Below are 144,179 nucleotides of genomic sequence, written 5' to 3'. Positions count from 1 at the left end.
GCACGTCCTTGTGCTGTCTAATTCCCAAACTTGACTTCTTATTCTTGGAGAAAGGGCAGGAGGTCCGGCGAGATAATTCCAGCACTCACACGGGAAGATTAACAACCCCGCAGAGGGCTCGGCTGCAGCTTGTCAATCAGGAAACTCACTGCTCCTTTTCACTGCTTTGTTCTTTGAGCTGATGCAAAGGGCACCTACTCGTGTCCATCACTTCTGCTCCTTCAGGATATCCTTCACAAAGTGCTCCAAGAGGAAGCGGGAAAAAACACCGACCATGATTGTGAGATGAAACAAAGGGATAGTTGTCATTCCCCTCATGATCGTATTGCTCCACAAGTACGAGAAGCAATGCTTTTGTTGGGGGAAAGCAAGGCAAAGATAAGGAAATGGTGTGGAAATTACATTTGCAATACAACCATTTATACCAGTCACTAGATAACGACGGGAATTTCTATTCACGTTATCGTCGTCTGCAGACTTATCAAGAGCGAATTTATCATGCAAGCCCATTTCACGCACATTAATTAACAGGAGATTTCTGCACATGGAGGATGTGTTTGGGATCATTTGTTAGACATATGTGCTGTGGTGATGTGGCACCTGTGAATAGGGCTGCTTTGAGAGCCTGCTCCTTTAAGACTTAAACTTCAGGTGGTTTTTGTCTTTTCTAATGGGAAACTCTACTAAGGGCATAATGGAGGCTGTTCCTACAATTTTCTATACAAATACGATTCTCTAATATTAATAGAGAAAGAATTACCAGCCTATGCCTCTTCAAAGAGCATGAATCAAAACCCAAGAGGTGCTTAGTGTTTTTAGTGTTATTTTTACAGGAAAACTGGGGGGTATGTCCCATTTAAGGGTCTGCAGCTAATGTGGCACATTTTAGGGCTCATCACTTAAAAGGTGGGGTGAAGGCTGTCAAAGGCTCCACCAAATGCAGCCAGCTAAACCAGTCTTCTTACCCACTCTACCAGTGAGTGGGTACCCTGTCAAGACCGCCAATGGGAAGGGAAAAGCAGGAAAGCCATTTTAGGGTCCTATGAAGAGGCCTCTGGAGGTTAGCAAAAACATGGTCCATGCTTATTTGAAGTCATGAAAACAAAATTGTATTTTTTCTTAAATACTTACCAATACTTACTCAGGCAGCCAAAATCCTAATTAGGGCCCTAGCACCTAGGGTGTGAGGAACCTATCAAAATTAAAGGAATTCTTATTATTAGGGCCTAAGCACTGAGGGTGCAAGGGCACTATTGTATTGTATCTGTAGGCAATATTTTTTCGGCAATTCGTGACCTTTTTCAGGGCCCTGACATGCGCTAAAACTCACCAAACTTTCCCCCAAATTGCCCCCAAGTGTAAATAGCCATGTGGTGGTGGAATTTTGCAAGTACATTACACAGGGGCCCCAAAAGTGAGATAGGGGACTGGGTAAGACTCATAGGCACAAAAATTGGCACACATATGTATATTAAAAAAAAAAAAAAAAAAAGATCTTGGGGCCATCCTTTCAAATGTGCAAGAAACACACTACAAACATTTTTTTTTTTTTTTTTGGTCAGATTTTGGCATCTTTGTGCTGTTCACAAGTTTCACATTTTAATGAACTTTATCCAGTTGACTCCAGAATGGTTTTTATCTCAAACTAGACAAGTTGCAGATCTCCATCGTTCAAGGGCCCCAAACAGGGGCCAAACTTCAAAGACATTTTTTCTACTTTTCCGTTGTTTTTTAAGATGAATGACTCCATATTACTTTGCAGGACGTTTAAAAATCAGCACCAAATTTCACGTTCATCCTGATTACATCCATTCCTCTGATTCCTTTTTTTATCACAGCTCCCCCATGTGGCAGCAGGATTTCTTTAGTGTTTTTTTTTTTTTTACCTAAAAAAATTAACAATTAGCTTCCGCTCTCCTTTCAACCTAGACACATGATTTTTGGCATGCATATCTGTCATGACCACTCCAAATCCCAACAGGAAGTCCACCAGCCCCACCAGAATTTTCAAAATATTGCCTCTTTGGAAATGTATTGACTGAATATTGATGTAATTTTGGGTGAGATTATTTTATGGTAAAGTATTATGGCAACACAACAGTATCACATTAAACATGCTCACATGCACACAGTCCATCATAATGCCCTCTGCTGCCAACAGGAAGTGACGCAATTAGGTAATTTCTGTATTCCTCTTACTGTGTTGAACCTATCACCCTCAGATTTTGACATTAAGCCCTTAATATCTGTACCATTGTTCACATGTTTCATGAAGGATGCCTCAGTGTGGCCATGGCAGCCATTTCTATAGCTCGCCATTTGAGACAGGAAGTTGGTGTATCTTTCATATGAAATATCTGATTTAATTCAAATTTCATATGTATGATCAAAGTCTGCCCCTCTTCACATTAAAAGGTTTATTTTATCATATTACTTTTGCACCCCCTACTGGCAACAGGAAGTGACACAATTGGGCCATTTCTTTATTGGCGAATAATTCATTATCATACTGCTTTACAAGAAGTCACAGTAAGTCACTTCTGATTTGCATCAAATCTCACTTGTATGATTAGGATCCTCCCCTTTGCACCTGCTACAAGCCAAATGCATTTTTTTTTTCTTCTTATTGCAGTGTTGGGTAAATTTTCCCACCCTACCTGCCACTGGGGCTGGGCAAATGCAGGAAAATCCTAATTTTAATTGTCAACACTGTAGTATACTCTCTTTAGTAATTCTTAATCTATCAATTTTGCCCCATGCACAGCAGAAGTTGGCAAAGCAAATCACCTGTTGTTTTTTTTTCCTGGTTTATGGTTCCACGCCTCCACTGAAGTCCTGTGGCGCCCCCCAGAGAAGGCCCACCTCACACTTTGAAAACCGCTGTTTTGTAATATGACAGACCAGTAACTAACTCTCGAAAATCTGAAGTAAGGTGGGTCGCAATGCATATTAATGAAGAATACTAACTATATGTCCTTTAGGAATACCTGAAGACAAAGGAGGGAAGTCTAACTCAGTGGATAACTTTACTCATGGTGCAAATGTGTCAAACAACAAAAACAGCAAACTGCCAGAAACATGAATAAAAGAATTCCAACAAGGATCATTGTACTGCAGTCAACATCACTACACAACTAAACATGATGCTCAAGGTAATGATGGGGAACTCTGACCACACATCCCCCCAGATTTAAACTCACAGTGGGTGGAGTTTTGATTGCCAAAAGTATTTGCTCACCTGCCTTGACTCACATATGAATTTAAGTGACATCCCAATCTTAATCCATAGGGTCTAATATGATGTCGGTCCACCCTTTGCAGCTATAACAGCTTCAACTCTTCTGGGAAGGCTTTCCACAAGGTTGGTAGAAGTTTGTTTATGGAAATTTGATGTTGGACGAGAAGGCCTGGCTCTCAGTCTCCGCTCTAATTCATCCCAAAGGTGTTCTATCGGGTTGAGGTCAGGACTCTATGCAGGCCAGTCAAGTTCATCCACACCAAACTCTCTCATCCATGTCTTTATGGACCTTGCTTTGTGCACTGGTGCACAGTCATGTTGGAACAGGAAGGGGCCATCCCCAAACTGTTCCCACAAAGTTGGGAGCATGGAATCGTCCAAAATCTCTTGGTATGCTGAAGAAATCAGAGTTCCTTTTAATGGAACTAAGCGGCCAAGCCCAGCTCCTGAAAAACAACCCCACACCATAATCCCCCCTCCACCAAACTTTACACTTGTCACAATGCAGTCAGACAAGTACCGTTCTCCTGGCAAGCGCCAAACCCAGACTCATCCACCAGACTGCCAGATGGAGAAGCACGATTTGTCACTCCAGAAAATGTGTCTCCACTGCTTTAGAGTCCAGTGGTGGTGTGCTTTACACCACTGCATCTGATGCTTTGCATTGCACTTGGTGACGTATGGCTTGGATGCAACTGCTCGGCCGTGGAAACCCATTCCATTAAGCTCTTTATGCACTGTTCTTGAGCTAATCTGAAGGCCACATGAAGTTTCCCAATCACTTCCACTTTGTTATAATACCACTGACAGTTGACTATTTAGGAGTGAGGACATTTCATGACTGGACTTGTTGCACAGGTGGCATCCTATCACAGTACCACTCTGGAATTCACTGAGCTCTGAGAGCAACCCATTCTTTCACAAATGTTTGTAGAAACAGTCTGCATGCCTGGGTGCTTGATTTTATACACCTGTGGCCATGGAAGTGATTGGAATGACTGATTTCAATTATTTGGATGTGTGAGTGAGTACTTTTGGCAATATAGTGTATTTCTGAAATATGAGGAAAAATCAAAGCATGCAACTGATGAGAGCTTGCACTTGAGTCCAATATTCTTTAAAAAGAATCGATTTCAATATTATCAGTTTGAATGGAGCTGCCATTGAAGTAGCTCAAGGGACTGGAGGACACTCGATTACAGTGTGAATGGCACACAAAGGTCGAGTTTTGCACAAAAGAAGACTAGCCATATTGAGCCCATTCTTCCTGTCCTATACTTCACATCCTGCAGAGCCTTTTTCAACACTCCATTCCTGCTGCCACATGTCCACCGTGACTCAGCAGGCAGGACTTCAACAACAGTCCAGATTCACAAAGAAAAGTGTTATAACACTTATTAGAGAGCAGCACAGACATTCTTCTCTCTACTCTCAGATACACACCATCCAAGACATGACAGTAAAGGTGGATCACACACTGCAAGGGTGGGCAAAAATGCCATACAGTCTAAGATCTATTCCCTCCTGTCCACAGAGCTCTAAAGGCTTGTTTATGCAATCAGTGCCTCAACCATATGTGTTTGAAACATAAAGCATAAATGAGCTTTAAGAGGCGTCATTGTTAATTACGACAGTTAAGTTAACTTGCCTCATCTACCTCTGCTTTAAAATCTGCTAAGAAGGCAAAGATCTGTGCTGCCACTGATGCACGCAAACTCTTCTTTGCTTTTAACTCTCTCCTCTCGCCCTCAAACCCACAACCCTCCACTATGTTGACTCTGGACATGTTTGCCTTACTAACTTACTAACAAGGTTTCTACCATCAGTAATCAACTCTCTGAGCCTGACCAACTTATCTTTCTCTCAACTGAGCGAGAGCGATGTCACCGGGCTTCTGCTTGACTCAAAGCCCAAAACCTGTCGGCTCCAAAAGCTCTGCCATTGACATGTACGGGGGTATTTTCCATTCGGGATTAAATAAAAATATGTTTTTTATTCAACTGGCACATCATGTCTGTGTTACAGAGGGCTTAAAAGCTGCTTCAGCTCCAACTCAGAGCTTGGTTGATCTAGTATTCAAAAGGCTGATGTCACTCCAGCTTCATCCAGTATTTTCTAGTTGTTGGTTCTACTGTAAAGTTGGGTCTTTTTAATCTGGATTGATTCACTTTTGGAGGCAGTCTCTAGTGGTTGCTGAAGGAACTGCAGCTTTTGGCTTTTTTTTTTTTTTGTTTGTTTATTTTGCTGGCTTCATTTTTTGGCCCTGAAGATTTCTGCTTTGGTCCAATTGCTTGAAACCCCTCACAAATAATCTAGGACAAACATTGGAAAAGCCCGAAGTCCCTTACCAGATTTCTGCTTTGATTATCTGGAAGAGAGAAAATTGGACCAGTGGAATGAGTCAGAAATTGTCAGCTGAAGCCGAACAGGAACATCGATTTAGAGAAAATGGACTCCTTAAGGCGAAATTTGACATGGAAATCATGTGATCGATTTTAGAAACCAGCAGATTTTGTTTAATTTAGCTCTAAAAGCAAATAAACCTGCTGCTGTTGGCTTCATTTCTTCAGCTCATCTTATGTAATCTTTTTTTTATTAAGGTGAAGGTTCAGGGTTCTCTGCTGTCCGAGATTTTACTGATGTTTCCCGGCCTAATCTCTAGAACTGTTTTTAGACATCAGTAGTAAGCCCACACAGCCCCTGCGGCTCTTCTCTCCTGGAGAAAAATATTGGTAACACTTTTGGGGAATGAGACAGCAGAAAAATAACAGGTCAGATCAGAGGTGCACAGCATCAATAAGGCGTACAGTCCAACGCCGCTGGAAACATCCACAAGCACTGGAGGCACTTTCACTCAAATATCACACTTGAACTGCAGAAACACATAAAGCACTGGAGGTGACAGATTATCAATAAGCCTATTATATGACCTGTCAGAGGAGATGACAGAAAACCAGGCCATCGTGTCACATCATTTGTCTCTAACAGAAAGAAACCCAACCGGATGGTTCATGTTGGCACACCATGTGAACATCCAAAATTAACTGGACTTCTCTGTGAAACAATTCAAGAAAAGTTTACAATTTTCATACAGAAATGGGCCTGAATGGAGAAGCATAGTGGAAGTTGTCATAGAAAGAGAACGCTCCATTTATTCTCTGCATAGACAATAAAAATCAGAGCACTCCCAAAGCCTGGACGGACATAAAAGTCATCAGAACAAAAGATGAGCAGATGACAGCGTTACAGAAGTTTTTAACTTTGATAAAAAGTCAAAGAGAAAAGCCTGAGGGTATAAAAAATTCAAAGTGAAGGCTAGTAAGTGCCCATGACAAGTATTGTCTGTGTAACTGGAGCTTGATAAAGCTTCAGCCTTTTTTAATCACACAGCCATTGATAATCATTGTCCAGAAAACACTTTAAAATCAAAAACTCACTCTTTTAGACAATGGGACATACAAGAGGATTTTATGTTTGGGTCAATCTCATACTCATATTTCATTTCCCTAATGAACAACTGAAATAGTCTTTTGATTCTGCTTTGTTTAATATCATCTACTACAGGGTGAATTCATCATTTTTTCTGCTCAGCCCAAAATTATGAGAGGATTGTCATGGGTGCTTTCAGACAGCAGGAACTTTACCCAGGAACTAAGAGCCTTTTGAGGAAGTCTGTACTTTTCAATTACAAGAACCAGGATCTAAATGTAGTCCTGTGCAGATAATCAACCCCCTTAACCTTCTGAGGACGGCGTTAACATATACGACAAGAGGAGACACGTCCTTTTCAAAATTTAATAACTTCTGAACCGTAAATAACAGCCACTTACCTGTTTTCTCTTAAAGCTCTCTGTTCTAATGACATTATCCATGCCTTATAGCTCCATTTTCTAGCAAGCCTGGAACTTTGGTGACTTTCAGAGGTCATTAAAGATTAAATCTACACCAGTAACTCTGATATTAAATGTCTTTTTATCCATTTATAATCCTTTTTTTTTTTATCATTCCAGCGGCTAGCAAGGGTTAGCCCGTTTGTCTGTTTACATCCCAGAATTCATTGTGACAGGCTGTGTCAACCAATGGCAGGCTGTTCCGTCATCACATCATGCTTTGCTGCAGAGTATGTGCACAGACTATAGAAACTAGAGAGCAGGGCCTGAATGACTCACAACAGAAAGAAGTAGACAGAGGGAGGCTATGATTTTCACTATTTGTCTCCACAGACAGGAACTCTTCTAGATAATGACTCAAATTCCCAAAAACACAAGGACATTTTATGTAAAAATGTGAATATTTTGAAGACTTTTTTGTCACAGAATGGTTATTACCTATCAGCATCATCTAAGGGGAATGAGGCAGTAACTATGGGGATGGTTTAGTTTTACTGCAAGATGGTAAACAATGGTGGCAAATGAAGAGAGTAGCACAGATGCATATATGTGTCCAGTCATGGAAAACCAGGAACAAGTCTCCCCGGGGGCATTTTGAGTTATTTACAAATGAAGATGTTTTGTGAGAAATAAAGTTTCTCAAGGATTGCCACCTTCCTGAGGAGCCAGCTGTGGAGTGGAAACAAAAGCTTTCCATTTGCATTACCTAGTTTAAATCCACCTAGCCACAATGGCTATCAAACGGAGCTCTGGGAACCCTCCTTGAAGAGGTTCCAGGGGTTTCCAGAAAGGGATGTAGCTTCTGCTTAGATTTTCCTCTAAAAGAATTCAAATTCAAATAAAAAGTTCATGTTTTTAAATCTCCATACTGTTATTTGAAGAAAGGAGTGGCTTATTTGTGATTTCAATTTGCAAAAAAAAAAAGAAAAAAAAAAATTACTCATTTTCAGGAAAAAACGTTGTGCATTGTTTATAGGACTTGTGCCAGGCTGACTTGTTGCTGGTTTTCTGGTTACTGCTCACATATTGGTTCTATGCTGCCACATGATTCTGATGACACTCAAATGTCTGATGGGGCCCAGGAAGTAGGGGACAGTCAATAGGAATGATTTGAAAGTTAGTTCTTTAAATGGGCCTCTGTGCAGCAATTATCAACAGAAAATTTATACATGCATTTAGTGCACTCCCCACATTTTACAAAAACTACATTTTTTCCAAGGTTTAACCAATTTACCTAATGTGGTGATCAATGTCACGATTTACTCAGCCCTACAGACAGAGTCTAGTACTGAGCTAAGAGACTAGCTGAGCCTCTTTAATGGATAAAAAATTCCTTGTTTTGTCACAAACATGCGTTTAAGTGAGACAGTGATGTACTAGGCAGGAGGTGACACACTTCCTCCTCTTAAATTCGAAGATTGCGCACGCTCTGCTGCGACAGTACACACTGTTCTCTGTGTTATGTCTAAGTTGCGTGTTCGTTTGACCGTTTAAGTGTCTTATGTTAAGTGTTACATTCGGCTGACCTAACATGATCAGAAGCTACAAAGCGATCATCATTTTATTCATCATTTCATGGCTCATCTGCGACAACCTTGCTCTGCTACCGAACGCCGGCAACAGGTTACTCACCTATGGCCGTGATGAACTCCTGCTCCACCGAACCTTGCTGCTGTGTAACATCAAGCCTGAAGTGGATCTACCACCAGAGCTTCGGCCGAGGAAAAGAGGAAGACGTGGAGGAATCCGCAGCAGAGTAAGGAAGCGTCCATTTAAACCACCTCTTCCCTCCATTATTCTGTCCAATGTCCGCTCACTCCGGAATAAAATGGACCTCCTTCACGCCTGGTGCCGACTGGAAAGGGCATTCAGGGACATCTGCATCATCGCCTTGACTGAAACCTGGCTCAACGGGACGGTACCTGATGCCGAGGTCAGCTTGGATAACTTCCCCATCATCAGGTCTGACAGGACACGTCAGTCGGGGAAGACCCGGGGCAGCGGGGTCTGCCTCTATATCAACAACAGGTGGTGTAACAACATCAAGGTGCACCGAGAAGTGTGCACACCCAACCTGGAGATGCTGACCGTGTCCTTGCGTCCATACTACCTCCAACAGGAATTCCCAACTGTTGTGGTCAGCTGTGTTTACATCCCCCCCAGCGCAAACGACAAGGCAGCAGCGGAGCTAGCAGCCGAGGAGGCTAGCACGATGCTAGCCAAATACCCAGGAGCTCCGGTGTTCTTCCTGGGGGACTTCAACACTTGTGAACTTGACAGCGTCCTACCATCATTCCAGCAGTATGTGGATATTCCCATCAGGAGAGGAAACACTTGTGCTTGTGCTACGGCAATATCACAGACGCATTCTGTGCCCATTCATATCCACTGTTAGGAGATGCAGACCACAACATCATCTGCTTACTTCCCCTGTACAAACAAGTACTGAAAAGTCACAAGCCACATTGCTACAGCGCCCCACAGTGGTTGGAGGATGCCATTACACAACTCCAAGGCTCCTTGGCATGCACCACCTGGAGTATCTTTGATGGTCAGCTGAATGAAAAGGTTAATGTCATCACAGACTACATCAAATTCTGTATTCACACTGTCATTCCAGTTAAAGTAATAAAAAAATATCCTAACTCTAAACCCTGGATCACACCCCAAATTAAACAGTACCTGAGGGAAAAACATGCAGCCTTCAGCCTCAAAGACTGGACTGGCCTCAAAATGGCTAATCGAAAAATAAAAAATGAGGTGTTCAAAGCAAAATTGGAATCCAAAAATAAAATGGAACAGGAATTTGGCAGCATGAACACTAAACAGGCATTCCAGAAAGTAAAAACTCTAACTGGATGTGAACCCAAATCCAAACTCAGTGACACAAATAACCCGGAATCCTTTGCAGCAGACATGAACACCTTCTACTGCCGGTTTGACAAACAGGATTTCTCTGCAGTGAGTGAGGAATGGCTGGGTAATCTCCCTCCTCTAGATCCTGCAGACCCGGACCCCTTTTCAGTGGAGGAGGTACAGCACCAACTCAGCCAGTGTAAAGTGGTCAAAGCCCCAGGACCTAATGGCATTCCAGCTAGGGTGCTAAAGTCCTGCGCCATGGAACTTGCCCCCATCCTCCACTCACTCTTCTGTGAATCCTATCACACAGCCACAATGCCCACCCTCTGGAAAACTGCCACAATCATCTCAGTACCCAAGAAACCCCGGCCCAAAGAGCCCAACCATTATCGTCCCGTTGCCCTCACTTCAATAATAATGAAGTGCCTGGAGAAACTCTTGCTCAATATCATTCTCCCAGTTGTCACCCCACAACTGGACTCCCTTCAATTTGCATATAAGGCTAGGAGGGGCACAGAGGACGCTGTGGCCTGCCTGCTGCACCTCCTCCTCCAACACCAGGACTCCCCAGGCACCTTCACCAGGATCCTCTTCGTGGACTTCAGCAGTGCTTTTAACACCATCCAGAGAAACCTGATGATCCAAAAACTACACCACTTCAACATTCCCACACGTCTGATCCGTCTCCTGCACAACTTCCTCAGCGACAGACTGCAAGCTGTGCGGCCGGGCAACACCACATTACCAACACTCACCATCAACACCGGAGCACCGCAAGGCTGTGTGTTGAGTCCATTCTTATTCACACTGTATACAAATGACTGTACCAGTCCTTCACCCTTCACCACCTACTTCAAGTATTCAGATGACACAGCCATTCTTGCCCTGCTCACAGACAACCACTCCATCCTGGACTACCACAGCACCATCACACACTTCACCAAGTGGGGCAAAGACAACCATCTCCACCTCTATGTCAATAAAACAAAAGAACTCATCATCAGCCCCTGGTTGAAATAGTTGACAGTTTTAAATACCTTGGCGTAACACTGGACAATAAACTCAGTTTCAACCAACACACCACCGATATCTTCAAAAGGAGCCAACAAAGACTGTCATCCGTAAACTTAAAGGACTTTATGTTTCACCCCATCTCCTCTTACTACTCTACCAAAGCATCATCCAGCCCATCCTCATGTACTGCTCCTCCTGCTTTTTCAACCTGCTAACTGTCACCAACCAGGTCAAACTCACTCGTATCACCAACACCACTGCCAGAATAATCGGTCTCCCCACACCCAAACTGTCTGCACTAAACAACAGGGCCATCTCACGCATCACAACCACAATAGAACAGGACATCACACACCCACTCAACCAGTACCTCACCCCACTGCCTTCGGGGCGTAGGTACAGGACACTAAAGTGCAAAAGGGCTCACCCTGGGAAAAGCCTGATCCCCGCGCTGAATGCATACGTTTTGTTTACCTGTGATTTGTGGTGTGATTTATGGTGTGATTTTTTGCCGTCTGTGTTGTTTGGATATGTACAGTGCTGTGAAAATGAATTTCCCCTTGGGGACAATAAAATCTAATCTAATCTAATCTAATCAACCAAATAAAGTGTCGAGGTGTGAGTGAAATGGCTCTTTTATGTTAGCAGCTGTAGCTAGCTCTTGTTTGAGTGCCAGTTTCCTTTCCTTTACCCTTTGTTGTTATTTTATCCACATTTAAAAAGCCAGACTGGTACCAAATTTGTAGGGCCAGTTGGGAGCCATATAACCGGCTCTACTGAGCTGAGCTAACTGATCAGATCATTCAAAAGAGATGGAATTTCCGTCGCGAGTGAGACTGGACGGATATCAGCCGAGGAAATATGGGTAAGATCAGAGTTTAATGAGCTAAACCATGACAAAGCTGTACTAAACCAAACCGGACAGCTTTGTAGAAACGGACCATTATGCCATGAGTTTTGTTGCTCTGATTAGTGATTGGCCCATATTGAAAGTAACTGGCAGTGCAATCATCCAGTGAAATTTTTGAAAGTTTGAGCCCTTCCCAAACACTGTTGATGTGAAATATATCTCATGCAATGGATGCGTGTAACAGTCCATCTGGCGTGTTGGGTAATGAATATATTGCATTTTGCACTCACTGCAAGTGTCTATTTTCAGTCACCCATGGTGGAATGCAGATAAACAAAGCTGTATTAAAACTAGCAAACCCAAACTGTGGGCACAGGCTGGAAGTGGCACTGTAACAACCTGCAGGATCTCTTAGAGGCAAACACCAGTGACAGCCAACTTCAACAGGCAGCTAATGAGGACAACTTTGCAAAGAATCTCAGGTTATAGCCTAAACACAGCAGGCAAAGATTGAACCTTGTTTAAAATTTGTTCTTTTAAAGCTGAAGAGGACACGTTTGCATTTTGATATTTCTGTTTAAGTTGCATATATCAGCCACAATATAAACTCATCAGCCACTATTTGAGGTGCACTTTGCTAGTACCAGGTTGGACCCCCTTTTTTCTTTAGAACTGGATTAATTCTTCATGGTGTTTGAAACATTCCTCTGAGATTTTATGTGAATCATAGCCTCAGTTTCCTGTTCTCAACTGACTGGAGGGGCACCCAGTGTGGTCTTCTGCTGCTGTAGCCCATCTCCTTCAAGGGTAGACATGTTGTGAGTTCAGAAATGACATTCTGCATACCTTGGTTATTTGAATTACTGTTACCTTTTTATCATCTCTAATCAGTCTGCCCAGTCTACTCTGACCTCTGACATTAACTATTCTGAATTCCTGCCACATCCAGTAGGTGGCAGCATAGTTGTGGGCTTTGGAGGGATTGATGCATATTTTGTTCGGGCAGTGCCAGGGCAGCTGAGGGAGCCTTCTGGGGTCCTCAACATGTGCGTTTATTAGTTACCCATTTCTGATCTGGACTTTAATGACTGAACACCCTCTGAGTACATGAGGACATGTAAGTTGCTAAGATGTTTATTGTATCATTTTTATCTTTTGATATGCACTGCATAACATTGTAATGCATGTTTTGAGTTGATTATGTTATGTTCTAGTTGAATTAGTACTCAGTAATCTATCTTGTTCAGAGCAAATAATGCTAAAGCTAATGCTGATGTATGCCAGTGTGTTTTGAAGGCCAGTTATTAATGCTTGTGTATTGACTCCCTGTTGATTTTGTTTTGTCAATCACAGAAACCAGAAACATTTGACTGTTCATTCAGTAATAATAAAAGTTCAGAGGAAGTATCCCTGTTCTATGCTACTCTTTGACCGGAGTCCACAGCTGATGAAGAGCCAGCTTAAGATTAAATAATAGTCTATACTATCGTACCTCGCAGTTTCCAATATTAACAAAGCATTTTCGTCCACATAACTGCAGCTCACTGGATATTTTCCTCTTTCTCTCCCACAACTCCAGCAGTGATTCATTTACTTCTCAGACATTTACAGACTGTTTTTAAAAGAAGAGGGGGTGTTGCACAATGGTAAACATGGCCCTGTCCCTACTTTTTTGAGATGTGTTGCTGTCATCAAATTCAACTTGAGGTAATATTTTTCATAAAATGGTAAAATGTCTCATTTTCAACGTCTCATATGCTGTTCTACTGTTCTATTGTGAATAAAATATGAGTTTGTAAGATTTTCAAGTCATCACATTCTGTTTGTATTTACATTTTACACAGCGCCCCAACTTTTTGGGAATTGGGGTTGTATTTTACGTCACTGTGGCTGCAGGGAGACAATGCTGTGGCTTTAACAAAGTGTGCTGAAAAGGAAAGAAAAATGTGCAATTTATGTGATTAAAAGCAATTAATGCTCTAACCATGATTGGTAATGGCTTTATAAGTAATACATTTATCCTGACAGCCCTAAATCAATCCTTCTCATTAAAACTAAAGCCTAAACTCGACATCAGGAGAGGCTGAATCATGGTGCTTTGTCTTAATTTGACCTGAGTAGCAGCATGAAAATTAGTTTGAAAAAGTTTGGTCTTGAAGGCTGATTCTCATGGTTCTCAAAGTCTAACACTAATGCACAGATAATAAAAGTGGGCTGCTAAATTTTCCAGACATTTTAAAACACTAAAAAAGTACAGAAAAAAAATTCGTAGAGCTAAAGTTGAGTATCAGAGGAGCTCCTGTGTTCCTGTTGTATCAGGTCATCTATACTCCATTGAGTTTGCATGTTGATGATGATATAAGCAAAAGAAATATTACGACGAGAGTATGCAGAGTTGAAAGTATGAGTTGCCAGCAGCGCTCTCACTTCACAGCTGTACACAACTATCCTGCAAACAATAGCCCAAATAAGTAGAGAAAGGTGTTAGCACGTATCCATGTTACTCAGAGGCATGTATGCCCAGAGGTACATACTCTGTCAGAACAATGTCTTCTTCTCCGCGCTGCTGTCACACTGCATGAATCCATAACACAACACTGCCATCTGCTGCCCCCAGACTGAAGCCTGAAGGGTTATCACTTTCATCAGCTCCTCTTTTTAGACCTCTAACTCCAGCCTGAAAAAGACATGAAGAAATTATTTAATTAAGCAGTTATGTTGAAGTGCTTATACTGCTAATTAGCCTTGTTGATTGCAGCGACTCCCCCTTCCTCCCTCCTCCTCCTCCTTCTCCTCCTGCTCAGGTTTTTCTGTTCCTGTGATACTGAGCGGCAGCCACAGCTCACTGCAGCTGAGAAATGAACCCCAGCTCCAATAATCTCCCCTCAGCTCCATCACAGAGTCACTGCAAGGCCTCCCCAGGCGTTTCTTTGGGAAGAAATTTGCTTTCTGCCGCAACATGTTCAATATCAGGCTGCGGTATAGCGTTAAATTAGTTTTAATCCTGGAAGCTGTTGGAAGAAGTCGGCTTTTAGTGGAGTGCTCTGCAGGGACATTAATTTGCCAAATCCCCTAACACATGACAAAGCTGCTGTGTCCATCGTTTGCCTCAAAACCCAGGAAGCCATTCAGTTTGTTCGTACATACTCAGGCCATGGACTAATGACAGCATTTCTTTATGTATTCACAGTCCTAGTCCTCATTTTTATTTTACTACATGCTGCTGAATCTCTTGGGCCAAAGTGAGTAAGGTTGGAATAGATTAAAGTGTATTCAGCAAATGTTTGAAAAATGATAAATAAGGCCATAATAATTGAGCACTGCCTGCATGTAATATGTTTAGAGCGTAGAATAATTTGAATAATACATGGATTGGCAATTTGGATTAGACCGACATGACTTCATGAAGCAAAAAATGTCTTAAACCTCAGTGTTTGGGCCCGAGACCCTCCAGGATGAGCAGGAATTAGAATTAATGGATGGTTAGAGGACGCTAAAGTAAGCTGATTCATTCAAAATTAGGTATTACTTTGTCATTTAAATTTTATGGGGCCAGGGAAACCTGCTAAATTATCTTAAAATGTTCCTAAAAAGCTCCAAAAGCAGGAAAAAGTTGCTTATTTCTAAATGAGGCTGAGCAGCACTGGCATTTGCGGGGAAAGGTTTTGCTCATTATCTGATAATCATCTCTGAGCTCTGCATATCCAGTTCATTAAAAGGCATCATTAAAAAAGAAGCCATTTATTTGACATATTCTTTTGTTGCAGTTTTGTAAATGTACAATATTTATTTCACCAAAAATACTCTGGTTCTACAGTTGGACCTGATGTCGGAGCCACCTCAAAACTCTGGATCCATAATGGTGGATTTTTGCTCATACTGATATGCTAATATTTAGAGAATCATTTTGACAATATCGATATCTCTGACTTCTTCCCAGTTAATTCGCATGTGAGGCAGGGGTGCATCTTAGCCCCTATGCTTTTCAGTACCGATATGGACTGGATAATGGGGCGGGTAACAGGGCACTGAACTGGGAAGTGTCATTTGGCGATGTCCAAATCACTGATCTGATCTTTGATGATGATGCTGTGAAGACTGTAGATGTCCTTGTGGGGGCTCTTAACTTGCTGAGTGAGGAGGCTGAAGAGTAGGCCAAAACAAGGATCCATGAATTTGAGGATGCCTTGGATGCCGCTATGAAATCTGTGTTCATGAATCTGTGAGATTGTGGCAGTTGATGAGCAGTTGTCCTACCTTGGCAGCATAACGCATCGATCCGCTGACTGCAAGGCTAAGTTCAACCACAGACCTGGACTCTTGCATGCGGGGTTACTTCATGCAGGGCACGGTAGTCATACGCCCAGCCATGATCAACTGACAACCAGCTGATCTCAACTGTTGCCTCCCAGCACCCACAGCCACAGCTCTTTCTCTCAACACAGCAGTGTATTCAGATATGATGCACTTCTCACTTCTCCCTACTTGTATTAATGTTGATGCACCAAGCGTAACATCCTCCACCTCAGCCACCTCCTTTATAGCATAAAGGTTGCTCCCTCATATTCATATTCATGCTACTATGGATTAGAATGCTGCTTGACTAAACCAGAGAGCATCTTTTGAGCAGAGCCTTCTCCGCCATGTAAAACTGTGTATGCATTTTTCAGTAAAATGGTAAAATGTATGATGAGAGGGTTTCTGCTTGACCTGATGTTTCTTAGATGACAAAAGCATGATCCGGTGAGCTACTTTATTTGGGGGTCAAATGATAAAAAGGGATGAAAGATAACACCAAGATTACAAATGTTGGGGTGTGCTATTGGTGAGAGGAGTCCAATGTTTTGAATGATTGTAGGGACATTTGTTTAGTTTTCTTGTCTGTTAGTTATAAATAGTTATTTTAGTCCATTTCCTAATAGCATTAAGGCAGACGAGGAGTCTGGACAACCTAAAGGCCTCGCTAGGTTTAAAAGAAAAGTTTAGCTGTATACATCCCCATATAGATGATACGGAATATTATTTTTTTCTATGATCTGTCTCAGGTGAAGCAGATATAGAGAACAGTAAAGGTCCCAGGACTGAGCCCTGGGGGACACCACAAGATAAAGGAGAGGGAAAAGATGAGTGCTCCCTGACAGAAATAGTTTAACTCCTGTCAGAGATAAGAAGAAAACCAGTCCAGAGCTATACCTGATATCCCTACCCAATCTTGCAGAGTCTTAATGAGTTTATCGTGGTAGACCATGTCAAAGGACGAACTAAGGTCAAGGAAGGCCAACACTGAGTGGTCACCTCCATCAGCAGAGATGAAAATATCATTGGACCCTCAACAGAGCTGTCTCAACAGAGCATCGCTTCCAAAAACCTAACTGGAACTTATTAAAGTTATTGTTACTCCCCAACACAGCAGTCAGCTGATTGGCTGCAACTTTCACTATTTTTTTTACATAAAATTCATTTTAAATATCAGCCTATAATCCATAGATATATCTGGATCTAAATTAGGTTTCCTGCTTTTTAGGGCCCCACGCCCATAAGAGGACCCCCAAGTGACAGCTAGTACTCCACCTTTGCATGTGAAGATACATTTGAAGAAAGAGAATGGATGTTTCAAATACACTTTAACTTGCAGAAACTGTCCATCCACCATATAGATTTATAGGGTTGTAGTCAAGCAAACTGTTTTGCATTCATTTTTAGCTTTGAGCTATAGGAGAAAAAAATCAATTTATTGACAGAGAGAAATGAACACCCAACATTTGACCCAGGGGGAAATAAACATTGAGGAGAACATGAAAACCTTTGCAGAGCATCCAGGCAACAAAGGACCTGTTTGAAGTTACCCGCTCAGATTTATTTGCTAGCTCTCTTTTTCTATGCTGAGCTGGGGGTCTGACTTTTTACTGTTTGCATTCGGTCTCTTTCTAGAAACATTTCAGTTCTTTGGAAGGATTTTTGGTGGTTTTGAAGGTTAAAGCTGATGAGAATCACTGTTCCAGGATATAAATGTAGGAGGTTAAAGACATGGGCCATGGCTTCTTGATTGACAGGTAAATTATTCAATTATAGCTGCTTTCACGTCCTACCAAAGTCCTTTTCTTATTATCAGCCGTTTCATGCTTGAGAACTTAATGGAACTGAGTGGAGAGCAGAAGTGGATGAAACAATCTACAGATACTCATTATACTGTAATTGTACCACTTCTTTAGTTCAACCAATTTTAATTAATCTTAAACATTGCCTCTTTGCTTTTGCATTAAAATATTTGCCTTTTGTAAATGCAGAAAGTTCCCCTCAATGGGAAAATGACTCATTTTGTGAGTTTGAAGTCAAAACAGTCAAACATCAAAGTTGGCTTAAATTCACGCTGCACAACAGCTTTTGAACCGTTTTATTTGTCTGTCATTTTGGTATTGTCTACTTGACATCATTGTAAATGAGGGCTCGCCCTCAATGATTTTTGAATCTAGATAAAAATAATATTATTTTATGATGCTACAAATATCTATGTGGTCTTCCACCTAACACCTACAGAGTTGTTTAGGTCTGTTTGGGCATGCAAGGGACAAGCATAAAGGTCAATATCCGATGCTCGTGATCTTCGAGCCCTCAAGCAGCACTGCATTAAAAACAGACATGATTCTATGATGTAAATCACTGCATGGGCTCAGAAACACTTCCAGAAATCATTGTCTGACAACACAATTTACCATGAAATCCACAAATGCAAGTTAAAGCTGTATCATGCAAAGAAGAAGCCAGATGTGATCCAGAAATGCCGCCATCTGCGCAGGGCCAAAGCTCCTTTAAAATGGACTGAGGCAAAATGGAAAACTGTTCTGTGATCAGATGAATCAGAGCTTCAAATTCTTTTTGAAAACCATGGATGCCATGTCCTGCAGACTAAAGAGGAGAGGGACCATCCTTAGCTCAAAAGCCTTTATCTGTGATGGTATTAATTAGTGCCTATGGTGTCTGAATGCTTACACATTAAGAAAAGGCTATATTTTTAGAAATGATGAGCAACATAGAGCTGCTTTTCTTTTTCTTTTCTTCTCTTTTGTAAATTGTTTTCATGGGGGAAATAAACATTGGGTTGAACTGAGTTGAAATGTCACTGGATGGTCTGGAAGTCTTGAATGCACCATGCCAGCAGTGCATGTAAAGCTGCTGCTGTCACCTTTAAATGTTGTCATAAGAATCCAGTAGATGGCTGCCACTGAGAGGATGAGAAGACGCCAACTTGCATGTTACCAGGCTCCAAAGCCAGTCCACACCTTCAGATGTGAATAAAACTAGTCATTATTTTTTCAGCTGAAACTCAACCAAACAAAAACCACACTTAGACGAAGCTCTGGCTTGCTGATCACCAGAACGCCTTCCAGAACGAACCAGGCTGGAGGCTTGTATCTCCTGTCACAAAAACCATTCCTTTCTTCCTTCTGACCATCTCTTTTCTTTAATACACTTAATTTTAGGGCTATTAGTTTGTGTCTTAGTTTATTTAACCAGGCTTAGCCTGTAGCACAATCAATGATGAAAGTAGAGAGAGGTTTTAGTGCAACAATTGCTCCCATCCAGACAACGTATCTTTCAGGGAAGGCCTTAACTATTTCAGCAAGACAGTGCGAAACCACATACCATATCCATCACAACAGCATGACTTCACAGTAGGAGAGTCCTGGAGCTGAACTGGTCTGCCTGCAGTCCAGACCTTTCACTAATTGAAAGCATTTGGTGCAGAATGAAATTAAAAATCTGGCAAAGAAGACCCATGACTGTTGAGCAGCAAGAACCCTACATCAGACAAGAATGTGACAACATCCCTCTCCCAAAACTCCATCAACTGGTCTCCTCACTTCCCAGACGATTACAGACTGTTGTTAAAAGAAGAGAGGATGATACACAATGGTAAAAATGGCCCTGTCCCTACTTTTCTGAGATGTGTTGCTGTCATTAATCAACACAACTGTCATTCTTCAATGGCTGTTGTGTTGATGAATCTGTTCTCTTTTCATTCTGTTCTCCTTTCTCTTTTCGTTCATTGAAGATTAAACTTTGTCTTTTTTCCATGTAAAAGCTTCTGTACTTCTGTGACTTTAGTCTACATGCTCAGATACCAGGAACCCCACACAGTCTTGCTCAGCAAACCCAGTACCCGCATGCAAGAGTCCAGGTCTGTAGCTTCTGTACCTTGGTCTTTCTGATGATGGCTCTTATCTGTTCAGTTTTTTCTGTTCTTTTCTGTCTACACAATAGCAGTGATTGAGAATGTTGCTCTATTGCCTCCACTTTCCCTCTGCAAGGGCCATGCTTCAGGATATCTTCCTTTTAATTTCAGACAAAAACAGCTTGATTTGGTACCTTGAATAGAAAAATGATTTGGGTCATCCTTGTCTTGCTTTTTAAGATGCAAAAAAAGCTTAAAATAATTCTGGATTTTTAATGGTGGAGGGATGTAGTGAACCAAACACAGTTTTTGACTTTCCAAAGTCTTTTTTTTTTATCAGGATCTGTGCTTCCAATCAAGGCTTAAGAGATGAATCTGTGACAGCTGCCATATTGAAAACATAATCTAATCTGCTCAACCTAAAAACAGACAAAGAATTCAAGCAGAGATGGGTTTAAAACCTTTTGAAAATAGTCAGTTTTATTTCTATGGCACATTTCATACAAATGTAAAAAAGTGTTTTAAAGAAGATAAAAAGAAGCACAGGGCACAAAGGCCCTGGTGGGTAGGTCATGCCCCATGTAAACATGAGGCTCAGGTTCAGGTCTGGCCTGTGGCTCCTATCCTGCATGTCTCTCCCTACTCTCTCATCCCTTTTTCCAACTCCATGCACTGTCCACTGGAGGCACTGCAACAGAGTTTGTGGGCACTGCAAGAGCAAAAACAGTGGCCTGTAGATACAGGCCTTAATTTCTGAGCTCAAAATTAGCTTTTTAACATGCGGTGTATATTTGACTTCCAGTGCCTCTGCAGACAGCAGGTTGTGGTTTAGCAGGTCAAGTAATGCTGGCCTTAGACTAAAGGACTTTGATGAAACTCTTAAAAGGCTTTAAAAAGCATGACATCTGAGAAGCTTTCACATCTGAAGACAATTTGTCAGCAAGTCGCTGAGTTTTTAGTCACTGACTAAGATTTTGCCAAGAATGGTGGTCACTAACTACAAGACTCAAATAAGATTCCTTATGAGATTATTTTCCCATCATGCATCTGGTGGAAATTCACAAAAACAACTTTAGGGAAGATAAGAAGATGGAGAAGGAAATGGAGATCGCATATGAGTTAATCTCTCTTATAATTAGATTTTTTTTAAATCATTTACATGGAGTAGAAATGAAAAATAAAATAAAACAGAAGCAACTTTGCAAGTTACTGCAACAACTGAAGATCTATATGATTATGTCATAATGCCAAAACTGAGGAAAGACTGCCTTAAAACTGCTCAGCTAACACCTAATGGCAGCGAGACTTAGCAAGACTCTCATGATTTTACTCCGATTTTGGAATTTTGTCTGAGACTTTGAAATTGTTTGAAAAGTTGTTAGGTGTAAGACCCCCATAAGTCGTGTTGCACCCAGAAAGATGCGGGTTCAGTACCCAGTGGTTTTGGATCCCAATTTGGACCCTCCATCAAGTGCAGTAAACACATCTGCTTTGGTTTCACTTTTCCAACCAAGGAGGTTGCTGCCTGGTTGCAACTAAGCCTTGGATCAAACCAACATGTCCTAAAAAATCAGGCCTAAATTGTCTGTGTAGCTCACCATCTTGTTGTGCCAGCCTTAGCAGACATCTCTGCAGAGTAACAACTCCATCCTACAAAAACCTCCATTCTTCCTCCTGCTTGATAAGACCTCTGCGTTCTATTATACATGACAGGAAATGGCACCAGCCTCCCCTCTGCAGAGTTCATGTTTTCCATCCTCCATTAGCTCGATGTGACTGCAGCCGGCTGCCGTGCTGTCACACCGCCTTTGTCTGAGCAGACCTGATGCTCCGGCTCGGGGAGTGCAGCTCGACAGGCTCTTTTCAACTCCTGGCAGACATCCGGCCTCGGCTGTCTGCTGGCTGTCCAGGCCAAATAAGAGATGATTTCTTACTTTGTTACACTCTGAATGACCTGTGGACCACTTTCTTTGCTCCTTCATTCTGAGCTCACACAGGTTGTTGGAGTAATCTGCTATTTTGCATTAGAATCGGACGGTAATTCTCGTTTTATGAAGCTTTATAAAATGACATTGCAGCAGCCAGAAAACCAAGTAAAAAGCGCATTATTCCCTTTTTTTCCTTCTGCCTTAAGGTGACTTTCTTCACCTTCACCTTTCTTTGCCTCTCGCCAGCTCTCAGGGCAGTCTGAGCTTGTTAAGAAGGATGTAGCTGTCTCTCTGAGGTGAAATACAGCAGCTAGAAATATCCCCACTGCTCTGAAAACTTCCCATTCAACACAGAGAATTTGGATCCATCCGGGAAGCTTCTGACAGAGCTCCCCCAGGGCTCCTTTTGGGCACTTTGGGGTCTGAAGAGTTGGAAAAGAGGATAAAGGATCCTCAGAGGAACACAGGACTTTCATCAACCTCCAGAGTTTACAGAAGCTGGACCCCATCTCTGTCCTGGGGGAAGCTTTTCTCAGGGAAATGGAGGCTTGATCTGAGTCAAAAGGACCTCGCTGGTGTGGGAAGCAGACTTCCAAGAACCTGAATCTAAATAGACATGTCATCCGGCATCAGGGTCAGTCTTACTGTGATAATTAGGTGTATGTGTTTTTATATGACAGGATAATTAAGGGGCCGACATTAGTCACCACTCTACAGAGCCCATTACAGCTCCTCTATATATATCTAGACCTTTCAATGCTTTATTATACTTAGAAATCCTGATGATCTTGTGGCACAATGGCCAGATATCAATGCATTTTCAAATGGACTTAGTTGTAGAGTTGTACAATTAATGTGAACTCAGGAAGGTTTCCAGGGGTGCTTTTCATTGCAGTGAGTAGATAGTCAGAGCTATTTATTGGTGTTTCTTTTAAATATTACTTTTGAACCCAAAGTTGATAAAAAATACAACCTCGGTTCCAAAAAAGTTGGGGCACTGCAATATACAGTGCTTAACAATTTTATTAGACCACCACCCAAAGTAAGGTTGATGCCACAGCTGCCCTAAATTTACAGCATTGGTAAAAATTGGTAAAACCAAAATCATTTTTTTATGTTTCCGCAATGGTTGATACACCAATATGTAGAAGCTCTTTAACCAAATTGTTTTTTTTTTTCATGCTAAAATATAATTATTATTGTTATCCATGAATTTTCAAATTTACTGATTTACAAAAAAACCTGAAAAAATAGTGAAGCACATTATTATTTCTTGATTAATATGTCAAATTATAGTTATATACTTGCATTCCTGAACAGAAGAATGAGTTTTCATGGTTGAATGTTATGCTTGACTAATTTCTGACCTCTCAGAGAAGCCCAGCTGGCTCAAATTTTGGTATAAAAAGGTGAATTCACTTTGAAATTCCTCATTCCATGATGCTGGATGGTCTCTGAGACAGGTGGTCTAATAAATTTGTTAAGCACTGTATATCTAAAAAAAAAAAAAAAAAAAAAAAACAGAATACAATGATTGTCAATACTCATCAACCCATATTTTACTTACAATAGAACATTAACAACATATCAGATGTTGAAGTTGAGACATTTGGCCATTTAATTTAAAGATATTAGCTAATTTTGAATTTGATGGCAGCAACACATCTCAAAAAAGTAAGGACAGGGCCATGTTTACCATTGTGTAACATCCCCTCTTCTTTTAACAACTGTCTCTAATATCTAGTAAGTGAGGAGACCAGTTGCTGGAGTTTTGAGAGAGGAATGTTGTCCCATTTTTGTCTGATGTAGGATTCTAGCTTCTCAAGAGTCATGGGTATTCTCTGCTGGATTTTTCCTTTAATAATATGCTATATGTTTTCTATAAGTGAAAGATCTGGACCGCAGGCAGGCCAGCTCAGCATCTGGACTCTTCTACTATGAACCCATGCTGTTGTGATGGACGAAGTTTAGAATTGTCTTGCTGAAATATGCAAGGTTATCCCTGAAAGAGGCGTTGTCTGCATGGGAGCATATGTTTTTCTAAAACCTCTGTCTACTTTTTATCCTAGGTTTCAGAAAGAATTTCAAATTCTGAATATCTGACCACAGAACAGTTTTCCATTTTGCCTCAGGTCAAGGAGTATATGCTGGTTCGGCACTTTGCCGGGTCACCCTTGGTGCTGTACTGCTCTGGTCTCTTGATGGTCCTCCTCCAGGCCTGCTCCTGGCCCATGCCCCATCTCCCGAGGTACTGCAGCAGACCACTCCCATGCACATCAGCATTACACACATAGTCTTACCAGTGAAACCCAAAGATATGCCAGGAGAAGTTGTCACAAAGGAGTCCAATCAGTGCATCTGGTCATCAGTCGACATCCAGGCCTCACAAGAGTATAATAAGAGCAGAAAGACCAAGGACATAAAGAGTTTGACTTTCGCCCAAATGCTCAGATATCAGGAATGCCACACTTTCTTGTCTGGCAAACCCATCATCCCATGTACAAATCTGGAGTTCATCTCAGCCTTGCAGTCAGCAGATAGATGGATTATGCTGCCAAGGTAGGTGAACTGCTCATCAACTTCCACGCTCTAACCATCCACAGACAAACTTGATGGCAGCATCCAAGGCATCCCCATATGCCTGGATCTTTGTTTTGGCCCACAAGACGTGCATTCCCAACATTTTCAGCCTCCTCACTCAGCAAGTTAAGAGCCCTCACAAGGACCACAGCATCATCAGCAAAGTCCAGATCAGTAGTCTGGACATCACCAAATGACACGCTGCCCCTGTTATCTGGCTTATCCAGTCCATACAGGCACTGAAGAATGTAGAGGCTAAGACGCACCCCTACCTCACCCCAGAATCAACTGGAAAGAAGTCATAAGTAGAGCCACCACATTTCACAGCACTCTCCATACCAAAATATGACTTAGACTTACACAGACTTCATTTGTCATTCACATTTACACCAAACAGTGCACTTCTGAACGGAATTTTGTTGCTTGGCTTCAGATAGTGCAGAGCTAAAACAGCAGCAATGTAAATAATAAACAAGAAATCCAAAGTAAAAATATGGCAAAATATGGCATTTAAATACTGTATAAAAAATATTTATAAAAATATATTGAAATATTTATTTACATATATTGCACAATAGTTTTGTATTGCACAGTCTTATCTGGGCTCCTCATGGAGCAACCTAACTGGGCAGATGAGAAGATATGTGAGGGTGAGGTTTACTTTGAGGTTAAGAGTCTTATAGCTTGTGGGAAGAAGCTGTTTTTAAATCTGGCTGTTCTGCTTCGAAGGCTGTGAAACCTGTTTCCTGAGGGCAACAGCAAGAACAGTCCATGGTGGGGGTGAGAGGGGTCTTTGCTGATGTTATGGGCCTTTGTCAGGCAGCGTTTCCTGGCGGTGTCCTGGATAGAAGGGAGTGCAGTTCCTATGATCCTTTCTGCTGTCCTCACCACCCTCTGCAGGGACTTCCAGTCCGAGGCACTGCAGGCCCCAACCAGACAGAGATGCAGCTGGTCAGTATGCTCTCTATAGCCCCTCTATAGAAAGTGGTGAGAGTTAGAGGGGGGAGGTGTGCTCTCTTCATCCAGCGCAGGAAGTGCATGCGCTGCTGGGCTCTCTTCACAAGACATCAGCTGAGTCCAGACTCAGGGACTGCTCATCAGGGTGGGGGATGGATTTCCGTGCCAGGAGTGGTATTGAGTGCTTCAAACCTGCCAAAGTGATTATTAAGTTCATTGAGAAAGTTTGTGTTATTCTCACAGGGGGTAGGAGTGGCTTTATAATCAGTGATGGTTTGTATGCTCTGCCACATTCGTCTTGAGTCCATGGGGTTATGGAAGAAGTCTTGCAATTTTTGACCATAGGCACGTTTAGAAAGTTGTATGGCATGGTTCAGTTTGGCTCTAGCTGATCTTAGTGCCACCATGTCACCAGATTTGAAAGCATTGTTCCGTGATTTCAACATTGCACGTACCTCATTAGTCATCCACGGTTTTTCATTGGCCCGTGTGGAGGCCCCAGATGGAGACACAGACTCAGCACTCCTCCACCTGCGTGTGATGGTTTTCTGTAGCAGCTGCCTTGAACATGTCCCAGTCTGTACTCTCAAAGCAGTCCTGTAGTGCCTCCATGGCTCCTGCTGGCCAGATCCTCACCTGCTTTGTAGTGGGTTTTTTCCTGATCAACATAGGCTTGTACGCAGGAATTAGCATGACAGAGAGATGGTCTGAGGAGCCAAGGTGGGGGCAGGGTGCTGCTTTGAATGCCTCTTTAATGTTGCTGTAGACTAGGTCCAGCGTGTTCTTGCCCCTGGTTGCAAAGTTCACATACTGATGGAAGTGAGGAAACACAGTTTTCATATTTGCCTGATAAAGTCTCCTGCCACGATGAAAACTCCCTCAGGATGTGTAGATTGCAGTTCACTGATGGTGCGGTAGAGAACATTCAGGGCTTCTCTGGTGTTGCACTGGGGGGGAAGATATAGGGCAGACTTCAGCTGGATGAGTGAATATGGGATTCCACGGAGCTCCAGAATCCTCCAGAGGGCACCGCTACTCATTTTAAATGAGCTTTGGCCCAGAGAAGATGGCAGTGTTTCTGGATGGTGTTCACGCATGGATTTTTCTTCACATGCTACAGCTTTAACTGGCTTCCGTGTCATACCCTCTCCTCTCAAACTCTTTTACATCACACTCCATTGGCACATTGCCAGTGCACCTAAAACTAATCCTACCCTAACTCTTACCCAAATGGGATAAGAGGGCCTGAGAGTTGAGGTCTGCAGCTGGACTGTTTTGACTGATTGCAACAACATTATCATAGGCAAAGGGACTTTCATAAAAGAAGGAAAGGTGGAGCAGAGAGGAAGAAACCGATTTGCCTGGTGTGGAGGTGCTTGATATCACAAATGACTAAGTCCTGCAGTCCTGATATACTCTTAAGTTTGAAGAGTTTTCCAGCTCTATTTGAGGAAATATGCAGTGATTTACTTTTATTTTACTTTAGAAAACATTAAATCGTTAAAGAAACAAACGCAATCAGATTTAAAATATGCAAAGAAAGAAAGACAAACAGCTTTAAAAAATCTCCTTTAAGACCTCACAGACAACAGAAATCAGGAAATTGATTCTAAATCTGAGGATTTGAGGGTTTTATCTCAGTTCCCAACATCAGTCAGGATAGTGTTGGCTATGGAGGTCTCTGTCACTGATCTACAGCCAAACCTGCCATGCTTGATGATGTTGCAGGCAGTGTAACATCCACCAGTGTCTCCAGGCTCTTTCACGCCTTCACATGTTCTCACTGTGAACCTGCACTCATCTGTGAAAACAATGGGACGCCAGTGGCCGACCTGCCATTTCTCTGGTTCTTTGGCGAATACAAATCCAGCTGCATGGTGGAGCGCTGTGAGTGCAGGCCCTATTAGATGACGTCAGACCCTCCTGCCACCCTCATGGTGTCTGTTTCTGACAGCCTGGTGGAAAAAGACATCCTGGTGTGGATTTCCACACATCAGAGTGGATGTCAGTCAAAGTCAAACACTGACTATGTTGTTATGAATCCTCTCTGACAGTCATGACAGTGATCTTGAAGGCTGAAATCGTTGCGTGTGACCACACAAACCGCACACACATTTCACTTCGCCAGTTATCCTATGATCTTCAGAAAACAAATCATTCTCTCAAAATAAATCCCCTCTTCTTTTAGATAATCCACCTTTTGTTTTCTTGAAAGCAGCAAATTTACAGGTGATAAAATCATCTCTGCTCTTCTCTGCTGCTGTACTTCTGTCTCTTCTGTCAGCAGAATATAAATGAGCGACTGGCACAGGAGTTTAATTGCATTCTTTTTTACTCCCGGGTTGCCATGCTGGAGAAAATGGTGGACCTGAATTCAAACAAAAACAGCATGGTTTGGTTTACCACAGGCTGCAGTGTCAGGGTCAGCCACATCTGTCAAGTTGTTAAAATGAATTAGATGCTGGAGGGAAAATTTTTGGTTCAACACAGAAAAAGCTGGATTGTCTTAAATTCTCCTGGAGTTTGAAAGACATATTTTTGATCACTCTTACCATGCCTAAAGTAGGTTTATTTTACATATTTAGCTGCATTACGCTCATCTATTAGAGCAAAAAGCAAAACAGCAGAGACAAAACTAAACTCAAAACTTTGCGTATGCCTTTTTGAGTCTATAGGGCCTTCAATTCCCAAGAAGCAGCTTTTAAGGTCAGCAATCAACTTTTATGGAAATGTCCATGCCAAACTGAGACATCACCTCCATAGGTTACAGGTCAGTGGATGCTGGAGAGCCAAAAAATGTTAGATGTGGTATAATTTTTACAATTTTATCTGATGAGATAGGGTAAACCTTTCTTTTATTTTGCTTTTTTGTTCCTTGACACTGAACATAATGTTTTATACGATACCACAAATGCTCAAGACAGTTGTTATACAAGTTATTGGATGTGTTGAACACGAATGACAACCTTAGCTGGCTTCATATTTAGAGGAGAAGGCCATGGGTGACTTGGAACCCATTTTGTCCTTCCTCTGTATCCACAGTAAATGGTAGAAGAGTCCACAGTGGAAACTGGGGAGCCAATAGGGTTATGGGGGCAGGGGTGTGGGTGGCAACATCCCTTCTGAAGTCTACAACCATCTTCACTGTCTTCAGAGCATTAAGCTCCAAGTTGTTCTGACTGCACCAGGTCACCAGATGGTCCACCTCCCACATGTAGGTGGACTCATCCACTCCAGAGATGAGTTTGTGTAAGTTCCCAGCTGTTCCCCAGCTTCATCTGCTGCTTCCTGTCAGACAGGAAGTCTGTGATCCACCTGCAAGTGGAGTTGGGCACATTCAGCTAGGAGATCTTGTCCTGGAGCAGAGCTCTATGATGGTTTAAGTTTTACTTCAGGCCTGGAGAGGGGCCTGACATTGGTGATCTGCAGCCAGACATTCTTAAATCAGTTGAGAAGCAGCAAATAGTTTTAAATAATTTTTACATTGCAAGGGAGACTGTGGTGCTCACTATAGCAACTCGCTTAATGTAATAAAGGGTTGCACCTCATGATATGAATGCAGGTTTGTTCACTTGTTCTTGCTGTTCACAGTGAACGCTTACATCAAGTCATTGAGAAATACAGTGCCACTAAAGTACTATTCATGCCTGGAATTTTTTAACACAGCTTTTCCAAACATCCTTTTTTTATTTTTTGATGTTTAAATTACTTTACTTTGCACAGTCTCAGACTCATCTCCTGAGGAATCCTTGCACATTCTACTTCGGCCAATCTCTCAAGCTGCACCATATTTGACAGTTTTCTGGCATGGACCTTGGTCTTTGGCTCACACCACAGAATTTCAATGGGATTCAGCTTTGTGCAGGCCAGTCAATAGGGTTAATTTTGTTCTTTACCAGGAGCCATGGATGTTTTCGGTCACTGTAATGTCGAAGACCCAGACCCAGTTTTGCTGCTGACTACTTGAGATTTTCTTTCAAAATCTTCACGTCTTTCTGTCTTCATGATTCCTTCAGTCTTTATGAGATTCCCAGTTCCAAACGCACTGAAGCATCCCCACAGCATAAAACTCCCACCGCCATGTTTCACTGTCAGGATAGTGTTCTTTGGGTTGGGTTGTCCTTTTTCTACACTACTTATCCTATTTGGGGTCGCAGGGGGCTGAAGCCAATCCCAGCTACACAAACCTACGTCCAATTTAGCGTCACCAATTAACCTAATGAGCATGTCATTTGGTGGTGGGAGGAAGCTGGAGTACCTGTAAAGAGTGGACGCATTCACTGAAAGAACATGCAGGAACAGGAATCTTCACAAGAAATCTTGCTGTGAGGCCACAGCACTTAACCCTGTGCCGCGCACAATCAGTGTTTCACTGGCCAAAGAGCTCTAGTTTGGTCTCATTTGACCAAAGGACACACTTCCAGTATGCATAGTGTTTCTCCAGGTTGTCCTCAGCATACAGTACTTCTGTCTAGCTTGAAGGTGTCTCTAATGCAGAAGTGATTTTCTTGGCCCATTCTTGTGCAGGGCTCTGGTGATCATCTTCTTTGAGACTACAATCCCCAACTAAGCTAAGTCATTCACTAGTGTCTTGGTAGTTGTTCTGGGGTCTTTAGACACATCTCTCTTGAGTTTTCTTTCCGGAGTCCTTGAAATCTTTCTCTTCCTACCTCTGCCAGGCTTGTACTGGAATGTGTGACTCTTTTTGAATTTCTTGATGATCCTTCTCACTCCAGTTCTTGACACTTGGAATCCCTGTGATAACTGTGTATAACATCCTCCTGCTTTCTGGGCATCAACAATTCTTTTTCTCAAGTCTAAACTGATGTATTTTGTTTTTATCCAGTGGCAGCTCAGACCCTTCCTAAAGTTTTTAGACTGTGTGTAAATGTGAAGATAACCCTCAGTTTTAAACTTGATTTTACAAGCTTTGAGCATTACAAAGCCAAAGCACATTAGACAACAGTGGTTTGTGCTATGGCTCAATAAAAGGTCTGTTCTAAAGGGGGCTAATTTTGTAAATGGGAAATATATAAAAATGAAATTTTATAGGGGGCTAATAATTTTTGTCCTTATTTGTAGATCTTTTGCAATAAGTTGTGTATATAGACCTATTCTATTGGGAATTTAGAAATCAAATCAATTAAAATTTCTGCTTAACATTTGCTTGTGTGGTGCTTAGCTTTTCCTAGATAAATGTTTGGGGTCCATTAAGACATACAGTTGGGAACCACTGAGCTATACCATTGTGAAGAGCTGTAGATGGTGGATCACACAAGTGAAAAAGTCGACAGGCTTCCCTCGCAATTGTTTTTGAAGCGATTATCTCCATCTCAAAAGTTAATTATTTTCTTATCTCAAAGTCACACAAAGGAAAGGTTGTTTCCTCCTTTAACGAGTGTTTATCAGAAATCATGAGTGCCATGTATGCACAGATGGAGTCGTGACAACTGTAGAAACTAACTTCAGCTGGAAATGTCAATCAAGGAAACCCCATTATTCATCGACACATCAGAGAGTACATCAGTCAAAGTCAAACTGTGAATCCTCTCTGACAGTCATGATGGTGATCACGAAGGCTGAAATCATCACGTGGGATCCCACAAACCCAACACTCTTTTGGTTTTATCAAATTTATCCCATGATCTCGAGAAAACAAATCATTTTCTCAAAATAAACCATCTCCACCTTTTGTTTTCTTGAAAAACAGCAGATTTACAGGTGATAAAATCACCCTCTGCTGTTGCACTTCTGTCTCAGATGATCGGCTTTGTCTGTTCTGTCAGCAGAATACAAATGAGTGACGGACACAGGAGTTTAATTGCCTCCTTTTTTACTCCCAGGTAGCTATGCTGGAGAAAACAGAAGTTAGAATTCAGACAGAAAAGCAGCGTGGTCTGGTTTCTCAAAGGATGCAAGATCAGGGTGCGGGATGCCTGAAAAACTTTAAAATGAATAAAGAAATAGTTAAGACACGTTTTCATCAGTAACAGCAGAACCAAAATATAAATCTTTCTGTCAATGTGCAGTCAAAGCTTTTATCACTGTATGAAGCAGCTTTCCAGGTCAGAGTCATCAACCTTCATGTCTCAGGTCAATATTGAAAGTAACCAATAAAGAAAAACCTGTAACTGGTGTGTTAACTGTATCCTTCCTTTGATACTGAAGTCATGCGGTTGTGAGTTGCAGCATACACATGACCAGTCTAAACAGTGTGGGGGTCAGTTTCTTTGAGCCTTTACAGTGATCCATCCATCTATTTTCTACACTGCTTTTGCTGATGTGGGTTGCACGGTGCTGGAGCCTATCCCAGCTGTCACTTGGGCCAAAGGCTGGACTGTTCCCCAGTCCATTGCTGCTAATTGACACAGACAACCATGCGCACTCACTCGCACCTACAAATGTAAGAGTCAACAATTAACCTCACTAGAAAAGCACTCGGAGAGTGCAGACCTCCACCATTAGCCCTATCTCCTAATAGTGAAGAATCCTTTAAAAAATTCCTGGATCCATCCCCATGTACCCCCCACCACGGCATTCGCAGATTACTACCTCCCTAGTGGGGTGGAAACATGGTGAGGCAAAGCATTGGGTTCGCTACTAATGGATTGTCATGACGGAAGCATTGCCTGCTGGTGCCAACAGACACACTGACAGTCTCACCCATGGTCTCACTGGACGACTGGAAGTCATGGCAGAGGGTGAATATTCCTCTATTCCTCCTAGCATTGTGAGTGTTCTCGCTACAATTTGCTGTCTTTTTCTCTGTTATGCTCTGACTCGTCTCCTTGACCGGGCGTGCGTCTTTCAAACTTTATAAACTCCAAAACTTTGAATAGAAAAACACCCAAAATGCTGCTGGGATTGAAGTCAGTCATGTCCACCATCTCCTGGTGTAAAGTGGTAACAGTGCAGCCCTATCTCCCAATAGTACAGAATCCTTAAAAAAAATTCCTGAATCCAGACGGTGATCCAGATCAGTCCCAAAATCTAATCAGTTCTTCCTTATGCCATTTCTGACATTTCCTGAAAATTTCATCAAAAGCCGTTCACAACTTTTTGAGTCATGTTGCTAACAAACCCACCCAATCACATAACCTCCTTGGCGGAGGTAACAAGGCTGTCTTTATTGGTGGGAGGAAGCTGGATTATGCGGAGGGAACCTGCGGGTACTCCTGACTGAGAAGCATACCAGAAACCTTCTTGCTGTGAGGCTGTGCACTAACCCTTGAGCAACCATGCAGCACCTTCTAAAGATTTAAAGTAGTCTGGTCTTAAAATCTTGAAAAATACTTGGAGCCAAGATAAAAGGGATAACTGGACTGCAGGGTTCTGTGCAGTATGGAGTTGAGCATAGCCTTTTGATTGAGGTAGGCAAAAAGGCTGCTAATTTAATCTAAGTTAGACTAGATACATGTATGCAGAATTGTCTGACTTTAAAATTTAAATAGAAAGCAAAAATAGGTGTAGGGTCCAAGCACATTACTTGACAGTTGTTCTGGAGAGACGGCGGAGCATAAAGATGAGAAGACTGAGTAATATCAGTGAAAAGGAAGCGAGTCTTCCCAGAGATTTCCCCAAGTCTCAGCAGCATGAGGCCACTGAGCTGAGTTTATCCTCGAATCTGTGCTGTTGATCGATTCTTGATTGGAACAAGAGAGCTCTCAGAAAACTGAGACACAACATACACAACCCAGATAGGGAGACTATAATGGTGCAAGTGTATAGAAAAAAAACACAAGACCAAATCAGAACTGAGACATTGTTGAGCTTTGCAAGAGAGGCGAAGAGAGGCGGAGTGACAAGAGACTTTAGATTGGTGACAAAAAAAGCCGAGAAAAGAAGCGACAGGAAAAAGTGACAGAAAATGTGTCATTGTAGTCGGTACACTAGGAAGCAGACAGTTGTCTGCTAATCCAAAGATCGGCTGTTCATTACCATGGCTCTTCTCGTCTGTGTGTCCTTGGGCTAAAAACTGAAGCCTGAAATTAATCCAGTGAGAGTGAGAATTGCTATGAATGTGTGTGTTAATAGGCTGAAAAAGCATGTAGGTTAAAGCTCTGAGTGCTCAGAAGACATGAAAGGCCTTATCTAACTTCAGCCCATGAAATAAAACTTCTGAATTAGGACTTATTGAAATGAAAAACTCCTAATTAAACTTTGACTTTGAGGATAAAAATTATCAAACATGTCAGCTGAAGTTTTTTACACTTAAATGGATCTGAAGTCACTCTCTGGACTGCCACATTCAAACTGCTGAGTGTTCAAACTGAACTCTACAATTATTCAAGTCCTTGTACATCTCTGCATGTAGAGTGAGAATAGAAAACACAAGACATCTCATAGATTCAAAAGTTACTCTTTTATTTAATACATACATATTATTTAGGATGTACAGCAGAAGACGACTGGATCAATAATGGACGATCAGGTGGATCAGACTTTATTCAGCCTGTGATCAGGGTTGATTTAGTGACTCACTTCAGCCAGATGTATTTGTCTCCAACGTCTTCATTATAACCAGAGGCGTACCTCTTCCCAGGGAGCTAGAAGAAGACATAAAACAGACAATTTAGCTAAAAGGAGCAAGGCTGAACATTTAAAGCAGCTTCATCACAAAGACCTCCAACAACAAGGCTCTTTTAATAACATCTAATAGAGATGTGTAACTTGGTCTTTGTTGAAACTGATAATGAAACTGTTTGCTATAAAGCTACACAAACCCTTAATGGATGTGATTGTAAAACAACAAAATACAAGCTGAAGAGTGAACACAAGATAGCTTTTTTAAAATCGCCTTACAGCCCGTTCACCTCGTTCTTTTTTGTGTCCCCCAAAGACCACCAAACTAAAAGCCCTTTCTATAGGCATCTTTGTAAACCTTTTAAGTGTTATCTAATACAAAAAAACTTCCAGCCTTTTATGCGATTATGTAATTGCACAGCCCAACATTGGGACTGGATTTATTGAGCAGTACTATACTGGAGTCAATGTGAGTGTTTGTCAAGACAGGAGTAGTTCAGTTCAGGAGTAGGCCCAAACCTGCTAACCCACTGAAAATGTTTCCAAAGATTAGGGATGCATAATATTGGATTTTGGTCAATGTCCAATATGCCTGTATTTCCAAACTCTTTGGAGCTGTTATACACAGACCCACACCTATTCATTGTAAAAAATAAAAAATAAAGTCTCCAGTGCAATAAGAGGCTAAGGCCAACCGAGCAGAGAAAGGAATAGGGTGGTTGACAGTCTAGTAGTTATTTTTATGTTTGGGGCTTCATCCAAAATGTTCAGGGCTCACAGCAAACCCCCTGTACCTGATGGTACAGTTGTACATTTTGCCCATATTTAAGGCCTATATTTATAGTATTTATAATGTCGATATGCATGGCTGATATATTTTCTGTAAATATATTTTCATATGCTAGAGATGTAATTATATCTTTAACACTGTGGTATCAGGCAGTGCCTAAAGACACAAGTTTACACTGAAGTTGGGCACATAGCGCCTTCATATATGCTTCAAAAAGCTTCTTTTTGAAGCAGCATGAATTGAAAATTTCCCTTTTGTTAATTTCTAAGTCTTTATGAATAAAACCCCCAGGTCAGGGCTCAAAATTTTCCAATATCCGATCATGTTTTAGGTGTCTTATTCATCCAACCAATATTGTAGAAAAATTGAATCAGTTTCCTCTTACTCTAGATTTAAGTTTTGGCACAAATTTTCTTTCTTTTGCATTTACATGTTACTATTTGTTAAAATGTAACTCTAGCTTAGTTTCATCCTTCTATTTTAGTATTTTTTAAAACATAAAATCTACATGAGAATTTGCGATGATATCAGCCTGTAAATGTCCTTCCATGACTTTGTTAACTCCGCTTGTAAGTTGGAGTTTATTCCTCCTCGTTCTTCAGCTCTCATTCTCTCCGCAGAGATCCGAGCTTAGAGCTAAATGTCAGGTCACAGCCTCCTGTAGCATTACACAGCCAGAGTTTAGCAGTGAGGAGAGACGGAAAAGTCTCCAGTCAATAAACGGAAAAGGTCAGACCCAAATGTTTCCTATGCAAGACTGACGGCACTGGAAGCCTTAAAGAATATTTCGCATCTTTGCTTTTCTTGTTTCTACGAATAGTTCAATATTAAACCAGAGGTAAATTAGTTCTATCATGCAGACAGATCTGTACATGCATTACACTGGAAGGTAGGGGAAAAAAAACATTCCGAAAGAGTGAGGATATAGAGAAGAGCAAGATTCCTTAAAAAGATTTTGCAGGGTTTAGTGAGGATGATCACACCCTTACATGATAATCATGTATAAAATTAAAAGCCAACTCCTCTCTTAACAACTTCATGGGTCAGAGCAGAGCTTAGAAATGTTAAAGGTCCCTTGGAAATAAATCCAGATGAATAAGGAATAGCAGATTTTCGCACCTGAAAGTTGACGTGGGAGTCATGCAAACTTGAGCTGTACTTTTTTGCACAGCCCACAAATTTCGAGCACAGCTTGTCCAAATGCTCATCTCACAAGATTTTAACAGACATAGATGATGTTAGTAGTGTGTGACCTTAATCAGCTTTGTTCCTTTAGTGTGTGGACAGCAACAACACAGCCAGATCCGTTTTTATTGTGCAGTGTACAGGGGGACATGGCCCAACCAGCTGCTCCTGGCTGGTTGAATGGATTTCTGACATGTTTCATTTTGGTCGTACAACTGCACACATTCCTACAGTCACAAGCAGATTCCCTAACTTTGGGGTATTTTTCGCTTTGCAAACTGGTAGCATCTTAAATCACCATAAAAACAGCAGGAATGCCTTTCCAACTATAATAAAGGAAACAAGCAAGTAGGAGCAGGCCTACCTGCAGGCCTCTAGCTGTTACTGAGTATTTGCATTTATTTAGCTGCTAGTTGTGTTTGCTAACATTTTGTTAACGTGTGAGACAGAGATTGCATGAGAGGTTTTGTTGCTGTTTGTAGCTATTTGGAGACCTCAATGCGTGAGACTTTAAAAGGAACTCCACTGACATTTGTTACTGTCATCTTGACTTCACTCATACAATATGAACACTCAGATCTTGCACAGTGGTTGGGCTTCCTAGTCCATTCAGTTGCACAATGTGAGCTGACCATACACCATGACTATAAAAGGATGAGCCTGAAAGTGTGCAGTGTACACAAGGCTCCAGTCTAGAGCAGTGGTTCTCAAGTGGTGTGGCTAGGCATGCTAGTGTGCCTTGACGCAAGTCTAGGTGTGCCGTGGGAATTTGTAAAACCATACATTATTACTGCAACTGTACAACAACAGCAGTTATGGAAACATGTTTTAATTACAGAGGCTATTTTGTATGGATATGGATACAGTGTGCCTTGAGATTCTGGCTTGGTGTGCCTCGGGTAAAAAATTTTCACTGCAGCCTCAATATATATGATCACAGTGACCTTTGATCTCCAAACTAAAGAATTCATCCTCAAATCCTAAAAGTCCAAATTTCACAAGTCTCTAAATGCATTCTTGAGTAATTGTGTGCAGTCAGAGTAGACATTTGTGCAAAGTCTGAAGAAAATCCCCCTACCATTCTTCAGATATCATATTGCAACGACCACAAGGACCAAACACCTCAACTTTTCAACAATGACTTCCAAAATCCAATACATTTTTCCTGAAGGTTAAGGATGCACATAATTAGCCAGCGTAATGGTTAAAAGTTGTATCCTTTTGTAGATGGCACTGGAATTGCAAGTCGGTTAAACTAATTCTCAAGATTTGTCATCACTTAAGGCCCCCAATCCTGGTTAAACACTGTCTAAATTCTAACGCAGTCGCTCACCACTTGTAGCCACTGAAGCTGTGTTTAATGAGTAGGCTATTGCCTTGCTACCATATTATTCTCTAATCAGATGTTAACAACAGTGTACTAATAGCACAGATAGCATCTTGTTGGAACAGTAAGGTTTAGCATTATTCTAAAAAGAAACTGGGAATTCAGTTGTCTAGGTATTATTGAGTGACAATATTCAACATAGGAATGCGGATGTTAATCTAAAGAAGACTGAAGGCCAGTGGTGCTAGCGTTGCTTACATTAGCCACATTCTGCAAACCAACTTTGCATTGCTCCTGTGGGAGGTCATTGTACCATTGTAGTGCGAAGTTGGTTTGAAAAACAGCTTTTTTAAACTTAAGGCAAATTGACTGAATACAGTTTTAATAGCCATTAAATCAGATGTGAAATAATTCCCCTAGAAATATCAGTACTTGAGGCTTTTAAATATTGTTAAATATTGTTAAACCTTCCATTAATGTAGGTGGTTAAAGTTTTGCTATGCTGTCAAACAGCCCAAAAATGTCATTACACTGTCTGGATGACTGATACCAAGCTTAGAAAAAAAAGAAGAAAAGATTTCAAAGGTAAAAAACGGTGTTCACCTTGGTTACCCTATAACATAAAGAAGATAAAAGCCTGTTGTTTTTTTAAGTATCAGCATTTCTTACATGAATGGCGTCATTTATGTGGTGTTGTTGTATGAAAAAGGGTGATCTTTACCACACTTAACATCGATCTCCACAGACACAGAGAACAGCAGAGAGCTTTACAGAACAATATATGTCTGAGTGTGGCCATGTCCTTCTATTGTGCAGCAATAAAAGCCAGACTGAATCACTGGAGAGGGTGCAGAAGAACCCTTAGGATCCTCTCCATCACTAATACTCTCATTTCTTCAGAGCAGGAGGGAACAGGCAGCTACTCAGCCTGTGAAAGGATGGAGCACACACAACAACCTCTCCATGGCTTGTTCCCAAAGAAAAGAGCAAACGAAACAAATCTGCTGCGGAGAAACGACAACTTTATACATGCACAGAGTAGAGGAAATGCTGAAAGCAGCAACTCTGCTGTCAAAAGTCAGTTCGAATGAAACTAAAGATGCATGGTTCAAGTATTTAGGCTGTTTTAGCTGGCTTGTTTTTTTCATGCACACATCTGTACTGCGCATGTATGACACATAAAACTACTGTTTTATATGTTTATACTTGTACAATTTAGTAATGTGCATTCATCCATCTAAATAAATTTATATTACCTTTAACATCAAAGAGTAACTCCTCTGGGCACTTGCTATATTTCACTCAGTAGTGTTCTCATTCCAAAAGTATGGTACATCACTGTTTTCATTAAACGCAAAGTTATGAGAGAGAAAAGCAGCTAAAAAGTGGCACATTTTGGTCTGTGTTACTATCTATTTCAGCATGTTTTGGATGTGGCAAAAACAATAAATGGTGCCAAATTTCGATGGTTTTTGATGAATGCAATGTATGACAATGGCAGCTGCAGTTACGATGACAGAGTAGTAAGTAGAGAGACATTTTAGATGAAAAAAGTGCAACTTTTACACTACATTTTATAGTAACAAAAAGACATGACTATACAAAATGTAAAATGTTTCAAGTAACTGAGACTAATCACATATTTCTGATAGAAGTGAAAAATTAAGTCATGTTAGAGATTCTCCTTTGCTTATAATCATTTGATTTTTATAATTTCCAAACTTTTTGGTTGGAATTTCTCTTTCTGCTGTTAAAGGGGATTCCCCTGCACAACTAAGAGTACCTCAACATAAAATAACAGTTGAATTGCTTAGTTTTGTTTTTAAAATTACTACATTTATTACAATTTTACCAATCTATAAATAAACTTCAATCATCTAGTCAGCCACCTGTGGAGTAAAATCAGCTATAAGGCTCTTATTCTAGTTGCCACCAATGCCGTTACTACTGACTACAGCTACTCTTTAAGTCTGATTTATATTACATATCATCACATTTATTTATTTAAAGTCTATTTGTTAGTGACAGACACAGTATACATAGACGACTGAGAACCGCTATCCCATACAAGTATCATAGAGTTTATAGCAAATGCTTATTTGCAACATCCAGAGTTCCTACATGCATTCAAAAATCAAATTTAAAACTCTTTAAGCCTTTTTTAAAACCTGAACTGGGAAACAACACCACTTTCTGCACAATAAAGATTGAAAATTAGGAGGCATATAAGATTTCTCAGGTCCACTGGAACAGGACTGAATTTTTTCATTTAATGAGCTGTCAAATACTTTTTTTTTTGTCAAAAGCACCCAAACTTGATTATTTCTGGCACATTTAATGCCTCTATTCTACCATATACTGATATTTTTCAGTATCAACAGCATATCTGTTGATGTTAAGCAAGTGTGCTGAGCTAATTCTAAACAAATTTAGTAACAAAAAGCAGAATAACACTTTTTGTTGGGGGAAACCCGTTAAAATGAAGCTGGCCTGAACAGATTTAAAAGAACTGGACTGTGTTTTACATAAGTACAGACCATATTTAATCACAGTAATCCTGATTAAACTAGAAAAGCACTCAGAGAGCGCAGACCTCCACCATTAGCCCTATCTCCCAACAGTAAAGAATTCTTTAAAAAACTCCTGGATCCAGACGGTGATCCGGATCAGTCCCAAAATCTAATCAGTTCTTCCTTATGCCATTTCTGACATTTCCTGAAAATTTCATCAAAATCCATCCCTAACTTTTTGAGTTATGTTGCTAACAAACTAACTAACTAACTTACAAACAAACCGTGTTGATCACATAACCTCCTTGGCGGAGGCAATAAAAGAAGGGTCTGGCGGCCCTCCCCCAGGAAATTGAGAACATCCAACACTGAATTCCCTGAAATCTGGAGAATAATTATGCAACAATTTTTGGAGGAAGAAGTTTAAAATCATGTAAGGTTGGCTTAAAAACACAGATTTGGATGAGGACATTTCTTAGTCAAAGTGCCTTCTAAAACTCAAAGACCTCTCACTGGCAAAATTTAGACTTTTCAAGGCCTTAGATTTCAAATTTAAGACTATTTAAGACTTTTCAACGATCTGCAGGAACCATGAACATCAGTCCCTAGAAGGGCTTTTATGAGAATAAAAATAAAAAACAGCTGATAAGAAAAGGGGCAAAGGTGAACAGGGTAGTTCAGTTGCTCTTTGAAGGTGGTGAAGTTTGTAATAAGTTTCAACTGATCAGGCCGAGATCTAGGATCTAACTCCTTTTAAAGAAAAAGCAGCTTGAACGAATGATGTTTTATGGAGTGAAATGAAAGTTTCCATTTGAGGCTGCTCTGGTGGATCTGCTGCAGCTCTGTAGTGTGCATAGAGGTGGAGGAGCAAGTCCATTTAAGCATTTGAACACAAACTCCACATAATGGAAAATTAAAATCTTGTATTGACTTAAAACATGGCAGTGATGATATCTATTTTTAGAGCCTGATTGTAGAGACACTAAGGATCTGATGACTTACTGATTTGTCTGAGATCAGGCAGTAAAACCAAAGGACAAGTGTGAGAGTGCCATCGAGTATAAAAGCATTAAAGCACATTAGTTGTCATGCAGGTTCCTATCATACTAAAGCAGCAGAGATTTGCCCTAAAGGTTTGTAAAATCTGCTTAACATGGCTTCTAAAATGTAACTGAGAGTCTAAATGATCCCCAGATACTTAACCTCTGTTACTTGTTCAATACATTCATCTTTGATTTTAACACACATTCATGAGCATCACATACAGTACTTGTGTGCTTGTGTGCTACAAGTCTGCTTGTAATATCGCATTATTTCCAATCTGATGCTGGAGTTGAAGCTTATAAATACTGAGCAACAGTTGAGTTTACAGTCATCACTGCAAACAGGAAAAGAGAGGAGACAATGGAGGGGATGTAAAGTAAAGCTGCTGAATCATCTAAGGCAGAGGAGGGGGTAATATTTTTGTATTCATGCAGCAACTGAGAGATGGCTGTGGAAACACCCATTCAATATTTTGGGATGTCTGCAAGTAGATTTTGAAAATTGGTCAGCCCTTTATTTCACACTGGAGTACAAAATCTGCCTGTAGACATTACTTCTACATTAGTGTGGTTTTCTAACCTTGCAGACTCCATGTATGTAATCGGGTAAATCTATCTTGAAAACCTCCAATCTACAACATTTTTGCTGAACCCAACACTGTTTAGACCAATCAGTCATTTGAGAAGAATGGTGGTAGCTATGGGCGGGGTTAAGTTATACTGGCCCTTTGCGATGGCTGCCTCCAGTGCAGTGATTAGATCGGACATAGCTATAACACAACAGCTGTTTTATCAGAACTGGACCATGTTTCTGCATGAAATAAAGAGTAAAATAACACTAATAGCTTTTTAGAATGGAAAAGATGTTTTTGCTCTTCTGCTGACCTGCTTCGGAATAAGTCTGTAATCTATATGAGGTGGTGGTTAGTTGTACCAGTGAGGTTGTATATAATGGCAGCTAGTGGAGTGATTAGCTCAGGCGTAGCCACAGAAGTAGTATTGTCAGAACTGGGCAACATCCATTTATGAAAAAATAAAAAAATAAATAAGAGTTATGAGCCACACTGACAGCTTTTCATGACAGAAAAGATGCTTTCGCTCTTTTCCTGGTCTGCTTCAGCATTGTACTGCAATCACTACAGGTGTGTTTTGCAGGTGTATCAAACGGCTGCTGCAACGATAGTAGTTAGCTTGGATGTAGCTATAGGAAAAGAGTTTAATTGGGACTGGACCACATTTTCTTCTAAAACAAGTACTAAGAGTCACACCGAAAACTTGTCTTGGCATTCACAACTAGGCGGTGATAACCGGTCAGCTCAGGAGAAGCATGTACGTCAACCCCATTTTGTCTTGTCGTTCTGATTGGCCCGTCACGAATGTGACAGACAAAACGTTCCTCCAATCACCTTCTGAGAACTTTTTGAAAAGTCCTGCCCTTCCCAAACGCCCAAATAAACTTCCCAATGAGATTTCCAGTTATTTGTCTCCTTTTCTTTGGATAACACAGCTGGTTTTTCCAAGATAATGAGGAAATTTCTTCAGAAAAAAAACAAACTTCCATGCTGTCTGAGGTAAATGGAGTAAAATTAAGATGCATGCATGTCCTTCTTCAATGATGTGCTTAACAAGGTTGTTTCAATGCACAGTTGCATTTTTGGGAGGTGCATTTAGAGTTTCATATATAGGTCTTTACTTGAGGTTAAGGGCTTCCAACCTAAGTTGTATTCTACAGCACAGAAGTATAAATCAGGCTTGACTGATTATTATTGCTTCAACAGCTGGATGAAAGGTTGGTACATCGGCCCTCAAAAGTTATTTATTTTCCAGCTTTATTGGGGCTTTTTTGGCACAATTTTTCAAGTTCACTCATCTAAACTGGCAGTTTATTTAATCTCATTTGGTTAAATGACAGCATGTGGCCAAAAAGTTGGGGTTAATGTTTGGTTGTTTAAGTCTTGCTCTGCAAAAGTGAAAAAGATATCACAGCTGGTACAAAGAATTACACTCTAAACTCTCACTTGAAGCATGATTTTTTTATGTGCAACATGAGTGAAATGAGTATTGCTTCATCAAATAAAATCTACTTCAAACGGCAGCTATCTAACCAAACTCTAGAAGCCATCTGTGTTTATACTTCTAATGAGTAGGAGGGGAGTAAGTCTCTACATACCGCTCTGTAGGCAAAGTATTTCTCATCGTAGTCGTGGGCCCCGATGGTTATCTCTGGCAGGAACATGGGTATATGTGTGAGGGTGGCCACTCTCTGTTTGTCTTCAACACTATCACAACCAAAAAAGAGACCAGTGTTAAAAGCCCGCATGGTAGAGGATTATGTAAGGGGGAGCTTGGCATTAAAACGGCAGAACGAATGAGCATTTTGACTTCTCTGCAGGTACTTTGCATATTTATCCATAATGAGGATGACGAGCGGGGGCTGAGGATGTAAAACGGTGGGAATCTCACTTCACCTGCAGGAGATCTTTCTCTGTGCAATTTGCATTTCAATGTGGAAACCAATCAAGAACTTACAGCATCCTCATGTGGTGGAACGTGACGTCATCCTGCTCCAACCAAGGTCCCTTTTCAAACTTCAAATACTCGATGTCTTCAACCACCTGTGAACAGTCAATAATTAATAAGCTGCACATAGAAACAGAAAATATAGATCTTCACATTAAAGCCTCCTGGGTAGATCTCACTGGAAAATAAAATCCAAACAGACTTGACTCAGTGTCTGACGTCTTACCTTTTCAACATCCTGGGCTTGGGTTGCATCATAAGCAAGCACCTCGGTTGCTTTGCTGAAAAAAGAAATAAACGAAACACCAAAATACTTAAGATTCAAGAAAAAAACAACTTCAAACTGGCTTAGTGTTTCTAAACATCAAATGTCAAAAGACTTATTGATGTTTCTGATGTATCTATAAAGACAGCCAGATTTAATACACTGTCTTACTCAAAAATTTTAATATTTACGTGATTTGTGGCAGGAAAGACTTCTTGTAGGAATCCTCAATGCTCTTCAGATAGGACAGAGGGACATTCTGAAGATAGGACTGGGAATTAAAAAAGGGAATTAAAATTTTATTTTATTAAAGCATTGCTTTTCCCCTTCAGTGACATCATTTTTTCCAGTGTCAGGGTGAATACCCAGATATTGGCATGTTCTTGTCAGTCTGGCAGCTTTTAAGATAAACAGGCAGAATCTTACTTAAAACTGTTCTACTAACAGGAACCAATCATCATGTAAAAACTTTAACATACTGAACACTTAATACCTCCATGATTTAAAGACTGGATGATTTTTGCAAGGTATGCACTATATTGGATGCTGCTAATATGCTGATATTCACAAATTCATTTGACTGGTAACAATACCTTAATACCTTTTCAAGACACTCTCAATATATTTCAAGACCCCAAGGCGTCTCAAATTTCTATCTAGTTACATTGCTGACACAGTTATGTTTATGTTTTGTGTAGACTGCAAGAAAGAAAAAACATGACAATACAGTCACATTAATACTTTAATTCTCTACAATTTCAATACTTTTTAATACTCTGCAGACACCCTGTGACTGAGACTTCAGCTGACATAGCTCTTTCCTGCCTAAAACTCCTGTAACTTATCGTACATACAGCTGATATGTACAGCCAAAATATCAGTTATAAATATCAGCTGACATTTTCACAGCTGCTAATATACAGAAAATTAACTTTCTAAGCTAACATCTGCCAAAACTGATAACACGCTGATACTATTATTCATTCCTGGTTTTAAGGGATCAAGAGCTCAGAATTAGCAAAAACAACTCCATGTGAAAGCCAAGCGAGCTTTCATGTGTTGTACTTTTTTTGTGAACAAGTGTTTATTGAGTTAAGTTGACAACACATAAACACATGTACACGTGCTCTTAAAGATTAAGACAAAATTCAGTGTTGAACAGAAAGCATGGCATTTGTTATTTCTCTAATCAGAACCTTATATATATATAAAGAAAAAAGAAAAAGGGGAAAAAATAAATAAATAAATTCTGTCAAATACATCCTCACTGTGCAACAGCCATTCCTGAAGGTTTGATTGTATTTGCATCGAGATCTGTATAGACTAGAAAAAAAAGTTTATACTTGCATAAAAATAGGGGTGTCTGTCAAAAATGACACCCCTGCTTACTTATTAATTCTTTTAAACCTTCAACTTAAAATGCATGTGGCATGTTTGCAAAAAATACGTCTGCAAAGAGATCACTAAGCATATACAGCTAGTTGTCAACCCCTCATTTATCCCATATCCCATCTCATTTATTATCGTGCGTTGTACTGACAAGAACCTTCCGTCAAACCACTCTGCCATAAAACAAAAATCAGTTAAGGGCTGCAGTGATGGTTGTCCTTCTGGAACCTTGTCCCATTTCCACAGAATCCCTGGAGCTCAGTCAGACCATCAGGTCCTTGGTCACACTTTTTTACTAAAGCCCTTCTCCCCCTATTGCTCAGTTTGGCTGGGTGACCAGCTCTCTGACAAGTCCTGCTTGTGCCATTTTTCAATTTGAGAATTATGGAGACCACTGTCCTCTTGGGAACTTTTAGTGCAGCGGAAATTATTCTTGTAGCCCTCTCCAGATCTGTGCCTGTCAAGAATTCTGTCTCTGAGCTCTGCAGGCCGTTCCTTTGACCTCATGTCTTGGTTTTTGCTCTAATATGCATGGTCAGCTGTGAGACCTTCTATAGAGAGGTGTGTGCCTTTCCAAATCATGTCCAGTCAATTAAACTTACCACAGTTGGCCTCCAGTCAAGGTTTAGAAACATCTCAATACAGACTGGGAGTAATGGGAGGAATTGGCTAAATACACAGTGCTTTTGTAAAGGGTCTGAATACTTCTGTTATTGTGATATTTTAGTTTTTAATATATTTGCAAAAAAAACAAAAACAAAAATTCTGCTTTCACGCTGTCATGGCGGTGTAGTGACTGTAGATTAATGGGAATAAAAATAAATTTGAATGACTGTAGCATCAGGCTGCAACATAACATATTTGACATATTTGAATATAAATCAATGTATTTGCATTTAAATCTAGCAAGCCTTTGGATTATCATTTTAACTTAATGCATGATCTTTTTCTAAACTTTACTTTTTGCAGAGTTGTGCAAAGTATGCAAAGACTGTCACCCCAACAGGGTTACCAAAGTACATCCTGCATCCAAGGTCTATCTACTCTAAATACTCAGACTGTAGGAGGTCCTGTAATGAGGTTTCGCTGAGTGGGTGTTACTACCTTGCCGCTCTGTTTCAGTTTCTTCTGCACCTCCTCAGCCGGCAGGTCGATATAGATGGCAATGTGAGGCGGCAGAAACTCACAGATGCTGATGTTTTTGATCTCATTGTAGTGATGTACACCTGCAAGTCACAGGAAAATTATTGTACAAATGCATTACATGTGGATCAACTTTGTTTATTTTGTTATTATATTCTTCTCCTGGTTTTATTATCAGTAAAATCCAGAACATAATTTGCACTAGGATGAATTTTGGTGTTTTGGGGGTCTCTCAGAGGGGAAAAAAAGGTTTTAATTGTCTTCCTGTGAGATAATTTCCTTTGTGTTTAACAAGGTCAACAATGTGCAGCTGCTGTGCATCTGTGTAGCCTTTGAATACTATCAGTTTTCACACATGAAGTTTTTAATCCTGGTATCTCATCATATTGTAGTTTAGCTCTAAGACTATGGTGACAGTTGTAAAGTGCTGGCCCACAGCCTGTTCCTTGCTCTGCCCACCACTGCTTGTCACTTGCCTTTGTTAATGGAGGAGTTGGAGGAGGAGAATCAATGTGCTGTTTTCTACTTAAACATCCACCTCTGGTTTGCTTTACATGCCAGTAAAATATGGCTCTGACTTCTTTGTTGGCATTGCTATGCAGCACAAAGCCAAGCATACTTGCATATTTGTTCAGTGGGTGATGATAGCAGCTACACATTCAGTAATGAAAGAGTGTATCTCAGCATTTTGCACTGATATACTGGTTGCACCTCTGTACAAGCCAACCAAGTAAACAGGTTTCAATTTCTATGCATGGTGGTTTTACCCACTATCTATAGTGAATTCCATTTTTAGAATCTCTGTATTGACTTTGCTTTACTTGTTGCTTAAAACATGCTTTGCATAAGTATGCAGTAAAAGAAATAAAACAAAATTAATTCAACAAAATGAAGATTTTAAAGAGGTTGGATAATATGGAGCAGCATTATCATGTAAAGACAAAACTAAAATAGAAACGAAATAAAGACAGATTAAAACTGGCAATATTGTAGACACGTTTTATGTTTTTAATTGTCTTTGTTTATTTTTTATACAAACACATTTACTCTGCAACATGTGAAAGAATACTCACACTCTTTCCTGATGTATCCCTCTTTGAACATGGCCTCCATGAAGACCATGTCACTGAAGGGAGAACGTTCCAGAATAACTCCCTGGCCTTAAAACAGAAGATCAGGATGTAAATGAGTTGACCTGCTGTTCTAAATGAATTCATTTCCTAAGTAGAATTGTCTCTATGTCTTTTGTACCTGTGGTGAGCAGGTGTTCGATGGCATCAGAATACTGGAGGAGCCTCATGATGTACATCCAGTTCTGTAGCCTGTAGCTGTTCCCATCTGCTGCTTTGGGGTCTGTGTAGAACTTCTCCAGACTGCACATCCCGTTAAAGTCAACAGGAAGTGGCTCTTTCTCTCCAGTCATCTTGTCCATATAGAAAGTGTCAGGCTCAGGCATGTAGAGCATTCCTGTATATAAAGAATGATCAGTTAAATGTTTATGTACGTTTTTTCTTTTGCTTTTCTGCTGATTCCAATACCATGTCATTAAACTGTAAGTTTCCTTTAAAGGAATATTACCAAGCCTGTCAGCCAGCTTCTGGGCCAGTGCTCCTTTCCCAGAGGCCAAGTTTCCATCCACAGTGATGATTTTGCTGTACTGGGATAACCGTGGTATTGTCCTCTCTCCCAATGCATATGCCCACCAGCCATATCGCAGGCTCCTCACTGAAGTGGTGTGAAGCCCTGCCTATAAAACACAAAAAAATGGAAAGTAAGCACACAAAGGGACACAGCATCAAATGTCCGATGTCTGTCAAAAACTATGCCCAAATATCTGACAGCATGCACAATCTATGATGGAAAAGAGGGGCTGTCGAATTTGTTTTGTGTTTATACTGAGTGTGTTATTAGAATAAGAGTAATGAAATAATGCATGACTGAAGAATGCTGCTTTAAAGTTGTACCTTGCACCATAAACAGAGCAAGGCTGGCCAAATTTCTGATATGTAGAAGCTTTTAAAATGTCACAGGTATTAAGTAATATGATATCCATCATTTTAAGATTCAATACTATTAAAAAGTATCAAAGTTATGAAAGAAAGAGAGATATACAGTCTTATTTAGAACCAAAGTCTGCTGTAAGCGGAGGGAGAGCACAGCAGTGGGTGATAAAGAGATTACTCAGAAAGAAAGAGTACCACTAGTGATATACAGTGTTTTAGTAGAGCATTTCCATAACAGAGCTTTAAAAAGCTTCAACATCATTATGTCTTAAGATTTTTGTATTCATTCCATGACAGCGTGATATTTGGTGTCCCAAATTCAGATTGCATTGTGTGACTGTTACAGCGCATGGCACAGTGAAAATTCCACATAGCCTGGAATACAATAACTTAATTGCATTTGCACATTGTTCAATGAAATTTGCTGTGCTTCTCTTTAAACAAGGAGAGCACTGAGCTTCTACAATGGTTTTGCTGAGCGCATTCTAGCATCTCTCACAACCTCAAAAGTCGGCACAGATATGGGACCACCTTGGAAAAGAATCCATTTAGGGAGGCCTTTTAGCATCTCATGAAGATGTGTGGGTTAACGATAATGATAATGTTCGCGTCTGTTGCAGAGATGAGATTATGATGTCTCCTGGTCCCTAAACATTTGTCTTTACAAGCCATCATTGTGACTTTTGACTGTGAGCTTCACATCACCGCACACATGCTGAAGCCCTTTTAATGTCCTAAATTAGAAGATAGGAATTTACACAGAGAAGAATCACTTTACATTTCTTCTGGATTATAAATGATCATTCAAGGGATTCTTTAAATAGACAATATGTTATTTGAAGAATAATTTCTATTAATTAGTGGTTAATTGTTATTAATACTGTGTCAAATGTTACGCCGTGTGCGGTGACTTTCTAATGAGCAGGATGCAAATTTAAAAAAAAATAATAATAATAATTGGACTGTTTTGGGTACCAAAGATATACCATTCTGTTGCAGTACCAACACAGGTATTACTTTTAATTAGACTTTTGCAAGTATTATTCCATAACTCACAATTCTAGCGTTGTTTGCATGCAATGAACAATCACAGGGTCAAAACTGAAGAGCCAGTGCTCAAAAACTTCTGAAGTACTGATTTCACTAAGTAAAATAACCGTCTTATAAAATTGAAAAACACATTTATCATAAAAAAACAAGGTTTAGCTCTGTAAAACTGTAAACTTGCAGTTGACAACGCCATTTATAATTTGAAAAGTATGAAAAAGTTTAATAAATATTTATATATCTGTATAAATAAGGAATAAGAGGCGTGATTTGAGAGCGTCGATGTTAAATCAGACTAAGTATATACTAAACTTAAACTGCATTTAGCAAAATTAAAGCTGCCAATCATTAGCTTGGCCGAAAGGCACGCATGTTTTTCCAAAATATTAGAAAAGAGGGACATTTAAAAGCACATAACTGATTCTAAATAGCTTAAGAGGTATTGCAGTGTTATCTTATTGACACATTTCACTCTCAGCTATCAAAAACAACATAAACAAACCAGCAGGTAGCCTGTATAGGCGGCTGTGATGCTAGCGGCTAATAGGCTAGCTGGTTAGCAAAGCTAGCTTGTCCTTGTAAACTCTAATGGTTTGTAATGATTCACAGCTCTCTGTTATTGTGTATTCTCAGCCCCTACCTTCTGAACAATGTTCACTGCTTTAAAAGCAGCTGCTCCCGTCGGGATGACCAGCCGTATCACCCTCAGGGCCATGATTATCTGTCCTCCAAAACACCCTCCGATCTGACCCGAAAAGACACCGCTACACGGCGACTGGATATGACGTCAGAAGACGGGGCTTTTGCTTGGAACTGTCTCGTATATTATACGACAATTTTTTGTGTAGTCACTGCCTGACAGTATTTTTAATAAAAACTTGTGTAAAACGGAGACAAGAAGAAAATAAGAAAACAAGTAAAAGACAAATCATGCTTACAAGAGGTGGACTATCAATAATCAAAACTATTTCAAAATAGTCTATCAAATGTAAACAAAAGGTGTAGAACGACCTCATCTACTTGTTTTTAAAACTAGATCTTTTTTTCTGAACATTGAATGTGATTAACTGTAATCATGACTGAATATTTATGATCATCCTTTTTTAGATTAAGATTTTCTTTTCATACCAGAAAATACAGAGGCCTACAAAACAGCTAGAATCCTGCTAAGGCTAGAATCTGTGTAGAAACATAAGTGCCTAAGATATGAATTAAAAATAAACATTTTAAATAAAATTTGATATGAATATTAAAGAGGAAACCATGGGTCCAAACGTGAATAACTAAAAATGATTAGGAAGTCATTCCTCCTTTTGTCCTGACAACTCCAGCCTACTATACTTCAACTATGTCTAGTCCGTATTTTTGTCTATTGACCAGCAGGTGGCAGTATAAATTAGCTTTAAATAAGCTGACCTCACAAATCCTGTCTGTTTATTAAAAGCATACAGGAATGTAGAGCAATTGGTCAGTTTTCACGGTATGAATGTTTTTGACAAAGTATTGAGAGTCAGATAAAATCTAATGTATTTAAAAAACATGCTTTTTAAAAATCTATTTTGATTCATATTATCCAGTATTATTTTCCTCTTTACATTAGATGGTTATGGGTATGTATAAAAGGTTTAATTCATTTGCTGTTGTGCCACCTGACATTTGCAACTAATTGTGAATTAAACAGGGAGCTACTGTGACACATGTTGTAATGTTTATTCTCGATAGAAAGTGCAAACATATTTCCAAAATAAAATCAAGAGTTAAATGGTAAAATACGTTTTTTTGCAACTTTACATTGGTAATTGTTTGTTTTTGACAATCCTACTCACCTTATATTAAAACATTTTAACAACAGTTGTTTCTTTCAAAGACTTCAAGCATAAGATTATGCCAAAGTATTCTAATTTAAATTTTCTTTTAACTAAAATGCCATTTTTTTATCAATAATAATTGTCAATAATCTGTTCAGTCAGCATCTCTGAGGTTTGGAATGTTATGGTGGTCAAAAGTCAGTCCTGGAAATTCCTGTGGAACCTGAAGCATCCTGTTTCAGTTTCACATCAGATAGTGATTTCATAGGTATGTCTGATTCAGCATGCAAGGGTGTATCCAGGGGATGGTAAGAGGTGGCTGCACCCATCAAATAAATCTTGGACACCCCAAATGCTGCTTTTCTAAATGGATAATTTTCAAATACTTAAATCTTAAAAATGTTCAAAATGTATGTAAAACATAAAAAAGGCATAGCCAGACGAGGATAAACAAAAGAAAAAACAGAATTAATGCACCCAGATCGAACACTGGTGTCAGACTTTTACATTGCAAAATAGGAATTGTCTAAGATAAGGTAGGTTAAGAGGTCGTTCTACAAACGGTCTATTGCTGGGATCTGGATGTTCCAGTCTAAAGCTATACCCTTCCTTGCTGCTAAAGGTAGATCTATGTACCTGCATTTATGAGGTATGGCTATTAAAAAAACAAGACTAATGCTATAACACAGTTTTAATTAGCATAAACATTAGTCATTGTCTTTCTCCTTCAATCTCCTCCCCTTCTGCATCAACAAACCGCTGCATTCAGGTCTTTACTGATTGAAGTAGGTCTTCTTCAAGCAGCTGTCTCAGAACCTCGGTGGTTCTTTTCTCAACATCTGACACAGACTCTAAACGTGTTCCTTTGAGCACACAGGAAAAGGAAAAAGTCATACGGTGCTAGATCAGGTGAGTAGGGAGCACTGTGATTAGGTTTTGGTCCAGAAAGAGTGTTGTCCCTATGAAAAATGAAACCATTTTCCCACTATTGTGGTCTCTTTCTTCAGACTTTTTCTCTCAGGTTTTCTAAAACCTGTTTGTCATCATGTTGATTCAGCAGTGACCCTTCTGGAACCCAATCCTCCAAAATGATCCCCTTAGTGTTAAAGAAAACAATCAACATGGCCTTGTGTTTGGACTTGCTATGTCATGCTTTCTTTATCCTTGGTGACAATGGGGTTTTCCAATGCACTGACTGCAGTTTTGTTTCAGGATCATATTGAACAACCCAGGTTTTATTGCATTCATCTTCTAACCCCTGGCTATCTCACTTTCAGCATGAGAAAATATTTGTAATGGTTTTAGTCTCAGTCCTGATTGTAATTTACATAATCTGAGTTCAAAAAATGACTGGCATCTCATAGTCTTTGTAGCACAGTTGTGACGAGTGCAGCTATGCACGTAGGCTAGAAGAAAACTTCTGTAGTAACATTGGTATTTGAATGTTTCTATTGTCTCTAAATCTGGTTTCACAGCGATCACAGTGACCTCACAGATATATAATGGCTGTCTGGTTTGGTTAGTCTCATCTATTTCTGTTCTTACACTTTCCCCTCACAGCTCACTCACACCTGAATGCTCAAAACTTTACATAACTACTATGACCTGTCAGCAAACATGTGTGACTCACTGTGTGTTTGACTCTGTAGGCTAGGAGACCATGAATGTAAACATGGCTGACAGTCAAATGCAGCATTGCATATTTCATGCAGTGTGAGAACCGGTGTTTCAGCTCCAAGGCTGGGTTAATCATTAGGGCAACTGGGCCTTTGCCTGGAGGCCTGATGACTGTAGAAAGCACGGGGCAGTAGCTGCATAACCAAAAAGTCAGGTTAGATCTCTCTTTACTGTGGCAAAAAGGTGATAAACTTTTTAAATTAGTGGCAGGAATTTGTTGAAAGTAGCAAAAAAAAAAAGTGACAGATCAGGTTAAAAGTGGCAGTAATGGAAAGAATGTGTTACAGGGTAAAAAAAAGGTTTAAATCACAAAAAGTGGCAATAATGAGCTAAACTTGGCAAACAAAAGGGGCAGAAATGGGTTAAAAGTGGCAACAAATGGTAATATGGGCCATCAGTAGCAAAAAAGTGGCAAAAACCGGTTTAAAGAGGCAAAACTAAGCATAAAAAAGGCAAAAACAGGGTTTAAAGTGGCAAAAAGTGGTGGGAAAAGTGGTGAAAAGTTGTTAAAAAGTGGTACGTTTAAACAATTGTAACATTAGACCCAATGATTGACACACTTTTTCACTCCAAAATGAGGTAACTGTTAGCCAGGACACTTGCACCAGTGCATCTAATCCAACACACATGCATTGATCATAAATAAATCACTATCGGGGAGGGTTCCGTCACTGGGTTTTTCAGGGGCCCAGTTAATTCTGTGGGCAGGCCTGACTTCGACAAGCGCAATTCTGCTGGCTCTGCATGCATCTGCTGTTGAATGTCACGGCCTATTCCACCCACATCCAGGAACAAGACCCCAAGTTACTGGAACTCCTCCCCTTGAGCAAAGATTAACTTTTAAGCATCATAAACACACAACCACGAATTTGAAGATATGTGGTTATCCCCTGAAAGAAAAAAAAAGTTTGTAAAATTGTGATTAAAGAAATTGAAGTTGTCATGTGAATTTTAAACAAGTAGCAGTTACTGAGACCAGGTAGATAGTTACCAAAGATCCTTGCAAGATGAGCTAGAATGTGGTTAAAGCGACAACTTGGAGATAAAAATGTTGGATGCATGGATAAAAACAGGTCATATTACACACTTGTTTGCTAAATAAAACAAACTTTTTCATATAAACTGCAGAGAAAAAATATTTTCATTCATGTGCAAAGATTCACTGTAGCATCGTGTTTTATTTGTCTTCCTACAATATCCACTTGAGCGTAATTCAATTACTTTAATAAATGTTGGGTTCAGGAAACTCAAAGTACTCACTGAAACTTTTGGAAAGATTGTGGTCATGTTTGTTGGACATGCCACTGGATTTGTTTTCTTTTCTTTATAACATTTTACCAAAACTGTCATCTTTTCCTAGGAGTGTCTACAATGACCCTGTATTTTTACAATCCACCTAAACCTCTTTTCTGTGACATCTGTGTGATGGGAGAACAGTGTGAGGACAGGAAAAACTGTCACTATGACCAAATCCTCAAAGGAAGTGTGTGGTCTTTATGATGGTACTGGGCAAAACTGCTTAGACCAGAGATGTACTTGTTGTTAATTATTCATATGTGTATGATTGCTACCATGTACCCCCTATGTCTGTTCAACATGTCAGGTGTGCACATGCTCAAAAATGAATGTAACACAGATGTGAGTTGCTATATGTGCATGTGGTAGGGGTGGTGTAGAAGAGAGCCTAGCTCAAACCTAAAAAATCCAGCCTGGAATGAGCCTGTCCTCTCCTACCCCAGCTCAGCCCAAACATTGAGGAGGAAAAGGAAGCAGAAGGAGTAGGACGGCTTTTAATACAGATCCATTTAAGTCTGTTGAAGGACTGTTCAGTCAGGAAAAGGGAGGGAAACTCAAGTCATCCTGGCAAGAGGTAGAAGAGCATTTAAGACAGACTCATTCAGATCCAGGGAAGATCAGGGAGCCAGGCCTTCCCCCGATGCTCCCTATGCTACCTTTAGGAGAGACAGAGTCTAGTATGGATGGGGGAATACCAAGGTGGAGGGGGTGGCAGGCTGTAGTAAGGTGTTCAAAGGCTTATTCGGCCCCAGGGAAAAGCAGAGTCCACTGCAGGGTCTATAAAAGCGCCCCTGATGTCCTTAGATTTCGATTAATAGGTTAATATGAAAGAAACAAGCTATCCCAAGAGCATGGTGTAGAACAGTAGGGATCCTGATTCCCAAGGAGAGGGAGTCCTTTGATCTAAACCATCTAAAGTCATTTGAGTTGAACGAGGCAGTAGCTACAGGAGGGGTTTAGTTGTACTGTGAGCTGACAACAACTTCCGTATTCAGCTCGGTGGAGTATGGTGGCAGTTTTATCACAACTGGACCACAATTATTTATACAATTAAGAGCTAGAAACAGTGGGTCTGTAGTGCAGGTCTGTATATACAATGAGAGCTGGTGGAGCCGTTAGCTTGGCTTTAGCATTGGTATGGTGGCAGTTTAATCAGAACTGGACCACATCTCATTATCAAAACAAGAACAAAGAGCCACACTGTAAGCTCCTCTTGGCGGAGAAGACGGTTTTGCTCCTCTCCTGACAGGCCGCGGCTTTTGTCCATGTCCTAATACACAGTTCCTAAACTACAGTGTAATTAATTCACTGAGGATTAATATTAGCAACATCAGTGTTAATGTTAATTAATATTAGCCATGAAGCAGACCTGGGTCTGTCTCCTCACTCATCTCATTGCGTCATTTTTTTATGCATTAAGCTTTAAAGTTTAATCTCAAGTGTTAACACATTTATATTGACAGGCCTAAATAAAACTCAACAAATTATAAACAAATAAAGGATTAACCATAAAGCGTTGCATGGGATTCATAGGAGAGTCAGAGCCACCTGGTCCTGCTCTTTGAATCACATTTTATTATAAAATCCAGGAATAGCCAACTAAAAAAAATACAGTCAAAAATGTTACCTTCAGGAAAAGTGAAAAATACTGCAAAGGTAACATGTTCATGTCATAGATAATCGCACTGCATTGATTAAATAAGAAATATTAATTGTACACATATTTATAATACAAACTTTTTCCTGTGCACACACCCTGACAAACTCATAAGCACACACACAGGAACCAGAGTAATTAGTGTACAATAAAACAACAATACTCCACATTCAGGTCTCACGGCTGGAGCCCCGCAAGGGCCAGCTGAGAGGTTTGGTGAATTTTTGTGTGCCAAATTTCCCCTGGTTTTACAGCACATTTTTATTATTTCACTCCTCTGCAGTTTGGACTGAGTTTAACAGCTCCAGCAGGGAGGTTTCTGCATTGTTTATCATTAAAACAAGTCCAAAGCATGGCAACAGAAGGGTAGTCAGTGTTTTCTGCACAAAAAGAAAACCTACAGCACAACATTACACTAATTATCCTTATGGTAACTGCATTTCTTTTGCCCTAAAGTCTAAATGATATTAAAGTCCCACTCAAAGATTGTCCACACTAAACTAACTTTTAACAGTAACACTATTTGCAGCAGATTTTTGCATCTTAACCTGGATAAACTCATGAAGCATCCAGCAGAGCGAATCGCTCCCTTTCTAGTAGATGTTTGCAGTTCCTCTGCACATGCTCCGGTCTGTCTCTGGTGTGTCCCAGAAGCTCCTCTCAAGCTACACACCAGGTCTATTTTTACCAGCAGCCACAGCCAAATTGCTGCAATCCACGTAAAGCAGATCAATCCAAACAGCAGGAAAACATGTAACGCATCCGGTCAACTTCAAAACACATCTAAATGCACAGACTTCTATTTGTAAGTCATCCCTACAGTGGTGTGCATTAGCTTTAGGCATGCAGGGCACAAAGGATTCATCACAGGGCCCGATGTGCCAAAACCCAGGAGTAAAGGGGTTAGAGGGCAGCTAAAGTCAAGCTTGACATATGTGTGTTGCTCAGCATCAGGGGTTAGGGTTTTGTCCAGGCTCCTGTAATACTCCAGGAGAGCGCCAGTGGTTTCCAGGCCTTTGGGACATCCACAGCACGACCAGCAGCTCATTGCAAACCTACTACCTGCCTGGATGATACCCTTGGCTGTGTTTCCTCGCCACATCCACCTTTTATTCTGCCCTAAAGGTGTGGAGTGTTATTTTTTCAATAGATTATTTTCCCATTCGCCTGGAAAGACTCACAGACATCCTAAGTATGACCGAGCTTGTGTCAATTCTCCCTCTCACCCAATGGTGAAATTTTGCAGAATTTTGACATGAAACCACATATTCTTTGTAGTAAGCACAAACCTGTTAACAGAAACAAAATAAATCATCAAAAAATGTAGAAATAAATGACAAATCAACCTCAGAAAGATAAAAATATATGTATGATGAGACTGTTCCTGACTGAACTGTGTACCTTTTAAAACTATGTTGACAAGAATTGCTTGTGGCTTCTACAAGACCGTGTACCTTAATTCCCCCATTAAAACCATCATTTGTTGAAAAACCACCACTAAACACCCAATTTGTAAAAGTCCACCACCAGCGGCTCTCAACCAAAACAAGAACACACCTGAACAGAACAATTACACATCAGCATAATTGCTAAACAGAAAACAGACATTTTGTTTTCATTCAAAATTTCCAATATTGAGGGAGAAATGCACTAAAAAAAACAACTTGAAGCAGTCCCAGAATGCACTGGAAGCAAGGCAAGACTGCATGCGCATCCTGGAGGTGAAATTTGTTTGACTTGACTGTGTGGAAAGGAAGGTAAGGATTAACTTTGTGGGCCTTAGTATTTGCTGATTTTCACATCAATAAATCTCTTAACAAAACAAAATAAACAAAGGTCTGAAATGCTGGAACTTTAAGAGCAACAGTAATAGGAATAAGTGAATAGTTGGGAGCTTGGAAAGACCTTTAAAAGGTTAATAGTTTGGTTTCTGTGTCATTTTTCAGCACAACAATCTTCCCATAAAATTTTCAGGACTACAAATTGGACACAGGCTGTTTAATTTGTTCTGCAACATGAAGAAAATCTGCACCTAAAAAGATTTGGTTCTGCTCTTCAGATTTCATATGGCAGGGTCTGTCCCTCTGGCTGTCCACCAAACACACAGTAGTAACATCCATACCAAACTAATAACATCACACTTGACCACACAAGTTTAGATGCAGAGAAATCATGACCCTCACAGGGAGCTTTATACGGCCCGATGTTCACTTTAATGGAGCTGTGGTTTGAGGGTATAATGGAGCTCACTTACATCTCGCTGTGTTAAAAACTGCCCTCCCGTCCTTCACACGCGATTCTTCCCTCCCCAGAGGGCAGCCGTCCTGCTTCTTGTCAAGCCTCCGCCTGTTTCAGCCTCTGCAGCTCTCACAGCGCTGACAGCAGACAGGAGATCATGGTAGGTGGATGCAGGGTTGTCTCATTTTCCGCCCATTACTGCAGCTGTGGCAGTAAATCCACCACCAAAATACGTGCGCCCATAAAGTTTAATCTCGATATTAAACTCATGGCAGTAAAGCAATACTTATTAGAATTTATTAAAGGTTAAAATAACATTTTTAGATCAGACATATACCAGTGTACAACAGCAGCTGTATCTGCAAACCTATCTTTATCTTATTATTATTATTACTATTATTACTATATCTTATCTTTATTCATTGGTGATTGGTTTGCTGAACCCTATGGAAACTGGAGATTGGGCATGCATAAAATTGGGCTTTTTCTAGCCTCGAACGGTATTCTGAAAGAGTCAATTTGTAGCTTCACAAGTAACAAATCATAGTAACAGGCCTACATGCTAGCATCCTGGCTAACAGTTACCTCATTTCAGAGCTAAACATGGTCAGGTGTTTTTGGGTTGTGATGTTGGAATTATTTATTAATGCTACTTTTTAACCCCTTTCACTAATTTTTCCATCCCTTATTGCCACATCAATTGCCACTTTTTGCCCATTTTTGCCCATTTTTGCCACTTTATCTCTTAACTTTTATTATTGCCACATCTTTTTGCAAAGTTATGCCTTTTTTAGCCACCTTTTGCCAATTTTTTTGCCACTTTTTGTCCATATTAGCGCATTTCTGCCTATTTCGCTACTTTTGGCCATTTCTGCAATTTTTTTTTTTTTTTTGCCAATTTTAGCCATCTTTTGACATATGTTGCCATTTTATTTTATTTTTTTTTAACTTTTTGACAATTTTCCCCTCTTTCTTTCTAAATTGGTCTAAAAGCAGCAAAAAGCTTTTAGACCAATTTTAACCACTTTTCCCCCATTTTCTGGCTACTTTTGCCCATATCTGCAATTTATTTTGCCACTTTGAACTATTATTTATTATGAAATAAAAAAGAAATTTGGGTAATTCAGCTGCCCTCACTAATGGACAGTCACAGCTGCAGCTCATTAGGTGTCCCAGCTGCAGATAAGCCTTGGCAATCAAGATCTACACACCTGGTGCTAAACTTTCAGACACCAGTAAACTACAGCTTCTAGTCAGGTAACCTGGCTCCTCTTCCATCTTTGATTCTTGTGATTTTTCAATGAGTTTTTAACTTTTTTAACTCCATTTTGTCCTCGTTTTTGCAGTGTCTCATCTCTCTGCCAGTGCTACAGCCAACCACCAGCCAGAATATTCACCGTCGTTTGCACTATTGTTGTGGTCAAACAAACCCCCTTTAGGCCGGTCACACACTACAGGATTTTAAGCCCGATTTTGGCCAAAATTTGATCCCCCCCAACGATCGTGGGGGTGTATACCGGCTGGAGCCTTGTTGCAAACGATTATTTGTCTGAGTAGTCTACATGTGCATGGTGTTAACACGATTAATTTACTGCTCCAAATTGCGTTGTAGCCTCCCAGACCCTGAATCGTAAATATCAAACATGTTTGATATTTACGATTCTAGGTTGTACTGCCGCTGACGGAGTACCCGCAACAACCAATGAGAGCGAGCACACCGGTAGCATCACCAGACGAATCATATGTACTTTCACCGCTCACAACCATAAACACAACTGTACCTTAATTCCAGCCAGGATTTTGTCCTGAGTCTTTCCCTTGTTTTATGATTGTTGCTGTTAATCAGGTAAATTTACTGTGTACAAACACCAATCTTAGGTTTGCTTCAGACAAAAGCGTATGCTAAATAACATTGTAGGGGGGTGCAGCATTTTATTTGGTCATTGCGTGGTTTGAAAGTATTTTTTAGTGCTCTACCATTGGATTGGATGTCTATGGCAGGACAACATTAAATGTATAGAATGATGCAGAAACAGCACAAGAAGCAACAGAGCCCCACTGAATCTCTCAAAGCCTGTAGTGATGGACTGCTGAACTCACCCATCTCTGTTGCTTTTTGAAATGGTAGAGTCTTTGAATAATTCAGTCGGGAGAGACTTAGTAGGAGTTCAACAATGATTTATTTTACAAGTTTTTAAATTTTTTGAAGCTGTAAAATGTCTTAGGCAAATAGATTCCATTGTGAGGTCTTTATGTACCTGAAGAGGTGAGGCAGACAGCAGGATAGGATCCCCCCTTTCTATAAGGAAGTAATAGGACAAGATGAGGAATGGACAACTGAGAAGCTTGATTCAAACACTACACTGATGAACATGAAAAGGTTAATTGCTGATTAGAGCTCCTTTCAGGACTGAAATAACTGACAAGAAACTTTGGTGGACTTTCCACAGTATTCTGACATTTTTAGACAGTGGATTTTTGATTTTCCTGAACTGTTAGTTTTAATCCTCTGTTGTTTTAAGGTGCACCTGTGTGGATTATTAACTTAATTGTAAGACAACTATTTCAGTTTAATGGAGAAATTTTAGAAACTGAGGGTGAAAGGTTATCTAAAAAGTGGCAATGCCTTCCAGCTTTAAGCACTTTGCAAAGCATTCTGGGAGCATTTGCAGCATGAAGCCAGGTGGCTTGTCTCTTTGAAACAGAAATGATACTTTATCAATCAGTAAATCTGCATTGTACGGAGCAGTTCCTGTTGAAAGATTCCTCATTTCAGGAAGGCAAGTAAGCATTGGAGTTGGATTCAGTGAGACTGCACCATCAGAGACTAAAATGATGACTTAATATAATTCTATATGCCACCATACTTTCTATTTTGACAAAAGAGCTGAGAGCATGGTGGCAAATAGAAAAGATGATGTTTACAAAGATTGCATCAGCTGTGTGTCAGTAGCAGTCCCTCTCTGATTCGCCTGCCTTGAATTTTCCTGAATATTTCCAGCTGCGTTTACCCTGACCTCATGGGAAATTTACTGAAAGTTTCAGGTGAATAATTCATCTGTTTTTGTTAAAACATGCAGCACACATGGAAAATTTCAAGAAAATTTCAACATTTTTGAGCAAGTTTGCAAGTACCCTGAGATTTTGTTGCTTTAGTTTAAAGGGAAAAGCAAAATTACTTAAAGATTTCCTTTTAAACTCATTCTCTTATCCTTAAATACTCTCAGAGCTCTCATTTGAACCGACTGAACTGCTCAAATGTTAAAATTAAAACAGTAGAAATAACTGCTGTTGTACTAAGTTTGGGGGCGATAATGCAGTGTGGGTGGAGGACAATAAAAGTCGGTGAAGTATACTTGCCTCCCTCATGGAAAACCGCTGCTGGGCTGAATAAAACACGGCTCTAAAGTTAGTGTGAAATAAAGAAACGGAGGGAGGCTGGTGGTGATGGCCAAGCACCGGTGGCTGTCACACAGGAATGTTTCAGAGACATATAAACAAGCACACGGAGAAACTGCAATGCATGGGAACAGCCGAACAGCGATCAACAGCAGCCACACACCAGGTTCAGTGGAGAAGCAGCCGGCAAATTCACATTCCCTGTTTTGTAATGGGTCTTTGAGGCTTATACTCTGTCTGTGGATTGCTAGATTTATACATCAGGACAGTTTTCTCCTATTTTTATGCCTTGGTGAAGCCGATAACCTTGATAGGAGGCATTATGTTTTTTGGCTGTCTGCCCTTCTGTCTGGACCAATCAACTGAACAGATTCTCATCTAACAAAGCACAAGTTTTCACCCTGACCCAAGGATGAAATGATTTGGTTTTGGAGTTCATAGGTCACAAGTCAAGTTCACAGGTCACAAGTCAAGTTCACTGGGACTCACGTTCCCTGACGAGCTATTTTAGATAGTTTGTGTTTGGAAAGGGCAATACCTTTGAATGAAATCGTGGACAGTGATTGGACAAATACTCAGTCTGTCACATTTATCATGTACCAGTCAGAGCAACAGAAACTAAACTCAGGGGCTCAGGTTTATCCCTTTTCTTTTGAACCTAATATGGACAAAAGTATTCAGACACCTGATCATTACAACAACAGGGACTGTAATGTTATTGTAGTCAAATACATGTACTTTAATATGGAGTTCCACTCCATCCCAATAGGGGTTGAGGTCAGGGCTGTCAAGTTCTTCCACACTGAACTCATCAAACCATGTCTTTATAGTCCTTGCTTTGTGCACTGGGGTACAGTCATGTTGGAATAGCAAAGAGCCTTCCTCAAACTGTTGCCACAAAGTTCGAAGCATGGTATTGTCCACAAGGTCTTTGTATGCTGAAGAATTAAACTGGCCTTCTCTGGAAATAAGGAGCCTAGCCCAATCCCTAAAAAACAGTCACATACCATTATCCGCCAAACTTCATAGTCGGCACAGTGCAGTCAGGCACATAACGTGCTCCCGGCATCCACCAAACCCAGACTCCCAATCTGACTGCCAAACATCATTCAAACAAGTTTCCACCGCTCCACCAGTGTCAGTGTGATTTACACCACACCATCTGACATTTGGCATTGGACTTGGTGAAGTGAGGCTTGCATGCAGCTGCTCGGCCAGGGAAAACCATTACATTAATACCTCCTCAGAATCAGCAGGGCGTTGGCAACTTTTATCCACCATGCACCATAACAGTCTTTGGCCCTGCTCTGTGATTTTACATGATCTTCCATTTCGTGGCTTCCTAAATGCTTTAAATGTCCAATAATATCACTTACAGTTTACTGTGGAATATCTAGCAGGGGTGAAATTTCACCAGCTGTCTTATTGCAAAGGTGACATCCATCACAGTACCAAGCTTGAAGTCACTGAGCTCTTCACAACAACCCATTTAGGATCACAAATGTTTGTAAATGGAGACTGCATGGCTAGGTGCTTGATTTTATACACCTGTGGCAACAGGACTGATTGAAACACCTGAATTACGTAATTAGCAGGTGTGTCAAATCATTTCCCCTTCTTTTTATAAGGGGAAAACCGACATTTCAGGACTGAGAATTAAATATTTCATGGATGTGTGTGTGATGCTGGGTCATGTGATGCAATGTCTGACATCTGGTGCAGTTTGCATATATAACTTGCTGTATTTAGTTTTAATGTGTTAGAACTGACATTCTGAGCTGTGTATTAACTCAGTTGGTGATTTTATTAAACCCTCAGATCAGTGCAATACCTCGTGAACTTCTTCCCTCTGTTGCTGAAATGTGTGCACTCTGTGTGCTTTGCACAGAGGAAGGTCCAGAATAAATTTCCTTTTGAGATGTCCATTAATTTTGCAAATTTTAACTTTTAACCAGGCAGAAAATAACTGCAATTAGTGGGAATAAAAACATGATGATTTCATGGGGAAAATAAAATGATTGCACACAGATTACAACATAAGCTATTTCCTCAAGGATGTGAGTCAAAGTTTAAGGTGGTGATAAATAAGATATGAATCTTATCATTTATGTATATCAGCATTCAGATTATGTATAAAATCTGGGCTATTTTTTTTAATATTATAACAGCAGAGTGTTGACAGATGTGAACCTGTGTCAGAAACAGTGATCAAAAAGATTCACAAACAAAAAAAAATACCTCAGGTCATGTTATTTTTGAGTTTCCTAAAGAAGATTTGTGACAAAAAAGGATCAGAAGATGGAAACTTTGACTCCTTAGACACGAGAGCCCCTCCAAATCAAATCCTCCACCCCAGGCATCTCTCAGTCATCCCACGTTTGAACTATCAGCTGTCAGAGGCGGATGAAAACACATCTGCGCACTGCGTTTTTTCGTGTTTGCACTTTGTTGCTAGGTGCATAACAGTTTTCTGCTTATTCAGATGCTAATCTGAAACAAATAGTACATGTTTTGACAATAGTGACACAATCAATTAAACTGAGTCTGTAAAAACACCAAACAGCCTCTCACCAAGCTCTGCAGAATCAAAACAAACCTTGTTTTTCTCAAAACAGCCAATCAATCCTGCATTTACAAATGAAATCAAGTGGATGCAACTTAAAGGTTAAATTTTAAAAACAGCCTACATGTTGTCTTATGATTAAAATGTTCTGTCTTGGTGCCATCAGGAAGTGGAGTTTATGGTTTGAACAAGTGACAACATGAAGCAGAGAATGTGCAGATGACAGACAGCTGTAATGAGGAAGTACACCGTGCCCAAGATAAACATGGCTGTTTACACAGGAAAGATGCTGAGAGCACAGGGTGTCAATGGTTGCCATGGGAACTGTCCATAACATGTCGCTGGCTGTCACTTCATGTGTGGGTAAGGTGAGCTGATAACTATCACCTTTGAAACGACCTACTTTCAAAGTTAGAAGAGATCAAATAACACTAAAGGTAAACCAGAGAGACGTTTCCTTCTCTTTGATATCAGTGAGGTGGATGGTACTTTTTTCACTTTTGTTATGTTGCAGCCTGATGCTACAGTTTCTCCTATTAATCTACTCTCACTACCCGAAAGACAAAGTGAAAACATAATTTTAGTATTTTTTGCAAATCTATTTTGAATAAAAAACTGGAATATCGCGTGGACATAAGTATTCAAACCCTCATCTTGGAACTTAGTTGAAGCACCTTTAGGTTACAGCCTTTAGCTTTTTTGAATATGATGCAACAAGCTCTGCATAGCTGGTCTGACAGATTTTCTGCCATTCTTATTTGGAAATCTTCTCTAGTTCAGTCAGGTTGGATGGGGACCATTGGTGGTGGATGGCTATATTTTCAGGTCTCTCCAGAGATGTTCAATAGGTCAGGGCTCTAGCTGGGCCACTATAGGACATTCACAGAGTCGTCCCTAATCCCTAAATTCCACTAGATAAGTGTCAGTCCATCTCGGCTCCATCAAGGCACCGGAACAGATAGGTTTCAGTTTTGGTCAATGAGTGTGCTTCCACTGGTTCTGCTGCAGCTGGTCTCTGCCCCATCAAAGCTCCATTCCTGAGCTCACCACAGAAGATACGCAGGACTTTCTATTTTTGCTGAATGCCAGCATGGAGTGGATCAAGTGGGGCAGAAACCAAATTAAAATATCGTGTTAAATTTTAGAAGAAAATACTCTGTGTTGATGCCAGACAACTGCCAGATTGTATTTCACTGTACTACATCGACATAACGTCAAACTGGAGCTTAGCAGAATCTGGAGTCAACAGGTCAGAAGGATCAGAGGAAGTGTATTTATTAATAAATTGGCCACTCACCCATGGTTCAAGCACAAAAATCCATATGAAAGGACATAAAAGATCCATGCAAGTCCAACCTTCTACAACTCCTGCAGCTCAGGACAAAAACCTCCTTGTGTGTTTATTATGTTTTTATAACCCTTAAGTATCTACCTGCATGGCGGGGCGTGATTTAGTCTCACGGGTTAGCAGTCCGGTGGTGCTGCTCCATGCTGCGCACCGAAAACACAGTCGATGGGCAGGCAGTGTTGATGGGCGGCTGGATACGCAGTCAAACTGCAGTAAAGCTGTGATGGACCGTAAACTGATCTAGAGGAAGTCCTGGGTAACCCACTCCTGTGTTGTCTTGGCTGTGGTCTCAGGGCCATTGTTATGTTGGAGGGTGAACCTTTAAGGCCTTGTCTGAGGTCCTGAGTGCTGCTTAACAGATTTTCATTGAGGATATCTCTGTACTTTGCTCCATTCAGCTTTCCTTCAACCCTGACCAGTCTCCCAGTCCCAGTCCTTCAGGATCTGATCTGCAATCTTGAAATGGCTTTCATGTGTTTTGCACTCAGGAAAGTCTTCCGTCTATCCACTCCTCAATAAAGCCCAGATTGGTGGACGGCTGCAGAGATGGTTGTTCTTCTGGAACTTTGTTCCATCTCTTGGAGGATCCCTGGAGCTCAGTCAGAGATCCAGAGTATTTCTAAATATAAATTCTTAAAATTCTATTTTCACTTTGTCATGGTGGGGTACTGAGTGTAGATTAATTTACAACATTGGACATTTTAGTGCAAAAGTTCTACATGCTGTACTTTGAAGTTCTTGGACACTTAAAAGGCAATTTGGGCCTTTAGTGACATAATATCATACTTTCACTTATTTTGATCATCGATTTTCTTGATCCTCTTGTTGGGGTCTGTGCAATGAATTATGTACTGGAGAGATTTAAGGCACCAGTGATTAAAACATTAAAGCATGTGGAAATAGAGCCTGCTACTAAATCCATACACAAACTATGAAATGAATTGGTTGGTTTGATTTATGTAAGCTCTTCTGTACACATGTATCTGAGAACTTTTGGTCTCGGAGTGTTTTCTGCGGTTTGGGCTTGGCTCTTGTCTTCCTAACAAATTTCAGAGGAAGTCTAATTTCTGCAGCATACAATGATAGTTTAGACAATAGCATGCTTCCAAAGTTTTGGCATCACTTTGGGGGAAAGCCCCTTCCTGTTTGAACACGACAAAGCTTCTGTGCACAAAGCCAGGATCATAAAGAAATTCTTTCCCAATTTGGTGTGGAAGAAATAAACCTAACCCAGTAATGGAAGAAACATCGCCCAGAAAGCTCCCCACCTAAATCTTGTTTCTGGCTAAAAAGAAGACAATCCATGCAAAACACTTTGAAGCAAATTCTACAAGGGTTGAGGCTGATATTTTCATTCCACTGCACAATACTGTGGAATAACAGGATAGGATATTAGGATATTTGTGTGGCCATATAAAAACAGGTGTTAACATATAGTGTGAGACTATTAACTACAAGTACACCTAAAAATAGAATATCATTAAAGTTAATTGTTTTTCCTGTGATTTAATTTGTGAAGTGACATTTCCATAAACTCTAGACTCATCTCAGACTTCTTTTGTTTAAATTATGAAGATGATTACTGCTTTCAGATCACAAAAAATTTAAATACACCATCTGAAAATACAGGAAAATATTGTCACAAAACATGAGTCCAAAAGAAAAAGATTTATAAATCAGAAATGTTGCCATTCTGAAAAACTGGGCTCATTTATCCACTCAGTCATTCCTTTTGCACAAATAACTGCATCTTAGCATGGAGTCAATCAGTCTGTGACACTGCTGGGGTGTTATGAAGCCCAGGTTGCTCTTATAGCAGCCTAAAGCTCATCTGTATTGCTGAGGCTGCCCTTTAATTTTAGAAAACAGGAAAAAGTGCCCCTTATGGCATCCTTTCAGTGGCCAGAATGTGAAAAAGTGCCCTCCAGGCTGTCCTTCCATTTGACAAAATGTAATAAAGTGCCCTCCAGGGTCGCTTATCCTGACATAACACGACAACGTGTACTCCATGATGCCCTTCCCATGGGAAAAACATGTTAAAGTATCCTTGACAGTGACCTTTCACTGACAAAACATGACAAAGTGCCCCCAAGGATGGCCTTTCAGGGGACTAAGCACTGTAAATTGCCTACCAGGGTGCTCTTCTAGTTGAGAAAATGTGACAGAATGCCCTAGCTGCCCTCTTAGTGGACAAAATATATTCAAATACGTTTTATAGTGCCCTCTATTGGACAACAAAAAAGATACAGTGCCCTCCAGTATGTCCTTCCATTAGACAAAATGTGTTAAAGTTAACCCTACGCCCTTCCATGGGACAAATCATGGTACCTTTCCCATAGACATGACATAAAAATGTGCACTCCAGGGTGCCCTCTCCATGGGAAAAACATATTAAAATGTCCTTTAAGTGACCTTTCATTGGACAAAACATGAAAAAGTAGCCCCAGGGCTGATCTTTCAGGAGACTTAGCACTGTAAATTGCCATCAAAGGTGCTCTTCCAGTGGACAAAAAAATGATCAAGTGCCCCCTAGAATGCCCTTCAAACAGACCACATATCTTTAGGGGCCTCCATGGTACACTTCCACTGGATAAAGCACAATGAAATGTCCTCCACAGTGCCTTTTCAGTGGAGAAATCATATTGAAATATCTTTAACTGTGCCCTTCATTGCACAAAAAAAAAAAAAAGAAGAAAAGATAAAGTGCCCCCCAGGGGCCCAGAATATGATTTCGTTCCCATAAGGTTGCCTTTCTAAGACAAAATGTGATAAAGTGTCCCTCAGTGTGCCCTTCCATTGGACCAAACATGGTAAAGTGCCTCTTAGGGTGCCCTTTTGGAGGACAAAGTGCCCTCCAGGATACTTTTCCTTGTGGACAAAACTTGGGCATCTGGGTTGTCTTTCTGGTGCAAAAAACATTTTAAAATGATTTTTATGTAGCCTTTTCATTGACCAAATGTGATAAAGTGCTCTCTGGGTCGTCCTTCCACTGGACAAAACATTCTATCCTGACCAAACTAATTCAATAATAAACATAAAACTCATTTAGTAGTTGTCTCGGCACATAGCTGGTAGGCCATAGTTGATAATAATCTGTAGTTATTTGACTGTTAATTGCATTATGATCCTTGCTCCCTGGAGCAGAGGCGTTATGTGACAAAATCTTATTTTTGGGTGAACTAAGCATGCAAGATGGTCTTACATGCCTTTGTTTTTTAAAACACAGGGGGGTTCTGAGGCACCACTACACCAATGGATGTATCTGCTTAGTGCTTCCCCACACAAAGACTTTTTCCCCCTTTTTTCCGGTCACATAGTCACAACCTGCTGAAAATAGCTCTGTGACCCACTTTTAGGTCCTGACCCACCAGTTGAGAACCACTGCTGTGGAGAGTTAAAGATGATACATGTGCACCAGATAATATGAAAATTGTTATGGAAACTTTTCTACCATATTTCCTTCTGTGGGCAGGAAAGTCAACCAATGAACACATTTTTCAAACCAATAGAAAGAAAACACTTCTCATCTTTCATGTTACAAAAGCAGAAGCTTAAGCAACATGCCAGAAGAGTCCAGTCCACCTTAAAAAGTGAGCTTGACAGCCTGAACTCAGTGTGTGTACACATTTCCTGAAAACGCCCCGTGTGAGTGTGTGGAGGAAAACTCAAGTGACTCTCAATAATCATAATACTGCTCTGTTTTTTATCCAAAGACTAGGGGGTGGGACATTGGCTCAATTCTGCCCTAAAGTTTGCTAAAGTTACCCTTTACTACCCCCTCAGTAAATCTGGACACAGAGCTCGGTTTACAGCCTCAGTCTCAGCCGCACCGCACCAGCGACCGAACTCAGCAGCAGTATCCGCCCACGGGAGCCCTCAGCGCGGCTGCAAACCTCCGCGGCGCTCGGCTGGTTTTTACCGTGGAGGTTTGACTCACTTTAAGAGGGACTGTCAACTGTATGGAGAGAGGTTGTTCAAAGGAGTGAATAAGAAGACAAGTCTGAGTTCAGGTTTGTGAGCACTGAACCGAGGTGACACCATGTCGGGAAACCCGGGGTCATATGCAAACAAGAAGAGGAAGAAGCCTGTGCTCAAACAGTAAGACCTGCCATAATAGCGTGAATTGAAATATACATTAAAGTTTGTTATGAAGAGGTTTGCATCGAAAGGCACTGCAATAGTCGGCTGCAGTGCTGGACAGTTTAAGCTTTGCTCTGCTGCGTAAAGTTACAGTTTTTACCTTTATTTAAATTGAAACTGTGACCAAAACGTCACATTAGGACGTTTCAGATGATGAATGTAGTGCCAACATTTGCAAGTAGACAGAATAAACATCAACTACTTCACACAAGAGCAAGTGTGACGAAAAACTAAGTTGTTTGAAGTTATGTAGACCATTCTTTTTAAAATAAATCTTAAATTGTTTAATGCAGTTTGTTTAAAGATGGGCTTTAATACATGTATACATATAAACTTCAATTAAGAAGTCATTTAGGTCTGGTTAATTAGAAAAAAATAGAAATTAGATAGGTGATACGTGGGTGAATGGAGCTTTAATGATCCCAGGAAATTCAAGTTTCAGCTACAGCCTACTATTAACACACATAACAAAGACAGCAAATATAACAGTAAGACTGCATGGCAACAAGCCCAGTAATACAATAGAGCAATATGAGTATAAATGAGACAGAAGACAGTGTTGTCAATAGAAATGAGCAAGATGGGTCTAAAAGTACAGGAAACACCATCGTTACTTGTGAAAGGCAAGCATACGTGTTGTAAATTATCTAAGTTAGAAACTAAATGAAATTAACCTGCATTAAGTTCGCGCAGATCCTGGCAGATTTGTGTGATCGTTATGACAGGTTTATGTGTATAAATCACTATGAAATGTTGTGAAATATCCACGGTTCTACACGCTGAAGTGTACACTGTGGTTCTGTGTTGCTGCGCTCGTGTTTCCCACTTGTTGTTCGGACCACCTTAAGAATGTGTGGAGCTCGGATCTGGCATGGATATGTTGCCCTCGCGCATTAATCACAATCAAGTTGGAGAGTCGGCTGCTGCTCTCACGCGATGCTCTGAGGAGGGAGGGGGGGGCTGAAGGGAGTGGGGGAGGAGGAGGGGGTGACGGCTGGAGGGCTTTGAGAGTATGTTATTGTAATGTGATACTGTACGGGCCTCCCGCTCCGTGGCTCTGGATCACTGCTGGCTGAGTGCAGCTCTGTTGAGCTTGTTGAGCTCTGTTTTTAGCTCTTTTTTGTGTCATCTGCCTTTTTTTTTTTTTTTTTTTTTTTAAAGCTTTCTAACAACAAACTATGACATTGCACTTAGTAAGAAGTAGGGCAGTTATGTGTCATGATTAATCGTTCAACCTGTGAAATGTCATCATCAATCAGCCAAATTTAGCAATGTTTGGACTTTTGACTGATAGGTATACATGCATTTTCCTGAAATTATTCCATATAATCAGCCTAAGCTGCATAATTGGTTCGGTGTTTTATTTAGAAATATATATTATTGAGCTTTTTGTGCCTGTATTTACAGAGAAGGACAGAGGATGAGAAACAGGGATGAGTGAGAGGGGGAGGAAAGGAGCCACAGGCTGGACTTGAACTGGGCTCTTCATTGGGTGCCACCTTACCACTAGGCAATCTGAGTGCCCCATCAGTTCAATGTTTGGTAGAAAACATTTATGGTATGCCAACAAGTGATAAGGGTGCCTGTATGGTCAAAAGTGTGCAGTAAAGATAATCCCAACAGGAATGGAGGAAATTAGTTCTCATCACTTAGACAGACTCATCACTGATTTTACTCTGTGTTTGACATTAAACTTACACATAGGCCATGAAAGCACAAACATGTGTTGACAAGTAGTGTCATATGGATATGCACTTATGGACAGATTTATATCCAGATGTTTTTTTGGGTTTATTTGCAATAAAGGAAAATCAGTTTTGTACCAGGTGCACACAACATGGACCAGGGTCTTCAGTGGTTAGCAAGTTGCCCCGCTTTGAATCCTTGTCAGACAGGGCCTTTCTATGTGGAGATTGCATGCATGATCTCTCCAGGTATTCCCTCTTTCTCCCACCATCCAAGGACATACTGGTTAGGTAAACTGGTGGCTTGTTGTCTGTCTTTACATGTCAGCTCTTTGAATGACTGGCCAGAAGTCTAGGGTGTCTCCTGTCTCATGCCTAATGACAGTTGAGAGTGGCACCAGCTACCCATAAACAATGGATGGATGGATGTTTCATACCATAGGATTGCACCCCCCTTTTCTCTCTCTTCCACTGGTCTGCTTTCACATAACACCATTTTATGCCCTCTCACTTGCATACACCTTCTGTCTGCTAGAGAATGTGGGGGTATGCACAAATGGTCAGAAAATCTGCAAATAAGACGAAAGAAGAAGACAGTAGTCAACTTGGGTCCACATCCTGCAGTCATATCTTGCTTTTTTTCATTATTATTTTCAAGATGTTGCCATCTACCTATTTCCACATCTATCGTGCGGCTCAGAGGATGGTATGTGCCTATGCTGCGTGGATACAATAGTTTTTCAAGAGATAGGAGATGTTTAGACTTGCCTTTGAAGCCCTACTTGCTGACAAGTACCCTGTGCTTATGTCCTGTCTATCATGCTCAAATCAACATGAATCATGCTTGAGTTTACTTTGGACTCTGGAATGTTGCCCAAGTACAGTACGCCTGTGTTTGCATGGATCAAATGAAGCAGACTTTGGGGTCAAGTATACTATGATCTTAGCCTGGGCCCTAAAGTGAAACCATCCATAGACCTAATCAAGAAGAAGCCTTGAAATCAGAGATCAGAAAGTAACAGAATCAAAAAAAAAAAACAATATATAAACAACTTGTGCAATGGAATCAGTCTGGAGCTCATAGTGAAATGGGTACTTCTTCCAATCTTAGGTGTGTAAATATGCCATGATAGTGCAAGATGAGCAACCTAAGTGTTGATTGGCATTTATGTCAGAGAGTAAGAGTTTGCACATGAAAGAGCATGATGGCCTTTGGTTCAGAGCCTTGCTCAATGGCACCAAGGCAGTTCTTAAGAAGTGAACTATCAGCTCTCAGGAAGCCAGATCAGTTTCCAAACTGGGACTTGAGCCCGCAATCTGGGCTTTTTAATGCCAAATACTTTCTCTGGAGTTGATAGAGAGCAAAGATGGAGCTAAAAGGGAAGTGAATACCAGAAATCTGTCAGTTAAATCAACTTTCATACTATAAGAAATTTATGAGAGAGCAAGTTCTCCCCGAACACTCTGGAGGTAATTCAAGGGGGGCAAAAAAAAAAAAAAAAAAAAAAAATCAATCAATTCAGCTTCTTGCCTTGACCTTGATGTCTGTATTCAGAGCTTTTGCAGGCATGGAGAGTTGTTTTCCTTTGAGGCTTCCTGCCAGAAAGCTCTGTCCTATTTCTCTTGCAGATCTTATATAGTAGAGTTATGTGGTACAAAGAGAGATTTTTTTTGGACACAAAGTTTGAACGAAAGATGTCTATTCCCTTCAGCCGCCAAAACACTGGACTCTAGACTGAACAGCTGTCATATTAATCCATGTAAAGTTTTGTTTGGAGAAGAAATAACATAATGTTCTGGTTATGTATTCATTTTTATCAGTAATGTTTCACAACAACTTCTAATCTCATTGTTCAGCACTGATGCACTTTGAGTCAACAGAGCAATCATAGCTACAGTATGTAAGCTTAAAGTGACAGAGCAGGAGAGCACACAGTCTGTTCCCAGTGTGAATCCCAAAATAAAAAGGTGGCCTGTGTGCAGACGTCTGTGTTCCTGCAGAAGTTGGACGTTGCAGCGTGGACTGAGGTTTCCTGAATGGCCAGCTGGGCACAGCTGCACAAAGGCACCATTCAGCCTGACTGTAAAAAGCTGTGGTCACTACACAGAGGCATTCCACAGCAGATCTGCCCATCTAAATTTCCTCTTTTATTACCGCATGCCTGCCATGTCTGGTGCCAGCCCCATTCTGCCATGCATCTAACTATATTATTAAAATTACCCATGTAATATGTTCTTACATTCAATTTTTAATAAAAATCACCTTCCAACAGTCAACCACTTGCCCAGTATGCAACAGGGCTGGGGGATGGGCTTGTGATAAAATTATGGCTGACAGTGTGTGGGCACATTGTGCATGATATAGATGGATTAATCGGCCTAATCTACAACAGAATTGGCAAGCCCATCCATACTTCTGATGGCTACCATTTAAAATACTGATGAAGAAAGGGTCTGCAAAAGAGGAAACAAAAAAAAAAAACCTGTGCTGAAACTCCTAAAGGGAACTCCAGTTATCTTTCAGAGATGAGGAAATTGTTTACAAAAATGGTCAAATCAAGAAATGCATAGAGCTACAGCCTTGTTTGCAGCCCTCTTTGACATTCTTTGCCAAAGACGAGAGACTGACTTTGTACCAAGAGCAAGCATTTGGCTTCATCTTCAATGAACTGTTTTGAAGAGAAAAACACATCACCAGATAATTCTGAGAAATAAGGACACAAATAAGCTGAGCTTCCTGAAACAACCAGTGCTAATGGTAATGGAAGTTCTGCTCTGAGTCCCCTTGATGTGGTCCCTCTACCTAAAAGCATCAATTTAAAGTAAAACGGATGATTTCAATGGTTCTACCTGTCATGCACAGAAAGACAATCATGACCTTCAAAACAAGCTCAGCTAATGAGTGAAGCAGCTCGGTTTTCATCCCTTTTGATACCCTGTGACAGCTGAAAAGTGCTGCGGAGCACCTGATTTTCAACCAAAACTCTATGCATTTTGCATCCATTAAATACTGGTCCCATTCTTTTTGAAAAAGAATAGTGTTCAGCAGATATCTTTTAGGAATCCTGACACATTAGCTGAACTCCCAGCTAAGCCAATGTCATGGCAGCTCAGCTCCAACTCCACCCAGCTTGCTTTGTCTGCGTTTAAAGTGAGACTGTTTTAATTGGTTTTTCTCTACTTATTCACCATAGAGGACTGTTGCCTTCATAAAAGCTTAATAATGTAAAGCTCAGTTTGCAGCCCTGCTGTGTTGGCAGAAGAGCTAAAAAGTGTAAATTGGAGTCAGATTTTTAACCAAGACATATTTTTTGGTAATTTTAACCAGCATTGGAGTGGATTATTCAGTGGTTAATCAGAAGGAATCCTGCTGCATATCTGAACTCCCAGGGAAGCTAATGGCCATAGTAGCTCAGCTCACAGCCTCCTAAAGGTGCTCCTTCTTCCTCTGAGAGAATCAGCTTAAATTGAAAAGAGTTTAGTCGTATTTACCACCTAGCATAAATAGAATCATGGCCTTTCAAATCAAGCTAGGTTTATGTAAATAGCAGCTTGGTTTGCAGCCCCCTTGACATCCATTCTGTTTAGGCTAAATTCAGTAGTGAAGAGGCTAATTTTCAACCAAAGAAACTAATATTTGGTATTTTTGAAGATTTTAACTACAGGCTATGATTGTTTAAAAAAAAAGAAAGATTTGAGTGGATAATCACAAAGAACCCTGCAGCAAATTTGAACTCCCAGTGAAGCTAATGGTCAGAGCAGCTCAGCTCTCAGCCCACTACATGGGCTTCTTTTGCATCAGTTTAAATTGAAACTACTTTATTCTTACACCTAAAAGCGGAAAAAATCATGACCTCCATAATAAGCTGAGTCTAGGTAAGAAGCAGCTTGGTTTGCAGCCCCCTTGGCATCCTGTGTCTTCTGAAGATTGTAAAAAAGAGGGTGATATATTTGGTAGTTATGCAGCCTATAATCACAGTTGCTAGTTGTTTTGAAACAAAAAAATCTCAGTGGATAATCACAAGTAATACTGACACAGATTTTAAATGCCATTGACGGTAATTGTTGCAGCAGCTCAGCTCTCAGACCCCTAAGGCCCTGTCCACAGCGTATCAACGTTTAATCCACACGGAAACAGTGTTTTTGGAGGCCGTAAATACTACTTTTTAAAACCGGATCCCAGAGTGAACAAATCTGTAAACGCTTACCGTTTGTTCTCTGTGTGGACAGACAGCCAACCGCATCTTTCTTGAAACGATTACGTCACACATAGCGTAGCCCACTTATGCTGCATGCGCATGTAAAACCAAAACAACTGTGACAGATTACAGGGATGTGTTCGTGCTGCAGGAGCTATTAAGCTTATGGCCTTTATAACAAAAGATGCTCCTTTACCACCACGAGAACAGCATACACCAGATGTTCTTAAATCCAACGCAGAGTACAACCAGAACAGCAACTACGAGAAAGTTTGTGGCAGTTTTCTGTGATCTTCTACTCTCTTTTGGTGCATTTGCGTGGCAGCAATACAGCGCCCCAATTGGCATATATACTACAGCGTTTTCAGTCGTTTTCAGTGGTTCCGTGCTCACACAGACATTTCCTGAAATGATCCCGTGTTACGGAAAACTTTTTAAAAACAAAACAGAAATATAATGTTTTAATCTCCGTATGGACAAGGCCTTAATTTGCTTTTTCCCCTCAGAAACATTTTTTCAATGGAAATTGTCTTACATGGCATTCACACCACCTATAAACATAAAGGAGTCACTAAACAAAACAAGCTGATTTAACAAATGGTTTTATGTGGGGAGCTGCTTGGTTTGAAGCCCCCTTGACATCCTATGTCTTTTGAACAATGCGAATGAGAGTCTGATGTTCAACCAAAACTCCAATATTTGGTATCTTTGCAGGCTTCACTAACTGTTCTGTTTATTTTTAAGAGAAACAAATATCAGAGGATGATCATTTACCATAAAAACCTCAAGAAAGATGGAGGAATCATAGTGCAGATAAGATGAGCAAGCTAAGCTTGTAGTCATGGCAGCTCTGCTCCCAGCCCCCAGATAGACTTTGCTGTTTAAGACATCAACATATTCATTCATAAATCTATTTTAAAGTAAATTGAAAGCACTTGAAGGTTTCTTGAGACTTGAGTTAGGTTTTTTATTTCCATTGGGCAGAATAAATCATTTATCATTATTAAATGTAAATATATAACATGATTATACTTTTAAAAATGCTGATATTAGTGTTTATGGTAAAACTGAAGGATATATGAGTATTTTCAGTAGTTCAAGCCCTTGTCTGCATGCAGTGTTTGTGGGGTCATGCACCTCCCTTTGGACCATGAAAATTCTGTCACATCCAAAACAATCCTCTGATCAACTTAGCCTCCTCTCTAAGCATAAATCAAGTAAAATTTACTCACTGTTTGAGACCCTAACAGTATTTCTTTTTAACAGTAGCAGAGTTTTACAGGTTACTGCTGGGAAAATGGGTTGATTACAGTGTATAAAGCTCTCTGTTGCCCCCAGAGAGAGGTAATGTGCTTGTGTGAATGTGTACTTAACTAAGTGGATTATTAATTGATTGCTTTATAGTGTGACTATGCATTTATTTTAGCCTGCAAAGGTATCTTTAATGAGAGGGGATAATCTGTTTCAACAGTGCCAGTGATCTAAAAGGATTGTGAGAAACTCTCGCAGGCAGACAGAAGTTTGGTGTAGCGCCAAAACACTCTGGGTGAAAAACAAAGTTGCCCTTTGTTCTCTTGCCCTTTGTTTCCTTTTCAAAGTGGAGTCGCTCACAAACAGCATACACACCTTCTATCACTGTCTAAGACTAACAGGAAACGTGGCTGTGTTTATGACAGAAATTAATCCTGTGTGATGAGTGAGGAGACGACAATAGAAGAACTTAAATCATGTTAAAGCTGTGAAACTGACATCTAAGGCTGGCTGCACATGAGATGATTTTCAAATCTTTTAACAGTTTTAAAATCATGGGTTGCACAGTAAAATCAAATGATTTTACCATTATTATTCTGCAAACCAGACGATTCAGTCAGATTGCCATACACACCTGCTGTTTGAAGTAACAACTTCACAGTGGAGATTCCAAAGACATGAGATCTCACTGAAACCTGCAGGCAAACGTGACTTCAGAAGGAAAACAATCATGGGATATGACAGGCCTAGTGTACAGTGTGTTCTGATTGATGTTCTAGCTCTCACTGCAGACTGGCCTGGACTCTTAAAAATCAAACATGTTTTGGGTTTGTCTATATGTCAAACATGCTAGTTTAGTTGGTTCTGGTACTAGGAACTTCATTTTTGTTGCAGAATAGAATTTGTTAATATCACCTCAACATTGGCAGGTCGTCATAGCACAGCCGTGCAGCACTCCTGTATTGAGAGGCAATGTTTGTTCTCTGTGTTTTGGTTTTTTTTTGAAGAAAGGAGATGAGTTTTGTTCCAGAGACAGTTACAAGTATTGAGATAAATATTATTGAAAAGTTCAGGAGAGTTTGGGGTCTTAAACAACAGTACAGAGCCGTTACTAAGAGGGATGTCTTTCCTTGTAAACGTTGTGTGTAGTAAAGATGTGCCGTTCACAAACAAGCCTATTCTACAAAACCATTCTGTAATGTGAGCCACAGTAGCTAGCTCCCATTTGAGTTCCAGTTTCCTTTCCTCCATCCTTTGTTGTTATTTAATCCACATTTAAAAAGGCAAAATGGTACCAAGTGAAAAACGATTTGGGAGCCAAACAACCAGCTCTACTGAGCTGAGCAAAATGATCTGGATCTGTTAAAAAAAATGGATTTCCTATTACAGCAACACTAGAACAGACATCACATGAATGGACCATACACCACTCATCCAGGCTTTAGATTGAAGTTTTCTCAATTCCTGCCTGCTGCTAACCTGACCTAACCTGGAAAGCTTCAATAGGAAACGTTTGAGAAAAGGCAGAGGCTTTGAAAAAAACTCGGAGTGTGATTGGGTGAACGTTCTGTCTGTCACATCTCTTCTGACCTATCAGAGCAACAAAACACGTGACGTAGCTGCTATCAAGTTGCGCGTGTGCAGCTACTGAGGACTTTCGTGAAACATGGCAACTATAGGCAAGTAAGTACTCGACTTTTGTTATTTTTGAAAAGAAAACAACTCACTGCTGTTCTTTGTTCTTCTTTTAACAAAGAAATGTTGTCAAGTTCTGATAAAACTGGCGCTTTGGCAGCATCCACGCTAATCTCTTCCTCCACAACTGCACCAGCTCTTGCTGCTGCATGTTTACGTCACGACAAAAGGAGTCTCTGCTATGGCATGAGTGCAGCTGTTCATCAGGTTACAATAATTTCACTGCCATGCAAGCAGAGTCTGTGTATCACCTGTAAACAAGGTAGCTGCTATTTATCTGGTATAATTGTTGTAGATTTTTTTCATGATTGGGCAGAACAAAAAAATACTACAATATCATATAAGTATTCCACATCCCAGTAGGGTCAGCATCTCCAAGTCCAAGGCCATGATTCTCTGCCAGAAAATGGTGGTTTGCTCCTCCGGGTGGGGAGTGAGTCTCTGCCTTAGGTGAGAGTTAAAGTTTCTCAGTGTCTTGTTCAGAAGTGAGGGTAATAAGGACTGTGAGACTTACAGCATACTGCAGACATTGTGGCAGTCATTTGTGGTGAAGAGGGAGCGATTTACTGGTTGATCTACCTCCCAGACCTCACCTGTGGTCATGAACTCTGAGTGATGACCAAAAGAATGATAAGCAGTTGAAATAAATTTCCTCTGGGTGGCTGGGCTCAGCCTTAGAGATAGGGTGAGGAATGCAGACCTTTAGATGGAACTAATTGTATAGCCACTGTTCCTTCACATTGCATGGAGCCAGTTGAGATGGTTTGTGCATCTGATCAGGGGGCCTCCTTAGTGCCTCCTTTTAGAGGTCTTCTAGGTAGGAGACCCCGGGGTAGACTCAGGAGTCTGGTCTGGGTTATGACCCCCCAATCCTCCAGTAAGAGCTGGATAGTGTTGTCACAATAGCCTGTGCCCCAGCCCCAGATAAGTGGAAGGACATGGATAGATGGGTGGACAGATTTATTTTTACATATATCCAGTGGGATATGCATCAATTAACTAGTCCAAAAACTATGGTACACATGATCCAGATATAGGCATTCAAGATGGTTTGAAAAATGTAAAAAAAATTTTTTTTTTTTTCACTGGGCCAGAAACAATACCAATGCATTCAGGCTTATGCCTTCGTTGGGGTGTGAGGCTTTCCCTTCCATGAGCAGTTTGAAGGATACCAGAAGCACTTCTGTTGTCTCCCTTTTTAACATTATATGTTTCCATTGCATTTATATGGCTGACACATCACTAAAAAGCATCATCCATGCACATCTTTAAGGCATGACTGCATTTGTGGAGTTGAGCTCAACTTGTTCTGCAATATCATGTTCTTTGTCACACTGTTAGGACCCCAGAAGAAGACAATGTGGCTCAAAATGGCTTCCAAAACCAATTCCGGGATAAACGATTAAAATGTTTTTCTGCAAAACTGACTTGAATCAAGTTTGTGGCCTGCGCTCTCTCTAGGGTGCCTCCAAATATAAGACAAAATAATCTATGAAGTCTTCTTAATGTCATAGACAACTTCTGCTTCTAATTCTGACCATCACATGATTCAAACACTTCTCCACAACTGTAGCTTTTCAGAATAATAGCAGAATATCCTACTGCATGTCACACCAGTGCCATTGAATAGCTTTGAAGCTCCTGTGGTCGAACAAATGGATCATTTATTATGTGTAGGTTTTGTCCCAGATTGTGTCTGTCCTTGATTATTTTACTGTATGCTTTCATGCTGCTTTTTAATTTCTTTGTGCTGTTCAATGCAACTAGACAGCAGGGAACAAAACTTCTATTTTAGCTTGCATGTAAACGACCAACAAATCAAAAGTGAATTCAGTGCTCTGGGGTGTTTGGCAAATTTACTCCTCTGTAGGATATTGTGAAGTCGAACGGCTTTTATTGCAGCCCCATTATCATCGTTATTTCTGCACATTTATTTATAACATATGTTCTATTGTGTTTTTTTCTTCCCTGCGTGGAAACCTCTTTGTCGGCAGGAGTCTGCTTTTGTAAACTATCTGACTTCCAAATTCATCTGCAGCCAAAGTGTGTATGGAAATCACGCTGTTGATGCTTTTGTATCTGTGAGTCATCTCTCTGGATCTGGCAGATGCTTGGCCTGCTTTCAGAGAGCAGACAAATGTGTGTCAAAGTCCTGCTGTAATGAAACTGAGACCAAGGTGTTTGGTGTCAGATTTCCCCTCTTTTGGCATTTACATAAAGAGCGTAGACAGAACTTGTGGAGAGAGGTGAAACTTTGCTCTTTGTAACAGTGAACATCATCCTGATGTCTGCTGCTTTAACCCGTGATCTGTGGTAAATCAAGGTGGAAAAAATGCTTCTGAATGGTGCCTTTTGTCTCCCTTTGGCATTTCTTGAGAGTGAGATCAGCCCCACTCTATTTCTGAGACTGTACGATCAAATTCAAGCCACTCTCATCTGAGCAGATGATTCGGGAGAGAATTTTATAGCCTACCAATAACCAGAGTTCCAGTAAATACACTCCCACTAATCTGAACCCAATAAATGTGAAACACTACAATTAAATGGAGCCTCGATGCCTATGCTGTCCTAGTTTTAGTTATGCTGTAATTAAGAAATTTACCTCTGAGACATTCATTCCTTATAAAAAAAAACATTGTCTTTTTCTTTTTTTTCTTTTTAAAATAAAAAGACGGATCAGATGTCTTTGTGGTTGGTGGTTTATTCATAGAATCTGCAGAACTAAGGGGCTTAGGGTGCACCAACTGCAATCCTACCATGCCCAAGCATGTTTGACCCAGAGACAGTAGAATCCTGAGTAACATTAGATTAGCTATTCATATAGTGAATGGGGCTTTTGAGTTCAATTTGCGGTAGCAACAGTATTGAAAATGCTGACTCAACCTAACTTTTGGTTTAGGGGAGGGGGGACTAGCTGCAGACTTCTATGGTGGGGTGTTTTGGGCTCATCTGTTACAGACCTCACAACGGGGTGACACTGACAGCGGGACAGGAAAGTGATGTTCTAACCCTTGTTTTTTTGTTTTTTGTTTTTTTTTCCCCTTTGTTTGAGGTGTATCATTTTCAATTTTATCCCCCTTACCCTAACCCTAACCTTTAGAGCGCTGGGTGCCCAACCCTCTTAGGGTTTCTGGCATGATATTGGCAGATATTAAAATTTCTGCCCATATATACAACCAATAAATGGATTGTGATTGTGGTCCAATATTGACACTAAATGTCTGCTGTATCTACAAAGAAGTTTAGTGGAGTTTTAAGCAAGACCAACCAGACATCAGCTGAAGTCTTTTCTTTGTTCACCCTCATTCCTTAAATTTTAAAGCAAATTTTAATTACTTAAAGGCATATTTTAGTATTTTTGAAGTTGGATTGTATGAGGTACTTGTTATTAATGCCATTAGTGATTTCAGAAAGCATTGTGCCTTCAAACATTAAACGGCTATAAAGTGCCACAGATGGGTATAGTCGCTCCACATAATTTAGTGAGTTTTAGGTAAAAAATGGGCCAAAAAAAACAGATGTAGGCTCAATTGTATGCTATATCGAACATTTTAGAAGTGATTCATTTATTGCCCTGTGTTTGGCACTATCTTGTAATGCGGCCACCTGCTATATTTTCTATGGTATGATGCTATTATAACATATCCATGCTCAGACCCTGCTGGACTTGAAGTAATGGGAGTGCAGAGCATCTGACTGTTTTTCGGAGGCTGCTAGCCAAGTTGGCACTGGCTTTTTTTGTCCAAAATCTTTAATTTGGTTGCATTTTATTTTGAAAACAAAAGTGCAGACTTGTAAGAGTAATCCCCAGACCTCACATAATCCCCGTGTACCTTGTTCTGCAGACGCTGGACCTGATTTGGACTCTTCAGTCTATGCATGTTCCCACTGCATGCACCACTGTCAGCCCCAGGTGTTTCTGAGAAGTGGTACTTTTCTTTGCTCTGCTTTGCCTGAAATACATGCCTAGTCATTTTTTCATTGCATTCCAGCATCATTGCTGTAATGCACTCTGTTACTACCTCTGTAGCTGGCACAGATGAGGATCCCATCTCTCCTGGATTATGCCTCTATGACATTTATAATGAAGATGAAATGCAACAGTGGCATAAATATTACTCCTTTAAATAGCAGTGTAAATTAGCCACGCCCAACATGCATCATACAGAACAGAGCGAATTGAGCATATGCTGTTTTATTGCCTCCAGCAAAAGCGGAGACCAAAGGCATTGTGTTTTCAGGTAGTCATACTGGCCATCCTTGTGAACACAATATCCCAAGAACACTTTGAGGAATTGTCTTCAAACTTTGCACAAATGTCCACTCTGATTCAAGGATAAATTGTTCTGATTTTGACAGGCATTGCTCATAGGTCAAGGTTATTGATATGTGACATCTCTAGAAAGCCTTGAGGGATTCTTTTGGCAATTAGCACAAATGGTCAGCCCTTGTATTGTGCTTTCACTGCAGGGATATAATAACTTGTGGAGGCATTAAACAGCCAGGTTGTTCTTGTTTTCTCCTTAAATGTTTTGATTTGTTGCTTTGATTCCCAGTGGTGATATATGAGAAGTTGTTGAGTTTCTGACAGTAAGTTAGACAAAAGAAGTGTTTAAACACAAAGCTTTGGCATCTAGGAAACTGAGCATTTATGAACTGTTTATTTTAATCATAAGTTAATCAATAAAACTATTGATAAGAACCTGCTGTAAGCCTGATTTGTCATCAGCAGGTTTGTTATTTATCATTCTCATTCCTTCCTGTTTGTGACAAGTTTTCCCACCCTCCACTCGCATGTGCGCCTGATTTGTGAGTAACGTGGTGTATCTCCAGCCAGCCAGCCTTTGTGTTTTTGCACTTAAACATGGGTGGTCTGAAACCCTGCTGCCCCTAAAGTGAAAGTCAAGCCGAGCAAATAAAGCTGCTGTCATGGCCAAACACTGGTTTCCATTTTGACAAAGTGCACGAGTAGCCAATGGAGTGACTCATGGTGAGGTTTATTTTTCATATGATTGTTAACTTTAGAGAGAAAAAAACATGCTGGACCTGGTGTTGTTCCTTTTAAAGCCGAACAAAACAGACCACTCCATCTTTCTCTCAACTAAATATGTCAAAGACGGCATTATTTTGCAATCAAAAAGTTAGTTAGCGTGATTTAGTTAGCAGCTAGCTATTGTAGCCAAGTAGCTGTCAGAGCATACGGATGACCTCTATCTCTGTAATAGCTCTTAACTGAGATTTAAAGTGTTCAGGATGTTAAGCAGCTAATCGTGTCAGTCCATGAAGCCAGTATAAGCTCAAGCAGCTAAGCTGCAGAGATGTCAGTGATATTATGAGGGATAATCAGCCAACTGTTAATTTTATTTATCAGCTGTGATCTCCACCAATAACATTTGTGCTCCTTGAATTTGTGAAGGATTTCCCAAATCTGGTGTACAGTTTTCCCATGGTGAATGTGATGAGTTTACTACAAAGGTTTTTCTTTTTTAACTACTAAACAAGGTAGCAATATCTATAAGATGTTTTTTTTTTTTGTTTTGATTTCTTGAAATGGAACAGTGCTCATCAGCGGTCTTATTAGCAAAACACATCTTTATAGATAGCTACTTTCACACTGCCTCTCTTTTCGGTGTCTGTTACGCCTTCATTCCGCAACGCCATTCTGTATGAAAGCGACTGTTCCACAATGGGGGGTTGATCTCGCCCCACCTCTGATCTGGATCGAGAGGTAGTATCAGAGCCTTTAACAGACTTTTCCGCAACAAGTGTGAAAGGCCGTCACGGCATTCCACAACGACGAGTGTGTGCTGCTGTCTCCATAAACGGGAGATTTAAAAACCAGTGCGGTTTAATCAAGCGGCAGTTCATCGGAGAAAACAACAGGGGGATAAAACAAAGAATAATGTGGATCAACTGGAGAGACTGCGAGGTTAGAGAGCTGATCACACTGTGTACAGGAGAGGAGAGAGCAGACACATCTCTGCTCACAGCAGCATCTGAAAAGTTCCATGATGTGTTCAAGTGAGCTTGGTACTCTGAAGTTTCCGACCTCCGACATAAATACGTGCGCTGTGACACTGCTTAAAGTCGGACCTCCAACTCAGAAACATGGAGGAAATAAAGTCTATTGGATCTAATCAATCAAAATGAATGTTCATGTTAGTTTCCCCGTATTTCATTCAGGAAATACAAAGTTTTGAGCTGTTTTTAGTTATCAAAACTGTTTATTAAAGCTAGTAATTGAAGTGTCCTTGTCATCAACTCTCACTGAAGAAGGCAGAAATCTTGCCCAGTGTTCAGAGAGAAAGAGACTCATAAAATTTGACTTGTTTACAGTGACAACCTATATAGTCTATAGGATTTGATAAGGGAATTGATAAAGAATTGAGTCGATAAGAAGAATTGACACTGGCATCCATATCAATAAAATCTTTTCAATTCCCATCCCTAACTTTTCTCCTCCAACGTGAGCCCTCATTCTTCATCTATTCAACTGTCCCATGGAAGAGATGCATTTAAAGCTTTGGGAATTTTTGATACTGTCAGTCATTTTATAACACGTGTCCTCAGAAAGTACTAAAATATAAAACATTTTAGGAAATGTCCAATATGCCTGACAGCCAGCCCAGTAATTAGCAACTTGACTCACCCCTTCTTTTGCCTAGCCAAGGTGGCAAGCATTGTTTGGAAGCATCTGGTTTTCTATGCCCAAGATTTTACAGTTTTAAGAACTCATCAGGGTTCTCTTATATCACAAAAGTTGCTGTCTGCAGTTCTGCACTGAAAATAGCAAGTTAATGTAGGTAAGAGGAAGAAGAACCCAAATCTGGCTGAAGGGGTTCATTCCCAATTTTAATACCTTTAGCTTTGTAGAATTTGAGGGTCCTGACCAAGAAATGTCTTTATCTTGCAAAAAAATTGATCTCTTTCAATTTTTGCACAAAGTTCATGATGAACTTGCATGGCCTTTAGTAGGTCCATAAATAGTACTGTTTTCTACAGCTGGGGGGTCTGAGCTTGTATTTATTCTTAGATAAAGGGCTAGGCAGCATCTGTTCCACTATCCCTGTTTTTGAATTTATTTCCTCACAAGGTGGATCTTTGAAACATGAAACTGTAGTTTGGTTCCAACATTTTTGAGGATTTTATCCTGTATTTGTTGCTTTAAGAAAGATAAAATAACCATTGTTCTGCTGGCATTCGATGAAAGGGCTCCCATGAAACTGTAAAAGCATTCTTCGTTGAGCAGTCATCACAGGACTGGATGCACTGTTGACTCACTTGGGCTACAGAGTTTATTAGTCACATCTATGGCTGCCCCTTTATTCTCCTTGAGTAGGTTTGAAGCTGTTATGGCTGTTTCTAAAAGTTACTCATGTTTCATTAACTTGTCTCATACTGTAGCTGATAACAGATGTCATGATCTGGCAGGGCAGGTTTTCAAACTTGATCTTAATTCTTAACCACAGGCCTACTCCAACAGAATATTTAACACTTTAATGACCTTATGTGTCACTATCTTCTTCCTCCACAGGAAAAAAGGCACAGAGGGCAATGAAGTCGTCAAGTCAAACCCTTCAAAGCGCCACCGGGATCGGCTGAATGGGGAGCTGGACCGGCTCACGGACCTCCTGCCGTTTCCAGAGGAGGTTCGCTCTCGCCTGGATAAGCTGTCCGTCCTTCGCCTCAGCGTGGGATACCTGAGGGTCAAGAGCTACTTCAAAGGTGAGGACCAATCTGGGTCAAACACAGGCCAAGTCTGTCACTGACTCTTGTTTAATTTCAAAAAAGCGTGACGGGCAGAATTAATCCAGACTTGACCCTGGGACAGCAGTTCTTAAGGTACTTCTAATCAGCCCACCCACAGCTTTAACATCCATGCCTTTATTTGACACTGCACAACATAAACTTTATACTACTGTGAGGAATGAGACGAGATAATTCTGATAAGGAAATTCAAACCCCATGCTCACATAACATGACTCCTGTTGGCTCCATTGTTGTATCATTTCTGATCAAGCCTTGTGAACTACTTCCAGCAACTCCCCCAAGCAAAAAAAAACACACAGGTTGTTTGATCGTAACCACGAGGGTAGAGATTTATGTTGGAAAATGGAAGGGGGAGGGGTGCTTAATGCAGAGGGGATTTTTTCATCTTTTGGGGGTAGTACCTGGGGGATAGGGATGGGCCCAAAAAACAGGTTTGTTCATATTTAACCAGTAGATTTATGCATCTGATTAATGTCAACAGCAGTAGCTTTATTTTTTAGATTTATAACTGTGGTTTCTTTTCTTCTGTTGCTTACTCTGTAATGTCAGCAGCTGTTGCTTTATCTTAGGTGATCTTATCTTACAAATATCCCCCCAAGAGACTAATTAATGCTACCTACAATTGCATAATTCTTGTGTCTCGCTGTACAAAACATGCTGGGATAAATAACGATACAGACCAGGCTGCTGGCATTTCTTTTTAACAGTTTTTCTCCCTTGTTAGGACATAATTCTGCTTTTATCAAAAACATTGGTGTACTGTAAATTAATCAACCTTGTGGAGTGCTGGTTTGACTGGAAGGATTCCTCAATAGAAGATAAGTGACCATTGGAGGTGGGTATAGCAACTCTCTGCATATTAGTTGTGAGCAATTACAACTGTCAATGTAGGCGTGAGCTCAGCTACCGTATTACACCATTAGCAAACAGTTTTTGTAACTCCAGATCATGACCGACAGACACCGATGCAAATACTTAAAACAGTCATGGTGTCCATGTGTTTCTTTTAATGACAACTGTCAATATAACGAGTCTATAGATGGCCAGGTCTAAACAGTCCACATACTAAACAGAAAACTGAAATAATCCCCTACTATCTATCTATCTATCTATCTATCTATCTATCTATCTATCTATCTATCTATCTGTCTGTCTCTGTCAGTCTGTCTGTCTGTCTATCTATCTATCTATCTATAATTATTTATTTATGCATGCATGTCTGAATGACAGGGTTGGAAATGAACTTTTTTGCCTACCTACCACATCAGGAGTAACTTTAGGACTGTATTAGACCAATATTAAGTGTAAATTTTACCTTTGCTGTCTAAAAGGCCGCACATACAAATGAGTCTGACATCTGAAAGATTTCGAAAATAAATAACCAAATAATTATTTAAGAAATCTGTTTGTCCTTCACTGACTTTATCTACTGACTTTATCTCTCGTCACTATTATTATCCACACACATGCATGTCTCTGTCTCCTCCTGTTGTCTCTATTCCTATGTGATCTTTCGTCATTACTCCTAGTTTATAAAGGTTGACGAGTTTCTCTTGTAATCTGCACATGGACGGGGTTTATTCAAGAGCATAAATAACAGTCATAAAAATTGCCAATAGCATCAGGCGCTATGAGAAACAAGCATGTGAGGAATAAAAATACAAAAAGGATCATCTACCAGTTTATTAATCCAAATAAATGAATTTAAAAATAATAAAATGATCATCAGATGACCTGCGGATGGGCTGCTCAGTCTGTATAGCTGCCGAGCTGATCCCCACACACCTGTGAGGGACCTATTTCTGCCTGCTGTGTGAGAAGATCAAGACAGAGTTAGTGTGGACACGAGCCCAACTGCTGCTAATTTTAACCACGCTTCCCACCGGTGTATCAGTTTGCAGCGTTATATACAGTGGATTGCAGTATGTTCATGAATTACAAGTTTCAGACTTGTTGCAGGAATTCAATAAATTATGCACAATTGCTGCAATCTTGCGCTAGAATTCAGCGCTGGTTTAACTATCTCAGACATAAAACAAGGAGGACATCGGTTCATACACAACTATAGAGGATAAACTAGTTGCATTAGAGAACTCTCTCATGATACTGAGTCAAAGCATCCCAGCACACATGTGTCCACAGCTCTGACACGGGGAGGAGGAGGCGAGGCTCTGTGGTCAGTGAGCTTGCTCAGCTATGGTTATAAAGTCAGACGGAACAAGCAGAAAACCAGGACTCAGAAATTACATGCATTCATGTAAACGAGATGAATAACATAGGGCTATTTAGTAACCTTGTGACAAAGCAGTGTGTTAGGGTTGCCTCGTGGAGTCCACATTTAGCACAAAGTGGCGAAATGCTTGGAAACAATTTATGTAATTTGTGATTTTAATAGTAAAGTCTATGCAGAATCTTAAAATGTATCAGACAGTGTCTAGAATTTATGGAGCAAGTATGAATGGCTTTTACCCACTGTTTGTCTTTATTGGAGGAGTCTTTACAGTCAAAACAGCACTTCACAAGGCTTATAAAGGAAAAATGTGTATCACTGTTTTCTTTAACACAGGACTATGACCTGATGAGGGAGAAAAGCTGTTGAAAAGTGACACTATGAAGCTATCTGAACATGCTTTTTTGTGTGATTTGGATGCTTATGAAAGTGGATGTGGGCCAGTTTTCAGTATGTTTGTGCGAGTTTAGTGGGTACTGGTGGCAACCTCACTTGTGGTTATGACAGTGCATGTCTCAGCATTTTGTAGGGTTAGATTGGCCCTATTTTTGTAAAGGGCACAGCCCACTTTTTGATGAAAAAGTGCATCTTGTATTCAAGTGAATATTATACACACTTGGAATAAGTTAAAGTTTAGTCTTGTTTTCTCATGTGATTCCAGCTACAGTTTTCTGGGTTTGAACAAAGTGATCGTTTGATTCATCTTCATCCCCAGACAGAAAAAAAACTATCTTGGTTATTCTTTATAATACCTCACCTGATTGAGCCTAATTCAATAGAAATGTCTGGCTACCTATAAACATAAGCATGTGTTGTGACATTCTTTGCAATGACAAATGATAAAGAAGTTATATCAATGCCAAAACAACTGTGGTCAAACCAAGCTGGCCCTTTTGTAGTTGTTTTAACTGGAACTGATCTGAAGTAACATTTTCAACTCTCATACATCTGACAGCCGAGGCAGGAATGACTGGCATGCAGGAATCTGGTGTTCGGAAACAACACATCCTCGATGCCTCTAACCTTTACTCCACCCTCTCTGCTAACACTTACACTGAAACAAACCATGAGATGAATTTCTAAGATTCAAGCACTCCCTGGGAGTTGATTAAACTTGCGGGCAGCCTGAGTTTGACAAACCTGATGAGTCGTGTATGACTGGATTAAATGTGAATCACATACACCACCTGCACATGATAGTTTTCTTTGACTCAAACAGACATCTTAACCTGAGTGTTGGCAGACGAGCTGCTGAGTAAGTCGCCTTATTGCCAGAGGCTTCGCTGATATTGAGCTGAGAATTTATGTGTCTTGTCTCTGTTGCTCTTTGGTCCTTTTCTGTGCTGCCTGTGTGAGCATGCGCTGACAGTAGACATGTTGAGCTGAAAATGAGCTCTACCTCTCATTAGACTTCTTTTTATTCTTCAACAAATGCACCAAATATAGACATTCTTTCAGTCTATTCTGGCAAGTAAACGTTTTTTTGATAGCTGTATTAAACTTTTGGGTTTTACTGAAGTAATGTCCACAATTTACTGATAACACATGCCGTCACCATGATGTTAATCTTGGGTTCATAAAGGTTGTTATCCCCTTTAATATTTATTCTCTTATCTATTATGTTGAAAGTGCAAGTTGGTAGGCACATGTTACCATATTCCAGTGGTTTCCAAAGTGGTGGTCAGGACCTCTGGTGAGTCATGAGACACCAATAGCCCAAGATGCCTTCAAAAAAGCAAAGGGAATTTTTAATATGATTTCAAGTGGAATATTTTACCAATTAAGGCAAATTATTAAGCATAGGCACATGTTACATACTGTATTCACATTATAGTACATAATCCATTGGTCCCCAAAGTGGGGTTAAGGACCCTCAGGGAGTCCTGATACACATAGAGGGGTTCCCATGATGCCTTTATGAAAGCAAAGAACTTGCTTGAAGTATATACCACTTGAAAATGATTTCAAATGGTATATACTGTATTTACCCATTAATGCCTGGCACACATTATAAACATATTCCAGTGGTTCCCAAAGTGGGGGTCAGGATCCAGGGATCATGTGACACCAAGAGGTGGTCCCAACAACAAAGAAAATATCTTAATAACTTTAATTGGTAATTAAAATCATTAATATAATTGGTAATCAATGGTAATTGGTAATTTTCCTCTTCCACCTTCCACCTAAAAATATTTATTTGCAGTTCACGTGTAATATCCTCTAAATGGGTGTATTGTTGTCTGGGATGCTGTTTGGGCATGCATTTATATGACGTGATATCTGAAGTAATCCTGATGTCGTCATTTAACTTTGGCATTTAGTTCTCAGCTGTTTCCAGGCAAACCCTGGTGTTTATGAGGTTTACTGTGAAAATTTGGGAACTACAATAAGTGGTTTACATGTTTTTGTGTCAGCTACATGTTCAATATTAGGCCAGCTTTCCTCCTTTATACACAGAAACATTTCTTTGTGATTCATATTAAATTTGTGTTAAATGGATGTTTTGTTGTCTGGGATTTTGTCTGCTATGTTCATGTGAGGTCTAAAAAAGGCATTGGCTGTGAATGCTCTGCTGTTTTTCCAGCAGACTGAGTCTGTTGTTTGTTGAGGTTTGTCTGCACATAAACTTTAAGTGTTGGAAATACTAACAATTGATGAGTTTACAATGTTGGTCTTTAAGCATATTGATCTCCTTATTGGACATCTTATTGAGAAATGAGCTCAGCATGGTTCATTGTTTCCAAGAGTCACTGAGCTGTTGTTGGGCTGCCTTTTGTCCTCTTCTTTGTGTAGCTTTCCACATTTCTTCCTACAGCTCCTCAAAAGTTCTCTACTGAATGTTGTCTTAACATTTAAAGAGAGTAAACTTCACATCTCAGCCAAGTGCAAATATTTCACATGCAAATATTGAAACACTAATATGGTGCTTTGTTTGATTAATAGTGCAAATAGACTGTCCAAGCATCAATTGATTCTGTTCCCAATGTTCTTCTATTCTTTTCATTTGTAACATCAGCAGAATTGCTGGCTTGTTAATCACTATTTTCCCTACATTACCTATAATTTATAGTGGTGGTCGACTACTCCAGAATCACGCCCTGCTGCTCCAGCAGCCAAATCATGGTCCACTGTAAAGTTAAGCTGTGATAACATTGTTTTGTTTTGTTTTGTTTTGTTTTGTTTTTATCTGAATGATAACCACTAAAATGATTATTTTTATTTATATGTGCCGTAGTATGTAACCCTCTTAAAAAAATATAAACCTCTTTTCTTAAAACAGAAATAAAATGGGTTAAACGTAACAAAAATATGCAGAAAAGGTGGTGAAATATGATTTTGAAGGAAGCGGAAATGGGTTAAAAATCACAAAAACAGACAGAGAAATTATGAAAATGCTAAAAAAAAAAAAAAAGTTTAAAGTGGCAAAAATTGACCTAACGAATAGTGAATTGCAACATAATTGTTAAAAATGAGTGTAAAAAAATTAATAGTAGCAAAAATGGGTCAACTGAGGACACCAGAGGGCAGAAAAGTGATAGAAAGGGTTTAAAAGTGGCAAAAAAGTGTTTAGAGGTTAAAATGTGAAGAAAAGGGGGAGAAATTAGATTTTAAAAGTATCAAAAAATTGTCAAATTTGCAATAAGAGGCTGAAAAATGTGATGACAGGGTGTTGAAATGTGGGAAATATTAGTGTAAGGTGGTAAAACGAGTAACAAGGTGCAAAACTCTGCAAATTGCTCAAAATTAATATAACGTGGTAAATAATATTTGCAAAAATGGCCAGGAAAGTCATTAAATGGGTTAAAAAATGGCAAAAAGAAAATAATTTCAACATAAGATCCTGGTTATAGTTGGACACACTTTTCCGCTCCAAAATTAGATAACTGTCTGCCAAGATGCTAGCACTAATGTGACTAATCCAACACACAAGTATTGATATCATCAATAAATCACTACTGGGGAGGGCCCATTTTCTGAGTTTTTCAGGGGTCCAGCCAAATCTGTGGATGGGCCTGATGTAATGTGCATATATTCAGTTTGTTTTAGTCGAACATCGGTGTATTTTTTGTTTACCTGTCCTGAAGAATATCTTCTCTCTGTTAGCATAGAGGTTTACTTTTGTCTTCGGCCTAACCACAATAACAGTTGTTTTGTCTGTGATTTGAAATTTTGCCTCTCGAAAACTGAAAACTGTTTCCTTTTCTTGTCCTATGTTCTACTGACTTCCTTAAAGTTATTTCTCCAAAACATTTATGAGACAGAGACAGCTCTCATTCGCCGGCTGATTTTTGTGTCGTAATCTAATTTTAATGAACTCTTGTAATGCATGTAAAGCATGCTGCCCTCCTGGTACAAAATTAGTGTGACCAACAGATTATTTTTTGCGCTGTGATTTTTGATTCTTTTCAACAGCAGGAACTTACTCCAGGAACCAGGAACCTTTGAGGAACTTTTTGACCACAGGAACCAGGGTCTTAATTTAGTCCTGGGGTAGAAAATCTTACCCTTAAAGAGTCCTTGCTCAGAGGTTAGTACTTTCCAAAGGCCCAAAAACAATGGGAAAAAGGGGGTAGGGGTGGGGGGCGGGACTACACGTGACTTTAGGCCCTGTTTACACAACAGAACAATTTGGAAACGGGCTCCAGAGCGAAAAGTTTTCAAAACGCCCCCATCTTTGTCTCCATCTCTGTGTAAACAGGGAAAACAGCACTTTCTGACAATGCACATGCGCAGTGCAGGTGGAAGTCAGTTTCCATGCACGAGTAGGGTTTATAACTGTGGGTGGCCCAAAACAAAACAAAGAGATGACGAGTGATTGATGATGATTTCTTTGATGAGAACAAAATACCAACTGTTTTTCAATAATGATCACAGACAGAATGTGATATAAACCTTAGATGGGGAAATTCAGTTGCAAAAGCAGTTGAGTTTATGTGAAATTATACTGTAGAATCACTGCTGCACTAGTTCATATGCCAAATGTAAAAGTAAATATAAAACACACTGAGATATCAAACCACTTATTCTTTTTATAAAAACAATATTTTCAGAATCTGCAGAGCTCACAGTTTTGTAGTGGAAAATATAAGACATGTATCGAACCAAACAAACAAAACAGAAAAAGGGTCCATCTAGGGACACAAAGTAGCTGGAGGTACAAATGCTGAATCTCACTTTATCTTTCCAATAGCAGTCAATATTCCAGTCACTGCAAAATGGGTGTGCAGGAAAAGGTAAAAGAATGCCTTTTTTGTCTTTTTATAAATTCAGCATGTCCCCCTGTAGTGAGTCCTATGCTGAGGTGGTCTTCTGTAAGAGTGTGCTGGTGAGGGTGCTGTGTATTGGTATGGTGCATTTAAAAAGTTCAGGTGTATGAGCTGTAACTGAAATGTGAGACAGCTGTGGAAGGGTGCTGCAGGGCCAGGAGGCTGAGGGTTTGAGTTTAACACTCTGACTGCTTAAAGGGAAAAAAAAAACTGTCATTCATGTGTGTTGTCTGTGCTTTTACTTACCTGTAAGTCCCACCTCAGGGCAGGAGGTTAAACAGGTGAAGGGCATTACTTTTAACACCTTCTATGCCATTTTTGTCTACTTTTAACCAATTCTTTCCACTTATTGCCACCATTAACCATTTTTGCCACTTTTTACCACCTTTAGACTCTTTCTTCAACTTTTGTTGCTACTTTTAACCAGGTTTTGCCACTTTGCGTCCTTTAATCCATTTATTGCAACTTTTTTGGTACTTCTGAAATCTTTTTGCCCCTTTTTGCTGCCTTCTGCAACGTTCAACCCTTATTGCCAGTTTTGCTACTTTGCACTCAGTTTTACCACTTATTACCACTCTGACCCCTTGTTGAACCTTTGTGCTCTTTCATCAATTTTGCCAAACTTTATGAGTTTTTTTTTAATCTTTTAGACACTTGTTGCCACGTTTATTTACAATTTTTTTGGCCCCTTATTGGACCCTTTTTTGCACCTTTAAAAATGTTGCAACTTTTTTGCAACATTTTTGCCAGTTATTGCCCCTTTTACCCATTTTCACCACTTTGTTCCCTTCAATCATTTTTTTTTTCATTTTTTGGCAGCTTTTGAAATAATTTTGCCACTTTTTTTTACCACCTTTAAACTCATTTGTCATTTTTTTGCCCCTTTTGACACTTTTAAACTCTTTTGCCCAGTTTTTTTTTTTTTTTTTTCTTTTTGGCATTTTTTCCCCCTTTTCATAACTTTTTTGCCCCTTTAAACCAAGTTTTTCCATTTCTTATTTTTCGCCCTTTAACCCATTTTCACCACTTGTCAGCCATTTTTGCATAATTTTCAGGGGCCCCAGAAGGTTCTCCCCTTGATCCAGTCCTAATGAGTGGTTCTGACTATGACTTGTGTTAAGGAGACACACTACTGAGCTCAGATTTGTCATTGAAAAGCAACACACTTCATTTCTGTGCATTCAAAATAAAAGAGCTAAATGTTGTACCAGTTATGGAGAAAAATGAAATTAGCCAGGCTCAGAAGTAAAATGTTTAACATAATGCAAAATAGACAGCAAAGTGATATCAGACACTTGCATGCTAATGTGAGCCAGCCTAAGATAAAAACAACACAAGTTTCCCAGTGAACAGGTCTCATGCAGGTTAAACGCTGGATCTTTTATAGAGGTGGTATTAGGGTGTGGATTAAATCAACACCTCTGAATACTTTACAGGCACCAACACTTGATTACAGACAGTCTGTCACCGGTTTCCCTCTCAGCATCGGTACGTGACATGTGATACATCAACAACAATGCACCGGCTCAACCATGACAACCTTCTTTGTGTTTGCTAGCCAGGACTTTTTATGCCAGCTAAGTGTGTTGAAAAATGAGCCGTGTTTTTGCACATGACATGGTTGTGTGATTTATACACAATAGAAGTCAAGAAAACTGTGTTGTTCATTATGAAGCTGGAGATTGGGTTGCAGCATCGTGTCTTGGTGTTTCGTTTAGTCTGCAGTCAGCGAAGCAGTTCAGCAGCCTCAATATCAGCCTCAGCAGACATGTTCATTTCTGTTTATTCCAACCAAGTGGCGATACTGGATCAGAACAAGTGTTTATAAATGAATACAGATTATGATTTAAACCATAATGGCGCAGAAACGGGGTTTCCTGGAATATATTCATTGATTAAAATCAAATTAAAAAACCATCTGATATAAATCCTGTTTAAATAAACATAAAAGTGATTAATAATCCTAGTTCTGTATTTCACATAAAAATTCCTGATTTTCATCACGTCATTTGTCACCGTTTTAGCAGTGTGTTATTGAGACTTTGACAGAAATGATGGATGAGAGCTATGATTGCTTAGTGGGCACAAACATCCTAAGCTGCTCTGCATTAACGCCCCCTAAAGCAGGAATGTCTTCATCCAAAGCGGCTAATTAGGATGGACAATGGGAGGAAAATTGGGATGTTTTGTGGAAAATTTCATCATTGTGTCTTTTAAGTTGCATTTGAAAGGAATAGATGCAATTGTGCAAGGATGTGGGATTTATTTTACCCCTGAGTTTCACGATAAAGCAAATTTGAATTCTAATCACAGCAAACACATTGTAAGATCAATGCATTTTACCCATCTTTCCTGTTTAATATACAACACATTCATAAAGTATTCAGATTAAATTCATTCTTTCCTCATTAATTCACACTCAGTACCCCATCACGATAAAGTGAAAACAGAATTTTAGAGATTTCTCCAAATTCATTAAAAATAAAAAACTGAAATATCACATTGACGTAAATATTCAGACCCTTTGCAACAACACTTGAAATCTAGCTCAGGTTCCTCCCATTTTTCTGGATCTTTACTGAGATGTCTCTACACCTTGATTGTAGTCCACCTGTAAATTAAATTGATTAGGCATGATTTGGAAAGGCGAACTCCTATAAAAGGCATTGCAGCCAACAATGCATATCAGAAGAAAAATCAAGCCATGAGGCTACCTGTGGAGCTCAAAGACAGGATTGTTGGCAGACACAGTTCTGGGGAGGTCTCCAAAATAGATCTGCTGTACTGAAGGTTCCTAGAGATGGGACAGAAGGACGACCATCACTGCAGCCCTCTACTGACCTGTGCTTTATGGCAGAGTGGCTAGCAAAAGCTTATCCTTAGTGCAAAACACATGAAAGCCTGCTTCCTGAATGGCTCTCAGACTTGAGAAACAAGATTCTCTGCTCTAATGAAATGAAGATGAAGCTGTTTGGCCTTAAATTTAACATTATGTCTGGAGGAAACCAGGCACAGCTCATCACTTGTCCAATACCATCCCAGCAGTGAAGCATGGTGGTGTCAGCATCATGCTGTGGGGGTGTTTCTCAGCAGCAGGGACTGGGAGACTGGTCAGGGTGGAGGGAAAACTTAATGGAGCAGAAATATTCAGTAAAAACCTCAGACTGGGCTGAAGGGTCCCCTTTCAACATGACAACCACCCTAAGCACACAGCCAAGACAACACAGTAGTGGCTTAGAGACAACTTTGTTACCCTTTTTTTCCACCAAGCCAGCCCCATTGCTGGTGCTTGTCTGGAGCTAGAGCTGGTTAGGAGTTGGTTCAATTTAAGAGTGGGCAAAGACAGTGGTTGGATGCATCTGTGCTGCTCATATTCAATGTTTTGGATGGTGATCACAATCAAAGAGAGAATAACCTAAAGGAACAGTTCTTAGTGAAAACTGTCAAAATCTGAACTGTTCAAAAGCGGCACACTTCCATGTTATTGTACCTTCCACTCCCACCCCCAGTTAGCATGCAGACCTCGATATGAACTGGTGCTTTCCCCTGGTCCATCTTGGAATTGGTGCCACACTTGAACCAATTTTTCAGGCCCCGGTCCGGTGCTTTGGTTATGGAAAACTGAAGAACTGGTGCTAGGTCAGGCTCTAGTTTCAAATCAACACAGGAACTGGCTTGATGGAAAAGGGTATGTGAATGTCCTAGAGTTGCATAGCCAGAGCCCTGACAAGAACACAATCAAGCATCTTTTGAAAAACCTGAAAATGGCTGTCCACCAGCGGTCCCCACCCAACCTGACTGGGCTTGAAAGGATTTGCAAAGAAGAGCAGCAAATCTCCCAATCCACATGCTTGTTGCATCATATTCAAAAAAAGTCAAGGCAGTAATTGCTGCCAAAGGTGCTTCCTCTGATTGAAGGGTCTGAGTACTTCTGTCAATTTTATATTTCAGTTTTTTCTTTATAATGAATACGGAAAAATGTGGGTACTTAGTGTAGATTAATGAGAAAGAGAAAGAATTGAAACTATTGTGAATATCAAAACTATTATGCTTTCATTTGCCCTAATGTCAAAATGTCACAAGGGCTTGAGGAATGTCACATTGAGGCCTCACTAGTGTGCCTAAAAAGTGTGTCTAAAGGCCTTAACATATTGAAAAAAGGCTACAAGTAATGATAAAAACGTCTAGATAGGTGCAAAGTCAGCAAACAGTCTAGAAGAAGTTAACTGCAGCAGTTTTACAGAATGATAAGTGTTGCATTTCCCCATTGATTTCTTAAAATTCATCCCACATTTCAGCAGCACCAAACAGATGTTAAACTGTGCAACAATAGCTTTCCAAACAGTGAAGTGTTGTTTTAGTACCTCTAAAAGAGATCACCAAGGCTGCGTCTCTGGGGTTATCCCAGTCAAAACATAAGCCTGGGATGGGCATTCAAGTGGGGACATGCCTGGAAGTTAAGATAAAGATCCATAAACTGTACGGTAAAAGAAAGGCTTCAGAGAAAAGAACAAACTTAAGCAGTTTCAGACAGCAGATTTGAAGGCCTGATAAAGGGACCAGCTATTTGTGGCTGCCTTCAAATGGCCGAGCTGGACCGTTCGCCTCATAGCATGACTTTACGAGGTAGCGCTGGATATTTTGAAAGGATTGTGGCTCACTGCTGCTGACATATTTGTGTGACGCTGTTAGAAATTGGAGAAAAATGTGCACTGGCTTTCCAAGTTCATTGAAAACATCCAGCGCCTGCTAGCAATCACGGTTGATGTGGTAACACCGTATCGTGTGCTATAATTTGATCTAATTTGGTATTTGGGATATCTGAACCATGTACGTACAAACCCAAAGACGTAAAAGAAGTATAAGAGGGGAGAAAGAGGTAAGGGGAATGTTTGACATCCTGGAGAACAGCTTCAAAGGAGAGAATCAATAAGGGGAAAGCACATTCTTGTTGGTTATTGAATCCTGATGGGTTTGCTGTTTAGAGAGATTTTCTTTCTACTTATAAACCACAGAATAATTCACCTGCCAACTCAGTATCATGATATATGAGAGCAGAACGTCCTGTTGGGGTGACAGAAGTTGCCTGTTGGCTCTTGATTCCTGACTCGTCTTTCAGTATATCGTGAGAATGCAAGTGACCGCTGAGAGACAGATTTAATAATGTTTTCATTTTTTCCAATTTCCATTCTCTGGAAGGTTTGTTCTCAGTCCCTCCAGCTTTAAAACCACAGTGCTACGACTCCTCTCAAACCCAAACCCCTTTCTCTCCTTTTCTGGTTCCTCGTTGGCCAGAGCCTCATGGGCCCACCAAGGCTTTCTGTGACATTTAGAGTCTTCCAAAATATGCTGTTGTTTATTTACGCTCTGAACCAGAATCAGCTGTCGTCCCACTCACAGTTCAGCTGAAGGATCAAAACACTGAAGATGTATTATTTCTTTTATTTAAAGGCTGGTCTTTTGGGGTTTGGAGGGAATGTGGAACTATAAACTCTGATTTTTATCCAGGACATTAAATTAGCTTCAGTGTTGATTGCATTTGAATACATTTCCTGACTTCAAACATTTGAATTGATCCCAATGTATCAACAGCTTCTACATCCAAGTGCTCAGCACAGGAGTTTTCAGCTGATTTATACCCGATTCCTTCCAACTGAGAAATCTGGAGCATGTTCAGTGGTGGCTAGTGCGTGATTCTCCAGTTGGGGGAACCAGAGAGGTTGTTTAGGCAATAAATTCTAAGGGATTTACAATGCAATTTGGGCATTTGGCTACCAAGTGACTGAACTTTAGTCTGTGCATCCACACTATGCTTTAACAATGTCGATACATCTTCAGTGATTACCTGATATCAGAACTCACTTTACGCAAATAACAGACCACACATCATTTCCATGGCTCTCTTCTCATGGCTTGGTATCCCTACATGCTGCGGCAGCGAACTTGTTGGCAACAATCCTCCTAGCTTGTGGCCTCTCACCACAAGCCAAGAGGCTAACAGTGCCTCTTTAACAGCTTTTCTCCCTTCATTTTGTCATTAACATGCTGCTATAAATGGAACTGTGATGTACTGCTTAGTAAATAAACCCTGTAACACTGTAAAGCTAGACTGGCCAGATTCCACGTCTGTCATCAGGCAAATCCACCTTGCAAAGCTACAACTGGAAACAATTGTGCCAAACCGAAAACGGTTCTGACCAGTCAGCATCATTTGAGGAGAACGAGGCGGCCGCTACAGGCAGGGTTAAGTGTGAGTTGATTGCAATGGCTGCCAGCGGTGTAGCAATTAGCTAGGATGTAGCAATTAGTATAGCATTAGTTTAATCAGAACTGCACTTTCTTTCTTTATTATTACCTTTGCCAAGGAGGTTATGTGATCGACACAGGTTGTTTGTTTGTTCGTTTGTTAACAACATAACTCAAAAAGTTGTGGACAGTTTTTTATGAAATTTTCAGGAAATATCAGAAATGGCATAAGGAAGAACTGATTAGATTTTGGAAGTGATCTGGATCACTGTCTGGATTCAGGAATTTTTTTAAGGATTCTTTACTATTGGGAGATAGGGCTAATGGTGGAGGTCTGCGCTGTTACCACTGTACACCAGGAGATGGCAGACATGAGTAACTTCAATCCCAGCAGCATTTGTGGGTGTGTTTCTATTCAAAGTTTTGGAGTTTATAGAGTTTGAAAGACGCACGCCTGGTCGAGGAGACGAGTTGGAGCGTAACAGAGAGTAAGCGAATTGTAGAAAACTCACGATGCTGGGAGGAATAGAGGAATATTCACCCTCTGCCATGACTTCCAGTCATTCAGTGAGACCATGGGTGAGACTGTCAGTGCATCTGTTGGCACCAGCATGGTTCCACCATGACAGTCCACCCATAGCGAAGCCAATGCTTTGCCTCACCATATTTCCACCCCACCGGGGGGGGGGAGTAATCAGCAAATGCTGTGGTGGGGGCCACATGGGGACAGATCCAGGAATTTTTTAAAGGATTCTTCACTATTGGGAGATAGGGCTAATGGTGGAGGTCTGCGCTCTCTGAGTGCTTTTCTAATTTTTATAGAGTAGAACAGCACTGAAAGCTTTTCATGACAGACAGGTTGTTTTCACTCTTCTCCTGACTGGCCTCGGCATTAGTTTGTGATTGTTACAGGAGGTTGTATTGTTAGTTGGTACAATGACTGTTGTTGGAGAAATTAGCTCTGAAAAAGCCACAATGGCAGTTTTATCAGAACTGAGCTGCATTTCTCTATTCACCCTCTGAGACATGAAGGAGTATTGTCGTACATGACAAAAAGTGACACCACTTATAAAAACGCAAATAACTTTTGAACTATAAACCATTGCCTCTTACCTTTTTTTCCTCTTGGAGGTTGCTTTATCCTTTTCAGTGACACTATCCATGCTTTTGCAGCCCTGAAAGAGGCTTTTCTAGTGTTCCTGGAACTTGGCTGACTTTCCAGGTCTTTAAAAATTAAATCCACACCAGTAAATCCAACGCTGTGCATCTTTGAATTCAATTTTTAATCCACTTCCGATTGTTTCTGCTGGTTTGGCTAATGCTAAACGGCATTTTATCCCACAATTCTTTGTGATGGACTGTCACAACCAATGGAAGGCTGTTCCATCATCTCATCATACTTTGTCAAATTGCACAACACTGTGCAGATCCTGGAGGAGACGGCCTGAATAGCTCATTATGGAGAGAAAGAGACACAGAAAGATTGTGATGTGGCCCTCTGTGTCTCTGCAGACAGGAATTCCTTTGAGAAATGGCACCAAAAGTGCCTATGCAAAAAGTGGCATGCATTTTTTTTGTAAACGTGATTATTTTTGAAGACTTTCTGTCACAGAATGATTTGTTTTCTTTTTGGCCCCCAAAAACTGGAGAAAAATGATGTGCAAAAAGTTTTAGCCTCTATTGTTTATTGTGTGTCACAAGTTTTTACAAAAAGTTTTGATTTTTTTAGTTTTGGTTTTTGTTTTTTGTTTTGTTTCTTGTTTTTTTTTTCAACTGAAGTGACATTACTGCAGCACATATTCTTAAAGCCCAGGTTGTCCTGACTTGGCAGAAAACTATAGTTTCTGGTGCGTACAGTAAAGTTTTAAGTATGCAATGAAAACTTATATTTCTTTTCTTCAGCACATGTCCCTTAAGGGGCTCTGTATGAACATTATCTAAAGGAGACGGTGATATACTATTTGGCAAATAAACCCTGGGGGTTTACTGGTTGAACTGAAATGACAACTCAGTTTATGACAACAAGTAGGCCCATGCATGGTGGCCTAATATTTCTATCACTGTACTTTTTTTGTTCTTTACAGTACCAGTATTATATAATGGTATTACAAAATTAAATAGCACATTTGATTGCATATTCAAGTGTCACAACCACAGAATTTTCACAACTACAGAATTTTATTCTGAAGAACTTTCTGAAAATGGTGTGTTTATCATTACGAGTAAAGGATCATTTAACTCCTTGAACAGTTATAGATGGATGAGTGCAGAGAATATTAAATGCAGTCAGTATTGCTCCTGTATTCTCAGCCCAGATTTAGACATGGTGTCGCACATGAAGTCCATATTTCTTCCTTAACCTGCTGCGACGTGATTCCCTCCTTCTGCGAGCGTTGGCTGTTTGCCCAGTCACCGATATGAATCTGTTCAGCATGGCACGCTTAACACACAAACCTGAATTTAGCTTTGATTTTTTTTTCATCCTGTCACTGTGCCCGCTCCTTATTCAGTGACTTTTTAACAGATAAAAAAGATTCCAGGTAACCAAAAATAGCTCCTATTGAAGATTAAAAAAAAGATTAAGTTCAGTACCTGCATCGCCATCAGCCCCACCAACACAGGCGTCCTATCCTGAATGGTATATAATCACTGTTTGTTTTGATCATCAAGGTTTGCATAAGGGCTTTTGTGCTGCAGCAAACAAACAAACCCTGTTAGACCTATAGTGCTGCCTCCAGGCTGTTTGGCACTCTGAACAAGATGTAATAACAAACACAGAGGAGATAAAACAACTGCATCTGCTGGATGTGATATATTTAATCATATTTAAGGGGAAGTGTACAAATAAATGGGATTTTACTGTGGTAATTTTGACATGCAGCATTCAAAGATATCTGTCAAAATGTGTAAATTTTAAAAGATTTTCATTAAAGTCAAAGTGAGAGCAAAACAACAATAAATGTGCTTATATAAAGGTTACATGGCCCTGCTCTGTGGCATACAGTCACTAGAAAAAGTATGTGAACCCTTTGACATTTCTTGGATTTCTGCGTAAATTGGTCATCAAATGTGTTCCGATCTTCATCTAATTCACAACAATAGACAAACACAGTCTGCTTAAACTAATACTGCACAAAAAATGATATTTTTTATGTTTTTATTGAACAAAACATGTAAACATTCACAGTGCAGGGTGGAAAAAGTATGTGAACCCCTAGGCTAATGACTTCTCCAAGAGCTATTTGGAGCCAGGAGTCAGCCAACCTGGAGTCCAATCAATGTGATGAGATTGTTATGTGTTGGTTAAAGTTGTCCTGCCCTATAAAAACACACACCAGTTTTGAATTTGCTGATGTGAACCATGCCTGGCACAAAAGAGCTCTCAGAAGACCTACGATCAAGAATTGTTGACTTGCATGAAGCTGGAAAGGGTTACAAAAGTATCTCTAAAAGCCTTGATGTTTGTGTGTCCACGGTAAGACAGACTGTCTACAAATGGAGAAGGTTCAGCACTGTTGCTACTCTCCCTAGACGTGGTTGTCCTGTAAAGATGACTGCAAGAGCACAGCGCAGAATGCTCAATGAGGTGAAGACTCCTAGAGTGTCAGCTAAAAACTTACAGAAATCTCTGGCACATGCTAACATTTTTGTTGACAAATCTACAAAAAGTAAAATATTAAACAAGAATGGAGTTCATGGGAGGACACCACGGAGGAAGCCACTGCTGTCCAAAGAACACATTGCTGCACATTTGAAGTTTACAAAAGAGCACCTGGATGTTCCACAGCACTACTGGCAAAATATTCTGTCGATGAGATGAAACCAAAATTGAGTTGTTTGGCAGGAACACACAACGCTATGTGTGGAGGAAAAAAAGGCACAGCACACCAACATCAAAACCTCATCCCAACAGTAAAATATGGTGGAGGGGCCATCATGGTTTGGGGCTGCTTTGCTGCCTCAGGGCCTGGACGGATTGTTGTCATTGACGGAAAAATGAATTCCCAATTTTATCAATACGTTTTACAGGAAAACTTAAGACCAAATGTCCGCCAACTGAAGCTCAACAGAGGATGGGTGATGCAACAGGACAACGACCCAAAGCATAGAAGTAAATCAACAACAGAATGGCTTCAACAGAAGAAAATATGCCTTCTGGAGTGGCCCAGTCAGAGTCCTGACCTCAACTCAATTGAGATGCTGTGGCATGACCTCAAGAGAGCAATTCACACCAGACATCCAAATAATATTGCTGAACTGAAACAGTTTTGTAAAGACGAATGGTCCAAAATTCCTCACCAGTTAACGTGGCCACAAATTAAAGTGAAACTCTGGACCGTTATGTCCAGGCACTGAGGAAAATATTTAGGAAATGTAGTGCAAACAGTGTGCTCTGATCAACACTCATTAGTCTAAGCTGATCTGATGTTACTATTGATTATTGATGTCAATTTTGTGCTCAGAATTGTTACCATGATCACTGGTCATTTTTGTAGTTTACATCTCACACATCAGGTAATTCTATTCAGTCTGAGTTCACTCATGCCCTCTAGTAGTTTAGTTACACATATCACATACAGGCTAGCATAATAACAAGAATGTTCATGTTACAGGTGGATGCATAAGCCAATCAAAGGTAAAACAGCAAGTTTATCTCTCTACCGCTTGCTTCTCTATTCGAAGAATCAGTTTCTGCAGAGACAATGTCACAAGGAAAGTATCAAAAAGTAAGTTTAAAACTAAATATCATGCTTTGATATGTGGCCTCTTTTCACTTCGGCTGAGTAGTTATACATGAGTTCAACTCTCGACAGCCTACATACCACTTTATTTCCAGTTTCTACTTCAAAAAGATGTCATACCGCGCTACCCTTACTACACGCTAATGGCTAAGCTTCTCATGTTTATTTCCGGTGAAGTGCCGGGGTAAAGCTCTGGCAGGAAGGCAGCGACCATTTACTGAAGCTATAGCGGCCTCTAGTGGCAGGAGTCTTCATTAAGGTTCAAAAGAGTATTATAGGCCAGAATTTTAAGCCCATGTTTATAAAAGAACAATAGGTGATTAGTTTAACCAACTTAGAAATCTTGTGCCTTAAAATTTTTGTTTTTATTTATTTAATTTTTTTAAAGATTTAATTTTTGGGCTTTTTAATGCCTTCATTGATTGCGGAGGACAGTGGACAGAAACAGAAACAGGGACAAGAGAGCTGGGGAGAGACATGCATAAAAGTGCGACAGGCCGAACCCAGGCCGATCGCGTACATGGGGCATGCCTGAAATCACTACGCCACCTGCGCCCCACGCCAGCTAATTTGATAACCAAACTGAACTGTATAACCACACGCATCCTTATTTAAAACCAAAAACATTTCAATAAGAAAATGTTAGTGAGTGCAGATCTATCAACAGTAACCAGTCAAGAAAAACGTCTTGTTTTAAATTAAATATTATGTCCACTGTAGTTGTTATGAATCTGATGGATTTGCTGTCAGAAATGGAGACATACAGTCTGAGGGATGTGGTCAAACACAGACAGGAAGTAAAGTGGAGGGACATGCTAGCTGTGTTATCTCCTGATACAATCAGTACTCACTCATGTTTGGTTAAAGACAACAGCTCATACATGTTAGGGCTTCATGTCATCACTTTATTGCATTTGATAAGTTTGTGCATGGCTTTTCATGGACACCGTGACAAGACATGCACTGTCACAACTCTAAAAGTTAAGAATTTCTCCCTCTTTTAAAGCTCTGGGAAATATCTGAGGTAATATTAGTGCTCAACTAAAAATAATAAATAGAATTGGTCATTTTTAGAATAAATGTAGACATTTCAGGGCAGAAATTATTCCTATTAAACTTTGAATTGCCTATTGGTCAAAAAGTTCAGAAAATCACTACATTCATCATGATTTAATAATGGCTATTACTTTGAAGGAATGAGGATAGTATATGGATGTTTAATTCATTTTGTAACAGATTAGTTCCTGAATATTTATAACAGGCTTTGATTTAACCATACATTCCATCCTATTCTGCTCTCTCACTCTTCTCCTTGACATGCTGGTATGACACCCTTGTCTGATCATAAAAGAAAACTTCAACTTTGTTTCCTTCCCCTTAAGCCATGGAAGTAAACGGGGACATTAATCAACAGGCTGATGGGAGGTTGAACCAGTGCACTGAGTGACCCAGCTCATTTGCTGTTATATTTGTGGCGAGCTCAGCCCCTTTCCTGCACATCTGCGTGAGAACACATATCTCTATACAGGATCTACTGGAACTAAATGTTTTCAAATCAAGATAATATTCCCTTATGCATTGCTGGCATGCTTTTTTCTCTCCCTCGATCTGGCAGACGCCCAGCTCATGACAGCATTTCCTTTTTCTCTCCTCATTTCTTATGTCTCAGAGCACATACTTCAAGTGTGGAGTACTGTGGGTTATGTCGGTTCAACTCAAAGTTTTCAAGTCTTTTTATTCAAACTTTTGCTTACTTTCGATTTTTAGTTTTTATCCTCCAAAAATGTGACTTAACCTAGTTTATCTCTTTGCTTCTTGTTTCCCAGAATTGTCTCACTAGATTGCACGCAGAAAAAAACACCTTCCAATCATTGTTCTTTGAATTTCACTTAATTACTTCATGGTGAAAAGACGCCAAATCCTTTAAATGCTACCTCATTCTCTGAATGACGGATGTTTGCCCGGAGTGAATCTTGCCTGAAAAGCACGCTCTGCATTTCACCAATCCGATAATAGCCTGTTTTCTGAAGAAGGAAGCTTCATTTTGATGTTCAAAAGTGGCCTCTCTTGGTGTCACATTTCACTTTGGCCTTAAAAAAAGGGTTGGAGGGACCTTCAGGGGCAAATGTTTGCTGTCACACGTTATCTGGGCTGTCGTAACAAGCAGAAAAGAGCCAAATGTTTTGTTTCCAATCTTCATTCTGTCTTTTTGCTTTGTAGTGATCGGCCTTTAAAAGGAAAAGCTGCTCGAGAGGTTCATGGGTGTTGCTGGATTAAATCTTTTCATGTACCGCAGACGGCAATACTTCAGCCTTAGTCATGCCTTCAGACCAAAACAATCAGTGTGTGCGCCACAGCAGCAGCAGCAGCGACTCCTGGTGGTGGAGTGAAAATGTATTTTACATCTTATATGAAGTTCAGGAGTGAAGAGATGAAAACATGAGCAAATGTTGTGCATAAATCCCTTTCTGACTTATCAAAACCACTCATCTAGCACCGTCTGGATCTGCAGCCTGAAGTAGTAAAACCCTGTCACTGGTGATAAAGAACATTAACACAAGCTCAGCCGTGAGTCACCGTCTGTAACATCCTTAATAGCATTTATTTATGACCACTGAGGCCACACAGACATCCAGAAAGTGTGAACTGTTGTCAATATGAGGTTTTTGGGTTATAAACTTTATGAACTGCAGTCCTTGTAGCTTTTTAGACTAAATCAGCAGCAGAGTGAGCAACATTTGCTCTCCTTTTTCTCTTGTATACATTTAATTTTTGGTTGTTACTAATATTGCATTGATGATTGATTGATTGATTATTTTTAGTATTTTGTCATGAATAAACCACAGCTTAGTTCAAAGAGGCTTCCAAGAGACATAATTATTATTACAAAGACACCAGGAACCAAAACTAGAGGCTTTACAGTACTGCTGTGATGTTTCTTTCAGGCTATAGCAACATCTTTCCCTCCTGTCATCATCAGAGCTTTGAAATATTTTCAAGTTGTTTTTCTTAAAATTTTCATGATCTACCGACCAATCAGGCAGCTCTGTTCATTGAAATAGTGGGAGAGAGCAAGCATTTATGTAAGCATGTCAAAAGTCCAGTTAGCAACATTAACACCAGCATAAGTAAGTATAGTACTACTATGTAAGCTATGTAGCTACAATATCTGCATATCTAAGTTAGCATCAACTATGTTTGCTAAAAGTAATGTTGCAGCAGCTGACCAAGCTATAGGTAATGGAACTATGTAGCTAATGTAACTAAAGCTAAGCTCACAGAGCAGCTATGAAAGCTATGGAGCTACATTATCTGCATTGCTTAGTTAGCACCAGCTATGTTTGCTAAAGCAAGTCTAGCGATAGGTAACAGAGCTATGTTGCTAAGCTCACAAAGCAGCTATGTAAGCTACATAGCTATGTTATCTGCTGTTCTAAGTTAGCATCAGCTATGTTAGCTAAAGCTAACATTGCTAAAGCTAGTCTAGCAGTAGGTAACAGAGCTATGTAGCTTAGCTCACAGAGCAGCTATGAAAGCTACATAGCTACATTTTCTGCATTACTAAGTTAGCATCAGCTATGTGTGCTGAAGCTAACATTTCCAAAGCTAGTCTAGCAATAGGTAACAGATCTATGTGGCTAACAATGCCAGAGCTAAGCTCACTAAGTGGCAATGTAAGCTACATAGCTATGTTATCTGCAGTGCTAAATTAGCATCAGCTATGTTTGCTAAACCTGACATTGCTGAACATTTTTTTTCAAAGCTTAAATTGATAGTATATATATATATATATATATATATATATATATATATATATATATATATATATATCCACAATGCACATGTTGTATTGTGACTTTTGTCAACATTGAAGCAAAAACGTTAAGCCTATTAATACAAAGCGCCACATTTAAGTTTCTCCATGGTTAAAATGATTGTCATACTCTTTAAGGGGAAAGCTGAAGTTTATATGGCTGAGAATTTAATATTTAACAGAAGTAGTGCGTACAGTGAGCATCTGATGCAGCATGGTATCTGATGTCAGAAACTAAAGGCACCTAGCAGGCCTACGAGCCTAATGTTAAAGAGGGGAAACAGAGGAAAGATTGTTAAGTTGATAAGTTAATGCCCAACCATTAAGAGCTGTGAGAGTGAGAAGAAGAATCATAGATTCTGTTCCAGGAAGCTGGTACAGACACTAATGCAATGATGTAATCTCTTCTCCCAGTTCTAGTCAGAACACGTGCTGCAGCATTCTGGAGCAGCTGAAGAGTCTTTAGAGATTGTATGTTTGATGTTAGAGGGAATCTGTGTTTTCCTTCCTCCTTTAGCCCAAGGATCTCTTTCCAAGCTTCAGTCAGGTTGTTCTCCAAGTATCATTAAACATTTTTCCTCTGTAAGAGAACACGAGCGCGTCTTCAGCGGCATAAACTGTTAGAGATGAGGAGGGTGGAGGAGAATACGAGTCCACCATGGGGGAAGAAAGGCTAAAGGAAAACAAACAGACGTTCCTCTTACTCACGCAAACTTTGAAGATAGATAAAAAAATACTCCATGAGCGATGAGGTGGATTATTCGATTTTGTCTGACACTGGCATGGTCTGTGTTTGACTGTGCATGTTTGGCTGAAGCTCTAGGATGAGATTATGTTTGCATGTCTCTTTATTATTTCTATTTAATGCTGATTTCTGATCATGCTGCTCCTATTCTGTGCCTGTAATGGTTGTATGCATGGATGGTGTCAAGCTTTGGGTGGTGTTGACGTGTAGCTGTCAGGCTGTGCAGCTCTGTATGTCTATGTAAACACTGTCTGAGGGGCTGGGGAGTGTCTGTGTCTGTGTTTGGGTGGGAGTGTTCGGGGCCCCTTCCCTACTTAAAGAAGTTGCGTGACAGGACTGGATGGACGGGTTGGGAGAGGCCACATCCTGGGATTTTCCTGTAGTGGTCGTCCAGATAAGGAACAGCCAATGGCTGCACTTGGCTGTTAGTTTAAAAAAAGGAAAACCCTGGGGACAGAAGCAGAATTGCAGAGCATGGTTGTGTTTTCATTCTTTGTTATTGTGTCTGTATGTACATGCAGGCAGCCAAAGCTGGTCCCCTTAAGCTTTGAGAAAAGTCGTCCTCTGGAGGGAAACCAACAATGAATACGCAATTTAAAACAGATCACTACCTAAAATATGACCCATCAACAGTGGAGCCACGTGTTAAGGCACGCAGAACCATCAGACATGCATGATTGGAATATTGCAAGGAGACCATGGGATTAGGGCTAATAAAGAAACACAAAACCATTGCAAAATAAATGCATAACAAACAAAAAGAGGAGAAAAGGACTACATGACTTCAAGAGGATGCAGAACTACAAATTATACTGAACAAGTGCAAAGAGGCATATGAGGTCCTGTGTCTGAAATAGCATTATGCAATTAATACTGTCAGTTTTGAAAAAGGAAATATCATTCAGAAATCATGAAAACAATGCAAAGGAATCCTGACACACACCTGGCACAGGCAGCAGCTGTAGACCTGGAACCTTTACCCTCAGAAAGATGAGTCAGATCAGTTTCTTTTTCACCTTCGTTGTTGACAAAGCTAGAATCAGATGTCTTGCCCTTTCTTGATTGAGTGAGGGGCTGATGATGCACTGACAAAAGCAGCAATGTTACAAAAGTTGAACTGTTTACAACAGAGAGTGCAGCAGCAGAAACTAGCTGATGTCGAAGGCGTTTTTGCAGGATGCCTGGACTACTTTGTTAAAGGATTAAAAGTGTGTTGCCAGTGTAACAGAAGGTGATTGTTTATAAAGGCCTTGAAGCTACAATATGTAGAGTTTTTGCTTTGAAATTTACATATTAATTAAAAACAGACTACTCCTGTGTTACGTATGTATTCAGCTGAGTTCTTATATTACCTCTAATATTTCAAATAAAACAAGAGGAATTCCTCTTTGGGGCAGTGCATCTTTATGGGATGCACTACAGCGCAGGGGTTAGCAATAGCAGGAATGTTCCTGGTTTGCATGTGCTGCCCCTGCATGTTCTCTCCAGGTACTATGGTTTCCTCCCACAACCCAAGACATGCTCGCTAAGGTTAGTTGGTGACTCTAAATTGGGCGTAGCCCTGTGATTGACTGCTTACCGCCCATGGTTTTCCCTTAATGACACCTGGGATAGGCTCCAGCACCGCTGCAACTCCATACAGGATAAAGGATCTAGAAAATTGATGTACTGTATGCCCTTCCCAAACACTGGCCATGACCTGTGTCCCAGATAGATATGAAATAAATTATATCCCATGCAATGGATAAATAAGACAGTCTATCTAGTGTCAGGTTACAAAAAGGACCACGGAGACTTTGTATGCTTTTTGTTTTTGTTGTTGTTTTTTGTAAAAAAAAAACAAAACAAAACAAAACAAACAGTTCTACACAGATCAAAGAGTACAGAAAAGAACTCATGAGTCTCAGCAGAGCATTGAGACAGAAGGGGGAATCACCTTGTGGCTCCTTAACACCTCTGTGCTGTTTCAGATCTTTAAACAGCAATATGGAGGGGACTAAAGAGAAACACCACTGTTATCAGGAGATGCAGAGCAACATAGAAGAGATTTAAAAAGACAGCCACAATACAAAAAATGAGCAAACAAAGCCAAAGAGATCCTTAAACACCTGCAGATGATGCAACTTTTTCCATTTCTCTGTTACAGGTGTTAAGGGACCTTTTTTCTTGTCTTCAAAAGTGAACTTTTTTTTTCACAATGGGCCCGTGCAAGAGTTAGACATAAGGAATGCCTGACAGTGTAGATCTAACAAAGTCATACAGCATGCTCAAGAAGTGAAAAATACATCTTCGCATGTGTCTCTGAATGTACATATTTCAGTTACTAGTGTGTTGCACAAGTCAAACTTAGATTTGTGTAGCTTTGCATCATATTTGTGTGATTCTTACAGCATTAAGATGTGAAACCATAAAAAAACATCCTTATTCCCATGATAAAGTCTCTTAAACAATCCTAACATAATATGATGTTCTGAGAACACCATAGAACAACAATGGATGTTGAAATAGCTTCAGCAGTGATATAACACTGCCAAGAGATGCTATAGTAAAGCCAAGACAAACACTGGATCTGAATAGTTTTACCATTTGGTGGTGCCAAACACTGCCTGAGTGGTATTAATAACGTCAGCTTTCACTGGAGGTGTGTTGGTACCTCACACATCGCTGTAGTCTCAAAACAAAAGACACATTGTGGATCTTTCTTAATCCCATACCTGGTCTAAACTGGCATTATTGTCTGGGTGGATGGTTTCTGATGCCAAGCAGCTTAATGAATGTTTGTGTTGTCATATTGGTTCAAGTTCTTAAGTCACAGGATTTAAGAAAAAATGTAATAAAGGTGAGGAGTGTCACATGACACATTTGTTTTCAGTCACATTTGTTGAAGTGTTCCTGGAGTGCTATAACTGTGGTCAAACTGTGTTTTGTTTTGTTTTCTGTCTGCCCTGGATTAGTCGGGCTAAGTCCCATTAATGCTCCCTTTACAAACAAAAATAGATCCTGCTGCTCTGGTCTGAAATGTTGGCTACATTGCTTAACGCTGCCCCTTAAGATTACTGGCAGTTTTAAAACATTTAGTATGCATCCATAGACTTTGGTGAACCTACAGAAACACAGACGAAATGAATGGAAAGCTCTGTCCATGTACGTTTTTGAACAAAGAGTACATGAGCCTTGAGAAGTGTATGTGTGAGCTGCTGTGCTTCTGTTTACTTAACTAATTACCTCTGCCAAGAAGGTTATGTGATTGGGTCCGTTTGTTAGTTAGACTGTTAGCAACATAACTCAAAAAGTCATGGATGGATTTTCAGGACATTTCCAGGAAATGTCAGAAATGGCATAAGGAAGAACTGATTCGATTTTAGGAGTGATCCGGATCACCGTCTGGATCCAGGAATTTTTTGAAGGATTCTGTGCTATTGGGAGATAGGTTGGTGCTGTTACCACTTTACACCAGGAGATGGCAGACATGAGTAACTTATTCAAAGTTTTGGCATTTACAGAGTTTGAAAGACACATGCCTGGTTGAGGAGACGAGTCGGAGCGTAACACAGAGAAAGACAGCGAATTGTAGCAAGAATACTCACAATGCTGGGAGGAATAGAGGAATATTCACCATCTGCCATGACTTTCAGTCGTCCGGTGAGACCATGGGTGCTTCTGCCATGACAGTCCACACGTAGCAAAGCCAATACTTTGCCTCACCGTGTCTCCACCCCACCGGGGAGGGAGTAATCAGCGAATTAGATTTTGGGAGTCATCCGGATCACCGTCTGGATCCAGGAATGGTTTTAAAGGATTCTTCACTATTGGGAGATAGGGCTAATGGCGGAGGTCTGCGCTCTCTGAGTGCTTTGTTAGATGTACAGATGGCATTGGCGATTGGTGGATTGGCCTTCTGCTTCAGTATGATGGAGGTCTTCCCCACGGGGAATGTGCACTGGTGCCATTGAAGAGCAGTCCAAACCCCAACTCTTTGTACTCCCAACAGACCATGCCACACTTGTTTGTTAGCTGTTAGCTTTCTTTTAGGGGCTGTGGAAGTAAACAGTAAGTTTATTTAATATTGTTTAACTAACAAAGACCACTCGAGATATCAGATATAATAGATTCAGAATGTTTAGAATATTTTGTTTAAAACTATGGCTGGCTTGATGGCACTGACCTCTCTATTTCAGTGTATTGTGATAAATTGAACTTAAAACAAACAAACAAACAAAAAAAACTTGGTCCCTTAACCCTGATGGTGTATATTACAGTCAAATATTGCAGCATCCAGAAATAATTTTAAAAAATGATATGCATATTTATTTCATGACACTAATTTATAATATCAAATATTGTTTTTTTTTTTGTTTTTTTTTTTAACAAATTTAAACCCTCTAAAAGCCAGTTTAAGTGCAGAAAAAGATTTTGTAATGGAAGAAAACAAACATTCCTTATGTACTTCATACAAATTGGATTTCATGAAAGAAGATTACCACAGACTTGAATATGATAATGAGCAACACCTTTTATTTTTATGCATTTTCTTTTTATTATTTTAAAAAATTAATACATTTACACAACATTTCATTTAAAGAAAAGCAGGAATGCAATCCCCCCCCCCCCCATATTAGATATGGGCTAATAGCTGATATTTCACTAGGAAAAGGAAAAACTGCATATTAGAAGCTATGACTGTAGAATGAAAGCATGATATCATGAAATGCATGTTTCTTTCTTTACTGTGATGGCTGGAGGATCAAAATCATAGTTTTAACGGGTTTCATTGGGGCATTTTTGGTCACAAACCCAATGAGTGTATACAAAAGTCAACAGAGCTTATCATTTACTCATTGCAGGTTATGATATTGAAATTCTCTAAAAGAAAAAGAAAACAAGAAAAATGGATCCTCTAAAGTGCATGTTGTTAGCATTTACACAGTCAAAAATCAAAGAAAAAAAAAGTTCGTGGCTTATACATCCTCTATGGGTTTAAACAGTAACTTTATTTTCAATCAGCATGTCCTGGAGAGCCTATCCATGTAAGGTTTGCATATGTGGATTCTTCTCAGGTACTCTGGCTTCCTGTGATGATGGAAAAAAACACATGCATCATGTCTTTGTATAAAGCAATATCAAATAAGTCAACTTAACTATCCATCAGATGAACAATAACATTATTACCTGTACTGATTCATTTTTTTTTTGTCTTTTCTGTGCAGCCACCATGAAGAACTACAAAAGCAGTCAGATGTTTTCTGGAGTAAATGGGCAGAACAGGAACAACATCGATACCGCTGGCTTCTCTGAGGGTGACCTACTCCTCCAGGTAAAGACACGGGGCTAGTTTCAACTCTGATATCATGGATGAATTTCATGTGACAGGAAAACGGTTAAAAGTGACCTTCCTTCCATGAGAGGACATGGATTGATGCAACAGAAAGATAAAAGATTTCTCTGGCTTTGAAATATTTCAGATAATATAAGAAGTCAACTAAAAATGAAAAAGTTGTGGTGTTGTGTCGGGATAATCCAGCTCTATCTACTCAGGAGGAAATTATGACAGGTGAGCATGCTCGTCTCACTGCATCTTGCCAAAACTCAGCCATGCTTTGTGGCGCTACACAAAACCTGTGTGGGTCCCTGCACCGTGTTTATCAAGCGTCATCTGTCAGGGACATTTTCACACTTTGTCTTTCATAATAATCACTACAGGTGCTGATTGTTTAATACAAAGAGTCTTTGAAAGCAGCAGCTGGTGGTTTAATGTCAGATTATAAACGGGCAGTAGGATTTATGATCCTCTGCAAAGCATGGCTCAGACAGAGACGGAGATAGTGACGCAAGAAAAACAACAATGCATTACCACAGCAAGAGAGTGGATTCTATTGTTAAGGATAGCTAAAGGACAATTAAAACTTTTTACAGTATAGACTGTTTAAAGAACTGGGAAAAGTCTGTGGAACATTGTGTTGGTTGCTAAAGCTGTCTTTGGTGCCAATCTGTGGCTGTAGCCAAACTGTAAATGCTGCTTGAAACTAACTTTGGGTCATCAGACAGGAAGGTAGGCCTACAACTCGTTCCAACATCTTTTTTCTATCAGTTTTTCTATCCGTTTTGCCAAATAAAATTTATTTCCATCATGTTTTTGCCACTTTGTATCTCTCTTTATTCCACTTTTGACCAATTTCTTACATTTTTTGCTGGTTTTGACCCATTGTCACAAAAGTATATCTGCTGTGACAGATTAGAACAAATGTGCAAAGTTTGAAAAAATCCCTCAAAGATTCTTGAGATATTGCTTTCCCAAGCCAGGGATGCACATCAGCCTTATCACCCTAATCACTGACCTCCAAAGTCGAGTCAGTTAATCCTTGAGTCGTAGTGGACACTTTTGCATAATTGAAGAAAATCCTTCACAGCATTCTTGACATATTGCATTCACAAGCCTTTTGACCTGTGACCTTAAGAATGTAACCACCAATCTTGAGCTGAACAAACAGTTGTTCAAAGTCTGAAGAAAATCCTTCTAAGTGATCTCAAGATATCATGTTTACAATAAATGGCTTGGAAAGTAAGGGATGAACATAAGGCCCAATGACCTTTTGACCATTGTATGACCTCCAAAATCTAATCAATTCATCCTTGGGTCAGGGTGAACATTTGTGCAACGTTTGATGAAAGTCTGTCCAAGTATTACTGAAATATTGGATTCTACAAATTGACATGGAGTCTGTATTTGATCTCTAGTGCTTCTGCAGACAGCCTCAAGTGGACACTTCAGGAACTGCACCCATTGTGGTGCAAGAGTTTCGCACTTGTATCACATTGGCTTCATTAATTATTCAACACCATAGGCTGTCGCTTGGCATAACAAAGTACTGTCATATGCTGGTCAAACTACACTATCTTTTGAGAAATGAGATTATCCACTAATATTACCAGTTTCTAAACTGGCATTGTTTATGCATCTAAAAGTACAGCGTAAATAGAGTTGGCCATTTTGATACTTTAAGATGTTATATGATACTGTATTTGAATACTTAGGCAAGGGTTTCTGTTTTGTCTATGAAAAGTGTCTTTGACAGCTGCCTGATTTTCTCTCGATTTGTCAGGCAATAAACTTGTTAAATGTTCTCTTAAGCTGCTTTAAGAAAGCCTCAATAATTCCCATTGTCTGCGTGTTTTCTCTGCAGGCTCTAAATGGATTTGTTCTGGTGGCCACATCTGATGGATCCATCTTTTATACCTCTCCTACAATCAAGGACTACCTGGGTTTTCATCAGGTGAGTGACTTTTCTTCACTCTATGAGCTGCTATGAGGAATGGTAACTTTTGTTAGCTGACCCTACAGACAAAGTTGTACGTCTGAATTCTTTGCTGATCCCTTCCTGTGTAGTCTTGTTATGTTTAGAACTTTCAAACTCGTCAAATTTGCTAGTATTGATCATTTCAACACCTTTTTTTGTCTGCTCCTTTAGTCATAAAATGTATTCAGTTCCTTCTCCTGCACTGCTAATACTAGATTTCCTTTGGGCCAATGTTAGCATGACTGTTACCACTGATTTCTGTTGTTGTCTCTTCTCCGACAGTCTGACGTAGTTCACCAGAGTGTGTTTGAGCTCATCCACACTGATGACCGGGCCTTATTCAGACAGCAGCTCCACTTCGCACTCAATCCCCCAACTGCTGGCACCGATGGAGACAGTAAGACTTTTTAAGAACTATAAGGCATTTTTTGATCAGGTATTGTCATGAACTCAATAAGCCACAAGGTTTAAATGTTATATCAGTGGTTAATAATTTAGGTTGATGCTTAGACATGTAATGGTTTGTCTGTCATGTTTTCAGCATTGCAGAGTTGTGCTAACTCTGTGATATACAGTCCCGAGCACCTTCCTCCAGAAAACTCATCCTTCCTGGAGAGGAGCTTCGTGTGTCGCTTCCGCTGCCTCCTGGACAACTCCTCTGGCTTTCTGGTAAGGACAAGATTACATTTTTCCCACATTTCACCAAAACTGGGTGTGATAATTTTTTCTGCCTCTTACACAAGGACAGCTGGGATTGGCTCAAGCCCCCCTGCAAACACTAATCAGGCAAACTGTATTACTGGCATGCTGCTGTCGTTGTGTGCTGTGGACGGCTATTGAAGCATGTCATTAAACGTGATGGTCTGGTACCAGTGTGTTTTACAGTTTCTTCAAAATCCATTGTGAAACTTTAAAGTGCAGGCACAATGGATATCACAAAAATTCCCATAGAAATGAACGGACTTGGATCCTTAACAATATCTATCCTAAAGCATGGTGCAGCAGTGTTAACTAGTGTACTTCAAAGCTGTCTCCTAGCTCTAAGTCCTGGTTTCAGACCACACTAGTGTAGCAGTGCAACACATGTTTAAATAATCAATCTAAATCTCAATTTCATTTAAAATAAAAACACAGTCATCAGGTTAGATTTATGGGGAAATCAAGTAACTCTAGGCACAGGTTACTAATGTCACATATTTTTGCCCCAACCAGACTCTGAAGTTTCAGGGTCGGCTGAGGTACCTCCATGGTCAGAGGAACGTACAGGAAAACGGGACGTGCGGCAAACCTCAGCTTGCTCTTTTCGCCATTGCCATGCCGGTCCAGACTCCGTCCATCGTGGAGATCAGGGCTAAAATGCTCCTCTTTCAGAGCAAACACAAGCTGGACTTCACACCCATGGGAATTGATAGCAGGTGCAGAATTTTTCCCATTTAATTGAGATTTTTGGCCTGTGAAGTTTATTATTTTTTCCTGGCATGGATTCTTTTAAATAAAATTGTGCAACAGGAAAAAAGTCCAGATGGTCCATCTCATCACTGTCCTTGTATGTTTTTCCACTTCTTGTTAAAATCAATGAAACTGCCTTCAACTCTTACTTGTTAAGTGAAGTTTATTCCAGTGGAATTTAACTTTCGAAAATGTAACTTTCTTTTCTCTGTCTCCAGGGGGAAGGTTATTCTGGGCTATTCAGAGACTGAACTGTGTATGAAAGGCTCCGGCTACCAGTTTATCCATGCTGCTGATATGATGTACTGTGCAGACAACCACATGCGTAGTAAGTTGAAAACGCCAACACTCATTTCTATTATTCTTCGTTACAACATGTACTTTATTTTAAGAGTATAAGCAGGGCCTGAGTTATTTGTAATCTTTTACTAACCTGACCTGCCAGATAGACTGTTTCATGTATCTACTTCATGGATAGACAGTGCTTAATAAATTTATTAGACCACCTGTCATATTTGTCTCAGAGACCATCCGACATAATGAAGTACTCTCTCATTTTCAGTGAGCTCTCCACGTTTTACCATTTTTAACAGGAACGAGGAATTTCAAACTGAATTCACCTTTTTATACCCAAATTTGAGCCGGCTCACTTGGCTTCTCTGAGAGGTCAGAAATTAATCAAGTATAACATTCAACCATGAAAAACTAATTTTGCTGTTCAGGAATGCAAGTAAATAACTATAATTTGACATATTAATCAAGAAATAATAATGTGCTTCACTATTTTTTCTATTTTTTTTGTAAATCAGTAAATTTGAAAATTCATGGATAACAATAATAATTATATTTTAGCATTATAAGTATCATTTGGGTTAAAGAGCTTCTACGTATTGGTGTATTAACCATTCCATAAAAAAATGATTTTGGTAATTACCAATGCTGTTAATTTAGGGCAGCTGTGGCATAAACCTTACTTTGGGTAGTGGTCTAATAAATTTGTTAAGCACTGTATATTTCAAATTCATCTGGGAAAGCTCCCAAAGAAAATGTTTGGGGAGGGCAGGACTTTCCAGAAAATTCTCTGAAGGTGATTTAAGGAACATTCCATCTTTCACATTCATGATGGGCCAATCAGAGCAAAAGACAAAATAAAGCTGTGCTCACGCACCTCTCCTCAGCAGAGCAGACAGGCTACCGCTCGCTGCCGTAGTTGTGAATGGTGGAGCACAACCGTGAATAAAATGATGCCAAGGCCAGTCAGGAGAAATGCAAAAACATTTTCTCAGCCAAGACAAGCTTTCCGTGCGACTCTTAAGCCTGGTATATGATGTGCGGTTTTAGGCTGTCCCAGACAAAAGATGACCAATTGTATCAATATCTTTGGTTATGGCTGTAAAATGGTGGTCCAACATCCCGCTGTGAGACAGGTTGACCGACGGCCATTCTCATGATCTTGCAACCAAAGACAGCCTGGGATAAAATTCTGACAATGTCAGAAATTTGGGATACCATCTCACAATGTGACTGCTGCTATGACCTATGTTGGCTAACCAACCAATAGGAATGCAGCAAGAAATTACATAAGGATAAACACAACACAGGCACTAGCAAACAAATGCACAAGTTAGCATTAGAATGGAGACATTGACAAAAAGTGGAAGTTTGTGGGATTCCAACCAAAATCTTGAAAATCTTGATCTCAGAAGTTTTTCTAAGCAAATAATTGCTACAATTACAACATCTTTATTGTTGCTTCACTTCATTATTTACCATGGTGCTGGCAGCATAGATGGATGATGTAGCCGGATGAAGTATAATGATGACATTTATTTCTTGAATACCGGCATTCATCGTAGCCTGGGATTCAGCAGCATTTAGTGGGAGTTGTCATTTTATAGTCTGCTCACATCAAACTTGATGTCGTATAAGATTCATGTCACACAGTTTAGCATGCCAGAAATGCATAAGATTGCTAAAAATGCAGTCTGTAGGAGGCATAAGTTCTTGTTTCAAAGGAAATTGTGGTCCAGTTCTGATTAAACTGTCACTTTCCTACAGTTATATTCGAGCTAACAGCTATCACAGCATTAGCCATTGGTTACACCGGCAGACCCCACCCAAAACAATGGTAAACCCATGGCGAAGCAGGCTGGGAGAAGAGCAAAAACGTCTTTTTTGTCATGAAAAACTTTCATGTGGCTCTTTTCTCTTGTTTTAATAAAGAAATGTCCAGTTCTGAGAAGATCACCACTGTAGCCTGAGCTAATCACTCCACTAGCAACCACAACCACTCACAGTACAAATAACCAACAACCCGTAACAATTACAAACTCATGCCCAGGCAGGCTGGCAGCAGAGCAAAAACATCCTTTCCATTAAGACAAGCTTGAAGTGTTTTCTTACTCCTTATTTCGCACAGAAATGTGGTCCAGTTCTGATTAAACTGCTGCTATGTTGTAGCATTTATCGCAATCAGCTAGTACAACTAAACCCTGTCCATAAATACCACCTCATTCTCCTCAAATTATGCCGATTGGTCAAAACAGCGTGCTGACTGGCACAAATGGTGTGGATTAGGGCTTTTCCAAGATGGATTTGCCTGATGACAGACGTGAAGTCTGGCTGTCCATCTGCTTTACAAGGTTAATCTTTACTTGAGTGATCAAGTAAAGATTTTCACTTTCACAGTAACCTTTGCATGACAACAACCACCAACAGCGCCACATGGTGCTATTAATTATGAAATGTTTGAAGACACTGTAACTGCCACTGTACTGATAACCTGATGACTGATTGTGTTGTTTTTGTCTTCCAGTGATGAAAACAGGAGAGAGCGGTCTGACCGTGTTCAGGCTCCTCAGTAAATCCAGTGGTTGGGTGTGGGTGAAGGCCAACGCCAAGCTGATCTTTAAAGGAGGACGACCTGAGTTCATCATCGCATATCAGAAAGCACTGGTGTGAGTGTTTGATCCCTTAACAAATTCAGTCTTTTGTGGTTGAGATAGCAACAGCAGGTTGTATTTGAAAAACACAGACACCTTGTAACGCCAAAGCATAAAAACAAATGTAATAAATGTGAAAGCAGATCTGCAGTTTTTAATGTAATAATCCCTCAAATGTAATCATTTTTGCCATAAATGAAAAATATTAGGCTTGTGTTTTTTCTGCCTTTACCATGTGTCCTGCCCACCCCTTCTTGAATTTGATTGGCCAGTGAAGGAGAGGTTATATAGATTAGGCTGTTCCAAAGGTTTAACTGTTGCCAAAAGCGAGTGCTGTGACAAAAACAGGCAGTGGGAGGGTGTTTTTAGTGCTTAGGTTGTTCTGAGAGCTCAGAAACTGGACTGCGATGTTTCTGAATGGAAAATAAAAGGTGCCAGACTCATTCAGATCCAGGGAAGAACAGGGAATTAGTGCTTTCCCCTAACATGTCACCACTTGGAGAAATGGTGTTTAATATGGATGTTAGACCACCAAGGTGGAGAGAAGTGCAGCATGTAGATGTACAAAGGCTTCTTTGGCCCCAGCGTCCCCTACAGGGTACAAAAGCACATCTGTAGTCCTTAGATTTCTGTGGTGGTTACTAAGGTTAGTTTGGGAGAAACAATTTATCCCCAGAGCCTGGTGTAGAGCAGAGGAACACTGATTCCCAAGGAGAAGGAGTCCTCTGAACTGAGCCAATTTGGTACCATCTGATTCCTGAATGTGGAAGGGGAGATTATCTTTAGAATCATGGCACAGAGGCTATATAGTTATTTAGAAATACATGGATTAATAGACACAACAGAGCAGAAAATACAAGCATGATTTGGCAACAGATTCAGGCAGCTAAGGCAAAGAACTGGGATTTATATGTAGTGTTTTTAGATTTAGAAAACGTATTTGGTTGTATGGGCTTATAGTCTAATCTAGAGGCTGTTTGATTTCTTGAGTGTACCAGAGTTGGTGTAAAATTTACTGAAATATATTTCTGAGATATTAGGGTGTTACCTTTTTGAAAAAGTTTTATAACAAATCAATAGGGGTGTGACGAGTTCTCACGCCACGAGATCTCGCGAGATCAAAATGCCATGAGATTTCTTGTCAAGGAAAATTCCATCTGGCAAGATCAATATTGCGCAGAAGGTAGGAGCAGCAGCTCTCCTGACATTAAACAGCACCAAACTGGAAGTTAAAAAAGATCACAAAGCTCCCATAGTCACTTTAAAATTGTTGGTTTGACTGCTAATTAATTAACAGAGCTGTTCCGTAACCCATCAAGAGCCCCTCTCCAACCCCCAACCCCTTATCTGCGTGCACTACTTGGGGCCGCACATGATCCATCAATGCATAAGAATTTCATCATAACGGTCTGAAAAGATGAAATGCTTATGCTGGAAACCTATGTAGTCTCCATAAGAAGAATACAGCTTTTATTTAGTTTGTGTATGTGCGCAGACTCGCTCATAGTGCCGTTATTTGTGACTTTATAACGTTGATTCAGTAGCTGCTTAGTCATGTCTCCTTCTCTTCTCACTGTCTGTCAGTCACACATCCATCAGCTGTTGGCTGTGTGTATCATCAGTCAGAAGCTTAACATGAGTACTGGGACGGGCAGTTTACTGCAGTGGTAAACTTAGCAAAACAAACTCTGTGTGAGCTCCATAGAGTCCACTGTTAGCCAGGGCTCCAGACTAACTTTTTTAACTAGGAGCACAGTGGCCCCTAACTTAAAATTTTAGGGACAGTAGAATTTGCAGTTCATTGAATTCGTCTCCCTGAAATACCTCAGCCAGGTGAGCTCGCGCAGCCACTCATCCCAAAAACAGAATTTCCTGCCTTTTTCTCACCTTGACCGTTTCCTCACAAAACGAGTCGGACTCATTACCAGGATTTGTCTCCTCTGGCACACTGGTTTTAGTGGGGAGAAAGTAAGCACCGATAGTCCTCTTTGCAATTGTTCATTGTTCACAAGAGTTATGTGAAACCTGTAGATTCGCGCAATAACCCTAAGACTCACCTCGCCCCCCTGCTCTCACACACATTGGCCTGCCTTCTTCTTCTTTTAGAGTTAATGTCGGTTGGCAAACCAGCTCATTTGTGCATTATCACCAACAACTGTGCTAAAGTGTGGAGCAGAAGTTTGTCAGCAACAAAAAATATTTTATAAAAATTTTTAAAAATCAGCAAATTTACTGGCCGCACATGTGCAAGTAGATGAAAATTTTAATTGCACTGTCTCAAATTTTAGGGGCAAAATGCGACCATTTAGGGGCAGTCTGGAGCCCTGTTAGCTTCAAATATCTGTTTGTTGTCTGACAGCAGAAAGAGCAGAGACACACACTCGCTCACCAGTGCACACACTTATCATACACACTTATCTGTGTGTTGTGTCCAACACTGTCAAAGCTTACATGAGAAAAAAGACCACAAAAAGATAGATAAAATAATCAGTTTCTCTAAATTCAAGCAAATGTGTTACTCTTTTGAGTGTTTGAAATATGGATGTCCTTAAAGAGGATGAGAAATAGTTTGATTTTACTGATGCAGCTCTTTAGATTAGGTCTGTTACAAACTGTTTTAAAAGTACTTTCAAAATAATCTAAATGCTTTTATTAGTAGTAGTAGTAGTAGTAATAGTATTAGTATTATTATTATTAATGTTGTAATTGTAGCAATGAGTGCACAGTGTAGTAAAATAAAGATGTGGTAGACTATTAAAATGAGAGGTTTGATTTGAAGAGCTTTAAAATGTACAGTTTGAGTCAAAGTAAGATAAACTGTGTGTAAGCATTGCTAGCCTATTCAGTACAAGGAAGTTAGTTTAAATATTTCTGAATATACCTGAATGCTTTGCAATTTTGACTTTCAACTGTATAAAAGGACATTTTATCCACCCATTAAATTTTTTTCTAAAATTAAAAAAAACGTGTAAAATCTAGTCTCGTCTCGTCTCAGGAGATAAGAGTCGCGTCGCACCCCTGCGAATCAAACAGTTTAGTTATGATGTCGTTTGTTGTGTTTCAGGAACGCTGAAGGGGAGGAGTACCTACGTCAGAGGAGGCTTCAGCTCCCCTTCACCTTCACCACAGGAGAGGCCCTTCTCTATGACACTGGCCCCACAGTGGATATCAACCAGTTCCAGTTCAACAGAATGTTCAGCAAAAATGATGTGAACAAAGACGAGGCTCCCCGCTCCTTAGTGGACTGCTTCCTGAGACAGGACGAGACGGTGTACACCGAGGCTATTGACGAGCCCCTACCTGTCGACCAAGTGTTCATGGACAGCCGAGCCTTGGTCAGCGTTCCCAGCAATGGATGGCAGTCAAATAGAGCTGTAGCAACAACAGAAAACCCTGTTGTGGTTAAAGAAGAGGCCAAACAGTCAGCGATGGCTATGATTGATAACCTGGAAAAGATGGCACAGAATAGTGATTTCTGTGCGGCACTGCAGAATCTAGACGTTGAGGAGGCAGAGCTAATGGATTGGGAAAATGCACTAAAGAGATTAAGTCAGGAGGAGCTACAGCAGAGCAACATGAGCTCAGAACTGGACAGCATCCTCACAAATGACATTTTTGACTATATTGATGATGTTTTGTTCAAAGAGACAGGGGAAGATTGTCTGAACAGTGGTACCCCCACCTGTCTGGCAGGCAACAACAACAATCAGCAGGATGCCTTCACTCAGGCTGCTAATGGACTCTGTAATCACCAGAGTGCTGATCACACTTTCAATCCAATGAATGGTATCTTTCCTCACCAGCAGGATACAGATGCTCAAACTTTTAACAGCACTCAAAAACCCACCCACCACGGTCCCCTTATTGCTCAATCTGACCCAAACCTGCCGCCAATTCAGCAGCTGCAGCTTCAGGACATTTACAGCCCATCCTTAGAGCTCCCAGAGCTCACTCTCCCAGATGACTCAGCTCCTTTTCAGTCCTGTGCACAGGCTTCAAAAGGCCACAACTTCCCTCATGGGATCTCTGGGCAGTTGCTGCCCAGTCAGTTCCGCCCATGTAATCAAAATGATGCTCCTGCAAATGGACATTTACTGCAGAGCTCTCTTAAACATCTGAACAATGTAGCACCCAGTGTTGTGGACATTATACCGCCCTTGATTCCTTGCAATGACTTTAATTCCTCCAGCACAAATAACATTCCCATTCCTATCGCCACAGCGTGTCTCCAGGGGAGCCCTCCTTTGGGAACCCACAGCCAGCAAGTCCAGCAGTGGCAACAGCAGCAGACTCACTTCATGCAGAATGGACATGAGCAGATACCAGTGTGCCACCACCAAACTCCAGAGGGCCAAACATTCCCACAGGCTGGAGTCTGGCCAAGGAGTACCACAGGGCTGAACCACGCTCAGCAAGGAGGGCTGGCATGTGGTCAGGCAGCCACTCAAAGCAGCTGCATGTTCAACCAGCACTTTTCCTCTAGTCCATCAGGGGGCAACATCCTGACTCTCCTTGGGTCTTCAGACCAGAGGGGGGTCAACACACCTCTGGATCAGAGTCCTCAGCAAGGTTCCTGCTACTTCCAGTGGATCCACAGTGAGCCGGTGGTGGGAACGTCAGCCATCAGTCAGGAGAATGTCAACATTAGCCCTCTGTCAGCTCCACCTGACACAACGTCCTCTGAGCATGCACTCAACATTCAGCACTACCTGGACTGTCACAGACCATCAGAAGTTAACATGTTCCACTGTGGGTTTGAAATATTTCTTCTAGCTTGAAAAGTTTTTCAGAAAATGAGAAAATAACTGATACACAAGGACCATAAGACATTTTACATTCCTATTTCTTAATGAAAGAAAATAATAGCTCTTTAAAAGGAAATGCCATTTAAACAATTTTACAACTTAAAGATATTTGGTATCTGTACTCTTCTTTTTATTTTTACTGATTGCAACAAGAAAAAAAACAAACAACAAAGATGACATAATATAGACATTTTCAAATTTTTGCAAATATCACATGGATCAAGCACCTTTATTATCTTCTTCAGCATAAGATACGCTGGACCATTCTATACCAAAAAGAGGGGAGAAAAGCACCCCACAATTCTTCACATTTACTTAAGTGGCTTTCACACTAGGGGCCCAGTCCTGGACCCAAGTACACTTGAGCCCAAAGTCTTGTTCATTTTTGCCAGAGTGAATGCAAACAAACCGCTAAAAAAAACGCTAAAACTAAACTTCTTTACCTGGAACGGCAGTTTGTTCACATTTTTCTCAATAAATGGCAAAAATCATCAGACACAAGTCAACAGACAGTCCCTACAGATGAACAAAAGTTAGTAAGATGAGATGCAAAGGCAATAAATGTCTCCTGTCACCTTAAAACTACTGTATCCACAAAGTATAAGCCCATTTAATCCACTGAGCTTCATGTTGGTGTGTAGATAAAAACACTGCATTGCTGGCATCTCAAAACGTGATTTTAAAAACATCCATGTTAGCAGAACGGACTTTTTTAAGACATAAACAGTCTTCTCCCTGGTCGAGACCGGAGTGATTTCCATGGCAGCTTCTTCTTCTTTCTCCTCTTTGGCAGGTTTATAAACCAGCTATGTGCTTACCACCACCTGCTGTATCAAACTGAGTACATATACAAGTGGGCCTGGGCACGGATCCATGTTGCAGTGTGAAAACAAGCAGTTTGAATCAATCAAGCTTTATTAGAAACCACCCTTAGAACTGACACTCCTCTGAACCTTCTATCAAAACAAGCAACCAGCAGGACTGTAGACTTTAATGTCATATTTGCTGATTAGATAAATTTTCATTCAGCTGAATAATTGTTCTATGTAGATACATTTGAGACGAAGATGAGCAGAGGAATATTCCAGACGTGACAACTAGCCCTCAGCTCCACCTCTTTGTCCATTACAACGATGACCTAAAGTTAGTCTGACCCAGTGTTTTCAATATGACAGCTGCCATAGATTGGCAATTGGAGACCTTTTAAGTAACTAAATGGATGACTTCACTCAAGCTCCATCCAATACCATCTGTGTTTTTGGCCCTGTGAAAACCAGCTCTTAACAGCGTTTTACAGAAAGCTTGATTTGATAGTCTGTCTAAAGCCAAGTTCAGAAAGAAAAAATCACACTACTGCAACTTGGCAGACGCTGTATCAGTTACATGGTGGCAGCTCTTGCAGTCACTCAGTTTAAAGTGATTTTATGTTCAGTTACTTCACAAAGAATGTGTCTTAACAAGAAGGACAGAATTGCATATTTAGTTTTTAAAAGTATGTTTAAACAATGATGACGTGTAACATCAGGTTGTATGATTCATGCGTGAGATTGACAACTCCCCTTTGCATTCACCATTGTTATGTGGCAGGAAAAATTAATTTCACATTTCAACAAAAAATGCTTAGCTAGCCAAGTCTTGTTATAACAAAGATATCTGCTGAAAACAATAGTTTTCCATCAGTCAGATTTAGCTCCTAGAGCTTTGAATTTCCCTCATGTTAGCTTATGTGGTGCTGCACAACAGATGGAGAAGATAGTGGTGTTTATTAGGCTAAAGATTTCATATTAAAAGTTTATTTAAAAAAAATAATTCCCAACATTTACAGTATGATTTTATATCACAAAAGATTCCGCTATGAGCAAATATTTGTTGGCATTTATTTTCAAGATTTTCATTTCCAATTTACCTGCATGCACTGTCTAAACACAGCAACTGACAATTTGACTAACTAAATACAGGCGACACCATCAGCTGGGCTGCTGTTACCACTCAGGTCCCACATCTACAACTTTCCTGAGCAACAGTCTGATAAAGACTCACTGCTACACAAATCTTTTGGCCAAACTGGGCTTTAAATTGCAAGTTGGCTTCTTTTTCAACCTGCCACTCCTTTCCAATTTGTGCAGCTTTGGTTGAAAGGGAGATTGACCCAAATCAGTACAAATATCATAAGGTGTGTGCCTTTCAGTGAGATCATGAACTAAGAACTGGACTGGCTTATTTTACATTTTGTGTGTTGAAAAACACTTTAGATACCCAAATATGTACTTGTGTGCAAAATTACTTAAAACTGTTTCTTTTGCAATGTGTCTCTTTAAAACAATCAAGATATAAGATAACTATTCCTTCTATTTATCCAGTTTTTTTTACATTTCTCCTGTATTTCTTTTCTGTGTCGTTGCATTGCTTCCGCAGTCCTTTAATTCTGTGTCTTCTCTGCCCTCTCCAGCAGGATGAATGACTCTGCTGAACACTGTGGACTTTCTGCTCCAGATGTCGCCATGTACCTATTGGAGTAAAGCCAAGCCTTGTTCCAGGAGAGGGACAAATACACAGAAAATACACACAATATATGCCTTTATCAGAGCTTATTCACAGACTCTCATGCTTATTTTCATATGTTTTATATCACTTCTTTGTATCATATTTACTTTGTGCAGTCTGTAATGTTTAAGAGCTTTTGCTTGCCATATTTTTTACCTGAAGATTCACTTTATTATTAATGAAGTATAAAAGCCACATGCTTATTTACCAGGATGGAGTTTGAGCCAGCTAGGAGGATTGGTCCAGTTATCCAAATAGCCAAAGATGTATGTTTTAAAAGGGAAAGTAGGCATAGTCACTGCTTCGTTCTTAGCCAAGAACTTTCATTATTTCCTAGGTAGAACTACCTAAAATTTGTAGATAAAACCAATTAACATATTTGATCGATTAAAAACTTAGAAAATGACCCTGAGTGACATTTTTGATACAAATTAGAGTAAAAAAATCACTAAAAATGCCTGAAACATGACACAAATTTTTATCCAGAGATAAAATAATCAGTTTATTTAATAAGAAATCCTTCTATATTGTATGATAATGTGTAATTGTATGATCTTTAATTTCCTACATTTAGTTTTTACTGCCTGGTTCAGTAAAAACTATAATTGCACCAGCAAGTGATTTATTTTTAATCAGAATGATACTACGGATAATTTACACCAAGACTGCGGACCTGTCAAAAATTAACAGTAAGACCAGAGAGAATTACCTAAATTTGGTTTGTATACCCGTGATACCTCTCTGTAGAAAAATGTTTAGCCAACCCAGCATTCCATCAGCTTCTAAAACCAAGCTCAAATAGCTCAATTAAAAATGTCTTCAGCCCTTTTTGGTGAATTATGGGTTAAATCTCTAGTGTCAGGTCTTTTTTAGTCAGTCGTGCAATTCCTTTTTTTTAATTACTGTCCAATTCAGAGAGTCAGAAAGGTGATAAATCAGGGATCCTTCTAACTTTAAATGTGCCTGCCATAGAAACGTCTCAATCAGGATGAAGGCAAAGCATCGTCTCCAAGTACAGTCAACTCTGGTCAGAAAAAGCACACAGACTGTGTTCTCTAAGGGATAGTGCCGGGTTTTTGAAGCTGACGGCAGAAGAAAACGTATGTGATATGCAGGAGTAGAATAAACAAAGAGGCTTGCCAGTGGAAAGGTAAAGCACAGTGGACAGTTTCAATATAGTGCACATTTAAGGGCCTGTGTCCTCAGCCAGTGCTTTTAGCTCTCACAACCTTAGTTTCAGAGCCTGTTTTACTGTCATTTATTGTTGCTCGGTCATGAAATTTAACTTCTGCTGCCCTTTTGAGAATCTGCAACATCAATTTAAATTTGTGTTAATTCAGTTGACTAAAACTATGACAAAATGTTTACGACATTTTTCTATGAGGAGGATGCAATTAGACAAGCTAGAATTAGCCCTTTGGTTTTTTTCACCTTTGTGATCATTGCTGATTTTATTTGTCATCACCATCGTAGGATGGCAGCAAGATTTCACAGCACATATAAAGTAAAAAAGGCTTTGTTTATTCAGTCTTGTCATTTAAAATATCAGTGAGAATAATACATTTTCCACAAACAATTTTAGCTCCTACTGAATTTCTCAGGTTTTTGCTCGTATCTTGTTGCATGTTCTGCTTACATGCACAGCTTATGTGGTGGAGAGGAGTGTTTATTAGGCTGAAGTAGCCTAAAGAAGTATTGTACCTAATGAAATATACTGTGGACAAATTGTTGACATTTGTAGTCTTTCAAAACAAGATAGCTACTTTCTAACTTTCATATTTTTCTGTTTGCAACATCTTGAAACCAGCTGTCTGTGACTTGACCAGCTCAATCAGCAACATCATTAGATGGCTTGATATGAGCTGCAACAGCTCAGGTCAGACTGCAGCGACCGTTGTCAGCAATGTTCTAAAAGCATCTCGTTGCCTCGCAAATTGTGGTCTGAACTGGGTTTGAGACTGCAGAAATTAACACTGATTTAAATATCTCTGTGTGCTGTATAATTACGTTTTCAAAAAATTTCACCAAGAAAACATGAAGATGACATAAATAAATCTTGTCCTGGCACATGCAGCAGCTGCAGAAACTTTACTCTTGAGAGAGACAAGTCGGATCAGTTTCCTTTTTGCAACTATCAGAAGTCCCGCCCCTTTTTGAATTTTATTTGCCAGTGAGAACAGACATTGACAAGCCAGTGCAGTCTCAAAAGTTGAAATAATTTTTAATGGCGAGTGCTGTGATATATCCTCAAAAACAGCTGATGTTGAAGCCGTCCGGGCATTAACTGCATTTGCTTTGAATTGAAAATGAGCGCTGCAAGGACTGAAAGCACTAGCTGTGGACCCAAGCCCATACTTTGACATTGTATTTTAGCTCTTTCTTGAAATTAATGAAATCATGTGGATCATACCTGTCTGCTACTAGTTCTTCTTTAATGATGAAAATAATTAAGGGAAAGTTGAATGTCAGTTGTGACCTGTCTCTGCAGAGATGGAAAGGTTTCTGTGATGAAAAAGAAACATATTTACTATGCTCTATCTGTTCTTTTATGTGCTTTTCAGGCTTCTTTTTTCACATATTAGTAACTTCCTCTACAAATTCACCTATGTGAGAGCAGCATTAACACGGCAGCTTTGCTATGTTCACTCAGTATTTTGCATGTCTTTGTATTTTATTAACAGCCATTTTTTGATGCCTAGAAATGCAAAAATGACCATCTTCAGTGAATCTTCTGGGTTTCTAATTGGTCCATGCTGTGGAGGCTAAAGGACAGCTTATAAACCGCCTTCATTGTTGGACTATGATACAGTTGCTTATACTGTAAAGTATGAAAATGGAGCCAAATAATTAATTCACAGCCATTTTGATGTCTTCAGACTAACATGTGCCTTGACAATAGCCATACTTCTTTAATGGTAATGGTGTAAAAAAAAAAAAAAAAAAAAAAAAAACAGCATTACTCATTTAAATGTATTCCGTTTATATATTTACATGTAGTTATTGTACTTGTATTCTCCTGTATGTTAAACAAATGACTAACGTTTGTCTACTGGTCAAGTCTTTTTCATAAATACATGTGTGCAATCATAAATGAACTGCTGTGTCACGTGTTTATTTGGAACATCTGCCGTGAAGGCACAGCAAGTTCATTTATAGAGCACCAGTCTGACACAGAACAATTCAGAGTTCTTTAAAACACAGCATTCATAACATTACGAGCATTACAAGACATACAGCATTGAGCAGTTTAAGAGATTTTGTACTGACAATGTGAAGTAATTTTCCTCAGTGTATTCATAAGTGAAACAAATTAATTCAAAGCGATGTATTTGATGATGCTGACTTTTAGAACAGTTCTGCAGTACTACACTACTGTGGTCTGAAACCATGGCACATAGCAAGGAGACAGCTTCAAAGTTCTTATTCTGTCAAATACACTGTTTAACACTGTCATATGTTAAGAAATATGCAGGAGGGCACGTACAAAATGATGTGATGTTAAATGATCCCTTGATTAAGTGACTATGTATATATATATACACATTACCGCTCAAAAGTTTGGGATTTTGGGATCACTTGGAATTTTTCTTGTTTTCCATGGAAACACTAATGAAATTAGTCTGAATAGGAAATACAGCAAATGACCTGGACATGCTGACATTGTCAGAGTTAGAAAGAATGTTTTTAATGAAAAATGTTCTTTAAACTTTGCCTTCAGAGAAAAAAAAAACACCTTCTGCAGCAATTACAGCCATGCAGACCTTAGACATTCTAGCGGTCAATTTTTCAAGGCAATCTGATGAGATTTCACCCCATGCTTCCTGGAGCATCTCCCACAAGATGGTTTGGCTTGATGGAGTCTTTCATCGTACCATACGGTTAAGCTGCTCCCAAAACAGCTCAGTAGGGTTCAGACTGTGCTGGCTACTCCATTACAGTCAGAATTCTGGCTGACTGTTTATTCTTTAAATATTTCGTAGACATTTTGGAAGTGTGTTTTGGGTCATTATCCTGTTGTTGGATGAAATTGGCCACAAGTAAGTGCTGTCCATGGGGTACGTTCCACTCTGTACAAACCTCCTATTCTACCACTTCCAAAGCCTCCCAGACCAGCACACTGCCTCCACCTCGCGTGACTGGTGGTTTTCAGCACTGTTTTTGCATCTTTTCATATGTTCTCTGTCTCACAAGTGTTCTTCTGTTTGATCCAAAGACCTCAAACTTGGACTGATCCATGCACAACACCTTCTTACGGTCTTCCAGTGTCCAGTCTTTTTACTCCCTTATTAGTAACATGGTTTTTTAGCAGTGTTGTCATTAACTTGGATTAGCAGGGGATTGATGCAGAGAACTGACAGTTGCAGATAACTGCAATGCATCTCAAAAAAGTAGGGACAGGACCATGTTTACCATTGTGTAGCATCTACTCTTCTTTTAACAATGGTTTGTAAACATCTGGGAAGTGAGGAGAACAGTTGCTGGAGTTTGGGGAGAGGAATGTTTTCCCATTCTTGTCTGATGTATTATTTTGCTGCTCAACAGTCCTAGGCTTCTTAGATGTTTTGTTTGATGATGCTCCAAATGTTTTCTATTGGTCAAAAGTTTGGACTCAGCACCTGGACTCTTCTACTGTGAAGCCATGCTGTTGTGATGGATGCTGTGTGTGGTTTAGCATCGTCTTGCTGCAAGGCCTCCCCTGAAAAAGACATTGTCTGGATGGGAGCATATGTTGCTGTAAAACATCTATTTAATTTTCTGCAGTGATAGAGCCTTTACAGATGTGCAAGCTGCCCACGCTATAGGCACTAATGCCATCAGAGGGTGGTCCCTCTCCTCTTTAGTCCGCAAAGATAGTGTTCCTAATTTCCAAAAAGAATTTCAAATTTTGATTAATCTGACCTCAGAACAGTTTCCATTTTTTGCTCAGTCCATATTAAATGCGCTTTGCTCTATCAGCATTTCTGGATCCTGACCACAAATGGCTTCTTCTTTACATGATGCAGCTTTAACTTGCATCTGTGTATGGCATGGCCAACTGTGTTGACAGACAATGATTTCTGGAAGTGTTTCTGAACTAGTGCAGTGATTTCTAGAACAGAATCATGCCTGTTTTAATGCAGTGGACCGTGAGGGCCCAAAGATCATGAGCATCCAACATTGACCTTTGGCCTAGTCCCTTGCTAACAGAGATTTCTCCAGATTCTCTGAATCATTTGATGATATAATGGACTGTAGATGATAGGATATTCTAAGGCTTTGAAATTTTATGTTAAGGAACATTTTTCTACAATTTTTAGAAGAAGCTTTTCCCTAGATTAGTTAACCTCTGCCCATCTTTACTTCTGAAAGGCTCTGGATCTCTAAAATGCTCCTTACATACCCAGTCCTGTTACTGAGCTGTTGCAGATTAACACAGTTAGCTGTAAAATGCTCCTTCGGCTGTTTTTCATGGTGTGATCTCAGACACCCTTAATTAACCCATGATTTCCAGCCATTGAAAGAAAATTCAATTTAGGATAAATTGATTTGATCACAAACCTAATTTCAATGTGATTGACTCTCTTCTTTTTTATATCAACTTCAAACAGTAGAGAAGCAAATAGAGGTGGAGCAAAAATGTGACCTGAGTCAACAAGAAAAAAAATGTAAAAGTAAGGCTAGAAATACGGACTTTCAGATTGTTGAGGCAGAGTGCTATGAAAATTAATGCCAGGAAAAATATTTGCAGTGCTAAAAATGAATTTTTAGGCAGAAGTTGAACAATAAAAGCTTAAAATGTGTTGTATTTTACCTTCAAAAGAGAAAAGTGTGTACAAAATATCTTATACATTCATCCAAAAACACGTGTGACTGTCTTCTAGGAAACAAATGTAGAAAAACACAAAGACATCCTGAAATACAAATGAGGGAGGAGAGGTAAACCAAAGGTAAAAGGTGGGGTTGAAAAAAGTAGAGAAAAAACTGAAGGAGGTGCAGAAAAGAACAAAAAAGCCCCAGAACTGGCTCTCATAGAAAATCCGAGTTTTTCCAGCAGAGGGCGATATCTACCTCCCCCCTCACAGTAATGTCCACTGAACAGCACAGAGGGAGATGATGCTTTACTATGCTGCAGCTTTTTCATCAAATATTACCTTTTAAATGTGAAACACATTACAATAAATAACTGGCATGTAATTTATGATATCTTTTAGAAGAAACCACCAAGTCTTTTCCACAATATTTGATGCTTTCAGCCATTAATGTGCACTTTTGTGGTTCCTTGTTTCATTACTGTTTTCTTAAATCCTGGCTCAAATATGTGCTGAAAACTGAAGCTACAAAAACACAAGTATGCAGCCAGTACAGGTTTTTATTTACCTTTGAGATTAACATTGAATAAAAGGAGGACATGTAGCAGCTTTCTTGTGTGCTAACATGTTACAAAGTGTTAATGTTTCCCATCCAAACAACATGGTAGAGATGTATGTATACCTACAAGCCTGCTGTGTTTCTTTAGGTCTAGATGGACTCTGCTGAGTGCTCGGATCCCCTGCAGGCAGACAGGATGACCTTGACTGGCAGACTGACTAAAAACACCACAGCTCTCTTTCTCCCTCGTTCTGTGGGGCTCAGAGCATGAAAAACACATTTACAGCTTGTGTGGCGGTCGCCCCATGGGACACACTGTGTCTAAACAAACACAAAACCTTTCTTGTCGCCAACCCTACAGCTCCTGGAGGCATGAAGGGCAAATGCCTACTGATTTTTACTGACACTAAACAAATATATGCACTTTATCTTTTCACTGTGTTTTCATATTAAAGCTAAAAACATTTATACTTGACTTTATCACATTGTTTTTAAGTTCTTAGACATTGGCAGCACTGCGAGGCCGCTGGATAGAGGCTTAGATCAGTAACTGACATGCTGCTGTGTGATGGCGAGCTAAAAGGATTCTTTTTTGTGACCTGCAGCTCACATATCAAACAAATAATTCTGCTTTCTTTGGCAGTATCAGTTGTTTGCCTTCATTTTCACTTAAATTAAACATACAAAAATGCTCAAAGCTTTAGGTAGTGACCCTAAGAATGAGATTGTAGATACAGCTGGTTGAAATGAGTTTCCTCTGGTGGTTCTCAGCCGTAGAGAGAGGAGCTCAAACATCCAGGGAAGCTTGAATTAGAGCTGCTGCTCTTTCTTATCGAAAGGAGTCCGCTGTGGTGGTTTGGGCATCTGATTGGGATGCCTTCTGGTCCCCCTCCTGTGGAGGTCTTCTGGGCACATCCAACTGGGAGGAGACTCTAGGACAGACCCAGAACTAACTGGGGATTATAGGTCCCTTTATCCTTTTAGACCTGGGAATGCCTCAGGATCCCCAAGGACATTAGCCAGCTGCCATTGTGACCTGGCCTTAATAAGCAGGAGGAAATGAATGGATAGATGCACTGATGGATAAACATATTTAAAACACCTAAATACTACAATACTGAATTTGGAACAATAACATGTTATTAAAAGGTAGATCCATGGACTGCTTAGCAGAATTGATCTTTCAGATATGAGAAAAATTGTGGTATCTGCTGCCTAGCCCACACATAATTGGGTATTTATGGAAACGGAGATTCCTCCTCTGTGTTCAAAAATAATTATGTCCACACATGCAATGTTTTCAAAAATCTCACTTTTACATGCCAACAGTAGGCTATCTTCACTCTGCAGGCCAAGCAGCTCACTCACAGACCTCAACATGACGTGTTTGACGTGTAACATTTTCTCACTGTTCCTCTTTAATGACTGTTTTTATAGTTTCAAAGCTTTCCCATCAGCCCAAACCAGGTCACATCCAAACCTGTAAACATGGGCAGAAAGGTTTGAATTTTCATAGTGTTATATGAAGCAGCCGATAAACGGAGTCATCTATAATACAACCTATCAAGCACATTGGCCTAGATTTTATTCCTACATGTGCTGTGGGGGTCTTCAACACCCTAAGGGCTCTGATCTGGTCATGTGACTTAATGTATGTATTTCCACAGATGAACATGTCGACATGTCTGTCTTTGTCTGCTGTCAAAACAACAATGATGTCGCTTCTATGTTTGCATACAATCTGACAGGATGAGAACACGCTCATGGCGTTTAGCTGTGAGGTGGGGTGGGGGGGGATGTAACCATGATGGTAGAGATAATACAACGGCATGAGGCTGAGACCTCCCAGTGACACCTCTTCATTTATTTACGATATTTAACTTCATTATGTCTTATTTATTATGTCTTTATATTTTCAGTATATTAGAGAGTTAGTGCTGTGTTCTCTGGTCTTGGATTGGTGCTCTGATTGAAATAACAGTTATCTGTGAAATCTGAGTGTTTGGTCTCTTATACTGTAAAATTTGAATATTCCAGTTTAAATGATAAACATGATCTAGCATTGGGGTAGATTAACTGAAATCAACTTTTGGATGTCAGAAACTATTTTAGCATTTCATAAATGAATCAGTAACAATTAAAAATGTCAAAAGAAAGAAAAGGGGCATTTGGAAAAAAAATAGGAACATTTTTGGCATCTTTGTTTAGCTCCAGCTTGCAAACTGAGGCTTAAGAAACAGAGTGTAAAGGCTAGAATTAAGTCAATAGCAGACAATGGGATTTTAGCTATGATCACCAGGTCTGACCTGAATCAGGTCACAACCATGGATATACCAGAAATAACAACAAATATGTCAGATTTGACAGTTTTATTCTTGTGGTGTACAGTGACAGCACAGCATAACATTTTTTCCCACTCTCTGCCTGTTTTGTGGCCTCTGCAAACACATTTTCTACCACTCGAAACACATTTTTGCACTGTTGAAAATTTTTTTAAACTTTTTATTCCTAATTCACCACCTTTTTGCCCATTTGTGGTCCTCTTTTAACCCATTTTGTCACTTGTAACCCTTTAAACCACTTTTGTGGGCTATTGTTGCCTTGGTTTCTTTCACTAGTAACTCCTCTTCCCAAGTTTTACTGCCTGTTATTGTCACTTTAAACCAATTAGTGTCATTTTTTATTGCCTCTTCAAATCCATTTTCCCCTTTAGACCCAGTTTTTCCACTTTTTATTCCTATTTCACCACATTTTCTGCCCATTTTTGCCTCTTATAGCCCATTTTTGTCCCTTTGAACCCCCTTTTTTAAGAAAAGGAGATTTTGAAGAAGGTCATAAACTATGGCATGAAAAAATTACAAAAATGTATTTGTTGCCTTGATAAGAGTGGTTATTCATCAGGCAAATAAAACATGGTTATCACAGCTTAACCTTACAATGGATCATGCCTTTAGTGACATCCTCGGACCCCCAGTTTGGTTGGGCCCCAGGGAGCACTCCCCTTTATCCCCCCCGTATGGATGGCCCTGGTCAAACAGGACTTCATCGTAAACAAACTTAATATGGCTTGCTGTTAGTTTCCAGCTACATCCATTGGGGTTGCCATTTAGGTCCAGTTCCTATCTCTGTCAGTTGGACTGTGGTATGTTTGGTGGTGTTAATAATGTTTGGCTACAAACCAAGTTGATCCCAATGCTTGATGTCCCTTTAACTTCATAATTGCGACTTACTATTGTTATCATGGCTGGGTTTGTTGTGCTTCCTCATTCAGTCAGCTTGCTTTCTGATTGGCTATTATTTCATGTTCTCTCACAACAACAAGGTCTCTGATCGTAAATATCACACGTTTAATATTCAAAAATTAAAATCAGATCTTACCGTCTTCTGAGCTGACCAGAGAGGGTAAAATCGCTGCACAACATAGGAAAACTGGTAAGATAACCAGATAGAACCATCAGATGTTTAGACCTTTGCTGACTTTGGTTGGGAGTGGGATATTGGTCCCAGATTTGGCAAGGTTACCTTGTAGTGTGTACCCCTCTGGCAAGTAAGATTACAACTTCTACATGGTGAAAGTACTGAAAGAGCCAGAGCTAGACAGAAGCTGAATGTTATGGACTTTGCTCGTGAATCTCTGGATCCTTCCTTCATCTTTGTTAATGACTGTGGAAAATCCCTCCATCCCTCTCTTTTCTGCAAGGGCAGAGCTTCAGAGACCACCAGCTCACCTGCTGCAAACTCTTTAGGGATACTGGAGCTGGCTGTTGTCTGTGAATGTCTTGTCACTCCCAGGAACTTTGACTGTGTGCTTGAATTGAAGTTTTTTTTTCCTAAAAGAGAGATTTGTGCCAGAAAACAGTAATGTTAATCATTTTTTTAATTTAAGAGGATCATATTTGTTGTGAGTGGGTCTGGCTTCAGCTCACACATCTGACACACCATCACCATCCTCAAGCAAATATTACTGTCTCATTTTTTAGGATTTTGAAGCCTAATTTTACAAACTTAAAGATGTTTTTCATGACTGAAATTTGGCCTGGTGGTTCATAACACAGTCACCTGTCATACAACAAACCTTAAATAAAGGGTTTTTTAGAGGGACTTTAACATGATAGCAGCATGTAGATGGTTCATGTTTTGGTTATTGCTGAGATAGTCTTCTGTCTTATTAGGTCATCTTTGATTCTAGATTTGGATACGTTGAAATTTCAAGATCTAACATGAATTTTTGAGAGATAATGACATTAATTTCTTCTAGATTTTTCTGTCATTTTCTAAGCCAATCAAGCAACCATTTTATTACTACTTTGGACTGGAAGTCTTTCAGTATGCTTACTTGTCCTAATGGACAAATTGTTGACTTGATAAATGCCTCTGAACCAGTGGAGAGTAATCCTTATACTCAAATATTTTCAATGACAGTAGTGTTTTAGATCTTTCTAACATGTAGAGCATCTGCACTCACCCTTCTATTACCCTCTTATCCCCCTGCTTTTGTTTTATTTATTGTCCTGTGATAGTGACAATTGCAGCTTTATGAAAGATCTGACTGCTTTTGGACAACAAACCCCCAGCAGACAAACAACTAACCTTACATTCAAGATATCCAGACACTGTAAACTTTCTTCTGCCTTTTTTTATGTTCAACCAAATCAGAGTAAGTCATAGCTGAGGGCTAATGTTGTCTGACCTCAGTATTGTATGCTGTAGAAATGTTGTCTTAACCTTAAATATGGTCATATACCAGGTTTTTGCAGCTTGTTGTCTTTTCAGGCGATCCATTCAGAAGAAATTAATTTATTGTGAATGCTCAGATAACCTTTAAAAAACCAAGAGCACAGAAGAAAAAGCATTTAAAGCTATCAGGATGAGTTTGATGTAAGAGGAAAATTCATGATTTCTTCATGTTTGCACATAAGAAACAATAAAATGGCTGCTAAATTCTAATATGATCAATGAAACCTGTAAGAGTAAATAAGACAGTTATGTTGCAGGCATCAACCTGCTCAAACTTGCTCTTAATCGCAGTAAAGCTACAGATTGCTTCTATTATCAGGCTTCCAGTGAACAGCGACATTGTTTCAGCTTTGCTCTTTTGTGATGTATGATCATGTTAATTTAGCATTCCTTAATATGGTGTCTATTATTTTGTTATTCTCCTTTTTCATGTATGACTGTCGGGCCCAAAGGCCTACTGCAGATTCTCCTTCCAAACATGAGCAGCAGATCTTAAACGTCCACCCGTGTCATATCTGCAGGTTAGGACCCTTCCAGCCCTTTTTAAAGTTGAAATGAATTCAGCTGCATTATTTAAAAATCTAACCCCTGACCCACATTCACCACGGGCCACTGCGGGCTCAACATAAACCTCCATCTCTCATCCTCACCTCTGATTGGACACGGGGACCCGCTCGTGAACGCGCCTGCGTGGACTCGCTCGGCCTGTGTTTCCAGGAGACTCTCCCACGTGCTTGCGCATGCCTCCTGCCCTTATATGCAGCAATTTTATAACAGAGCGCGTGGCCGAAATCTGTGCATGCTAGGGATGGGAAACATGGAGCAAAATCACATCGCAATATTTTTAAACTGATGAAAATGCATGATATATCTTTATTAATAGTTTTTGTCTGCAATGAGATGACAAAATAATCATTACAAGTCAAGAATTATTACATCTGACAGCTCTTGTGACAATCCAGCCATATTTAAACATGTTAAAAACCATGGCAGTAAAAATAGAAATCCTAGATACACATTAATGAGCTTTTTTTTAATTATTTACCAAAAATGCATACAAAATACTGCACAATGACTAAATTGTACAAAACATTTTCCTTTACAGAGATTGTTAAAGGTTTCCATACTATATTAATATCATCTGTTTCAATATGATAAAATATCTATGGTGTTGATTATCTGTGTTATCAGAAAGTACAGAGACTTCATGATTATCAGTCACAATTTTAACAATAAGATAGCGAGAGCACTAAATTGCACAAATATGTTGGCGACATTTGGATAAGTGGATTGAATCAAGGAGGACTTTCCATATGTTTTCAATGCATTTGCACAATAAAGCCAGTGTGCAGGAGTTTGCCAGCAATTATGATTATTAAACACAATTAATTACACAGAATTGTGGTCTAGAGTGTCTATTTTTAATTCATGGTGCCAAAATAGTTATAAGTATTTCATATTTACAAATAAATATGGGTCAACCAATGTAAAAGCCATAGGCTACGTATTATCTATTTTTTTTTTAAAAAGAATTAGTAATAGAGTATTGTATGTTTTCAAAAAGCTTTACATCATGGTGCATTTTTAAAATTTTCCATTAAAAAAGAGCACAGATGTCTGACTGATTAGGTCACGCCCATACAGGGGTGGCCCAGGTTCAAGACTTGCCTGTGGCCCCTTTGTCCACATGTCTCTTACCTCATCCCTGTTTCTGACTCTAGCCACTTTCCTCCTCTCTAAATAAAGGCATAAAAGGACCAAAAATATACCTGGAAAAAAGCCTTAAAGGGGACATATCATGCAAAAACCACTTTTTCAGGCTTTTGTTACAATAATATGTGCCCCTGGCCTGTCCACAATCCCCTCAAGTACAAGAACAAATCCCTCCCCGTTTTCCACTGTTCAGATAATGTGTGCTGAAACAAGACATTCTCTGATTTTCCCCCCATGATGTCATGTGGGGAGTTAGCATCCCCCCCCCCAGGTTTGGTTGGCCCTCCCCTCCTCTCAGCTGGCAGCTTAGAGGAGGATCAGCAGTGCCACATTGATTTCAAGAGAGGGGCGGAGTTAAGGGGTGGAGTCAGATGGCTCAGTAACATTTAAAGCAACAGACACAGAAACAGCTCGTTCTGAGCAGAGCTGAAAAAGAGGGGTTTTTAGAAACACAAAAATCCTATAGTAGAGTGTTTTTTCAGCAACAGACTTCACAGGCATGTTTTGGGGACTGAGGAGACCAATATAAACTTGTCTTAAAGGAGTGGTTCACTCTGTGTTACGTTTGCTGCTTCATCAGCCATTGTCATTTAAAGACGACTCGTTATATCTTCACATGTAACTTTATTCTCCATCTTCATCATAGTCACCGGTACATACTTCCTTCAGTGGCTATGGGTAACAACAACGGAGTAATCATTTTTCCCGCTACTCAACTCAGCGGAAAGAATACGTAAAGTGACGTAAAACAAAAACATTACGACAGGAAGTAATATACCTTTCAAAATAAAACTGAACGTATGTCTCTCATAGTGCTTACTAAAATAAATGTTAAATAAACAATCGGTGGATGAGGACACAAAACTTAACACCCCCCCTTGTTCTCATTTGCGTTAAGTACATGCTTTCTTGTGTAGTTGCAGTCAGTCCAATGTATTCAGCTTCACAAGTTGACAGAGCTACTGTGGGCTGTTTCTTTGATTTCCATGAAATTGCTGGTCCTTGCTCTGTAAGGCTGAAACAATAACCTGTTGTGCTGCGTCTGTCATCCACAGACGATGCCCAGTCTGAATCGCTGAATGCTATCAGACTCAGATCCTCTTCACTTTTCTTAAAGCACAGTTCATAGTCCATGGTTCCTTTAAGGTACCTTAACACATGTTTAGCTGCCACCAAGTTATCTGCTTTTGGTTTGGCTAGTGTTTGTGATAGTTTGCTAACTACCCAACTAATATCTGGTCTAGTACAAGTCATGGCATAAATCAGACTACCTACAACCTCACGATACTCACTAGGGTTAATAATATCACTGGTGATATCCTCATCATTTATGGGGGTTTCCTGTTTTTGTTCACTAGGTGTGGATCTGGGTTTGCAATGTGACATCCCAAATCTTTCCAGCATTTTTTCAATATATTTTCTCTGGCTCATTTTGATTTCTCCTTCCTTTTGTTTAAACTGTATGCCTAGGAAACATATTTCCCCTAAGTCCTTCATGTTGAACTTACATTTCATAGCACTTTTGAATCTGTTTAACAGGTCAACATTGCTGGTTGCTATGATCAGGTCATCCACCCATATAATGACAATGATAGTATCAGTTTCTGTCTGGTGTCTGTACACGCAGTGATCGGATGGATTTCTCACAAAATCATTTTTCTCTAGGTAATCACTTAAGAGTTTATACCAATTTCTCCCAGATTGTTTCAGGCCGTAAAGAGATTTCTTTAGTTTATACACTAGTTTTTCTCCAGTGTTGGATTTTACTTCAAAACCTTCTGGTTGTTCTAAGAAGATCTCTTCCTGTATTGGGGCATGTAAATAAGCTGTTTTAACATCCATCTGATGTATGATGAGATCATTTTGGACAGCTATTTGCATCAGAGCTCGAACACAGGTAATGTTTGCTGTGGGAGCAAATGTTTCATGATAGTCTATTCCCTCTGTCTGGTTGTATCCTTTTGCTACATACCTAGCTTTAAGGACTTTTCCATTTTCTGTGTTTTCTTTGAAGGCATAAACCCACTTTCCTCCTACTGTGTTTCTGCCTTTTGGTACTGTTGTAAGTTCAAACGTGTCATTCTCTTTGAGTGATTTGATCTCATCTTCCATAGCATGTTTCCACTCACACGCTTCTGGTGATTTCATGGCTTCACTATAGGTCTGTGGAACTCCACATACTGCCCTGTAACAGTAGTCAATACTCAGGTGAGTTAGATTATCATCTCTACAGTTTGAGGTATAATCTTCCAAATATTTGGGGGCTTTTCTTTCTCTCTTTGGATAGCCCTGGCTTTCACTATCCTTTTTGTACTCCTCCGCATTCTCTCGCCCTTCTGAAACGGCTGTGTCATCTGTTTCTGCCCTATCCACATTTTCATGTCTGACCTGACTTTCTGTATTTTCTGTGTCCTGTGGCACATCATCATGGTTTTCACTTTCTGGTTTTCTGTTTTCCACTGCCTGGATATCTGAGTCACACTTGTCAGTTTGTGTCTGTTGTTCAACACAGTTCTTTTTGATAAATTTTATCAGTCTGTGTTTTGATACCTTTCCTGTTTGTGGGTTGTAAACCAAATATGCTGGACTGTTTTTACTAAATCCCATGAATATTCCCTTCTCACATCTGGGATCTAGCTTCTTTTGGTCATGTTTATATGCGTAACAGTCTGATCCAAATACCCACATTTTTGAGAGATTTGGTTTTCTCTCTGTCATCATGCAGTATGGGGTACTATTGGCTCTGTCATTACAACATCTGTTTCGAATGTGAGCTGCATGTTGAACAGCATAAGGCCACAACATCTTCGGTAACCCCTTTTCTATTAACATACACCTTCCCATTTCAAAAAGGGTTCTCCACTGCCTTTCTGCTGTCCCATTTTGGTGTGGAGAGTATGGTGATGAAGTCTCATGTCTTATACCCTTCTCTCTTAAGAGAGATTGAAAGGCACTACTCATGAACTCAGTTCCATTGTCTGATCTGATGCATTTTACATTTCCATACGGTGCACTGTCAGCTAGAAATTTTTCTGTTGCTAAAGTTGTGTCACTCTTGTTTTTGAGGAAATAAACAGACACTGCTCCTGAAAAGTCATCTGTGAACACAATGGCATATTTGTGCCCTTCTTGGCTAGCTGGATCTATGGGACCTGCTAAGTCAGTATGCACCAGTTCCAAAGGTGCTTTAGCTTTGGCATCAGGTTTTCTGTTTCTGCTGTTAGTGAATTTTCCTTCTGTGCAAACACTACAGTCTATTTTAGCATTACCTGTGATTTTCATACCTTCTACTACATTTGGTAGTTTAAGCACATCATCTACATTGCAATGCCCCATAATCTC

The 144,179-nt window shown here is 40.0% G+C and overlaps 2 protein-coding genes across 4 annotated transcripts; one reads left to right on the top strand and one right to left on the bottom strand.

Moving 5' to 3' along the window:
- Positions 1-33,832: 33,832 nt before the first annotated feature.
- On the bottom strand, positions 33,833-50,016 carry ndufa10 (NADH:ubiquinone oxidoreductase subunit A10). Its single transcript, XM_041807780.1, has 10 exons — positions 49,875-50,016; positions 47,763-47,931; positions 47,436-47,651; positions 47,258-47,344; positions 46,146-46,267; positions 43,844-43,923; positions 43,614-43,668; positions 43,397-43,482; positions 43,038-43,146; positions 33,833-34,035 (listed from the first exon to the last, which is right to left on the bottom strand). The coding sequence occupies exons 1-10, from the start codon at positions 49,947-49,949 to the stop codon at positions 33,967-33,969; spliced, it is 1,068 nt and encodes a 355-aa protein (XP_041663714.1). The 5' UTR covers positions 49,950-50,016; the 3' UTR covers positions 33,833-33,966.
- An 18,855-nt stretch (positions 50,017-68,871) lies between these two features.
- On the top strand, positions 68,872-131,079 carry LOC121522388 (aryl hydrocarbon receptor-like). Of its 3 annotated transcripts, none has more exons than XM_041806690.1 (11): positions 68,872-69,230; positions 85,725-85,915; positions 114,212-114,318; positions 116,186-116,275; positions 116,582-116,696; positions 116,841-116,968; positions 117,512-117,714; positions 117,967-118,076; positions 120,564-120,705; positions 123,755-125,439; positions 127,945-131,079. In XM_041806690.1, the coding sequence occupies exons 3-11, from the start codon at positions 114,217-114,219 to the stop codon at positions 127,950-127,952; spliced, it is 2,583 nt and encodes an 860-aa protein (XP_041662624.1). In that variant the 5' UTR covers positions 68,872-69,230; positions 85,725-85,915; positions 114,212-114,216; the 3' UTR covers positions 127,953-131,079. The 3 variants fall into 3 exon arrangements, with proteins under 3 accessions (XP_041662624.1, XP_041662623.1, XP_041662622.1); XM_041806689.1 differs by having other exon boundaries at positions 68,872-69,318; positions 127,948-131,079; XM_041806688.1 differs by having other exon boundaries at positions 68,872-69,318.
- The last annotated feature ends 13,100 nt before the right edge of the window (positions 131,080-144,179 follow it).

This window comes from Cheilinus undulatus, linkage group 15, assembly GCF_018320785.1.
Source record: "Cheilinus undulatus linkage group 15, ASM1832078v1, whole genome shotgun sequence".
Lineage (NCBI taxonomy): Eukaryota > Metazoa > Chordata > Actinopteri > Labriformes > Labridae > Cheilinus > Cheilinus undulatus.
The sequence above is the reverse complement of the archived record's forward strand: the minus strand, read 5'-3'. Positions and strand labels throughout refer to the sequence as shown.

Coding starts and splice junctions, on each gene's coding strand:
- ndufa10 (XM_041807780.1), bottom strand. CDS start 49,949: ATGGCCCTGAGGGTGATACGGCTGGTCATCCCGACGGGAGCAGCTGCT. Junction 47,345..47,435: donor CGAACACCTGCTCACCACAG/GTACAAAAGACA, acceptor TTCTGTTTTAAG/GCCAGGGAGTTATTCTGGAA. Junction 46,268..47,257: donor GGGATACATCAGGAAAGAGT/GTGAGTATTCTT, acceptor TGTGACTTGCAG/GTGTACATCACTACAATGAG.
- LOC121522388 (XM_041806688.1), top strand. CDS start 69,260: ATGTCGGGAAACCCGGGGTCATATGCAAACAAGAAGAGGAAGAAGCCT. Junction 69,319..85,724: donor AAGAAGCCTGTGCTCAAACA/GTAAGACCTGCC, acceptor CTTCCTCCACAG/GAAAAAAGGCACAGAGGGCA. Junction 114,319..116,185: donor AGGGTGACCTACTCCTCCAG/GTAAAGACACGG, acceptor TTTTCTCTGCAG/GCTCTAAATGGATTTGTTCT.